The 121,299-nt window shown below is 38.5% G+C and overlaps 1 protein-coding gene and 1 long non-coding RNA gene across 7 annotated transcripts; both read left to right on the top strand.

Moving 5' to 3' along the window:
* Positions 1-8,359: 8,359 nt before the first annotated feature.
* Traf5 (TNF receptor associated factor 5) lies at positions 8,360-57,310 on the top strand. Of its 3 annotated transcripts, none has more exons than XM_076831711.1 (11): positions 8,360-8,475; positions 32,110-32,328; positions 33,660-33,717; positions 36,285-36,386; positions 39,220-39,384; positions 39,974-40,051; positions 40,340-40,414; positions 48,583-48,675; positions 52,243-52,383; positions 53,756-53,924; positions 55,021-57,310. In XM_076831711.1, exons 2-11 carry the CDS (start codon positions 32,111-32,113, stop codon positions 55,596-55,598), a joined length of 1,677 nt encoding a protein of 558 aa, XP_076687826.1. In that variant the 5' UTR covers positions 8,360-8,475; position 32,110; the 3' UTR covers positions 55,599-57,310. The 3 variants fall into 3 exon arrangements, with proteins under 3 accessions (XP_076687826.1, XP_076687828.1, XP_076687829.1); XM_076831713.1 differs by lacking the exon at positions 8,360-8,475 and adding an exon at positions 30,126-30,176; XM_076831714.1 differs by lacking the exons at positions 8,360-8,475; positions 32,110-32,328 and having other exon boundaries at positions 33,661-33,717; positions 39,200-39,384.
* Positions 57,311-63,800: 6,490 nt separating this feature from the next.
* LOC143379333 (uncharacterized) lies at positions 63,801-117,328 on the top strand. Of its 4 annotated transcripts, none has more exons than XR_013088467.1 (8): positions 63,801-63,957; positions 71,579-71,660; positions 71,796-71,942; positions 86,361-86,428; positions 89,510-89,608; positions 102,193-102,265; positions 116,691-116,777; positions 117,121-117,328. It is a non-coding gene; the product is annotated as an uncharacterized LOC143379333 (long non-coding RNA). The 4 variants fall into 4 exon arrangements; XR_013088466.1 differs by having other exon boundaries at positions 116,623-116,777; XR_013088469.1 differs by having other exon boundaries at positions 63,801-63,998; positions 116,623-116,777.
* Positions 117,329-121,299: the final 3,971 nt, after the last annotated feature.

The raw sequence follows: 121,299 nt of genomic DNA, 5'->3' as shown, positions 1-121,299 counted from the left end.
AAAGAACTCGGGCTCTCAATTCAACAACCTGCTAGGAATTGAATTGTACCAACAACTATGTTGTGCACTTGGCAATTGATCTTTCCTCAGTTGGGCCTTAAGATGACTGGATTCCAGTCAACAACTTAAGTATAGCCTTGAGAAACCATGAAGTAGAGAACTTGGCCAAGCTGTGTCAGAGCTTTACTCACAGAAACTCCCAATTAGAGTGTACTGTTTTGAGCTGCTAAATTTGGGGGTAATTTGTTTTGTAGCAATTAAAAACTAATACAGTAAATAAGTATATACCATGTTAACACTCATCAAAAGGAAGTTGGTTATTAATGTCAGGCAAAAATTTCAAAGCAAAGAATATTATCAGGGATAAAGATAGTTATTTAATAATGATAAAGTTGTCTGTTCATCAAGAGGATCTCTGTTAAAACTGCAAGAAGAAATAGGCAAGTCTACCAAAATCCATCTCTTGAAAATTGATAGTGTAAAACAAAAAAAGTCAGAATATTACTTGAAAACACCAGTCACCTTTACCTAATTGAAACTAGATAGTTCTACCCAACAATTGCAGAATATTCTTTTCATGTGTACAAGAAATATTTCCAAGATGGATTATATTCTATGCCACAAACAAGTTTTAATAAGTGGAAAAAGGATTCAGATCATCCAAAGTATGTTCCCTGAGTATAATGGAATTAGAAATCAACAACAAGCTGGGTGTTGTGACACGTGTGCAATCCCAGAGACTCAGGAGGCTGAGACAGGAGGATTGCAAGTTCAAAGTTAACCTTAGCAAGTTAGGCCCTAAGTGACTTATCGAGACCCTGTCTCAAAATAAAAAATATAAAGGACTGGGGATACAGCTCGGTAGTTAAGTGCCCCTGGCTTCAATCACCAGTACCAAAAACTGGAAATAGCAGAAAGAAAACTGGAATATCCCCCAAATATTTGAAAATTAAATCTCATACTTAAAAATAACCTATATTTCAGAAAAGAAAGTATAAAAGAAATTAGGAAATAAATGTTAGTGTAAACAATATATCAAAATAAATAATGCATATGCAACAATGCCATACTTAGAAATTGATAGCTTTAAATGCATAAGAGATATCTCCAATCATCTAAACTTGTTCTTGAAAAGCTAGCAAGACAGCAGCAAACCCAACAAAACCTAGCAAAAGACAGAAAATAAAGATTACCGTCTAATGAAATAGATAAAAAGAAATAAAGTCACTGAAACCAATAGTTGCTTTTTGAAAAATCCAACAAAATGATTATGGTTAGAAAGAATGACCAAGAAAAAGACCCAGTACCAAAACACACACACACACACACACACACACGAATGATGATATCTAAACTGAAAGAAGAGAGATCATCACTACCAATCAACAGAAAATAGAATTATAAAAAAAATATTATGAATATACCAAGACATTTGAAAGTGTTTAACAAAATGGACAATCTTACCAAAATTGTCTCATAAAGCAATAGAAAACCTGAATCAAGTAAAAATAAATTTATAACAAAATCTTTACACAGGAATGTCCTGACCCAGTAAATTTACTGGTAAATTCTATCAAGCCCTTAGGAAACAATACCAAGCCTATCCAAAATCTTAGAATATACAGGTATTGAAAAAAAAATCCTACTCATTCGATGAGAACATTAATGGTCTGATTCAAAGCCAGATGAAGACATTACAAGAAAAATAGAACTTAAAATTAATATCTCTCATGAGCAGAGATTCAAGGATCTTTAACAAAATATTAACAAGTCAAATCCAGCAACATTCAGAAAGGACTATACATTATCCCATGGAGTTTATACACCAGGGCTTCTCAACATCAGCACTTTTGACATTTTAGGCTAGGTAATTCTTTATTATGCACTGTAGAATGTTTAGCCTCTACCCACCAGATCCACCCTCCCTACTAGTTTAACAATCAAAATTTTCTCCAGACATTGTCAAATATTCCCTAGAGAACAAAATAACCTGCAGTTGAGAATCACTGCAATATCCCATACTAATAAAATGAGGAACAAAAGACAGGAATATATTAATAGACATAGAAAAGGGCATTTAACAAAATCCAAAAACTATTCATGACTTTTTTTTAAAACTTTCAGAAAACTAGGACTATACTAGAACTCCTTCAACCTGATAAGGGTATCTACAAAAAAAACTATAGTATAGTAACAACACATTTAACCAGATGCTTTTCCCTAGGATCAAGACCAAAGCAAGGACGTCTGCTCTCACCCCTTTATCATTTTACTGGATGTATGAGCCAGTGCAATAAGGCAAGAAAAACAAAGGCATACAGATTGGAAAGGGAGAACAAAATAAATTGTCCTCTTTACAGGTGACAAAATCTTTTATGTAAAAATTTCTAAGAAAACACCAAAAACCTACTAGATAGTTAACAAGTTTAACAAAGGATACAAGATGAATATAAAATAAGCTTCATTTTCATATATTATGAATGAATGATCTGAGAAGTTAAAAAATTATTTGCAAGAAATTTAATAAAAATGTGCAAGATCTGTCCATTGAAAACTATAAAATATTGATGAGGGAAATAAATGTAAAGATCTACATAAATGAAGGGTAGTACTATGTTCATGGATTGGAAGACTTGTATTTGTTAAAATGGCATTCTCAAATTGATTTATGGATTCAACCTAATTCCTGTAAAATTCTAGAAGGCTTATTTTATACAAAATGGTAAGCTAATTTCAAAAATTTTTGGTAATATAAATGACCTGGACCAGGGTTCAGCGAGACTTTTTCTATAAATGGCCAGAGAGTAAATATTTTAGGTCTTGCAGTTCATAATCTGTCACAGATATTTTACTATTGTAGTACAAAAACAACCGTTAGAAAACATACATGAATGACATAGCTCTGTGTCAATAAAATTTACAAAGACATCAACCCTAACTTAGATTAGCAAAAAAATATTTTGAAAAAGAATAATATTGGGTGAGTTACTCTGATTTCCACACTTGTTTTTAGCTACAATAATCAAAGCAGTATGATATTGGTGAAAAGATAAGTATAGGTCAACGGAGAAGAAAGACTCCAGAAATAAACTCACACATACATGCTCAATTAATTTTCAGTGAATGTACTGAGATAATTCATTGATAGAAAGGTTAGAACACGTGTATGCAAAAACAAAAAACAAAACCTAACCTTGATCCTTACCTTACAACATGCACAAAAATCAACTTGAGATGGATCATAGGCTTAAATGTAAGAACAAAAACTATACACTTATAGAAGAAAACAAGTCACCAAAAGCATGATTCATAATAGAAAAAAATGATAAACTGTTTTATCAAACTTCAAAAGTGTTGCTTTCCAAGGAACACAGTTACAAAAATGAAAGGGCAAACTGCTGACCAGGAGAAAATATTTGCAAAATATATATCTGAAAAGAGATTTGCATCCAGAATGCATTTTTAAAAACTTTTACAGCTTATATAATAAAAGGGGAAGAAAAGTTAAAGGGAGTGAAAGAGTCCAGCAAATACTTGCCAAAGAAGATATGCAAATGGAAGCACATGAAAAGATGCTCTCATCATTATTCATAAAGGAAATGCAAAGCAAAGCCACAGATGCAGGAACACCTACAAGAATGGTTAATATAAAAAAGACTGACAATAGCAAGAATTGTCAGGGATGTGGAGAAACTGGAATACTTTCACATGGCTGGCAGAAATGTAATATGATACAGTCACTTTGGAAAACTATTTGGGGATTTCTAAAAAATTAAATGTACTTTTACTCCTACTTACCTATTTAAAGAGAAATTAAAATATACATGAATACAAAAAGTTTTTTCACAGAAGCATTATTCATTAGAGTCAAGTCCTAGAAATAATCCAAATATCCATCAGCTGGTGAATGGATAAATAAAAATGTCATACATTCATACAATGGCACAGTACTCAGCAATATCAAGGAAAAACTGCTGATATATACAATATCATAGATAAACCCTCAAAAGTATTCTGACACAAAATACTGCACATTTACATGACTTTTTTTCCAAAAATGCAAAGCTCTAGAAAGAGAAAGCAGATCTTCTCCTACCTTAGGCCAGGCTGAGAGTAGGGGTTGACCTCAAACAGACACAAAGGGTGATGGATTTGATCCAAAATTTTATTGTGGCTATGACTGCACAACTGTGTCCTTTACTAAAAACTCATTGATGAGGTAAATTTAATGGTATTAAAACTATTAAAGTTTTAAAAAATAAGAAAGAAAAAATATGGACCCAGAAGAGCTGTACAAAGGACACAGCAGCCCCAGATGGCATGCCACAATAAGAGACCCTCATGGTGCCAACTGAGGTAGCATGGAATTCCCAGGATGATCTCAAGGTCATGGAATACTGAGGTATGTTGGGGTCCAAAATATTGAATTTTAATTATCAATGTTTCCCAGGATTGGCCCTTCCTAAGTTTATGCCTTTCCTTCTTAATGCTTTTGACTTGTTTTCTGTGAAATGGAAGATGTGACTAAAGAGATTACAAAATTATTTCTTGAAATCTCTTCATAGAGAATAAGTGTCATTCTTGAAATACCAAATAGTTTTCCTGATTATTCACCTATTCCCAAATCTGACACAATCAAATTGTACTAATCGATCTATGATCCTACTTCATGGTTCCTAAGGCTTGATAAGTTTAAACTCTTATTTTAATGCTTTATAGTGAGTACATAGAATTAATATGTTCCAATGTTTTTTCCAACAGTGGTAGGAATTGCATTGTATGAATGTTAATAAATGAACTGTCAAAATGACTAGAATCCAGGCCTACGTTTAAAACAATAAACTAAAAAGTAGACTATTAGACAAGTGAATTGTGAAAAGAGATGGGAAGGGGGAAGATGTATGGATTAAAAGTGTCCCACTGGAACAAATACAGAAAATATGGCCATGGGTATAATATGTATCTGCTTCTTAAAAATTGGTGCTGACAATTACATAGAACATAGACTCTGGACGGTACTCAATCATGCTAATTCCCTACCTCTGACCTCCACGGGTCTACTAAATCATTGTTTCCTGATTACCTGACCTAAGTAACTCTACATCATGTATAACCAGAAGAATAAGGAGTTATACTCCATTTATGATGTGTCAAAAGTTATTCTACTATCATGTATAACTAATTAGAACAAATCAAAAAATAATTTTAAAAAAATGGTGTTGAGCTGGGCATGGTAGTCCATGCCTGTAATCCCAGTGACTCTGGAGGCTGAGGCAGGAGGATTGAAAGTTCAAAACCAGCCTCAGCAAAAAGCGAGATGCTAAGCAACTCAGAGAGACCCTGTCTCTAAATAAAATAAAAAATAGGACTGAGGATTTGGCTCATTGGTGGAGTGCCCCTGAGTTCAATCCCCGGTACCAAAAAAAAAAAAAAGTGCTAATAAAAAGTGATTGTTTCTTAAGGTTCAAAGTGAAAATAAAGTGTTTCTTATTTCAGCTACAGGATACACATAAGATAGGCTTTCTGGGAATATGGATTTTTTTTTAATTTACATCAGTTTTAAGAGAAATTGCCCTGCCTCCCTCAGCATACCCTGCCCTCTTGTTGTGGTCAAACACACTAAGTGGCAGAACTGAGGTAAAAGTTATCTGATGGAAGCAAAAGGAACACATATCACTGCGTCATAACATGAACACAGACAACCCACAAATATTCATTCATTTACAGCCTCAGTGCAACACCCATTTGATGAGCAAATGAGCATTCAAAGTTAGCAGGGCCCTGGGGTTTGCTTTTTGCCTGAGCATGGTTGGCTGCTCTATCACAACTTCCATGTGTTCTATTACAAACAAAGACTTTCCATTATAACTTGTAAAGAAAGTCGGAGGTGCAACCCAAGTTCCAAGAAGAGGATTTTTCTTCCTTGTCTGATCTCACCCATCTCTAGGTAATGGAAAGTATGACCTTTTGTCCTGCTCAGCTAACCACGTTTATCAATGTTGCAGAGAAGCCACCTGAGGAAGACAATGCATCAATCTACTGTTCCAGAAGGTGGCATCCTCACCACTTCATTAGCACCATCTTTACATTGACAGGCGCGGCTACAATTGCTAGCCCTACCAATTTATCCAGTAAACAGCTGAAATCCATTTTTTTTTTTTTTATGTTTTAGACAATCTTACAGTGTCCAGAAGAAACAGATAAGATAGTTAGCCCTTCACTCCTTGAGTAAAATATTGATAGTCCAACCCTACTCTTACTTTATAAATGAGTTTAATTTGAAGACTGCACTTTGCTTAAAGTTAGATGCAATAATGTTGAGCTTAATGTCAAAATTTTTCAAAACTGCTAAAATTTGTCTTCTTAAGGTTTTGTTAAATTTACATTCAATATTTCTTTGAGGGGCTAAGAGCACCCGGAACCAGACTTCCCAAGTTTAAAATTGACCTCTTCAAAACTAAAAGTTCTGTGATTTGGGGCAAATTACTCAATAGATGAGTTTTTCCATCTAAAAAAATAGAACTGATCTATAGAAGAGGTGTGATGATTAAATGGGTTAATAGGATAAAATACTGAACACAGTGCCTGGTACATAAGACTTAACAAATATTATTATTTGTTTATCTTACATGTACATTTATGTCCTGTCCTTCTCATCCACCTTCAAGATTCTTGAGGAAAGGGAACACATCAGACCAGGTAGCTCTCAGGGTCTGTCTTCTCTATTCTCCCAGACATCCTGTCTAGGAGTCTAGGGTTCACACAGGGAACTGAAAATATGTCCTTGACTTCTAATGCCTGCCTAAAGTTCCTCTAATTCTTCACTTGGGCTCCTAGCCCAGGATTCAGACAGATCCCCTTCCCACTTTTTGTCTGATCTCACGATGATGAAAAGTATGACCTTCTGTCCTGCTCAACTCTCTACCTTGATCAGTCTCTATATCAGCATGTGATTTCATCATATTGGTGGGGAGAAGGGTGAGCAGAGACAAGTGAATCATAGTCAACAACAGTATCAGGGACACCAAGCATACCTGCATGTATGCATACTACCCACTGATGTGCCCAACCAGCGAAAAAACATAACTTGTAAACACTATAGAGATTTGTATTATGCTGTGTGGATAATAAAAAAGGAGAAGCAGGTAACCATAAGTGAAGGCATATTGTATGGAGGAGTAGGGAGAGAAGGCTGGGTTATTAAGCACTTACCCTGTGTGAGGCATATAAGAAAGCTGTCTCATCTAATTATCACAAGAAGACCGTGAGCTGGATCTAGAATTCCAAAGAAATGTCCAACAGGCACCACTTTCCCTACAGAGTGGTTGATCTGCTCACTAACCAAAGGTTTGAATCCAGATTTTAGTTCTTGTTGAAAAATAATAGATCAGGAAAAAACAGGCTGACAGTAAGCAGAGGCTGCTCCACTAGACCCTACATCTGCACTTCAGTGCACCCATGTCCCTCATCCCTTCCCATGACACAATCTTTACCTCCCTCCTTTGAGTTTCCTACACAGCTCCTATGCACAACTGCATGTCAAATCCCAAAGCAGATATAATTATCCCTATTAATTAATGAATAATTGAAACAGGTGGCTCAGCACCTTTCTCAAGTTTGTTTGAAAGTAGAGGGGCTAGAATTGGAATGTTGATCCATTTTCTTTTATTGAATATAAATATTATTCAGAACACACACTCTTGGAGAGAACACTTTGTAAGAAAAAACCCTCTCTGAATTTAGGAGCCGAGAGAGAGACTTGGATTCAAGTTAAAGTACTTGCCAAATGTCTGACCTTGAGCATGCCACCTCGTGTCACTTCTCTGGACCTCAGAGAGCTCATCTGTAGAATGACCAGGCCTACTTTACTAGATTGCTCTGAGGACAACATGAACCGTTTGGAAAGCCCTTGAAAGTTCTACAACTCTGAAGAGACTGCTGATGTTGGCCAACAGCAAGATGGTAAGGTTGGCAAATAGCAGCTACTCTAAAGGAATGTGGGGGGAAAAGAGATTGGAGCCAGACCTCAGACCTTGAACTAATGGATCAACACGTGAAAGGACTGGCTGAACTTGGTGGTCCCAGGTGGACGAGCAAACCGTTCACAATTCGAATGCACGCGGAGGAAATTCAGAGATGACACATTTGTAGGCACTAATTTTCTTAACGTCCTGGGCGAAGGTCTCACCCTCCTGCCCAACACCTTCCAGCACCCCCGCCCTGCCCTGGGCAGGCCCGAGCCCAGCCGGCCGCGACCTCTCCCCGGCCCCTCCCCGGCCCGCCCCCGGCCCCGCCCCAGCCCCGAGCCGCCCCTCCTTCCCCGCGCTCTCTGCTCCGGGGCCCCCGCCCAGGGCCGAGAGCCTGGCATCTCGGAGCAGCCCTGCTCCTGTAGAGTGGCGTCGACCGAGCTCTGCGCGCCGAGCCACACGAGAGTCCCAGCAGGTGGCCGCCGTCACCCTCTCGGCTGAAGCCTGGGTGAGGACACCGGGAGCGCCTTTCGGCTCGCCCCAGTTACTTTGAAACCGAAAACGTCGCTGCGGCTTCAGCTCGGTGCGGGGCCGCGGCGGCCGCTGGCCTGGCCGCCCTCCGGGCTGGTGTCGGGCCGGGCGGGGCCGGGCTGGGACCGAGGCGGTGGGGTCCGGGTCCTAGGCGCGGGAGGCCGGCGGGGCAAGTGGCCGAGTGGGTGCGGTGTGGAGCGAGTTTTCTTAGCAGGGGGGTGTGGCAAGGACGGAGACTGGGGGTTCCCGAGCTGGGGAGCTGTTCCAGAGTGGCTGAGGGCTGCAGAAGCCAGGTTCAGGTGGGGGTGCTCTGGCAGGGTGGACTTGCAGGCACACCCCAGCCCCTCCACTCCCTTAGCCATCCCTCCACTTCTGCAAGACTTTCCGAGCCGAGTTCCCCTCCAGAGGGAACCGTTAATATTGCCATGAATGGAAACCTCCACCGGTTCCATTGCACAGCACCCCCTCCCCAGAAGGTGAGTTCTAAGCGGTCTTGAAGCAAAAAACCAAGGGTCCCGGCGATGAAATGAGTTGTTCAGGGGCACCCGGACAAGTCGTGGATTCACCAGGACGTGTCCTCTCTCCGTACCCCGTCCCCGCCCGCCATTATGGCTCTGCAGGGTTTGGGCAGTTGTGAGAACTCTCGGTGAAGATCAGGGCCAAGCTCTTGCTGCTGGTCGCTCAGGGCCGCTCAGGTCTACTTTCTTTCTTTCTTTCTCGGCTGTTCTGCTCCCTCCAGTGGTTTCCATATTTGGCTATTTCAGATTTACTTTCGTGAGAACTCGGTTATCTCGCAGTTGACAGGCAGGACTGCCAGAGGCATGTTGAGGTTAGTGAAATGAGGCGAGGCTCCCTGCCCAGGCTGCCCCCTGCAGCCCCACCCTCCACAGCTCTGGGCTCTGACCCACGTTCTGGGAGAATGGAATCTAGTAAACCAGTTTAAGGCACTAAATCTTTATTGGGCACAGGTGCTGTGTGAGAACTGGACTAGGGCCAATGGATATGTTTCCTTTCTCCAGAGGTACATGCATTTTAAAAGGATTTTAGAAGACATGAAATGCAAAGAGATTGGCTGAAATACTTCTGGGAATAAAATAGTCTGTGTGTGTGTGAGAGAGATAATTTTAGACACCAAAAGGCTGGGCTAATGGGTTAAGACCTCTCAGGGCCCAGCATGACTGCCTGCTCTGCTTTACACACACACAAAACCCAAGTCAGGAGCCTTAACATAATTGTTGGTTTGGATGAATATCTGCGGTCTGAACACTCCCACCTCCAACTCCCATCTGAAGAAGAGAGAGAAATTGCTGCGGGAGAGATGAATGTGAGATGGAAGTGGGAAATGCCTGGCCTTTATAGAGGGTTTTTGTTCTTGTAACTCTAGGAATGGGTCAGCTCTTAGATCTCCATTTATCTCTCATTAGGTAAAAGACAGGAAAAAGCCTCCTGTCAGAGCCAGCTTCTGGAGAGGAGAAATGAATGGAGAAGGTGACTGGCCTGGGGTATGTGGTAGGTGGGGGAAAGAATAGCAGGCAGCAAGCATCACCTGAGAACTATTGGATGTGGGTGGTAGGACAGTGGAATGAATATGGAAAAGAAGTGGGGGCCCTGCCATGGGAAATATTGTCGTGACTTGAGTGTTTCAGGGGAAATATTTGCAGAGTCGGGGAGCTAGATACCTCTGAGTCATTCCCATTAGGCTAGCAATGGGAAAGGTGCCTCAGCACTTGAACAAATAAACCTTCTGTGATTATCTTTGCTTTACTAGAGAGGACCATGAAGAAATAATAATAATAATTTCTTGTTGTAAAACTCATTCCTTTCCCAAGCATTTTTTCATTACTCTTGTCACTTTGCTCTTATTTTGTCCTCCATGACACCCTCATGAGTCAGGCCAGAGCAGGATTATTCTCCACACCTCCCAGATGGTGAGGGGGAAGCACTGAGTATAAATAACACTCAAGCGCTTCTGCTGGATTAGGCTGGGGGCTCTAAGGTCTGGTTCTACTGCTCCAGGACCCTCACCCTGGTTTTTCACAGAGCCTCACATCTACCCATCTCCTCTTCATCTGAGGGGTCAGCAGGGGACCCAGATTCCTGGATGGTCTGTTCCCAGCAATATGGAGTAGATTTTATTGGAGACTTCCACAGTCTTTACCTGAATAGATACTTCATAGTCAGTTCTGCCAGCCAGGTGAACTCGGGGCAAGACCTGTATCTGTTTTTGTGTGTGTCCTGGAATCTGGCATAGAGTTTGCTGAATTGCACTGAATTCATTTAGGATGTGTCTCCCTTGGGCTGCAAGCTGAGAACATGTGCTGGGTAGGGCCTGGGAGAAAGACCTTGAACTGCTAGTAAGACTTGCTTAGATCCCAGGAATCAGTGTAACACTGTACAGTTTACAAATAGCCTACATCATTAGATTATCTCCTAGTTACTTCCCTGAGAGAAGGGAGAGGCAGGTGCTATTCCTTCCACTGTACGTAGTTGCAAGCTGGGGCTTAAAAGTCATGTGAAAGATCTCGGGTATGAGCAGAACCCAAGTTTTCTGAATGAAATTCCTGTGCTCTTCCCATGGTACTTTGACTAAAGGAATCCAAGATTCTGGGCAGGAAGGAGGTGACAGAACCAGCAAGGCATTCATCAAAAATTGCCAGGTACCTTTGTCACTGGTGGGGGTCTTTAAGAGTTCATAGACCAGGGGGAAGGGGGTAGTGGCAGATTCAATCTCTGAAGAATTTTCTCTGCCCAGTTTGTGGCTTTCCCAGTGTGTCTCTGAGCAGAAGCTCTTGTCTCAGCAGAGCTCCAGCAGAGGAGTACCGGTGTGCATGTGTGTTGGAGGTGGGGGGGGACACACTAGGACAGAAATGATCTCTAGGACTGGGGGCACCTGCTGCTACTGCTGCCAGGCTTGGACCAACATGTTGCTTTGCTTAAAGAAAAGCTTTATTGGAGGGACCCATATGGCCTCTGGCAAGTCATGTCTTGTGAGGAAGTAGAGTGGAGGACCAGGAGACAAAAGTGAAAATACTCATTGGTCCGGAGAGAGGCACATTTTGCAAACAACGACAAGTACATTTTGCATATTGGTGTCGGCAGGCAGGTGGTGGTGCTGTAGCAGAAGCAGTGTGCACCCCCATGGCTTGAACATGTGCAATGTACATCAGACATGCAGTTCCTGTGGACACCGTGTTAAATGGCTTAGCCCAGTGAGCATCCCTCCTGGGGTATTCTGAGGGGTATGTGCATGTGTGGCGGGGGTGCTATTCATTCAGCAGATCCCTGTGCCTCATTTCCTGACAACATGAGCTCTGTCATTTTCACTCCTAACCAATTCACAAAACCCCTGAAATTTCCCCCCCATGGCCTTTTCTTTCTTTACCGCAAAGGTGCTCTCTTCCCAACCAAACCAAGAGCACCTTCTCCACACTTCTGAGTCACTCCTCCCTCAGAGACAGGTTCCCTCCATTATTCCCTCCCCTCTCCACAGACTGCCTTCTGCTGTCTGCCTTTACCATTAAACAGGAAGGCCCTGTGTTTTCCAGCCCTTCTTCTCTCTCCTTCACCAATTAGTTTCTGAAAACAGTAGCCAGCACTTGCTCCCTCTTCCTCACTCAGCACCCAGCACCTGCCCTGCTGCTCAGATTGCCTTGTGAAGACTTCCAGGACCTGGTAATCTTCTGTCGCCAGCCTCTGCTGCAGCTGTCACCAGGGCGCTACTCTATCTCCACTGGTGTTTCCCAACTTGACCTCAAACTTCTAGTCCTCCCTCCCTCCCTGAAAGTGTCAGTGAGGGGCCCAGATTGCATCCAAAGGTGGATTTCTATTCCCCAGGCCCCTCTTCTAGAGCACTTTGTCAGTCTGAAGGCTTAACCCCACCCTTTTAAGGAAAGATTATTTCTCACCCAGCTCTATTCTTGGCCACTTTGATTTGTGATATTTCAGTAGCCCCTTAGATACTTGTCCTAAGCCACTTCTTCCTCTGCACCCTCCACAACTGTTGCAGAAGTCCTCTCTTTCCCAGTCAGTCCCCAGATCAAGGCTCTCCAGCCTTTTTCCTGGATCTCTGAATTATCCATTCTCTCCTTTCCTGCCCTAGGCCATCCATATTCTCTTTTCCACACTGTTGCAGAGGGTCTTCTTAATACATCACCTAGTCAACACTTACTGCTTTCAGTAATATCAGAGTGGAAATAGTGTGGTCTTTGGAATCTGGCAGAGCAAGCTGCAGCTTTGAGGAAGAATAGTACCTGGCAAGGAGCAAACACCAGGAAAGCAAATAAAACTGATTTGGGAAGCAAAATGGAGGCTCTGGCTTTATCACCATGATCAGAGCAGTTACTTCAGTGATACTCTACCGCGAAGTGAGAACAGGATGAGCTGGATTTGTTGCAAAGCCATTAGCCAGAGGCCTTTCTGTTCTCTCTTCTTCTTCTTCTCTCTCTCTTTCTCTCTCTCTCTCTCTCTCTCTCTCTCTCTCTCTCACAACATATATTTATTTAGTTGATGATAGAACTTCATTTTTCATTTACTTATATGTGGTGCTGAAAATTGAACCCAGTGCCTTACACATTCTAGGCAAGTGGTCTATCACTGAGATACAACCCCAACCCCTCAGTTCTCTCTTACTAAGGCAGATGACTTAGAACAGCTAGGCTGAGTTCTGAGTCTTCCAATAGTGAGGCCCTTGATCCTGGAGGATGGAGGCTGGTGGGTGGGGTTAAGCTAAGCCAAAATCAGGAAGGTCCCTCCTCTGCCCTCATGCTGTTAGGACTCTGAGAGAGAGGTTGGGCATGTGATTCAACCTAGGAAAACTTACCATGCCTCCCAGTTTAACATAAAGCAAAGGATTAGATGCTAATCTAATGAAAGAAGTTATCTTTCCCTAATCTAGTGAAAGAAGTTATCTAAAAATTGGGTGAGGTTGATTGTGGGGTTGGAGAACAGTAGACAGAATATGTCCATAAGGTCCCTTCAAGAGGCCTCAGCTACCAACTGGATGCGGGGAGGAAAAAAGGCATTGCCAGGAATGATTCCGTTATTCTGGTGACTGCAGCAAGGTAGACAGTGAGTGTTCACCAAAAGGGAGCTCTGGAGAGAGAGCAGCCAGGGAATGTGGAAATTGGCTCACTTTTGGATGTGCTGGCTTTGGAGTGTCTGCAAGGCATTCACAAGGACAGATGAGGTTGGCAGGAACACGGATAGTCTATAGGCAGAGGGGCTGTCTGGGATGGAGGAAGAGACAATTGGGAGTTGTTTGTTCATACATGGCTATAGAGGCCAGCTCAGTTTGGTTTCAGTGAAGCTAGAGGGAAAGTATTTTCAAGTGTGAGAGTTGGATGTGGAGAGTTGGAGTTAACCATGTCACATGCTGCCTAGAGGTCAGACAAGGGGAAAACTGAAGATTGACCATTAATGTTAAAGACCCATAGTCACTGGGGGACGTGGCGAGAGCAGTTTTGGGGATTGGTGAGGATGTGAGCAGGCTGGAGTGGCTATGGATTGGGTGGAAGAGAGGCCCACTCACATGGGGTATGAGGATGAGTCCAGAAATTTAGCTGTGAGATGGGAGAGAGCACAAGTTTTAGGGAAATCTGAGAGGGGGAATGTTTTGTTTTTCTTGAATCTTGGGAGACTCTGACTGTTTGATGCTGAAAGGAAGGAGAGGTGGGTGGTAAAGGAGGTGGAGGTGGGTGAGAATCTACATCAAAGGATCCCTGGGAAGGGAGGAAGACAGGAGTCCAGGGCAGGTGCAGACCATCTGGCGATTTTGGCCTAACTCAGAAGTCACCTCTGCAAACACCCTGGGAGGGAGAGAGCAGAGAAAGGCCCCCATATAGGGAGATATGCAGATCCGGTGGCAGGAAGTGGAGGTCGTTCTGGTCTGATGACTTCTAGTTTTTTTGGTGTGTGTTGTAGGAAATTAAGTTTCCTGGTGAGACTGAGGGGAGTGGTCAAGGTTTGTGGAGAAGAGAGAAAGCTTTGAAATAAACAGTGAAAACACAAATGAGCTCAAATAAAAAACTAGCCTTGCACCTGTCGACATGATCCCAAAAAGGACTCTGGCAAATGGCATTTTAGATCTAGCACCTGTGCAGTGCCTGGCACCTCAGTGGGGACACTATAAATGTCTGTTGAACTGAATTGTTGCCTATCCACCTACAGACATCCTTCTCAGCATTTCCCCTCTCCTTTCCAGGTAACTGGTGCCCTTAGGCCAGAGTTCTCCACTGTGGCTCCTAAGTGAGTGAGAAGCACTGCTCCAGCTTCACTCTTGACCATGTAGACCCTCCTTCTCATTAGCCTTCTACCCCACCCCAAGTCAGCCATCAGTAGTCAACCTTGCCCTCTCTAGCTGAAACTGGTAGAATTTGAGGATTTACAAACAGGTGGCATGTTCCATGGCAAAGAGGCTGTCTGCTTTCTGTGGAATACCACTAAGGCTCTCAGTCTTCAGGTCAGTATTTATTGAGCATCTGTCATGTGCACCACTGTAAGGGTTGGAACCTCAGAAAGCAAAAGAAACAACCCCTGCCCTCTTGGAGCTTTTATTCAGAGAGTAAAGAGGGTAAACATAGAATATCAAAAGGTAATAAGGGCTTCGGAAAAAAATACAACAGGGGATGGGAGTGCCAGGGACATTAGGTTTCCATATAGGTTGGTTGGCAAAGGCCTCACTAATGAGGCAGCATTTGAGCAGATGCCTGAAGCAAAAGAACAAGTCCTTTGGGCATCAGGGTGAAGAATATTGTAGGATTAGCAAGCAGAAGGCAATTGTGCCATTAAGAAAAAGCAAGGTCAGTGTGACTGGAGTTAATGCGGGTGGGGGGGGCAGGGAAGATGGGGGAAGCAATTAAGAAGTGAAGATGGAGAGAATGGAAGGCCACATCACAGTGGGCTCTGCCATCTGAGGACCCTAACTCCTAAATGTGATGGTACCCTTGCAGAAAAGAAGTGACAGAGATGACTTCTGTTTTTTAAAGGCCCACTCTGACTGCTCAGATGTGAATGGGCTATAAAGGAGCAAGGTAGAACAAGAGACCAGTTAAAAGATGAACGCTATAATTAGTGGAGAGATGGTAGCACCACTTAGACCAGGGTGGTTATTCTGAAATCAATGAGAATTATTTAGATTGGGAATATGTTGGGATGGAAGAGCTAGTAGGATCTGGCCTTGTGAAATGGAGAAAGGAACCAAGGATGACTCCCAAGATGTAGGCCCAAGCAACAGGGTGATTGGTGGTACCATTTCACTGAGATGGATAAAAGCTATAAGGGGAGCAGGTTGGTCGGGGATTGGATGTGATAAGTTTGTGATGCCTACTAAATGTGGGGGAATGGACTAGGCAGTTGAGGGGTTCATATACATAGAAATTGGGACATTGTATGCTATTGATGTTACGTAAGCTGGGATGGACTCGGCAAGAGAATGGGTGTAATTAGAAAACAAGAGGAAGTGCAGCACCTACTTGGAGCTCCCCAAGAAGGGGGCCTAAGACTGCTACAGTAATCTAGTCGGTGCTTCTTGCACTGTTGCACTCATAGAGTCTAGCCTGGGAACTTGCTAAAATATCACTCTTCTCATTGCTACTGAGAAATCTTGATGCTGAAGTATATTAACTAGGGTAGGCTAAACTACTATAACAAATAGACCCCCTCAAAGTAGAGGTCTTGTCCTTCGGAATAAAGAATCCAAGCCAGCAATTTTATCATGCTTGGGGACAGATTTTTAGGTAGCACGTGCTAGGACCTGACCACTCTGAGAACTGCTCAGATCCCCATATGATCCCCGCCTGTACTGAACACCCCTTGGGAATGAGAGCTGTCCAGCAACCCACTCTAGCCCCACCCATGATAGAATAAGGCATAAACCTATCTGCATGCAATAGGCACTGAGTAAATCTGGCTGGAATGGAAAGGTTGATATTACACGATTATTAAGTGCTGATTATGCGCCAGACACTATGCGCTGCTAATTTATTTGCATTAACATATTTAATCTTAACTATAAGCCTTTGAGGCAAGTATGGTTTTTTGTCACATTTTCTATATGAGGACAAGGTGCCACAGGTCAGAGGAAGGCAGAAATCCCAAAAGTCTGGCTCCAAAGCTGGTCTCTAGCCAGTAGGCTCTACCATCTTTCAAGACCACTTGGTGTTGGTTGGGATGGTGGCACATCTCCCAGCCATGACACAGAGTTAAGAACACTGGATTTGGAGTCAGAAAGTTTATACAGGTTGAGCATCCCTAATTCAAAAATTCAAAATGCCCCAAAATCTGAAACTTTTCTATTGTCAACATGATGCCACCATTGGACACTTGCACACCATGAAACTCTGTTTCATGCACAGAAGTATTAGAACATTCTACTAATTACTTCCAGGCTATGTGTATGAAATGTATAAGAAATAAGAATGAATTTTGTGTTTAGACTTGGGTCCCATCCCCAAGGTATCTTGTTATGTATGTGCAAATGTTAAAACAAAATTCAGAATAGAAAACACTTCTGATTCTGAGAATATTGGATAAGGAATACTAAGCCTATGTTTTAATTTTCTGCTCCACCACTTAGCTGTATGATTGGAGGTAAACTGCTTAACAACTTGGGGCCTAGATACTAGATTGCAAATGGAACAGTGAAAATGTTGTCACAGGATCAGTGGAGGCCTGGGTATTATATTGTATGTAAAGTAAGCTGGCAACTGGTAGTAGGTGCGAGGCACCATCATCATCACCACCACCACCCCCTTAAAAAACGAACTGTGAGGGCTGGGGTTATAGCTCAGTGGTAGGATGCTTGCCCAGCATATGTGAGGCATTGGGTTCAATTCTCGGCACCACATATAAATAAATAACAACCACACGACAAAAATCTGTGGATCTCCTGCAGTTACCTAAAAGAGCTTCCAGAAGGCAGAGACCATAGCAAACCAGAACAGATCTTTGGTAAATTTTATGTGTTGGTATTTCTGCATGTTATTTGGCTTGATGAGTTTTGCTGTTTTTTGCTTGCTTGATTTTTTAAATGTGAAGTTCTTGACTAACTTAAGTCCTTCCAGAGCTATGTGGCTAAATTGGGGAAAGAAAGAGCCACTCCCCAAATTCTGCCTGTTTCTCTTGGGTCTCCTTTCTGGATTCTCCCTCTTCTGTGTTATCAAGCCATGAGTTTCAAAGGCCAATGTCAAGCGTTATCGCAAGGGACTGAGTTCTTAGAGTCAGACCTTACAATGACTGGCTGTGTGGGGGACATCTGGGGTGTGCCTGAGAGTGGACCTCAGGAAGATTCTTCCCCTGAGGCTGGATTGAGAGGGCCTCTGGTCCTATCTGCTTCTTCCATGATCCTGGGCCAGAGCTGACTTCACTACCAGTTAGGAGGGGGTTGCCCTACCTCCCACACAACATCCCCTCATGCTCTAGCCACAAACTTCCAGCTCTGGCAGTAGACTGTTGTCAGTATGTCACATGTCTGTGACCAGATTTAGAGATATATATCTCCACAGTTGACAAAGGCAGCTATATGTGAGCATTTATAGGAAGGTGGGTCACAGCTAGAATGATGTTGACCTTTGGTGGCTAAGCATCACCAAGTGGTCAAACCACTCCTTGTCCACAGGAGATATGTTCCAAGACCCCCAGTGATAAATGCCTGAAACCTCAGATGATACCATACCCTATTTATACATACATACCTACAGTAGGGTTTAATTTACAAAGTAGTCACAGTAAGAGATTAGTAACAGTAACTAATAAAAATAGAATAATTAAAACCATATGCTACAATAAAATTGCCAGCATAACTCTTTTTTGCCTTGGGGCCAGTATTAAATAAAATAATGTTTACTTGAACACAACACTATAAACTGGAACAGTGGGTCTGATAGCCAGGATGGCTATCAAGTGGGGATGCTGGACAAAGAGATGGTTCACATCTCAGCATGGAGCGGGATAGTATGATATTGCATCATACTACTCAAAATGATGTGCAATTCCAAACTTACTATTAGTTTCTTTCTGGAATTTTTATTAGAATGTTTCAGACCTTGGTTCATCACAGGTAGCTGAAACCAAGAGAGCAAAACTGAGGATCGGGGGAGCTACTGTACTCATTAGCATATCTGTTCTGGAGCCTGTGTAGAGTGGTCTCAGGTCCTTTGCCATCCTTCAGAGCACCTTTCTTAGGCCATGAAGGGTGGGGTTATACCCAATCCTTACTTGAAAATACTTCTGAATTCACCCTAAATCTAAAGTGTTGTTTATTTGGCTATGTATCCAAGCTCCTATGTCCACAGGACCATTGGAATCCCATTCAGTTTCTTTGTGTGTGCTATGTGTGCCTAAGTGAGCAAATAGGTAATTAGGAAGGGAGAATGGAAGAAAAAATTGGACCTGAGATGGTAGTCCCATAACTCCTCCGGGCGAGGATTTGCCTACATTCAGAAATATAGTCCAGCTGGGGAGGAGGGATCCTTTTCAATAAGAAGTGGAATCTGTGGCAAGAACCAAGGTCAGAGGGCTAACCCAGCCTGGGGAGCCCCACAAAGGGTAGGGTGCTGACAAAGAGCCTCCTAGTGGTTTGGTCCGGGCTGGGAAGAGAACCAAAAGTACAGTGTCCCCAGGGCCAACAGATCAGGGGTTTTCAAGAAGGAAGTGCCAAATGCCACATAAAGGGCAGGAGGACAGTGATTTAGAAGAGACTGTTTGGCAAATCCAATTATGTGATTATAGTTTAGCTCATCACATTAGCATAATGTGTTTTTCCATACTAGGACCGTTACGTACACCCCTCACCCTCATGATTTGGGCCCCCTCAGCTTATTCAAGGGTACAGATGAACTCAGGAGGATAGGGAACACAACAGGAAAGTGCTGGTGAGGTCTAATGAGGGACAAGAGTCTTTGGCCACTATCTGGATCAGGTACCACCCTGGAGCCGCCGGGAGTGGGAAGGTGTTTGGCTGGAGCTATGACTGGGCTTGAGATGGTGAGTGACCTGGGTTCCAGAGAATGAGAAATCCGAACCCATCAAACTGCATTTCTGTTTCCTCCCCTGCCTCTGCAGGTGGTAGGGACTCAGCAAAGGAACTATTTGCACAAAGTGGTTGGCTAAATGAATGAATGTAACCATGAATTCAAAATACTGCATTGGGTGAAAAGGGATCAGAAAAAAAATGGAGGATAAAAATAGAGAAATGAGAAAATGACAACAGAAGACAGTTCTAGGTAGAAAGAAAGCAGTCAGCCTAGTTAAGAGTGCCAGAGGAGAGGGAGCAGCCCTGTTGTATGTTTGGGGTCAGCAGTAGTGACTAATGAAAAAGCTCGTGATGTGGGGAAAAAACATGGAAATAGGTACAGTTTGGTGAGTAAATATAAATGTCAGCCAGCAGTGTGCCGTGCCAGCCAAAAGGTTACAGTTATGACCTTGAGCCTTAATAGATGTACTACTGACTGGGAGTGGGGAGACAAAGAGAGGGAGTAAGGAGTGGCCTGATAGGACTTGACTGTGGTCAGACCACTCGCCCAGCCCATCACATTTCCTTCTGGGCCCAGACAAGGGGATAGAGATGCAGAAAAAGCAATGTCCATTCCCAGGAAACTGATGGGTGGAGAGACAAAGCCTAAGAAGAACATGGGAAGGCAGTGGGCTTGCTAGGCTTAGGCAGGACTTCTTACTCAAACAGGTCTTCAGGAAGAGGGATTAGGCTTTCTCCCAGGGGTCCTCACCTTTCCTATCTCACTGGACAGCAGCACCCAGGTCCAGGTATGAAGTCCCAAATCTTGAATGTTAGCCTTGGTTCCTTCTGTGCTTTCCAGTGTCACTTTCAATCTCCTGTGAAAACGTCCCGAATCTCTCCCTCTCCCCACCCTTCTTGGACCCACACCGTCTCCTTCCCCTGGATGGTGTTCCCTTTCTTAACTTCCCCTGCGGTCCCTGATCCTTCATTCTCCATTTAGCCTTTGGAATGGTCTTCAAAGGTGCTCATGTGGCTTCCTGTTGCTCTGTTCTTAGGATAAGCCCCAACCCCTTCCCTGATCCACCTGTCCCTGTGGGTGCTGGCTCCCGCTTGCTCCTACTGCTTTTCTCCTCCAGGACACTTGGGCAGCACTGCCTCCCTTCTGTTTCTCTGACGTGGCCAGTCCTTGCCAGCACTGACCTTTGCCCTCACTGGCCCTCCCTCCATTCCTCACACCTGCTGCCAGGTATCACCTCCTCCATGAGGTTTTCAGTCTAAAGTGGATGCTTCTAGCTCAACATCTTGTTTATTTTTTTCAAAGACCTTATCATATCCTGTGATTGCCACCTTTGTTTGTTTTCCCTTTGTCACTTCCATTAGATTGTAAATGCCATGGACCATTTTTCTTATCCACCCTTGGCCCTGAGCCCTGACATGTCAGGCAGCTGGTTATCCTCAGAGTGGATGATGATGATGGAGGCTTAGAGGAAATGCTTAATAATTATAATAGAGTTTTGTGCAGCACCATTACAAGCACTTAATGCCGGCGGGGGTGGGGGGTGGTCTACAAACTTTTTCTGTAACTATTTTAGGCTTTGTAGGCTTATATGGTCTGTGTTGCAACTACTTAGCACTGCTGTGATAGTGTACAGACAACTGTAGGCAATAGAACAAATGAATGTTCCTGTGTGCCAATGAAACTTAGTTTACAAAAGCAAGTAGCAGCCTCACTGAGCACACCTGTAATCTCAGCAACTCAGGAGGGTGAGGCAGGAGGATCCCAAGTCCAAAGCCAACCTCACCAAATTAGTGAGATCCTAAGCAACTTAGTGAGATTCTGTCTCAAAATAAAAATTTTTAAAAAGGACTGGGCATGTAGCTTCGTGGCTAAGCACCCCTGGGTTCAATCACTGGTATCAAAAAAAAAAAAAGTATCAGACTAGCCATCCCCTGATGCATAGTATTAACTTAGTTAATCTTCAAAAGTTATATGAGGTAATTACTATTATCACTACCACCATTTTCAGATGAAGAAACCAAGAGTCTTAGACACTAAATAACTTGACCTCAAGCAAGAGAAGTGGAACCAGAGTTTGGACCCACATTACTGCACTTCAGAGCCCCTGATGGTGCCTACCAGATGCTGCCTCTCGGTGGGCCCTGGAGAAAAAGGGAGGAACCCCAGCTCCTGCTTATCCCAAGGGCCTCACTGCTTCCTGGTATGAAGAACTCTCCAAGGTTCAGTATTCTCATTCAGTAATTAGGGAATGATGCTAATATGTGTATCATAGTGTCGTCAGGATTAAAATGAGTTAAACAGGTAACTTAGCTGGCTCCATGCCCAGGATTGATTCTAGTCTTGGGTTCCATATACATCTTTCCGTATCATCCCCTTGTCCTCTCCTCAACCAGAACAGTCCTAGGTTCTCTTCATGGCCCTGCATACAGCAACTTTCTTGCACTGTGGCCTTGTCCATTAGCCCCAGTTTCCTTATTGACAAGCGCTTGAGTGCTTGGCCAGGCATGGTAGGTCTGAGGGTCAGGAGATTAATGGGGATGGCCATCCCCTCGGGCAGCCTCCTGAGGGGTTCCTGGATAACAGCGGGTCATTGGAGATTCACAGAATCAGAAATGAGGAAGGGTCCTAAAGTAGTACTAGAGTCAAACAAGCCTTCCTGGGGGGAAGTTTGTGTGACCAAATCAGTAGTGCTTGCTCCTTTTTTTTTTTTTCTCTTGGTTTAAACAGAGCAAATTTGAAAGTCCTCCTTATTCCCTAAAAGTAGCTCAGGTAGACTCTGGATGGTTCTGAGTGGCTTCCCTTCAGTGAGACTGACCTAAGGCATCCTCAGGATACGCGTGGGTGTGTCAGCAGCAGCAGAGATGCCTTTTAGCCATTGCACACTTTTCTGTTCACCAATGTAGTATGCCGTGCTGCCAGGAAAATGAGGAAGCAGAGATTTCCTGACAATTTGGACAGAATCACACTTCTCTTCCAAGGAATTAAAGTCAGAATACATCACTCTTCATCCTGGTTGGTGGCCTATCATCACATCTCTTCTGGCTACTATGGTGTCACCTGGTCTGGCCTTGGTCGCCCTCCCTTGATAGGCCCCATGGAAGAGGGCTTCATTGCTTCTGGCTTTCACGAAGGCCCTTCCTCTTTGTCTAACCTGACTGGTTAAATATCAATAAAACCAGTTTCTCCCATAGGTCACATAGAGGGTTTTTTGGGTTGTTTTTAAGGTTAGGGTTGGAGGAGAGCCCTGGCAGTTCTTTGGCGCGGCTGCTTCTTCCCAGTCTTAGATTTCTGGGCTGGGCTGTCACAGACAGATTGTTTCAGTTCTCTCTTGTGCCATGGAAATAACATAGAGAAAAAGAGCTTTTCTTCCCCCGCCCCCCTTTTTTTTTAAACATTCATGGTAGGAAATCATCTTCTTGAGAAAGCAGATCACTGAATTCAAGGCCAGGTGCAATCTTGAACAGGGAGTTGCTGGCCTCCTAGCTGGTGAGCCTCTGGCATCAAAGCCAGGGCTACTGTCTTCTAGAATACCCAGGGCACAGCTTCCAGAGCCTCCCTGGGTTACTGCATCTGCAAATTGTAACTTTTCCTAATTACTAGTCACAGTTTCTCCTCCTTTGAGCCCAGGGTCCTTCAATGGGCCTTAGGAAGGTTTGGAGAATAACATATTTGCATCCCCCTCATATTGCTGAATGTGAGTATTAGGGAGTTGGCCGTAAATATTCCTGGAAAGGCCTGAGAAGAACTGAGACATGGACAATTGCAGTTGAGCAGCCCATCCATGACTGGGCAGCTTTCACTGGTCCATGTGGTGTTGCTTCCCAACTGTCCATAACTTGAAGTCTATCCTGGAGCACTGGGCCAGCCTTTGTATTCCCACCTCATCACCCAGTTCTACAGCTTTCACCTCCCAAAGAAAGCGATCTCTCTTGGCTCTTCAGCTTAGTATCCTCCCTTGCAGAGGAGCCTTGGAGAAAGGCCAGGGGCTTCTCCTATATCCTCAAGATCCTCCCAGGTACCACCCCAGTACTTAACAGTGGTCCTTAATCCTGTGTGTTTTTGTCTAATCTAGTCACTAATAGCTTGAATCTTGGGTCTGGAAACAAGTCAAAAAAGAGTCACAGAAGGCTAAAGGGGATATTCTTTGGGGAAAGCAGCACCAATTAAATCATACATGGGGTGTGACACAGAGGCTGTGCCCCAGCAATGTGTGTGCACAAGAGGGTTAATGCTTTTATACTCACTTCAGAGAGTTTTCCAATGTGTTCTCTTGGCTTATCTTTCCATGTCTTCCTGGCATAGACTAAACCCATTCCATCAAACATCCCCACTAAGAAAAGTATTTGTAAAGTGAAAAAAATTTTAATTCCCCAGACACATTTTTAAAATTTTTTTAAGTTGACAAATTCTGCATCTTTAATGAGAATTCCTGGTATTCTTAGATCTAACACACTGTTTTTTTTTTAATTGAGGTAAAAGCCACACAACATAAAAGTAGCCATTTATAAGCATATAATTCAGTGGTATGCAGTATGTTCACAACATTATACAACCCTTGGGCAGGTTTTAAATTACTTGTATCACAAAGAAAACATGGTCATTCCTAGGAATAATGAAATTAAATGATAGTTTATATAATATGATGAATCATATAATTTTGATTAATCATATAATTTATTCCAATAGAAGAGATGTGAGAGGACAGCTGGTCTCACTAACCCCACTCTACCAAGACTGTCCCAAAGGCATCCTGACCTTACAAAGCCTCCACCCACACCCTCGCCTTCCCTCTTGATCCTCTCTTCCTGGTGCCAGTCCTTCCCTGGAGTCTGAGTCTCATCTCCAGTCTCCTCTCCTTCAGCCCTCCCAGCCAACCCATTTCTACACCTAAGTATGTGACCTCACAAAGTGCTCCCCAGACATGGGCCATTGCTTTGGGTCCGGCCGTCCTCACCTTCCTTTGCTCCCTTGTAGTCTCTTTCCATAAATTCCCAGCTGGGCTGTCTTCCACACTTATAATCCCCCCAAAAAAGATCAAAATCATGGGGTAAAGTGTGCAGTTACTGGCTATGGTATTCATTTGGGGATCTTCACCATGTGCTCCTCCCACCTCTCCCAACTAGTGTCACACAGATCTTTCTAGGTATTTCCAAAAGCTAGTTAAGTTGTACAGGAGTTGGACACAGGCTCTGGAAAAGCTGGGAAGCCAAATAGGATACTTGGAGGGAGGCATCCATACTCCTCCAGGGCTGAAGGCACTAGGGAGGGGACCCAGGAGCTGGGGATCATGCTGGGTCAGCCTGGTGGGAATTAGTCCACGAAGAGGGGACTTTGGGCAGTGGGGTCTTAGAGCCATGAAAGAGACCCAGTCATGTTGAGATGTTGCCCAGTACTGGGAGACTGGGAAGAAATCCTCTGGCTTCTCCCCTCCTCCCACTTCCATCTCCGACCACTGCCTTTCATTGACTGAAACCAGCTAGAAGCCAGGGAGCCTGGAAAGCAGAGTTTGTAGGGGGTAAGCCTCACCCCACCCTTGCAGAACAAAACCTTGCAGAACAAAAGTAGTGAGGAAGCAAGCCAGCAAGTGACCACAGTGTTCCTTTACTTCCACTATAGTGACAGTTAATTACTAACCATTCTAAGAGCGTTTATGATACCCTCTGGGAAATTCTTTTATGACTTTCATCTAGAAAATGCCACCTTCTTGGAGACCAGCTGAAATGCTTTCTTCTCAGGGAAATCAGGATGGACACCTCAGAAAATGTTGGCCACCCCTCATCTGGGCTTCAACCGTTCTTTGTCTAAATCTCTTGGTGGCACTTGCCACCAGAATATTACAATTTATCATTTCTATGTCTGATTTCTTCTGCCCTTGGAGGGCCGCAGGTGTGGTCACAATGTCACAGGCTTTTGCATTCTTAAGATCTAGTGCAGGATGCAGTCAGTACAGCTGCATCGGTGCCAGGGACATACGGAGCAGCAGGCTGTGGAGGGTTCTTGCCCAAGATTCCACAGCTGGTGAGCGGCTGAGCATGTGGTGGGACTGTCTGTCCACAATCTCTTACCCAGGAGACTTGGTCATGTGCCCTTTTTACTCTGGGATATGCTTTGTTGTAATCAGAACTACCCAAGAATCAGCACTTTAAAACCCTGGAGACACAATTCCTGGGCTTATATCCTAGGAACTGTAATGTAGTGTTTAAAAATTTCCAGACCTCCATGAATCCAGAGAGGGTGTCAGGGATCTCTACAGGTGGTGTGGACAGACAGACAAGGATCGACCTTTCTTCATTAAACCTCGAGACTAAATTAACATGTGGCCTTTTTGTTGTAGCTAAAGGCTCAATGCGTGCTGCTTCTGTATGTGAAACTATTATATGTTCCTCAGAAACAAGTAAATCAGAAGGAATGTATTAGTAAAGAATTTAAGTTGCGACATGCACATCTGTTCTTGGAATTCTCAAAAAAAAATATTCTCCTGGAAAAGATGCATCCATTTGTTAAAAATCAAAAACAACAACAGAAATGGTGTTTAAAAGAAATTCTGTGGTTCTTAGGGAGCAGATAGGTGAGATTTTTCTCTTTTCTTACTTGACTTGAGCTAATAACTCCTCAGCAGGAGGAGCACACTGTACCGAAGGAATCAGGTACTGTTGACTACAGAAAGACCATGTGCAAGTTCTATTATTAGTGGCTTTGATGATTTCTTCCTTTTTTGTAAGAACTGAGCTTCTTTGCTGTTCCTGTTACATAAGCTATTATACACAGAGGGGAAAGGCTTTAATAAAGCGGGGTGCTGACTCATTCCTACGAAACAGCTGCCTGGGAATAACAGAGGACCAGCTGGAGTGCCTCATTAACCAGAGAACCATATATGTTAGGCAAAGAGCAGCCTTTTTAGTTCTGTTGTTAGGCTCTCGTGTGGGTGGAGACCTGAGGAAACTTCAGAGGAAGGAGCAGGACCCCACCCTGTGAGATACCACAGCTCCCTTTGCCATGCAACAACATCAGAAGTCCCTACCTTACAGTTAAATGTAAGCGTTGGGTTTTTTATGTGTGTAATGAGATAAAAACTCAATTTCATAAAAACAGATATTGAACAAGACAGATAAGGGCAGTGAACAAGGTCAGTGGATGGCTTGGGCTTGCTGAATAGGTCTGGGAAATGTACCTATGGGTGGGGAGAAGAAGGGCGAGGCATTAGTCCTCGGGCCTCTACTGGCTGTTGAGCAGCACCAAGGAAACTGTCTTTGAGGGTCAGCTAGGGCTGGACCAGCAATTGTTAAAGTGGCAAGATACAAACCTACACAATAGCCTATTAGAGCAGTGAGTCCCAAAGTGTGCTTCAGGGTCTCTATAGTGCCAGAGCAGCTCCCACGAGGAAAGCATGCACAAGATCTTGCTAACCTCGGGCAAGTTCAGAAAAAAAACCGTTGTGTGCACCTCTTTCCAGCTGGTGCCCATGGACCTCCTGCATTGGTGGCTTGAAACCAGCCATGGAGGGAGTATTTATAGCCACAGAAGTTGGCAAATGCTACAGAATGGAGCTTTTCCTCCAGGAGAGCATATTGTTAAACATTTACAAGCACATCCCTGATTGGATTGCCTGACACCCGTTCAGAGGGTCTGTACTGTCAGAACTATTTTCATAATACTAAAACATCCTTCACCACTTTCGCTCTTCTTTCCCAAATGCTCAGAGTTGCTTTCCAGACACTGTGACACATGATGCTGCAGATCAAATGTGGGAGCAGATGCCAGAATTCAGCTGTCTTCTTGTAAGCCAGATAGTAAAGAGATGTGCAAAAACAGTGCCATTCTTTTTACTGATTTTTTTTTATATGTGTGTCGGGGAAAATGTTTGTTTTTCTCAAAGATATTATTTATATTAAACATATGATTGGTTTATTATGTTAAAGTGAATTAATAAAGAAATATTGTTAAGTTTATCACTTTTAATCTCAAATACAGTAAATATTGATAGATAAAATACCTTAGGAGTCCTCATTTTAAAAAAATTGATTTATTTTAGAGCAACGTTCGCTTCACAGCAAAACTGAGAGGAAGTTTAGCATATCGATTTTTTTTCTTTCCTGGATTGTGCCTTTGGTGTTATATCAAAAAGTCATTGCCAAACCCAAGAACTAGATTTTTTCCTCCTACACTGTCTTCTAGGAATTTTATAGTTTTTCATTTTACATTTGTATCTGTGATCCATTATAATTTAAATTTTAGGATGTGTGTAAGATCTGTGTCTAGGCTCATTTTTTTTTTTTTTTTTTAATGTGATGTCCCATTGTTCCGGCACCATTTGGCTTTGCATCATTGAACAGTACTACCTTGTCAAAGGTCAGTTAGCTGTATTGATGTGGGCCTATTTCTGGGCTCTCTGTCCTTCCACGGGTCTGTTTATCTGTTCTTCCCACACTAACACTGTGGTTGATTACTGTAGTAAGTGTTGAAGTTGAGTGGTGTCAGTCCTCCAACGTTGTTCTTCTCCTTCAATATTTCGGTGGTTATCCTGGGTCTTTGTGTCCTGAATTTTTAAGGGTATTGTCTACTTTGTTTGTATTGTCAGAATAAAATTTACCAGGTTACTAAAGAGCCGCAATTTACCTCACAGTTCTGGAGGCTGGGAAGTCCAAGGCACTGGCAGGTTCAGTGTTTGGTGAGGGCTATTCTGTTTCTAAGGTGGCACATTTTTGCTGTGTCCTCACATGACAGGAGAATAGAAGGGCAAAATGTCTTGCTAATTCCCTCCAGCCCCTTTATAAGGTTGCTAATCCCATTCATGAGGGTGCTACCCTCATGATGTGATCACTTCCTAAAAGCCCCACCTCCTAATACTATCACATTGGATCTTAAGTTCCAACATAGGAATTTGGGGGGCACATTTATAGTCAAACCATACTACATGTGAAAGGGGAGGAGTCCTGAGACCACAAAGTTTGAGAACTGCTGATGTAGAGAAAGATGGACATATAGATAAGTGCAGCAGATTCTTGTGCTGGGAAAGAAGACAGAAAGTAGTGGAGGGAAACTGAACTGAGTTTTGTACATCTCCCTGCTTGTTCTAGAGACTGAATGAGTCTGTTAACTTTAGGGTGCATCTCCAAGATTCCATATTTAGATGCTGTGTGACACAGGCATGATCCTTGTCTTAGAAGAGAGTCCCAGAGGGCCGTAGAACATGACCTAAGGGTGTTGGATGTGAAATGTCATCCTTCCTTGAGACTAGAGACCACAGGGCAGGTTAAGGCAGTGGGAGATTGGTTCTTGCAGTTTTCTGAGAGAAAGGTGGCTCTTGGTTATCAGGGTTGTGCATGAAAATCATGCGAAGAGGCATACCTCTTCATCTTCAGAATTAAAACTTTGTTAAGTACCAAGAACAAACCATGTTAAAAGGGGAATAATAACACTCACCACTCACCTGTCAAGATTTACAGGAAACACATGCTAAAGGGAAGAGGTGGGGTAGGTTCTGGTCTCAAACCTCAGGATTAAAAAAAAAAAAAGTCCCCTGGTCTGCCAGACTCCTCCAAGGACAAAGCTGATTTGCCTAAAGAGGCTAGTTGTTTACTCTGCTCCTTTGTCCCCAGCCACACTCCAGATTTCCACCACTCTGGCAGGGAGAGAAGCCAGACAGGTTACATAGGAAAGAAAGGCAAGCAGATGACCCAGGCAGGGCTGGGTGGCAAACGGGGCTGTGTGTCTCTCCCCTGGCTTGTTGGAGCTTGCAGCTGCTCCCAGGCCCAGCAGAGTCATAAGGATCTCCAGAGCAGCCAAACCAAGCAAGTCTGCAGGCCAGGCCTTCCCGACCCTGGCCATGTGGAGGGGTAACATCCCCAGTAACCACTCCAGAAAGCCTCCCATCTTTAACCTTTTGCCAGATTCTGAAAGCACATTTCTACACGGTGCCCCAAAGTAACCTCTGCTGGCAAGGCTAGATTATTCTCAATCTGGGAACAACCAGTATATTCCCAAGGTCCTAAAATGTTCAGAAATCTGCTGTGTGTGTGTGTGTGTGTGTGTGTGTGTGTGTGTGTTATTTTGCAGAGGGAAGATCTAGAGTTTTCACGACATTTTCAAAGAGGGGGGCATCTTGCACACAGACACAAAAATGTTAAAAATGGCTACATTAGAGACCAGCACTAATGAGGTTGCACTATTGCGGGTTTTTCAACGTTTTGTAGGATTAAAAATATTATTTCAATGAATAGCTGACTTGTTCTCCACGCCAGGCATAATGCTAGATGTGGGAATACAGTGAGGAACAAGACCAGATGTGAACTGTGTGTCACTGAGGGACACAAACATAAATCAAAAAATTGCACCAATGCATGTCTAATGTCAAACTAAGTGTTGCACTGGAGGAACGGAACCTGGTTCTATGAGTGATGTGATTTAGTGGATGTTTAGCTTTTGTTTTCTTATTTATTTATTATTTAATTGTTAATGCATTCATTTTTAAAAACTGAAAAGGATGATGTAGTGAAAAATCTTGTTCCTCATCCACTCATATTCTCAACCCTCTCTGAAGGCCACATACATGTTTTACAAACTGGTCATAGACCAGGAGAAGAGAAAGCTTAACCTGAATGTATGACTCTTGAAAGACACAACTGCAGTATAAGTTCATCAAGAAAAGAAGACTGGAAAGAGACAAAGATGTTCCAGACACAGGCAACAGTCTTGCAAAGGCCCTGTGGTAGGTGTATTAAAAGAACCAAAAGAATGCATACATGGCAGGAGTGCTGAAAGCAAGGTTGAGAGAGACCAGGATATCACTGAGTGGGAAGGATACAGCCTTGTAGCCTATTCAGCACTGTAGACTTTCCCTCAGAGATTGGGGAAGCCCCTGAGAGACGAAGGGTGATAACTTTAAATCATACTTGAATTTTGAAAATAATTAGTCTGGCTAGGTAGCATGGAAATTGAATTGGAAGAGGAAGCAGTTAATAGTTTCCTTTTTCATTCAGGTGAGAAATGATGCAACTTGGCACTGGTCTTGGTTGGGTTGCTATCTCTAACAAGGTATCATAGACTGGGGAGCTTATCAACAACAGAAATTTCACTCTCATAGTTCTGAGTATTCTAAGTCTGAGATGAAGGTACCAGTTTGGTTGAGTTCTGATGAGGACCCTCTCTTGCAGTTTGCAGATTTATTGTTTGCAGCAAGAGGGTGAAGGAGCTTTTCATTTATTTATTTTTCCACATATTTTACTGATGTATTATAGTTGCACATAATGATGGGATTTGTCGTTACATACTCATACTTGCACACAATGTAACTTCCCTCCTCCCAGCCTGTCTCCCACCCTTTGGTCCCTTTCTTCTATTGATCTCCCTTTGATCCACCCCATCTTTCTTTTCCTTTTCCTCTCTAGCTTCCATATATGAGAGAAAACACGACCCTTGACCTTCTGAGTTGGACTTATTTCACTTAACATGACGTTCTCTAGTTCCATGCATTTTCTTGCAAATGACATAACTTCATTTTCTTTATGGCTAAATAAAACTCCATTGTGTATATATACCACATGTGCTTCATTCCTTGATGGATAACTAGACTGGTTCCATGGTTAGGTCATGGTGAATTGTGCTGCTGCAAACATGGGTATGCATGCATCACTGTAGTATGAAGACTTTAATTCTTTAGGATAAATCCTGAGGAGTGATATAGTGGGTCATATGTTGGCTCCATCCCTTGTCTTTTGTGGACCCTCCATACTGATTTCCATAGTGTTTGTACTAATTTATAATCCCAACAGTATAAACCTTTCTTTTTTCTCTACACCCTCTCCAGCATTTATTATTCTTTGTCTTCTTGATGACTGCCATTCTGACTGAGATGAAATCTCAGTTTAGTTTTGATTTACATTTGCCTAATTGCTAAAGATGTTGAACATGTTTTTATATATTTGTTGGCCATTTGTATCTCTTCTTTTGAAAAGTGTCTGTTTAATTCATTTGTCTGGCCTCTTTTATAAGGTCACTATGCATGCTCTACCCTCTTGACCTAATTACCTTCCTCAGGCTACACTTTCTAATTGCATCACCTCATGGGTGAGGATTTCAACATGAATTCTGGGGGCCAGGGGGAAACAAAAATTCAGTCTGTTGCGATAGAGGGGTGGGAAGAAAGTGCGTGTGAGGGAGCGAGGGGAGATCAAGATTGATGGTAAGAAATGTATTTGTGTATAAGACATTTGCTTCTGGAATTTTTTTTAACCAAACATCTGTTTCAATTCTCTCAATTTTGGAAGAAAAACCCATAATAGTTTGCTTCTAATGTACTTAACCCCTGGCAATATTTTATCCAAACATGTGGCCAAACTAACATGACAATGTAGCATCCTATAAAAGGTTAATGAACAAAGAGCTAAAGTCTCAGAGAATCTTGCTAAAGGTCATCTGGACCAGTTTCCTGGCCAGGTACCCCAAGGTCATCTCACCTTTGCAGGAGCCTCCCCATTGGCAGGAAGTTATTATTTTTGTTAACAGATCATAACAGAATGAGCGTGCGGGTGATGTTCACTAATTTTGAAACAAGTAATTGAACACTTGGTGGCTGTACTTGTTTGGATGTTTTCACACTTAATTTTCCTTCTCTTCCCACCCCCCCCCCCACGACTCCCCAGAATGGCTTTTTCAGAAGAACAAGGAGGAGCCCCCTGTGGTTTCATCCGCCAGAATTCCAGCAACTCCATCTCCTTGGACTTTGAGCCCCACACAGAATACCAGTTTGTGGAGCAGTTGGAAGAGCGCTACAAATGTGCCTTCTGCCACTCGGTACTTCACAACCCCCACCAGACGGGTTGTGGGCACCGCTTCTGCCAGCACTGCATCCTGTCCCTGAGGTGAGTGGGCAGGGCCTGCAGCTCCAGCCACAGCAGGCCAGACCCAGGCGGGCGTGTTCCCGGCATCTAAGAGTCAGCTACGCCACTCAACTGTAATCATGGTTTTGGGAATTCCTGTCGCTGGCCACAGAACCACAATAGATAGGAGGAGCTTTCTCAGGGGTCCTCTGTGAGGGCCTAAAGAGTAACCTTCACTTTTTGCCACTTATGATATATACCTTTTCTCAAAACCCAGACTCTGCCCATTTTGCATGGCAGAATAGACCCAGTTGCACAGTCTGTCATGAATTGGCTATCAAGAATGGATTGTATCTTACAGCATCTGTGTTGTAATTTCCCTGACTGTTCTTTCCTTGAGGTAAAGATGCTGTCACATCCATAAAGGACTTGTTGCCATGGCTGCTGCCCACTCCAGGGCAGCTATAAACCCTTTGTTAGTCAGATTTCCATCACTATAACAAAACACCTGAGATAATTAATTTATAATGAGAAAAGGCTTATTTTAGCTCTCAGTTTTGGTGATTCCAGTCCCAAATGATCAATTGGCCCTGATATGATGGACCTGTGGCAAGGTAGCACATTGAGGCAAGGGCATGTGGTGGAGAAAAAACACTTACCTTATCAGACAGGAAACAAAAGAAAAGCAGAGAAGGGGGCTTAGGTCTCACTATCCCACTCCAAGGGCATGCCCTCAATGACCTAAGGACCTACCACTAGGCCCCAGCTCCCAAAGGTTCTACCATCTCCCAATAGAACCGGCCTGGGGACCGATCCTTTAACACATGGGCCTTTGGGAGACATTCAACATCCCAACTGTAGCAGCCTGGGTCATGCCGTTTTGAAGATCAGGAGAGGTGAAGAAACATTCTAAGGGGGCTTCTATAGGGTCATCAAGGCAGTTGTTTTATCCTGCTGACTTTGCAAGGGGTTATCAAGCACATTCTTATTTACTCACATGTTCATACATTGAGCACTTGCTCTCCTAAGCTCTAGTGTAGGGAGGTGAACAGCTAGAGTATAGTGTGGAAAAGGACCTGATATATGTCTTCTAGAATGTCTCAGTCAAGTGAAGGAGACAGATTATGGCAAAGGACAGGGGCATTTAACACTATCTGGGGGACTCCATTTTTGACTACATACTGAAGGATGAATGGGAGTTTTTCAGGTAGACTGAAAGAAGGAGGGGCCCAGGGGTGCCTTCTGGGTAGAGAATAGCATGTGCAAAGTCAGGGTCCAGCCACCCAGGGATGGAGTGTAGCTAGAGTACTGGGCTGCTCTTAAAAAAGCAATTGAGGTTAAATGCCTAATTCTATTTTTATTTTTCTCTCCAGAGAATTAAATGCAGTGCCAATCTGCCCTGTAGATAAGGAGGTTATCAAATCTCAGGAGGTAAGAAAATCACTACTTTGCCTTAGCATCTGTCTGGGTGATAGTGAAGAAGAAGCTGGTGTCCTGTGTTGAATTGGACCTTAAGGAGAGTGGTCAAGGGGGACCTTCCTTGGAGCCTCTATTTCTCTGTTTTCAGGTCAAGTCAGACCCTCCTACCCCTGTTTGAGAGAAGCTTGCCTGGGTCTTTGCTGACCACACCTCCACCCCAGGTCTCCTCTCCTGCTTCTTCCTCACCCACTTCCTACACTAGCTTTAGCCACTCCAAGCTGCTGAGAGAAGTGGAGCATCCTGCCTGGATTTCACCTTCTCATCTGGTTGATCCCTAAAATTTCCTTTTATTATATGTTTGTTAACAGCTTTATTGAGATATAATTCACATACTATGAAATTTACCTATTAAAGTGTAGAGTTCAGTAGTTTATAGTGTGTTTGCAGGTTATTAAGCTACCATACTATCCAATTCTAGAATATTGTCATTACCCCAAGAAGCAACCCCATGTCCAGTGCTGTAGTTACTCCCCACCCACCCTCATCCTCAGCCCTTGTAAACTACTAATCTAGTTTCTGCTTCTATGGATTTTCTATAAGTAGAATCACATAATATGTGACTTCTTGTATCAGCATAATGTTTTCAAGGTTCATCCATATTGTAGAACATATCAGTACCAAATTCCTTTTTATTGCTGAATATCATTTCTTTGTATAGGTATACCACTTTTGTTTGTCCATTCATTAGCTATTTCCCTTTTGAACTATAATGAGCAATACTGCTATAAACATTCATATACAAATGTTTATGTATTCCTATGTATTTCTCTTAATTATTTAAGAATGGAATTACTGGCTCATACTCTATGTTTAACATTATGAGAACTGCCAGAGTGTTTTCCAAAGCAACTGAACCATTTATTTATGTATTTATTTATTTCTTTGATTCACTCTTTTTCCTTTTCTTTATTGGTTCTTTCTAGTTATATATTACAGTAGAATTCATTTTGATATAATTATACAACATGGAATATATATTATATGTGTGTGAGTGTGTAGTGTGTGATAGATATATATGTGTATATATATAGGCTCTTGCATCTAGTTTTTTATTTCTACAGACCTCATAAAAATTTGCTATTCTGTCTTTTTTGAGTAAGCCTTCCCTTGTATGTGAAGTGAATTCATTTGTGGTTTTGATTGCTTTTCCCCCTTGGCTAATAACATTGAGTATCTTTTCATATGCTTATTGGCAAAAATGCCTATTCAATTCCTTTGTCTGTCTCTCTCTCTTTCTTTTTTTTTTTTTTAAGTGCTGGGGATTGAACCCAGGGCCCTATGCATGCAAAGTAAGCACTCTACCATCTGAGGTATATCCCCAGTTCCTCCTTTGCCTCCTTTTTAATTGGGTGATTTGTAATTGTTGAGTTATAAAAGTTCTTTGTATATTCTGGATTCAAATTTCTTATCAGATATATGATTTGTAAATATTTTTCTCTCATTCTGTAGGTTGTTTTCATTTTCTTGATGGTGTACTTTGAAGCACAAAAATTAATCGTTTTGATTTTAAGTCCAATTTCTTTGGTTGCTTGTTCTTTTGGTGTTGTATCTAAGAAACTCTTGTATAATTTATGATCACGAAGCTCTTCTCTCTTAAGCTTTCCCTTAATTAGATTCAATTTTCTTCCTCTAATATTGTGTTGCACGATGTCCAAGCTTTACCTTCTCTGGGGCCTTCCCAAGCACCTGGTCTGATGTCCTTGCTTCTTCTCTAAACTCTTTATGATGAGTTTTGCAAATGCTTCTCAGAGGACTGTGCTGTACCTAGTGTCTGTCTGACCCATAAGATTGGGGCGGGGGTGGGGGGGGTTGGCATACTACACCTTGGAGCAAATTTAGTCCACCACCTGTTTTCATATGACCTGTTAGCTAGGAAAATGGTTTTGGGTTTTGTTTTTTTTTAAAAAAAGGGGTTGAATTTCAAAATAAAATTTTACTTTAAAAATCAGAAAATGAGTAATTTTTGTGACACATGAAAAGTATATGAAATACAAATTTTAGTGTCTGTAAATGTTTTAATGAAACACAGTCATGCCTGTTCCTGCAAGTATTGCGTGCGGCAAAGTTGAAATAAGGCAATAGGATGGTTGTTATGTGGCTTACAAAGCTGAAAATATTTGCTGTCTTACAGAGAAAGTTTGCCAACTCCTGGTTAGTGCTGAATAGCAAGTCAGCACAGCTTCAGGGACATTCTCTGATTTACCCTGGGACAGGAAGCTGAAAGCATCACCCTTGGCCACAGCTCCACCTCCTAACCTTTACTGTGTGGGGTCAAATTCACCATGCGATTCTCCCAGCAGTAGCAGCCTTTTGCACTGAGTCTTGAGTTACCTCACTTGTGGGATGTATGTATCTGAGATGGCCTTTTCTTTTAGTGTGGTGCTGAGTGTGATATTTCCATTCCAACTACTGGAAGTTTCCACCTGACTTTAGAGATATACTTGAAGATCAAACTTACAGTAGCTTCATTTGCATTGCTGTTCAGCATCAGAATAAGACCTATCATCTTTATCTTTTAGGTGTTTAAAGACAATTGCTGCAAAAGAGAAGTTCTCAATTTATACGTATATTGCAAAAATGCTCCTGGATGCAATGCCAAGGTTATTCTGGGACGATACCAGGTTGGTATTACTCGGGACCCATGTTTGCCTTTGCCTTCTTTTAAGTGACATTTGTTAAACCTGTTGATGCCACAGTGCCTGGGTCAGCATGAGAGAGGAATTCATTGGCTTAGCCCCAGAGGATTCCCAGCTAGTCATACAGTGAGTGGCAGTGCTATAGCTGCCAAGGACCAAGGTGTAGGAAGGACACAGGGGGTACATGCTTTACTTGGTAGAACCTGAATGGTGGGTTGAGGATCACTGAGCCAAAACAGAGGGTGTTGGACATGCCAGGCAAAATGAATGCACAAACAAGACTGGGTCATTTGGGGGTAACTGAAGGAGTTGGAGTCCCTGAAGTAGGAGCCAGGCATGACTGCAGAAAAACATGATGGTGAGGGTCCCTCCCTGAAAGCATCTGCTGTGTGTTGTTGTGGTGTGTGGCCTCTGATCTGCAGAGTTATGACCTAAAGCAGATCACACAGACCAGAAATAAGTAGTGTGTAGTTTAAAGGTGAGCTATTGATATGAGATGCCAACAAACAGGTATATAGGGGAAGTGTAGGTGAAAAGATTTGAATTTCTTTCATTCTGCGGGAGAAGGCTATTAATGGGAAGCTGGAAATGTGGCCCTGCCAGGCCCATATCAGGTTTGATCACACTGAATGAGGCAAGACTCGGGCATCACCAGCTTCCAGGGAATTGCCTGGAGGCTGCTGAAATTTTCCCCTTACACCCACACAGTTTGGAACCCGTATTTCAGATGATTCAGCCTTTTCTTTATCAAGCCTCCAAATCCCTCAGGCTCTGAGGTAATAAATGTGTAAATGATTTCCTTCTTAACCCAGGGAGTGCTTTGGAGGCTCACAGAATATTTTTGCTTTCCTGTGACGGTTCTTGGCTACTTGCTGTAAATGGCCGGGCCTAGAAGGAGGCCTCAGATCCAACTTTCCTGTCACTAAGCCTGTATAGAAAATTAGGCTCAAATGTGCCATCAGACAGCCAGAGTGATCAGACCAGAGGCTAGTAGAGAACAGGGGCTAGTTTCTTTCAACCTGTTTGTTTGTTTCGTTTTGTTTTTAATTTCTTGCTAGGTGTGATGGCGGCGCACACCTGTAATTCCAGTGACTCAGAAGTCTAAGACAGAAGGATCACAAGTTCGAAGCCACCCTCAGCAACTTAGTGAGGCACTAAACAACTCAGCAAGACCCTGTCTCTAAATAAAATATAAAAAAGGGCTGGAGATGTGTCTCAGTGGTTAAGTGCCCCTGGGTTCAATCCCTGGTACCAACCAAAAAAAAAAAAAAAAAAAAAAGAGAGAGAGAGAGAGAGAGAGCAAATGAGAGAGGGCACCTCTAACTACCTCCAACTGGAAACGTCCCTCCCCTATCAGATTACTTTTTCCTTTCCCCACAATTTCCTTTTATTTCTTGTCCGCTTCCCCCTTGTGTGGCAAGGTATAGGATCTTACAGGTAGCAGAATTTTGATGACTATTGACTGGGTGTGTTGTCTCAATGAAATTTGGAAATTTCAATGTTGATTAATAAGCACCATTTGTTTCTTATTATCAGAAGCAAAGAAAAATAGCTATCACTGTTGAAAAAAGCTGCTCTTTTCCTTCAGAGAAGGGTTAGCAAACTGCTTCTGCTAAGAGATAGACAGTAAATATTTTGAGCTCTTCAGGCTAGGTGGTCTCTATTGCAATTACTCAGTCTTCCCACTTTAGAAGCAAGCAGCCGTAGACAGTATGTGAATGAACAGGCATTCAATAAAACTTTATTTACAAAGATAAGTAGCCAGGCCAGATGCAGCCAGTTGGCCTTAGCTTGCCAACTCTGAAGCAGATTTACAGGGAGACAAGCTCACTAAGGTTGTGGTACCTTGTCAGCATCACAAGAACTTACAATGATCTAGTGGTTTTTATTGAGATATGCCTGCTTTTAAAAATCTGGAACATGAAGAACCATAAAATGAACACTTTCATGTCCTTAATCTCTAAGGTTCTAGTTAAGAATATTTCCTGATTTTTTTTTTTTTTTGGTGGGGGAAGGTGCCAGGGATTGAACTCAGGGGCACTTGACCACTGAGCCACATCCCCAGCTCTATTTTGTAATTTATTTAGAGATAGGGTCTCACTGAGTTGCTTAGCACCTTGCTTTTGCTGAGGCTGTCTTTGAACTGATGATCCTCCTGCCTCAGCCTCCTGAACCGCTGGGACAGGTGTGCACCACCGTGCCCAGCAAGAATATTTCCTGATTTTATAAGTCTGACCATTCCTGTTACCTTTGGCCCATAAGCTCATGTTTTCCTCTCTCTCTTTCTTTTAACCACTTCTAGAACACCTTCCTTTCCTTCTTCTTAGTTCTTTACTTTCCTTCATTGAGTTAGGAGATGCCCCTTTCTCCTTCCTTCTTCTCCTTCTGTCTTTTACCATTTGCTATGCACAAAACACTATGAGGTGCTGGGGATGGAGAGTAAGCAAAAGAAACAAATAATGTCCTCAAAGAACTGGCATGTTAATTGGCAAACCTAAGGAAAATATCGCAGGACTGACCTGAGAAAATGAGCAGATTCCTAGATCACCTAAAACAAATGGGATTTGAATTTCCCTTCCCTTCTCGTGATTCCCACTAGACAAGGCTAGCTTTCAGAGCTCAGGTCCCAGCAGCCCTCTCCATGCCCTATCCTTAGCAGATGCAGTGGGTGGCCTCAGTGACAGCCGGGGAAACGTTGCCCCCTCCTCCCCTGTGCCAGCCTTCCTGCCCAGCTGTACCCCTCTTCTCTTGCCCTCACCGGACCTCCAGCTGGTCCCTCCCACCACCCTGTTCTGCAGCTTGTTGTTACCGCTCACAGGACCACCTTCAGCAGTGCTTGCTTCAAGCTGTGCAGTGTTCTAACAAGAACTGTCGGGAAGCAGTCCTCCGGAAAGACCTGAAGGAGCATTTGAGTGCATACTGTCAGTTTCGAGAGGAAAAATGCCTTTATTGCAAAAAGGATGTGGTAGTGATCAACCTACAAGTAAGAAGCATGGTCGTCTCTGTGGGGCTGTGTTCCGAGTGGTTGCAGTGAGGCAGGTGGGATACCAGAAGCACGTTTCTGCATTTATTGATGTACAGAATCAGGTCTATAGAGTGAGATTATCTGAGTTCGAAAGGCTCTTGCTGGCAGGACTCTGTTCACTGATCATTGGCAAAAATAGCACTTGAACACCTGCCGTGAGTGTGGATGGAGTGGCGTGGGGCCTGGATCACAGGGAAGTGATGCTAATGGCTACACTCCAGATTGTGTAATCTAGCTGCAGAGGCTGGATGTAGGCAGGCAAAAGAGACCATGGGTACCTTTCACATGTGCCAGAGCAGCCACACTGGTAATTCCCCAGGCTGCCTTCTTTGAACCCCATGCCCTCTGACCTTCTTTTGGAATAATCAACAAATTAAGTTTTAAATTGAATTCATTTACACTCAGAAAGCAAACTTTTTTGGAACTAGACCATAACTTCCTGTAGAGAGCAAGACACATGAAATATATCCCTCAAGAGACAAGCCTACAATCACTATGAGGCCACAAAAGAGACTTTCTCTGTTTTTCATCACTTTCTCTCTTTCAGAATCATGAAGAAAACTTGTGTCCTGAGTACCCAGTATCTTGTCCCAACAAGTGTTTGCAGATTATTCCAAGAACTAAGGTGACTAAATAGTCCTCTCTGTAGATTCTATATAAGATAAGTTTTAAGCAATCATTGTGGTGTTTGATAAAATTCCATAGGCAAAGGCCTATGGTAAATGTGTGTCTGTCTTCCTTTTCTTTGCTCTAAGAACTCTTAGATTTCATCCTAGCTTTTACCAGCTTCTCTCCTTCTCCTGGTCCCTCCATTCCTCCCAAACCACCCCTGACTCCCTGCTTGCTGCAGGTATACCAGACAGTGGAATAATCAGAGGTGAGTCTCTGTAGCTGAAGGTTGTCTGTTTTGCAGGTGAATGAACATCTGGCTGTGTGTCCTGAAGTTGAACAAGAATGTCCTTTTAAGCACTATGGCTGTATTGTAAAGGTATGGGATGTCTTTTTTTAAAAATATTTTTTAGTTGTTGATGGACCTTATTTAATTTCCTTATATGTGGTGCTGAGAATCGAACCCAGCACTTTACACATGCTAGGCAAACCCTGTACCACTACTGAGCTGCAACCCAGCCCCAGGAGATGACTTTTTGTTTCTTCCTTGCATTCTATTCTGTAAACTCACTTGGTGAATCCATTATACTCATTGATTTCATTCAGGATGCATAAGGACATAGAATTTTGAGAACTTCGAGATCAGGGTTCTCCAGAGAAGCAGAACTTCATACACACACACACACACACACACACACACACACAAGCGGTGGAATTTGTTTTAAGGAATTGGCTCCTGCAGTTGTTGGGGTTAGGCAGGCCACTGATCTGGAAACTCGCACTGGAATTTCTGTGTTGTGGTCTTTAGGAGCAGCGCTTCTTCTTCAGAAAACTTAATTCTTTGCTGGGTAAGGCCTTCAACTGATTGGATGGAACCCATCCACATTGCACATGGGTAATATTCACTTAAGGTCCACCAACTGTGTTAATCACAACTAGTTGTTTGGTCAAAACTCATCTAGGTGTTGCAACACCTAGATGAGTTTTGACCAAACAACTAGGCACCATAACTCAGTCATGTTGACACATAATATTAACCATCACAGTAATAATTTCTAATTCTGGCTCTACTTTCTTTATCACCTTTCGGAATCTTCCAGAGTCCCATTGTTACAAATCTTGGTACTCTATATTTCACCAATGATTTTGAATAAAAGTGACTTAAAATCATGTTTAAAACTTATTTTGTAGCTTTTTTATTGCTTTGAAAATTTATTTATTTACTTTTGTTGCTTTTTTAAATTCCTCCAAAATAATTCTTCAATAAATTATGTATCATAAATTAAAAATAAAAGAAAATGGAGTCTGATCTCTACTTCAGTTCTTTTAACAGATTTCAGATGGATCAAAGTTGTAGATATTTAAATATATCTTCCTTTGAATTATCATTCTAGGTTTTCTGAAAATCTTACTCCAAAATAAAGTTTATTTAATAAATTCTAAAAATACTAGAAAAAAGATGAGTGAATTTTTTCCTCTTTTTTTTTTTTTTTTGAGAGGGAGGTACTGGGGATTGAACCCAGGAGTGCTCTATATCTGAGCCATATCCCAAGCCCTTTTTACTCTTTATTTTGAGACAGAGACTCACTAAGTGGCTGAGACTGGGATTACAGGTGTGCGCCATTACACCAGGCTGGATTTTTTTCATTCCCTAAAATAAAGAAGCCCTTTCTTAGATGACTAAGTACAACACCAGAAATCATCTTTTTTGGGGGGTGGGATCACTTAACCACTGAGCCACATCCTCAGTCCTTTTTTATGTTTTATTTAGAGACAGGGTCTCATATAGTTTCTTAGCATCTTGCTAAATTGCTGAGGCTGGCTTTGAACTCAAGATCCTCCTGCCTCAGCCTCCAGAATCGCTGGGATTATAGGTGTGTACCACCAACCCTGGCCCAGAAGTTGTCATTTTGATAAATTTAATCACAAATATTTAAAACTTCTGTTGGATTTTTAAAATACCATAAATAATAAAGTCAAATGGCAAACCACAAATTTGGAGAGGGGGCAGAATCTCCATCATGACCAGACCCCCCCCCAAAAAATGAGAGTTGTCTCTTTATTATACAAAGAATTATTACATATGAATAAATTATTCAACTTAATAGAAAAGTAGGCAAAGGAAAAAATAGGCAGTTTCAGAAAAAATCCAGTTGATTGATAGGTGTAAGAAGAGATGCTCAATTTCACTCTTACATAAATATAACAGGAAATATAATTTCACCATCAAATTGATAAAGACTAAAAAAAATTATAGTATGTAGTTGTTTTCAAGGGTAGTTTGATTATATCTATGAAAATTAAAAATGAACCCAGGGCTGAGCATATAGCTCAATTGGTAGAGTGCTTGCCTGACATGCCCAAGACCCTGGGTTCAATCCCAAGCATCATACACACACACACACACGCACACACACACACACACACACACACACACCAAAAAAAAAAAACAAAAACATATATTACTATATATTAACCCTGTAATTCTGCTACTAAGAATTTGTTACAGAAATCCTTTCATAAGTATACAGTGATCACACACATAAACAAACACATGCACACAAAATAGTGCATATTGTAGCATTGTTTGTATAGCAAATCCCCCCAACACAACAACCTTTGAGTCTATCATTAAAGGACCAACTATATAATTATATATTAATATTTTAGAATACTATGCATCTCATAAACAGAATGAGATAAATAGAAAAAAAAGAAAGCATCTCATTTATGCTATATACAGGATAAAGAAATGGCTCTCATTTATGTTAAAAAGTATATGTGCTTTTACTGACTCTGGTGAGATAGGTTAGGGATTGGGTATGAAGATGGAGAGAAAGAGCCTTTTACTTTTCATTCTACATCTTGCTATATTGTTTGACATAAACACAGATTTTTTTTTAATTTTTAAGAACGGAGGTGTGGGTGTAGCTTAGCAGTAAAGTGTGTGATTAGCATGTGAGAAGCCCTGAGGTCAATCCCCAGCAAAAAGAAAGGAAGAAAATGGTTTGAAGAAATGTATATTATTAAAGTTTTTTTTTTTAATTATAAATGTTTGCTAAGAATATGTGGAACACTTAACCTTTGTTTTTACTAGTAATGGAGGCAGTTTGCAAATTAATATTTTAATGATCAGGGGAGAAATAACCATTTCTTCTTGCAAATGTATTTTATGGTTTTGAAGGCAAGGAAGAAAATTAACACTGAGTGCCGCAGTCTGGCGGACACAATTCAGGAGCCACTTGTCAAAAGAAACAAACTTTATTTTTAGAACACACACACCACACCACACAGCTCTTCAGGAAAAACCTCAGAGCCCACCTGCCACCACTGGCTTCCCACAAGCCTCTCAACCTCCCCCACCCCTCCTGCTCTTGAAGCCAATTGGCTGGGTCATGTGGGTGGAGCCAAAAAAGTCCCCCAATGAGCAGCTCCGTGGTCTGAAAGGGCGGGGAAACAGCCCAATGAGCATCACCACAGAGGAGCCAATCAGTTGGCAGCTAGAAGTTTGCTGGGGCCGCTGTGAGCCAATCATCAGCTGGCAGCTGGAAGTTTGCTGGGGCCCCTTCGGCTGTGGCTCTCAACATCTCCCCCTTTCTGTTTAAACAACAGGCATGTGGCTTAGGGACCGTGCCTGCCTTAGGTTGTCCAATACTACATATGGTCCTTACCCGTCATCGGATGAGCTGACCTCAAGGTGTCAGCCTCTTGTCTTAGGTTGGTACCATTGCAATTGTATCTTACCCATCATTGACTACCAGTCCAGCATACAGCCACACCTGTGGGTAGGTCTTTGTACCAGCGGGGGGGTGAGGTTCTTTGCCTCACCTCTGTTGGCCCCCAAATTTTAGCTGAACGACCATCACAAGCAGAAGGGAGGAGGATACACCAAGCCAATTGACGGGCTCCTTTTGGAAAAATTGAACCACCGATGACACCATCAGCAAAAATACCCCAACACTACCACAAGTCGCTACACCAACAGATAGTTCACAATGCATACAAGTGAGTTCACAATGCATACAAGTGATACATGGTCCAGGCAAGTTCTGTAAGCAGTTCAGTGATGGCTCCTTTTGGAAAAATTGGGAGGTTGAGAGGCTTGTGGGAAGCCGGTGGTGGCAGTTGGGCTCTGAGGTTTTTCCTGAAGAGCTGTGTGGTGTGGTGTAGTGTGTGTGTTCTAAAAATAAAGTTTGTTTCTTTTGACAAGTGGCTCCTGAATTGTGCCCAGCCAGACTGCGGCATTTGGTGGCCCGCAAGGGGAATGACTGAGGGTAAATGATAAGGTAAACCGCTCGCCCCTGAGGGCAGGACAAGAGGATGGGTAGCCATTTTAAGATTCTTCTTTTGTTTTGCTTCACTTTTGTTTTAAGTTGCCTGTCCCTGGAGATGTGTAAGATGGAAGAAAAACCACTCACATCTGAGGAACAGATAGGAAGAAAGGACGGATGGACATTTCAGGAGGATAGAAAGGCTGATATAATGATTTTTTGTTGTTCCAATTTTGTTTCACTCTGTTTCAGTTTTGTTTGGCGTTATCTTGTTGAGTTGTATTATAGTTACAATAGAAAAATTCAAGTAAAAGAGAAGGTCTCTTGATCTAGTCAGACAGAGAAAAAAATTCAAGTAAAAAAAAAGGTCTCTTGAGCTAGTCAGACAGAGGAAGAAAGTTTAGAGCAGAAAAAGCCATCAGGGAGAAAGTTACAACAGGAGACTGCTACTAACACCTTTCTATCACCAGAGGGCGTAAGTGTCCAACCAACAACGCCACCTACATTTGCTGGGAGGCCCCCAGCCCCCGCAGTTGATAGATGGGATCCTGAGACAGGATCTCAAATATTAACATGCCCTGTATTTGAGCAGGCAGGAGGGCAGCAAATTCACAATGCTTTAAATTTCAAAACAGTGAAGCAGCTAAAAGAGGCTGTAACAACCTATGATCCTCAAGCACCCTTCACTGTAAGCATGGTCGAATCCATTACCAACTTGAACATGATGCCAGCAGATTGGGCTAATATGTGTAAAGCTGTGCTAAATGGAGGACAATACCTGTTATGGAAGGTTGCCAATGAGGAATTTTGCAAGGAAACGGCTAGGTGAAATGCAGCAGCTGGTTATCCTCAGAGAAATCTAGATATGTTGTTAGGAAAGGGACCTTATGAGGATCAGCAGCAACAAATTGCATATGATCCTGGCGTATACTCACAAATTGCTGCAGATGCGGTTAGAGCATGGAAGACTTTACCAGGACATGGAGGTTTACAAGGTCAATTATCTAAGGTAATACAAGGAGCTAATGAACCTTACGCTGAATTTGTAGATAGGCTTATTCAAACAGCTACCAGAGTTTTTGGGAATACAGAACAAGCAATGCCATTAATAAAACAACTGGCTTTTGAGCAAGCAAATCGTTGGTGCAGAGAAGTCATTAGACCATGGAAACATGAAGATTTAAACACATATATTAAATTATGTAGAGACATTAATGAACAAGGGCAAGTCGTGGCAGATGCAGTACAACAGGTTTTAGATGCCAGGCCAAAAACATGCTACAATTGTGAACAAACAGGACATTTTAAAAGGAATTGCCCCATAGGAGGAGGGTTTAACAAAACTAGGTATCATAGGAGTAGAATACTGGGTATTTGCCCACGATGCCATAGAGGGAGACATTGGGCTAATGAATGCCATTCTCAAACCACCATAGAGGGTACTCCATTATCAAAAAATGAACAAGGACCAGTTGTCTATCCATGTTATCGTGGAGAAAGGCATTGGGCTCCATTGCCAAAAAATGGACAGGGGGGTCCAATGCTCCGGTGCCCAAGACCACAAATATACGGAGCACTGGAGGAACCCAGCAACCCCATCAGGGTAGTGCCCAGGACACTTTGTCCATTAAATCCCTCACTAGACAAATCAGAGGAAGCGCAGGATCGAACTTCTGCGCCTCCTCCAGAACAGTACTAACTCCAGAGATGGGAGTTCAAATCATTCCCAGAGGGGTAAAAGGACCTCTTCCCAAAGGAACAGCAGGCTTATTATTGGGACACAGTTCTTCTACTCTTAAAGGACTTATGATAAGTCCTGGGGTAATTGATCCCGATTATGAAGGTGAAATAAAAATTATAGCCAGTTCTCCAAAGGGTATATCAGAAATTTCACCAGGAGGTAGAATAGCACAGTTACTAATAATACCCAGCCTACATGATAAATTTTCCAGTTGTACTGTAGAAAGAGGTTCCAAGGGATTAGGCTCCACAGGTGTAGATTGGGCTATGCTTTCTTTAAATTTAGATTCTCACCCCATGCTAAAACTAAATATTCAAGGACATAAATTTAATGGGCTACTGGATACAGGTGCAGACCTTAGCATCATCTCTCGTCAAGAATGGCCAAAACATTGGCCATTACAACAAGCCACTCAAACGCTTCGGGGCCTAGGAGTGGCGACTAATCCCCATAGAAGTGCAATGGTATTAGATTGGAAGGATCCTGAAGGATGTGAAGGAACTATACAGCCATATGTATTGGATCATCTTCCTGTAAATTTATGGGGACGAGATGTCCTAGGTCAATTAGGTTTGACATTAACAAATAACATCAATCAAAATGCACCCACTATTAGGACTAGACAAGGTTTTAGGAAAGAAAAAAGATTAGAAGAACAAGAACAAGGTATAGCAGCACCAATACAAATAGATCAAGGAACGGACAGACATGGGTTGGATTTTCAGTAGGGGTCACTGAGACAATAAAAATTACGTGGAAATCAGAAAGACCAGTATGGGTTCCTCAGTGGCCCCTGACTAAAGAAAAGATACAAGTAGCCCATGACCTGGTCAAACAACAATTAGTGGAAGGACATATACAACCTTCCGTATCTCCCCATAATACCCCCATTTTTGTCATCAAAAAGAAATCTGGTAAATGGAGATTATTGTAAGATTTAAGAGCCATTAATAATGAGATGGTTATTATGGGACCTACTCAATCGGGGATTCCTCAATTGTCTGCTTTGCCAAAAACCTGGTATGTTTAGTTATAGATATTAAAGATTGGGGTTTTTTTTTTTCAATTCCAATTCATCCTGAGGATAGTCCACGTTTTGCATTTACTATCCCTGCACTGAATCATGAAGGTCCTGATCAGAGATATGAATGGAAAGTACTCCCTCAAGGGACGGCTAACATCCCAACTATGTGTCAAATTTATGTTAACAAAGTAATCCAGCCACTTAGAAATCAAAATCCTGAACTACAAATATTTCACTATATGGATGATGTATTATTAGCACACAAAGATAAAAACACATTGCTAGAATGTTATGCCACACTTACAAACTTATTAAAAAATTATAATCTAGAGATAGCAATAGATAAAGTACAATTAAATTTTCCAATTAATTATTTAGGAGTTCTATTATCCTCAACCATAGTCCGTCCACCAAAAATTCAAATACAAGTAGATCAACTGAAATCACTTAACGACTTTCAAAAGTTATTAGGAGACATAAATTGGAAAGGCCTTATCTAGGTATACCAACAGGAGAGTTGGGACCTTTATTTGATATCCTAAAAGGTCCATCAGATCCAAATTCACCCCGAATGTTAACGCCTGAAGCAAGAAAGGCATTAAAAATCATTGAAACATATATGGAAAATATGCATTTGGATAGAATTGATATAAGTTTGCCTTTATTATTTATTGTATTACCAACAAAAAATATTCCTAAAGGAGTATTTTGGCAAGAAGATCCATTATTATGGATACATTTATCTTATTCTCCTAACACTATTCTTACTAGGTATCCTGAGGCTGTAGGACAATTAATACTCAAAGGAATAAAAGCAGCAAAGGGAGTGTTTGGAATTTCTCCCAATAAAATTATTACTCCATATACTATGAATCAAATTGATGAGTTAGCTAATGAGTTAAATACTTGGGCAATAATCATGTGCAAATCTAATGTTTCATTTGATAACCACTTACCATCTAATCCTTTATTGTCTTTTTGGTCATTGCATCCTGTATTTTTTCCAAAAATGACAAGAAAAACACCTATCATGAATGCTCCAAATATATTCACTGATGGGTCAAATAATGGTACAGCAGCTAGAAGTTTGCTGGGGTCGCTATGAGCCATTCATCAGCTGGCAGCTGGAAGTTTGCTGGCAGCTGGAAGTTTGCTGGGGCCCCTGTGAGCCAATCATCAGCTGGCAGTTGGAAGTTTGCTGGCAGCTGGAAGTTTGCTGGGGCCCCTTTGGCTGTGGCTCTCAACATCACATGTTGCCGAATTTTGATAGTTGCCTCACTGATTCTCTGTGTAAGTAAGTTTAAGATTGCCTCATGGGTACTATAGAACCCTAAAGCTGGAAAGAGACTTGGTGGAGTTAGTTTTCCAGCAACCCACCTAGAGGGGGTTGCATATTTAAACTCTTATAGCAAGCAAAGTTGCTAAGCTTCTGCATTAGCAAAATATTCCACTGCTTTTCTTATTTTTGGAGCCTCTCAGTCACTGGACTTCTTTTTCTTTTCATATTGAAGGATAAGCGGGGGAACCTGCAGGAGCATGAACATTCAGCCTTGCGGGAACACATGCTTCTGGTTTTAGAAAAGAACTTTCAATTAGAAGAACAGGTAAGTCTTCAAGAATTCACGGATAAAGGGAAGCCAATTGCTGGGGTTTGCCTGTTTTATGTTGCCATTTTTACATTCTTCTCTGTTCAGTGTAAGCTGATTGGAGATAGATGTTTTTCTACCAGTGGCCAGACAGGCTCATAGGATTATAGAACCTTACGACTGGAAGGTACTTTTGAGATCTTAAGGTACAATCCCCTTATTTAAGAAATGAAGTAACCAAGCTCAAAGAAATGTTGATGTGTTTGTAACTGATAAGTGGCAGAATTTAATCTCAAGTCCATCTCCTCTGACTTTAAATCCAGTGCGCTTCATGGTGTACTGTACGGCCTCACCATAGCCTGTTCTTACCTGGCATGCAGTAGGTGTTTGATGTTTGATGTTTTAAAATTAAATCAATAATACTATAAAACAGCAGTTGACTATCTGTTCTAGGCACTATGGGATCTATAAATTTTGTAATAAGTCTAAACTTCCTTTGAGAATCTTTGCAAACTGATAAATGCATATTTATTTCATATATACATACTAATTTAACTGAGTTGTGATTATCAGTTGAAATTATATGTGTGAACACTTACTGTTAGCCTGGAGCATTCATAGTAGACCTCAATAAATACTGATTGTAATAAGTGATTATTATGAGTTATTTCATTGTAACATCTCAGACTTTTCAAGTCCACATTGGGAAAAAGACCATCCACTGTCAGAGAAGGAGTTGGATTTTATTACTGAAATAACTTTCTGATGTCTGATTCCATGTTAAAGTGAATATGTGAGTCCCAAAGTCAACTCTGGGGTAAAATGTAGAAAGACTGATTAAATGTTAACTTTGGTAAGAGGCATGTTGCCTAGTATCTGTCTGTAAGCTGTTGCTATATCAGTTGCCTCATTCATCCATCCATTCATTCAACAAACATCTACCATATGTCATGTACAGTGTTCACTGCTAGGAACACTGAGTAAGGAAGACATAGCCTCCACCATGAAGGACTCAGAGACATTATGCCTCATGGGACATGTGATGACTCCATCTGGGGTTCAGAGATGGCAGGAGAAAATTACAAAAGTTGGGAAGGGTTTTTCAATATCAGATATCCAGTTGCATCTTGAAGGAAGAAACGATTTGTTAGTTAAGATTGAAGAAGGAGGACACACAGAAGGAGAGAACTTGTGCCAAGGCAGGGAGGCATAGGAGATGCTGCTGATTTAAGGAAGTGGGATTTTGGTAAAAGGGATCCTGAGTGTGAGACAGGGAACAGCTGGAGACAGATGTGTTGGATCCAGATAGTGATGGCCTTCCACATAAGCTAAGAAGTGTTGAGCACTGTGCGTTCAAGTCCTGTTTTATTCATATACACTCTGCCTTTTTTCAAAAAGGATTTAAAGGTAAAAAGTTTGAACTTTTTTCAGGGAGTTAACATTAATGTTTTTCAGGGAGTTAATGGAAGTTTTTAAATAGGAAAATACTTGGCCATCTAATTATTTGGCTTTTAAAAGTAAGACAGCTGATAATAGAATGGCAATTGGTTAAGAGTGAGGGCCCTAGAGCCAGAAGACTGCTACGAGTGCAGACAAGCTACTTTATCTCTCTTCCCTTGTCTCCTATGGGATTGTGGTGAGAGGAAAATGACATACTCTATTTAAGCTCTGAGTACAGTGCCTGGTACATGATAAGCATTAAGTGGAGGCAAGATGCTAGAGGTGGTGGTGGTGAAGGCTCATGTCAATGGGATGGCGAGGGAGCATGGAGAGACATTCTGAGGTTGAAAGGGATTGCTATAAGCTTGGAAGGTGGGAAACATAGGAATTATTATTAATAATTATTAATGAGATAGACTCCACAAGAATAGGAGCAGGTTAGAAGTGATGGCAGGGAGAAGGGATGCTGAATTTGCTTTGGTTCTAAGTAGAAATCTGCCCCAGTGGTCTACAAAGAAGATTTTGAGGCCCAAGGTCAAGAGCTCTTTATGATAGTTTAAGCATGCATTCATCGGACACACATGCAGTGCCTTCTGTGTGCCAGGACTGTACTAGGCCCTGGTGATAAATAAATGAGATATAACCTCAAGAAACAGTTTAGTGGAGTAAAAGGAACAAAACAACAACAAAAGCAAGTTGTAAGAGTGGTAAGGATAAGTTATACACAGGCTTGTAGATAGAGTATTGTGGAATGTAGATAGGGTAATCTGTGTAGATAGTATTGGTCAGGAAATATTTTGAAAAGATGTACCCTTGAATGGCAGCTTAAAAAGCTGCCAACTTAAAAAGTTTTAGATGAAGATGGAAGTGTTTGAGTGAGCAGGGCCTGATGGGAACTAGGAGTTGTGTAATCTTGATGACCATGTTGAACTTGGGTTCTGAATGGGCATGAGCCCAAAAGCATAGCCAGGGGCAGATCAAGTAGGGGGCCCAGTGTAACCTGAAAAAGAAGAACACACATTTAAGTGGGGAAGGCATGAGATCAGATTTGTCTCTTAATATTATTCTGGTCACAGTATGGAGCATGAATTGACTAAAGACAAGGAGAGCATTCATGCATTCAATTGTTAAACAAATATTTATCAAGCACCTACACCCATTCAGTTGCTGGAGTTACAGTGGACTGTGAAATCTTCATCAATCCAGTTCCCACAGAACTTCCTGGTATATGTCAGGGTAGAAGGTGTAATGTAGGCCCAATTAGGAAGCTGTTTGTCACAGCTCAGGTGAGAAATAATGAAGGTTGAAATGAGAGGAAGTGAGAAATGGTTTTAAGAGCTTTTTTGTTTGTAGTCTTGTGTTTTAGGAGTGAAAAGTTGGCAAACATTCCAGATTGAATGGATGTGAGGATAAGAGAAAGGTTGTCTAGGATTGCTTTTAAGTTTCTAGTTGTTTCCCTCAAATAGGTAAACAGACTACTCATTTGTTTTGCCTACTACTTCCTAGTTCATATTCTGGGAGGGTTACTTAAACCCTCTTCTGTTTTATCTTCTTAAAAAAAAGTGGAACAAATATTTGCACCTTAACTTATAGGGTTCTTTGAAGATTAAAAGAGCTAATAAATATAAGGGTATGATAGAAATTGGGAAGAAAATGCTTTAAACATTACTAAAATATAACAAAAATTACTTTAAAATCATGTACATATAACATATAAGGTAAATTACATATACGTTAAATATTATGTATATAATATATAACTTATTTATATACATATATGTTATTTATATTACATATGTTATTATTACATATACGTTATATATTATATACATAATATATAATGTAGTATGGTGATCAGTACTCTGGTTGTTTAATAAGTGTGTACTTAAATGGGTGAAGTGAACAAGTTCAGTAAATTCAGCTAAGTGATGTCATTTTATTAGATGAACCATCATAATAGGTTAAGTATAGAACAAGCTAATGAGAAATTCTGTGGGTCCAATTTTTAGAAACCACCTGCAAATATTTTCCTAGAATTTATGTATATTTTTCCTAGAAACACATTCTTAACTGCAAGGACTGTTTTAACCAGAATGTATAAATTTTAATGACCTGATTTTTTCTCATTCACATCCCTGTTACTAGATTTCTGACTTATATAAGAGCCTAGAACAAAAAGAAAGTAAAATCCAGAAGCTAGCAGAAACTGTAAAGACATTTGAAAAGGAATTCAAACAGTTTTCACAGTTATTTGGCAAAAATGGAAGCTTTCTCTCAAATATCCAGGTGAGAAATGGCCTTTTTACTCAATGCAAATATCTGGCTTTTTCTTTGAGCTTTTAAAGTGGAAATAATTTTAAATATATAGATAAACGACAAGAATAAGATGGTGCAAATAACATGTCCTCTGCCCAGATTCATCCATTGTCAATGTTTTGTACCATTTGCTTCATTTGCACCTTTTCCCCTCCAGCAAGTGTGTGTGTGCACACACGTGTGTGTTTGTTCTTTCTGAACCATTTGAGAATGCACTACAAATATTACAAACTTTTACCTCTACATGCTTCAGTATTTATTTCCTAATAAAGATCATCTCTTTCATAAGCCCACCACATGTAGCAATGTCAATAAATTTAATATTTATATAATACTTTCATATAACTTAGGGAATTAGGATTTTAATTAATGTTGGGTTTTATTTTATTTCAGATTCTTTGAGAGCATCTGTAGTTCTGCATTTTGTGAAACTATATTCCCTTGGAGAGAAAATGCTTTAAGCATCATTAAAATATAGCCAAAATTACTTTGTAAATCATGAATGCTAAATAATCACACATGGATTCCTAATGAATAATGTCTTCATCATGATTAAAAATTCAGACTGAAAGATTTAAAGACATATAGAATGAATAGTATATTTGAAATCTAGTTTATCCCAGAAAACCTAGAAATCTAGGCCATATACTTTTCATACTTACTCATCATATTTAATTTGTGTGTGTATAAAATGTGTGTATATTTACATATACATATATATGCATGTTTATGTGTATAAAAAAAGTTATATGTTAAAAAAGTAATCCATTATATGTTACTTTCTCAATTCTGGTATTGGTTTAATACAAAGACCAACCAGTTAGAATGAAGACACTTAGGACAAGGTAGTTTTATTTAATCTCTTTCACCTAAGAGAACAATCAAACATTTAGGTCTCTTCAGGCCTTAAGTTCCACTTGCAGTGCTCAGGCCGGAATAGGTGGGTCTGTTTGCAGGCACCCTCTGCCTTATAGCAGAACAGGAGTGAATCTAGAAAGCAGCATCTAAGAGAAGGAAGTGATAAGGCAAGAGGAGAGACAACCAGAGAAAGACATATAAAGATGGGTTAGAGAAACAAGCACAGAAAAACTGGAGGAGGAGTAAAAAATAAGAAGAAAGGTTCAAAGATTTGGAACAGGAGCTGGGATAAGAGAAGAGGAGGAAGGTAATTAGGAGCTTGTCTCTCTGAAGTCCTCATTGATTTTTCTGAATTTGTGTATTTTTCATTTCATTAATTGATTAAGTGAGAAATGTTTTGAGTTGAAAATTTCTAATCTCAACACATCACTAAAATATTGACTTAAAAGTTATTTTAACGTTATGATCCATTTTCTGCGGAAAGGTTCTTGCCAGTCACATGGACAAGTCTGCTTGGCTAGAAGCTCAAGTGCGTCAGTTATTACAAATGGTTAACCAGCAACAAAATAAATTTGACCTAAGGCCTTTGATGGAAGCGATTGATACGATGAAACAGAAAATTACCCTATTAGAAACCAATGATCAAAGATTAGGTATGTTTAATATTTTACTTCTCTTTTGGTGATTCATTTATTGGCATGTATGCATGACACAAGCAAACATCTTGTAGAATAATCACATCTCTCCAGGATAAACAATAGCTGAATTTATTATTTGTAAAAAAGGAGTGTGAGATTCTGGCTGCTCAGGCAAAAATGAGGGAGGCTTGAATGGGGAGTGGAAACAGCAAGGGGTAGAAATGGGCCAGGAAATTCCAAGAACAGGGAGTGGTGATTTTTAAGGAGAGTGGAAAATTAGAAAGTTAAGAGAGAGTGTGATGATTTTTAGATGTCAAAAAACCAGAAGAGTTTGGCTATTTAAAAAAGTTCTGATTAGAAGAGTATGGGACTCACCATGTCAATTCATGCTATGCAAATGCAGTGTTTGATCTACACTTTGGCAAGCCTCATTCCTAGCAAGTACACATTCCTAGCAAGGCGTTCATGCCTGAAATCTCAGTGACTCAGGAAGGATGAGGCAGGAGGATCATGAGTTCAAAGCCAACCTCAGCAAAAAGTCCTAAGCAGGCCCTTAGCCAGGCCCTAAGCAACTTTGCAAGACACTGTCTTAAAATTAAAAAAAATGGGGCTGGGGATATAGCTCAAGCGGTAGCGCTCGCCTGGCAGGCGTGCGGCCCGGGTTCGATCCTCAGCACCACGTACAAACAAAGATGTTGTGTCCGCCAATAACTGAAAAATAAATGTTAAAGTTCTCTCTCTCCCTCTCTCTCTCTCTTTGAAAAAAAAAATTAAAAAGGACTGGATATGGCTCAGTGTTTAAGCCAAGCACTCAGGGGCTCAGTCCCCAGTTTAAACACACACACACACACACACACACACACACACACACACACACATTTCTTTGTGTATGTGTGTTTTACGTGTGTGTTTTGTTTTGTTTTGTTTGCAAAGACTTAATGTTCACTGAATTAATAATATTAATATAAGTGGTTCATTTATGGGCATTGAATTCAGTCCATCATTAGGAGTCAGAATTTTATTGTTTCTCTTCAGGTAATAAAATTCCACTTTGGGCAAATTTTAAAGAAACTTCTCAGGCGATGAAACCTTTTGTTTGTTTCCTTTGCAGTTGTTTTAGAAGGGGAGACTAACAAACATGATGCACACATTAATATTCATAAAGCACAGTTGAATAAAAATGAAGAGCGATTTAAACTGCTGGAGGGTGCCTGCTATAATGGAAAGCTCATTTGGAAGGTGACAGACTACAAGATGAAGAAGAAGGAGGCAGTGGATGGGCACATAGTGTCCATTTTCAGTCAACCCTTCTACACCAGCCGCTGTGGCTATCGGCTCTGTGCCAGAGCATACCTGAATGGGGATGGGTCTGGCAAGGGAACCCACCTGTCCCTGTACTTTGTGGTGATGCGAGGAGAGTTTGACTCACTCTTGCAGTGGCCATTTAAGCAGAGGGTAACTCTGATGCTTCTGGACCAAAGTGGCAAAAAGAACCACATAATGGAGACCTTCAAAGCTGACCCCAATAGCAGCAGTTTTAAAAGACCTGATGGGGAGATGAACATTGCATCTGGCTGTCCCCGCTTTGTGGCTCATTCCACTTTGGAGAATGCGAAGAACACCTACATTAAAGATGACACCCTGTTCTTGAAAGTGGCTGTGGATTTAACTGATCTGGAGGATCTCTAGTTCACTGTTCCTGGGGTGATAGGAAAACTTCTTGGGTTCTAAAGCATGGTTCACTTGATTATCATATTGAGTTGGACTTCACTCAATGTATTTGGCTTTTTGCCTTTAATGTTTAAAGTCAGTTGAAAATGTCTAAATGCTGTCTTTTTACATTCTACTCTGGTGAAGTTTGTAATTTAAAAATCTTAGAATGTGCTATTTATATTTTTATATCTCACAAAAGATGGTAAGTTTCTTGAAAACCAGGTCTGGGGCTTATCTCTTTTGCTGGTGCTTAGTGAGGTGTATCAGACACTCTACAGTATTCAATGTTGTTGAGGACACAGAAGTATTAGAATTCCCAACTGAAAAATATTTTTGTATTTATTGTTTGGACTGTTGATTCTATCTCTGACCTTAAGACTGGAAAAGCCCTCTTTTCAAAGGGTAGGCTGTTCCAGTTAAGTAGTGCATGACATAATTAGAAGTCAATATAATAGGCCCAGTTTGGACCCAACTTTTTCATTTAAATACTAAATTTTGGGAAATTACTGCACTCTTAAATGTTTTCATGAAATTCACCAAAATTCTGTATAAGAACTGGTAAATGGCATAAACATTTTCATTCTTCTTCTTGATGTAAACCAGAAAGCATTACATATTGTGTGTGTATGTGTGTGTGCACACGCACATGAATGTATAGAGAGCTAGCCAGCTAAAGTGAAGATTTTATTAGGGTCCCTAATGTCACAAATGTGTAAAAGGAATTTAAAACCTAAGGAGAAAACCATTAAAATTTCGAGTGGCAGAAGTACTCCCAATCCAAAACTGATTGCTGAAAATAGTATCTCCTTTTTCTTTTTGGAGACCTTTTGAATTTATAAATTGGTATGAAAATGGGCATTTAGTCAGCTTGTGAAGTTTCTTTTAGAGTCCTGAGTACTTTGCAAAGAACAGAAATGATCATATTCTTATACTTTTATCTGTATAGACCTAAGGGTGTATATATAAATCAAGATGAGTCCTTATTACTTTTGATAAGCATGACTTTAACAAAAACTGAAATACTGCTTTCCTGATTAGAAATAAATTATTACGCCATTACCATTGCTCATATGTGGGCTGGCTCTCCTGAGCATGTAAGGACAAGTTACATGACCCAGTGGTCACTGAAGAGCAGCTCACTTGGGTGATGGCCATGCATCTTACACTTTCTAAAGAAGAAACATGATTAGGCTTATGGGAATTACGGGAATCTTACTCTCTTCTATGGTACTTCCAATATACTAAAGACTCCTATTGCAGGAATCACTCCAAAGGATTAAATTCAATGAAAAAAGTGCACAATGGAAAGAACTGTAGTGAATGAACTCTAATATAGTTAAAGGTCTACACATCACCTCAGACAAACTCAGGATGCATTCTGTAGCCCACAATGCCAGACCCAGACGTTACTGCGTGTTTGTTCTGTTTTTAATCATGTCCAAGGTCACTCTCTGTGTCTCCGTTGAGTAACAGGTCATTTTGTTGTAATTAGTTTTAAGCAGCTGATGTCGAAAACACTTAAAAGTGAATTTGTCAAAGTATTACCTATCTTATGCACATAAAATGTCTTCTATGCATATAAAATATGTCATGGTATGGTTTGCTTAGCAGTTCAGTCCCTTAATCACTGAAATAGTGATTAAGTGATCGAAGATTAAGGAATAAAAAGTACACCTTTTTCAGAAGAACTGTGACTTTTTTAAAAGTGAATTCTTGTAATCTAATTTTCCTCTCTTATGGTTTTTATTCTGTATAAACAAGACTTAAATTTTTATTTTCATTTTTGTCTACTGTCAGTTTTTGATGAAGAAAAAAACAATACTCTAGACATAATACTGGAGTTAACATCCTTGAAAAAGGTTTATAAGGATCACAGTAGGAAGGGAGATGGGGGAACATATTAATACATATTGACTAGTCTAAATTCTGACCAAATTTGACATTTTTAGAAAAATAAGAGATAGTCGCAGCTGGATTCAATATAAGTGCCAGTCCTAAATATAAGTAAATAAGACAGCAAGATACAAACCTTTCATGGGGTCCCTGGACAATCAATCCACACCACTAACTACCTTGTCTCTCTTAGAAAGTGGTTGGAGACATGTGTCTCAATCATATAAAAATTCTGAGCTGGAGATAAAGATTTGATGGATGCACAGGAGGGGACCTTTGGAAAACACATTTTATGGGAGGAAGAAGAGAAGCCTGCAGAGCATCTGGAGAAGGAATTGCCAGAGGTAAGAGAAGTATGGAGGGAGGTGTGAAGGGAAAGATGTCGAGCCTGGAAGGCAGTTGCTCCCAGCTCCCTACAGTTGGCTTGTGAACTTATCACCCACACTCTTCCCTCCTTGGTCTGTATCTGCCTCTGGCCTTTGTCTTTGCTTTAGATTTATATATCCAAGCAGGGCTGAACAAGGAGTCAGGTACTTTAGAGTCTACTTCTCCATAACTGAACTAGAAATTTTCCCTCTCCCCCTACCACAGCTAACCTATTACTTCTCCTGTGTCTTCTGTCTCAGGTAATGACATCATTCAAGCTAGGGTTTATACACTCTAGATTCTTCCCTCACCTTCCCCATCCAGTCACCCCAAATGGCCTTCAAATATTTCCCTTAAATGATTCCTACTATTTACCTCTACTGCATATTGCCACACTAGTTTAGGCCTGCATTATTTTTTAAACTGTTTTCCATATTTGGGGGAATTTTGCTTCTTTCGAATCCAACCTCCTTGATGTCACCTGGTGATTGATTTCTCTAAAATGGAGATCCACTCTCCACCCTGCCCGGGGGGTGACGAACAACTTGTGTAGACTGATATCACCGGCAGCCCCCCCCCCCCCCCCCCCCCCCCCCCCGCCCCGGGTTATTTTGCTGCAGCCAGACTACGGCACCACCCCACCTTCACTGTGGTGCCACCACACATAGGAAAAAGCCCTATGGTACACACAAGGCTCTTCCTGCCCATCTCTTCTCCCCCAGCCTTACTTCCTGACATTTCTCCTACTTTGCATTTAACAGTACCACATCAATCTATGTGACATTTAACTGAGCTTATGCTACAGGACTACCTGGCATACATTTCTCTAACCTCACCTCCTTCTTTGCCTGATGAATTCTTGCTCTTTAAGATTCTGTTTGGGCTTCACCTCCTTTGCAATGTTTTCCCACACTGTCCCTTGTTCTGCACACCCCACTCCTATCCCTTCACCCTTCCCTAGCTCTAGATTTTTTGCTCTGTGTTCCATACTTCCATATATATATATAGATATATATATATATCTATATATATATATATCTCCCAATTGATGAACTTTTCTTTCCTTTTTTTTTTTTTTTAAACCCCAGCACTGAGAACAAACTCAGGTCCTTATGTGTCCTGGGTAAGTGCTCTGACATTGAGCTAAATCCCTAACCCCGGTACTTCTCTTTTTTCCAGAAAACAAATGTTAATTACATATTTGCCATATTCTGTGTTACATTATCCCTGTCCTTCTCAAATTTATAATGTGGGGCTGGGGTCAGAGCTCAGTGGTAGAGCACTAGCCTAGCATGTGTGAGAGACTGGGTTTGAGTCTCAGCACTGCAAATAAATAAATAAATAAATAAATAAATAAATAAATAAATATCCATCAACAACTAAAAAAATATTTTAAGAAAATTTATAATGTGGCTAATGTGCGTAACAGTAGCCTCATGTTTGATAGATTTTGCCTCTCAACTCCTTTCCCATTTGCCCTAAGAAAATCTCTCTCAGACCAGCTCTGGATGTTTGTGATGCAAAATAACAAGAATAGGCAGAAAGACATTTGAAGGAATCCAGGGGCAAGATTTATGTAGAAGAGCCAAAGAGGATCCACCTAAGGATTGGGGAGAATTAAAGAAGAAAGAAAAGGAAATATAAAACTATGGGAGCTGCTGGGAATTGTGACTCCGAGCCCCTGATGCTTTTTCTTCCAAGAGGCCCATGTTAAAGATTAAAATACATTTACAGATTATTTTTGGCTGTTTAAAATATACATATTTGAAACTTTAGATGAAGACTAGACTCTGTGGCTCCAGAGTTTATAAAGCATTTGACAAGTAAGTATTTAACAATATAAGTTGTGATAAGTGCTTTAAAGAAAATGAGAGTACAATGAAAGAATAAGGCAGGATAGACTTCAGTTTGTCAGGGAAGGCCTTTTTTTTTATACTGCAGTAACATGATATTTAGTGTTCATGTAACATGTTTTCTGAAAGCCCAACAATTGCAAACACTCATGTCTGAGGAATTTCCTGTAAGAAAACTTGCCTTCTTGATCCCTTTTGTAACAGACATGTGACCTGGGTTCCACCAAGAGTCATAGCCATACAAACTTCAACTTGAAAGTGAGCAAGAGGAAGGAAACATTCCAAATTCCCACTACCCAGTGGCGACCAACAGTGTCTGTTGAAGTTGCACTCATATATGGTGGCTGCAACAATAGATTTCCACTAGATTCTCTAGTGGTTTGGGTATGGCCCCTGGGCCCTCTGTAGATTCTGTGAACTACATAATAATGTTTGTAAAAGTCTCTTTCTTTCTCAACCAGAGGGGATTCTGTTGTTTGTAACTAAGAACCTGACTAAATCAAGCAAATCTGAAAGAGAGCCAGGCATGGGAAAAGCAGATGGAATGGATCAATTCTGGGCAGGAAGAGTTGGCTCAGGGATCTGAGAAGAGGCCAGACTAATGGGAGTCACACAGAGGGAGGGGAGTGGCACTTGATGAGTGAGATTAGGGAGGCAGGATTCAGAATCTGCCTGTGGTGCTGAGGTCACCTGAGAAGTTTATGGTTTATGTAAAGTATAATGAAAAGTATAAAAATATAAAGTATAAAAATCTGATTAATGCTAAAAATATACTCTATATGGAGCACAGATTGGGGGGACAAGACGAGAGGACACAGTATTAAAGTTACATCATAATGAAATTACACTTATTAGATCATAAAAATTCTTGAACCTAAAACCTTGTTTGAGTACATGGCAGATTCTCAAACTGCATTAAAATGAAGGTATATAAGGTATATAATCACTGAATATCACAACTCTGCTAAACAGGTATTATTACTGTTTTTATACATGAGGAAATGAGCCACAGAGAGGTTACCTGATAAGCCCTAGGTTACACAGCTAATGAGCAGTAGAACCAGGCCAGCATCCAAGCAATTTAGCTTCAAGGACTTCACTTTTAACCACTGTGTATGAGACTTTGTCGTGTAAAAATATAAATTTAAATGAGTGAGGAGTGACAAAAAAACTAGAATAAAAATCAAATTAAAACCTTCAAATCATTCAAGGGTGGGGCAGAGTGGAGTGAGAGATGCTAGCAAAAGAAACTATCAAACCAGAGGAGGAAAAAAAGAATAAGAAGCATTATACATAGAAAAAATAGCAATATGTATGAATGAATTAAACTTTACTATTAAAAGAGCAAAAATCTCAAATGAAGGGAGGGGGACAAGTATCTGATTTTTAAATCATCTACACAAAACACCTAATAACTCCTTTACTAGTTATATATTCAGAGAAACTCTTGCACAGTATACATGTACAAGAAAGTTTACTGACAACATTGTTTATAATAGCAAAACAAGGGAGAAAATCATAACTTGCATTGGCATGCATGTGGAACAAAAGCAACTCTCCTACATTACAAGTAGAAAAGTAGGCTGGTACAACCACTGGAGAACAATGTGGCACTATCAAAACTGAATTGTGCAAACCCTTCCACCCTACAATTCTATTTCTAGACATATATTCTGAAGAAATTCTTTTTTTTTTAATTTAGATTTTTTAAAAATATAATTGTTTTTTTATTGGTTGTTCAAAACATTACAAAGCTCATGACATATCATCTTTCATGCATTTGACTCAAGTGGGCTATGAACTCCCATTTTTACCCCAAATACAAATTGCAGAATCACTTCGGTTACACATTCACATTTTTACATAATGGCATATTAGTGACTTGTATTCTGCTACCTTTCCTATCCCCTACTATCCCCCCTCCCCTCCCCTCCCATCTTCCCTCTCTACCTCATCTGCTGTTGTTCTCTGAAGAAATTCTTATCACATGCCCAAGAAATTGGGTGCAAGAATGTCCATTTACTCATGTTGTAATGACAAAAATCAGGAATCATCAAATGACTAGGAAGAGAATAAGCTGCAGTGTAGTCACATTGAAATACTACACAGCAATTCAAGTGAAAAAAAAAAAAAAGAACTACATGAACCAACATGTAGTTGGTTAAATTTCACACACATAATTATGGATGGCAAAAGCAAATTATGGAATGGTATGTAAGTTTAAAAACAAAACAATACTGTTATTATACACACACACACACATATATATATATGTGTGTGTGTATATATATGTATGTGTGTATATATATATATATATATATATATATATATATATGGTATGTATATATAGTAGAAACTCTGATGGGAATGACAGATACCAAATGCAAGGGAGTTGTTAACTTTGGGAAGAGAGGGGAAATGAGACTGCAGAAGGATTCACAGGGAACTATAACTGAATATGGAATATTAAAGTATAAAGCAAATATGTGAAAACGTTAAAACATGATAAAGTGAAGTGCTTGGTACAGAGCTGTTCATTGTATTCTCTGTAACTATACATATTTATAATTCATACAAAACATTTGAAAGAAAAGCTATGCTTTCAAGATTCTATTTTTTTAAATAAAAAAATAAGCTCCAAGAAAATAAGAATGAAGGAAGTAATGAAGGCATACATTAGAAAGAGAGGTAACTTTCAAAACAGTTTTGTCAATAAAACTAAAAGCTGGATCAATAAATCTGATCAATAAAAATGCCAATAAAATAAGAATGCATAAGAATGAGGTTTTTAAAAAGTTGAATACCATTGATAATTTTAGACCTATAAATTTGAAAATTGATTAAAACTCTCAGGAAGCAAAATAAAATGCTATCTATATATTAGTAACCATGGAAATTATGAAACAAAACTCTAAAGAGCATCCTCATCCAGCTAGCTTTAAAAATGAATTCAAAACCTAAAGAACAGCTCATTCACATGCTATGTCTATTTGAGGTCACATAAAAGGAAGTTAATCCGACTCATTTTGAGATCTAGCACAGCCTAAAATCAAAACTAGACAAGCCCAGAAAGAAAAACCATAAGCTAATCCAAATTATGAAACACACACACACACACACACACACACACACACACATACACATACTCAGCCTATTGCACCCAGCAATCCACTGCAAGGATACATACCAGGAGTTAAGGATTGTTCGCCATCAGAAAATCTATTATTGTCGAATAATGGAGAAAAGCTATATGGTCATTTCCAAAACTGATATCGAAATATTTGGTAAAATTTAGTCATTTGATTTAAAAGAAAATGATGAGTTGGCCAAGAAGGAAAAGGACAAATTGACTTTATTTTTTTAAAATAAAGGTATCTACCAGAAATCTGTAGATAATAACATGAATAAAACAAAATTCAATCAAAATAACTTCTGGAAAGAAAGAAGTATGCTTGAGGCTGTTATTCAGCATTGTCCTGGACTCTTGGGAAGACCCAATATCATTATTTACAGATAAAGTCTTACCCCAAAAATCAAAGAGAATTATTTGTCAAATTTTAAGAATGTTAGGCTCAGCAAAACGACCAAACAGATCAACCAAACCCCACGCTAGCCAGTAACAACAAAAATAGCCAGGGAAAAAGATAAATGTGCAAAACCCCAACACTTCACCTTAAGAACAAGGGAGAACTTGAACTAACAGACATGGTGCAGGATGGGAAGTCTCAAGACGCAACTGGTTATCAAGTCTGGGCAAATCTACACAGTAAAGAATCTCAAATCCCAGGAAATCTTTGCCATTTGGCGACAACTTATTACTGATTGTGGTGCTAAAGTCTGAGGTTCTTCACAACTTGTGTGGAAAGGATACAGCGAACTGGTCAGCCCCGGACCGAGAAGCTACAACCCACAGCCTGCGCCCTTCCCAGATGTCTCCGCCCCAACAAGCCCACAGATCCAGTGGCCGGGGCAGAAGGCCCACGCACACGGAAGAGCCATTTGCTCCCGCCCCTCTCTGTGTCGTGGCCGGACGTTTCCGGCCGGCGGACGCGCGCGCGCCCGGAAGTCCCGCCCGCCAGCCACAGCGCGCTGGCGCGCTGTCGGGCGTCCACCTCCGCGGCGGTCGCCGCCTGGCCTTTTCAGCACCCTCGAAAAAGTTTCCAGTAAAAAGATGGTTGCAGCGGGACCGTGGCTAGAAAGAGCGTGAAGGCAAGCCGATAGAGGCCGTGCAGGCATTTCGTTTCCGCCTTCACCCTACCTTCAGGTCCCCTTCTGCTCCTCCCTGGCCTCTCGATTACTCTCTGGACTGCCCTTTACCCACCCCACCGACGGGTCCCGAGAGGTGTCCTTTGTCCTAAGCGCTCATAGCACTTATCTTGAGTCTTTGCCGACTTCTATTCTGGAGGTTGTGTTCTTGTTATGACACTTGAGAGTTCCTCCTATTGTGAGGATTCCCCGCCCCCAGTACACCTCCGCCCCCACCTCCTTCTTTGGGAATATATCCTGTTGCAAAACCCTACCCGCTGACGGCATTCCCACAAAGGACCATCTCTCTCAGCCCCCACTCCCTCCCTTACTGAAAACCTTCTCTCTCAATCTTTTTTTTTGGGGGGGGGTGGGGGGGGTGCTAGGGATTAACCCAGGGCCCTGTGCATGCGAAGCAAGCACTCTACCTTCTGAGCTATAGCCTGAAAGCCTTCTCTTACGTGACAACAGTTGACAAAACAATGTTTTAGGAGTAAGGGACCTGACCTAAAACCTTTACACGCACATTGTTTAATCAACAATCCTAATGAGAAAACTGAGGCACAGAAAAAGTCAATAATTTGCCCAAGGTATCATAGTTTAGATGTAGTAGAGTTGAAAAGTTGACTCCCTTACTACTCCTTTCTCTTTCCCAAATACTGTTGATCTCCCTGCCTGTCTTTTATTTGCTTCTCCTGAGGAATTGTTTCTGGATGCTGTCTAGACTCAACATTTATAGATACCTGGCTTCTGCCTAAGAACCCCCTGCCCACAACTCTCTCTTCACACAGGCCCTCAAGTGTTCCTTTTTATCGGATATCTAAACTCTAAATTTAGTAATATTTTGCATCTCCTCGTGTATGAAGTGTTAAGGATAGGTTAGATCACTAAAATATTGTAAATCTAAGTTCAGACAAAGGAGTGATCATTCTTCACTGATGTGGAAACAGTTGGGAAGCATAGTGGATTGATAGACAAAGATTTAGTTTGAAAAATTTGTTGCACATGTTCTTATTTTGAACGTCTAATAAAGATAGAACGTCTAATAAAGATAGAAATAAAATTCACATTCATATAACATTTTGTACTCAATTTTAGGAGTTTCATGAATCTTCCCCAAAATGTCTTTAAAATCCCCAGTTTAGGGAAATAGAATACTATACCTCAAAAGACAGAACTAAGTAAGCCAGATGTGGAAGACCTTTATCCTGTAGGCAGTGCAAAACCATTGGAAATACAAAAAGGTGGACCCAGCACTAGTATGACGGGTTCATTAAAATAAGAGGCTGTGAGATTAGTTAGGTGGCAGGTGACATAGTTTAGGTAGGATATTGTGCCACGGAGCATTGGGAATGAGGGTAAATTAACAAGAAATAATGGCAAGGGCAAATCAAAAGAATTTGGTATCTGACTGGATATGGAACTGAAAGAGAAAGAAATAACAAGGTTTGAGGCACAGTTATGTCCTCCCTCTATTTTTGTCTTCAGGTTTTGTTTTTGTTTTTGTACTAGATCATTTCTAAAGAGGGGGCATTACTACTGACCCAGTAGACATTAAAAAGGACAAGAGAATACTATAAACAACTCTGTACTCATAAATTTGATAACTTGGGTGAGATGGACCGCTGTCAAAACTTCCAAAATTTACCCAAGAACAAAAAGATATGATGAATAGTCTTTTGATTATTTAAGAAATAGAACTGTGTTTAAAAGTAAAGGGGGAAAAAAAAAAAAAAAAGGAAAAATTTCAGGCCCAGATGGTTTTACCAGCTAATTTAACCCAACATTTAAGGGCAAAATATTATCAGTTCTATACAAGCTCTTCCAGAATTTAGGACAGGAAGAAGGACTTCTCAATTCATATTATAAAGCCAGTATATCCTGACACCAAAACCAGATAAAGATAACACAAAAAATAAAAGTATAAATCAAACTTCCGATTGAACAGACTCAAAATTCTCAAAAATATGACCAAATGGATAAAAAAAAATTTTAAATAATATACTAGGGCTGGGGTTGTGGCTCAATAATAGAATACTTGCCAGCATGTGTGAAGCACTGGATTCCATCCTCAGCGCCACATAATAATAAATAAAGTAAAAATATTTTAAAAAATACATTTCAACCAAGTGTCACTTATCCCAGGAATTCAGAGCTGAAACAATACTTGAAAATCATTTGGCATAATCCACTATATTAACAGACTGAACCAAAACTACAAGATTCCAGCAATAGATGCAGAAAGAGCACTTGACAAAATTCAATATATGTTCTAAAACTTTGCAATTAGAACCTGATAGACTAGAAAGAAACCTAATAAAAGCCAACCACAAAGCCTATAATTAGCATTATATTTAATGGTGAAAAACTGGATACTCTCCACTCCCCCAAATTGGGAGTGGGCAAGGATGTCTATTTTCACCACATCTATTCAGTATCTTACTGAAGGTCTTAGAAAAGCAAGAAAAGGGGAGAAAGGGCATTCTGAATGGAAAATTAAAAAAATAAGATTATCCATGTTTTCAGATAATAATTGTCTATATAAGTAAATCTATAAGCATGCTCTTTAAACTAATAAGTGAATTTAGCAGATTGCAGAATATAAGATAAAACAAATGAGTCTATCATTGTTATACTAGCAATGAGCAGTTGAACACTGGCCCACTCTCCTCACCCACAAATGAAATACTTAGGTAAAAACCTGCTAATATATACTCAGGACTCATACATTTTAAAATGCAAAACACTAATAAAAAAAAGAAGACCCATTCTGTGTTCATAGACTGGAAAATTAAATGTAAGTAAATGTCAGTATTCTCTAAATTGACCTGTGCATTTAAAGCAATGACAAGTAAATTCCCAGCAAGATTTTTGTAGGTATACATTTGTTGAATATAAAGTTTATAAGTAAAGGGAAGGGAAGTAGATTAACAAAACAATTCTTGAAAAAAAATCAAGGGCCTGAATCATAGTCAGGAATCTATGCATGTTTTAAGCACATAGTGTCATGAACATATTTCTGTATATTAGTTCATATGACTTGATTTTAAAACCATAAAGCTCTTGGGAAAAAAAAAAAACAGGAGAAAATCTTCATGACTGAGTCAGGCAAAAACCTCCTAGATACAACACTAAAATTACTATCAATAAGGAAAAATATCAATAAATTGAAGTTCATTAAAATATTTTGCTATATAAAGGAAAGAAAATGAAAGACAGTCATACTGGGAAAATATTTGCAAATCACATAATTGACAAAGGACTTATATCCAAAATATATATTTTTCAAAATCTAATAAAAAAATTTTAAATGGGCAAAAGTTTTTAGACACTCCACTACAGATGACAAAAATTTAGTAATTAAGAACAGGAAAAGATGTTCAATATTATTAGTCATTAGGGAAATTAAAACCATGAGATAATATTAGACACAGAATGGATTAAAAAATAAGTCTGACAAGGATATTGAGCAACTAAAACATTCACACTGTAATGTAGCTTTTCAAGAATAATTATGCAGGGCCTGAGGTTGTGGCTCAATGGTAGAGCCCTTGCCTAACACATGTGAGGCACTGGATTTGATCCTCCACACCACATAAAAATAAATAAAGGTTAAAAAAAATCACTTAAAAAAAGGCAATCTCAGATGTTTACTTACTCATGATTCCATTTTGAACATGCTGGAAAGGTAAAAATAAAGGGACAATGAATAGATCAATGCTTGCTAATAGTGAATTGAGTGTGTGTAGGGGTGGCATGAGGAAATTCTTGGGATATTGAAATTGTTCTGTATCCTGTTAGTGGTAGTTACAAGAATTAAGTATGTGTTAAAACTCATAGTACTGCATACAAAAGATTTTATTATATAAATTTTTAAGTTTTAAACTTAAGTAAATTAAAAAAGCAGTATGTAGTCTGGATTCTTATTTTTTTTAAACACTTCCCCTTTAACTCAATAATCCCTCTAATCACTAGAGCATTTTTCCTGCTCTAATGGAAAAAATATACTTTATTGTTTCTCTTTCCTGGCTTCTCAATTCACTTTAAAAATAAACATTTTATTTAAAAACATTCAGCAACATAATGCATGCACATAATTAAAAGATTGAATAGTACAGAAAAGATTTTAATGAAAAACAGCAGTCTCCATCCTACCTGCTTTCTCTTCATTCCAGATACAGCTTCCCAAAGGCAAATACTTTAAACACTTTTTATATTTATTTATTTTTTATTATTATTGCTATATCTCTCAATAATATTTGCAGACTGTCCTTTCTTAATCAGTATGTATTATCCTTTGATTTTCTACTGTAATAGATGAAGACTTATCTCATTTTTAGTATCCCCCATTTCCTTTAGTCATCTTTCCCACAGATTTGGAAGTTTTAAAATGTTTTTATTTCCTTCATTATTTATCCTTGTAACCTTAAACAATATATTTAAGCATAAGTTTTTTTGTTCCAACAAGTTGTACAACTATCTCTTGGCTTTATAGACTAATTTTAGTATTCATATGCTTTCTTCCATATTTTTTCTCAATTTTCATGTTTTGACTACTGTACCTTTATAGTGGAACATTAAAAACTATGATTAAAACTTCAGTGTTTTCTCTTATAAACTGAATTTTAAAAGTTAAAAAACAAATGAAAATAAGTTTTTCATCTCTTTTTCTGTACTTGAGATCAAATTCAGGGCTTTGCTCATGCAAAGAAAGTGCTTTACCACTGAAAAACATGTATTTTACCATGACATTGTAAATATTTTTAACCTAAGGTGGTAGTAATATGCTTAGATGATGTTTCCCTTAAGGTCTAAGGTCATGTTGCTAGGAAATCGTTGCTAACATTAATTCTTGAGAACATTTTTTTTTCAGTTGTAGATGGACACAATACCTTTATTTTGTTTATTTAGTTTTTATTTTTATGTGGTGCTGGGGATGGAACCCAGTGCCTCACACATGCTAGGCAAACACTCTCTCACTGAGCCACAACCCCAGCCCCTTGAGAACATTTTTGTTAGAACTCACCGACATTTTGTTCTAAAGCTGACCAATTATTTTTTAGTCTTTTGAATCACTTCCGCTGAGATTTCTTTTTCCTTTGAACTTCTGGAGTTTACCATATTTTTTGTTTACCCATGACCTTCTCCTTTCCTTGTTTTTTAATTTTCATTTGCTGGAGTGTACAACTTTCTGTATCTTTTTATTATTTGATTTTGCCTATTTCTTGATAGATCAGTTAGATTTAGAATTCTGGGTTTAAAATTGTTTCCCCCAAAAACTGTGAAGGTATTTTTACAATAGGTCCTAGGTTCAGTGTTGCTGATGAAAAGACTGATGCTAGTCTGAATGTTTTTTCTTTGTGATCATTTTCCTTTTGGAAGCATTCTTTAAAGATTTTGGTTTTGTTTTCATTGGTCTACTTTAATGATCAGTGAGTGCTTTCAGTTTGAAGACTTCTTTCTCTGTTCAGTTCTGGGAAATTTTTCAATATTTAGTTGATATTCTCTCTTCTTTCTTTCTGAAATTTCAGTTCATATATTGGACCTCTTGATTTGTTCTCTTAACTCTTGTCTTTTCTCTAATTTTTCTAAGCTCTTTTTCTTTTGTACCCTGTCTTGTTTTTTTATTTCTGAAAAATATTTTTAGTTTCTAAAAAGAACGTCTTTATTTTCTGAAAGTGTGTTTTTTTTAGCATCCTATTTTTTCTTTTGTTTTATGGGTGCAATATCTTTTCAACCTCTCTGAAGAAACAGGTTATATATATATTTGAAGTTGTCTTCTGTTTTATCAAGGTTGTTTTTCTGTTTATCTTGGATTGTATATGCTGTCAGTTTTCTTCAAATAGCTGACTGATATTCTTTGATTGCCCATTCAAATTGAAGAACAGAGAATAAGAAAGATGATTTATAATTTTTGAGCACAGAGAGATCTTGTTAACTGTCATGATTTCACTCTAGAGGCTCTGTGACTTTACTAGCCTTATTTGGGTAGGTTACTCAGCCACTCTGTGTCATTTCAAAAATGGAATGATATGTTGTTTATTGTTTTGGGGTAAATGGAGATTTCCTATACCATCCTTAGAACATTGCCTGGCATATTGCAAATACATATTTAATATTATTAAGGCAAGGTGGCAGTAACTGGCTATTTCATTAAAGGTCCAACACAAAACAAGATATCAAAACTTACCCTTAGTGCCCCAGAATTTCCCACTTTCAATCAGATTTCCTTCAACAGTTTTTTGAATTTTTGCCTGGGAGTAATCACTGGGCTGTATGTTAAACAGATCTTCCCACCCATCCTTCGTGGTCTCCCTCGATCAATTAGAACCTCTTCCAGGTTCTGCTAGGTGGAGTCACTCGGAGGGTAATGTCCCAAGTATCCCAGTATCCCACTCAGTTTCTTATGTCAACATACATTTACTTTCTATTTTCAGACATTTGTTAAATGACATTTTCTGCTTGAATCCTTTTATTTTTCCTATTGTGCATTTCGTAATTTTTATTCCTCAATTATTGTTTTAATATGAATTTTAGGAAGGAAATCCAGTGTCTTGGATGAGCAACCCCATTTATTCTTTGTATGTTTTGAAGGGGGAGATTTATTTAATACTTTAATTTTTTTGTCAGCCAGGTGCAGTGGCACATCAAAAAAAATTGTCAAATTAATATTTACAGTATTTAATCATAATTAAAACACCCCCAAATGTAGTGCAGTACTCCACCAAAATCTCCATGGGCAGTTCCCTTCAATTCTTTTAGTTCTTTCTGATGGTGTACTTGTATATTTTAAGTAATGTGTTTATATTTATGGTTCCTAATTCAGATATTATCTACTTAAGACATCTTTTGACTTTAGTTATGAAAGATGAAGATTTAGCACTCCATTATATGATTTCTTTTGTGATATCATTCAGTCTTGTGGTTTTCAATACTCTGCTAAATAAACACAAATTTATACTTTCAGGTTCTTTTCTCCATCAAATAATCTTTGCTAACATGAGATATATATATTTACTTGAAGAGTTTGTTAGCATCTACTAAATTTCTATTTAGGCATGATTTTTTAAAAATCTATTCTATGTTTTCTTAGAATATATTTCAAACCTATTCCTCTTTATTGTTTTCATAGATCTGTTAATGGTCATATTTTCTATCCGAAGTGCTCATGCCAAAAACTTAGAAGTCACCCTTTTTCTCCTTTCCCTCAATTTTTTATATACAATCCCTGATTACTCTGATGCTTACATTTATCCTCTTCTTTCAATTTCTGTCACTGCTACTCTAGTCTAGTGGCTCCTGATGGGATTGTTGTTCTTAACGGTGGTTGCTCTCTGAGGGAAAATGATAAGTGTCTGGAGCCATTTGAGGTTGTTAAATTTAAAGGGTGCTCCTGACATGTAGTGAATAGAGGGATCTTTACCCACATGTGGCTATATGCTAAAAGCCCTTCAAAATATAGAATAAATGGTTTATTTGAGAATAAAGCTCAAAAATATTAATATTGCTGAGGTTGATTCCACTTATATGTTCTTTCTCAAGAAACATCATTTTGCTTCTAAAATTATCTAATACCTTGTCAAAATCTTAATTTTGTAGACATGGCAGACAGATTTCACAGACATGGATCATAAGTTCACACAAGGAAGTCCTGAAGATGCTGGGGCTGGACAGTGTAAAAGTAGGAGTTTGTACTTGCTTTAAGATCTTTTGAGTGATTTTGAATACTTTTTAGAAATACTTTTTATAAATTATTTATTTTTCATTTGTTCTTTATGTTTGAAAAAATAATTAAATTCCATTTTATCTCCCTAAGGTAAAAACAAACAAAAGAAAGAAAAAAAGCAAAACCCAAAACACCATGAATCTCAGTACAAATCAGTGAAATATGATTCTTCAGATAATGAATTGTTTCCTCGTGCATCATCTTCCTCAGGATGCCAGACAGATTCAAGCAATGAAGGTTGTTTACCACCCTGTTAAGGTTTTTGCATATATAACTTAAGTCATTTTAAAAAATTAATTAAACCTCCTTCATAATTTGTTTATTTGACTAATATTTATTGAGCCTACCTAATATGTGCCAGACATAATGGTAAATATGGCAGGAAGTAATGGTGCCATAATAATGATAAATATTTCTTCAGTCAAGTAACTTGTTTTATATTGGGCAATACAAATAAACAAATAGTCTATTACTGTGTAGATGAGTGCACATGCTAATCACCATTGACATTAGGGATTTTTATTCTCTCTCAAGTAATATGCTTATACTTCTATTCCTTGATTTATTAGTAGTCTAATCAGAATTTTTTCTTACTAGCAAAAGGAACTAACTGGCTGATTTAAGTGGAGAAGGAATTACATTGAGTAACTTACATAATTACCAAGAAGCATAGAGCATTCATCTCTGAATGTGGATAGGAATAAGGTGAAATTTGATAGCCAGACTATAGCCAATTTTAGTTCACAGAGCCTGATGAGGGCACAGTGCCATCACTGCCACTGTTGAACCTGGATGCCTTATCTTGCAATGTCAGTGTTACTTGATGTCACCAGTACCATCACTGCCACTGCTGCTACAAGACACTGTGTATTTCTGCCACCATGACTAGAATGGATTCTTCATTATTTCTGTCTCATTATGTCATTAACTTCTAGGCAGTGATAGGCTGATCCTAGGTCATATGCCTATGTCCTAAGTGCAAAGGAAGCTAGGAAAACAAGCACTGGCATTTTCAGCATTGACAGCAGAAAACATAGGAAGCAGAACCAGATACTGGGCAATCAAAATTACAACATATATTATGCATATTCATACTAACTCTAGATTATGTCAATTGACTATCTCACTTGAAATTATTCTTTTGTTTTACCTATCCTTATTCTCTCAGTGTTTGCTAGTGGTGTTTTGATTAGTGTTTCTATGAATTAATAAATATTATCCTTATAACTCTTTATATACTCTCTTTTATACAGGTTAAGTAATTGGTGTTAAAATTACTATCACTATATAAATATTGTTACATATGCAAAGTCATATATCTAATATGATTATTGAGATTCTCAAAGGAAAAATATCTCTACAGTGTTTCTAGTCAGCATTAAGAACATCATTTACATTTTTAAAGTTCCTTAAAATTATGCCATATGTCAGTTTTGCTTCATATTAGAACCATGACTTTCCTGTACAGTTTTTTCCTTGAATTTTCTAATTTTCCTACTTGTTTTTTTTTAATTGTTGAGGATAAGATAATGTAACCTTGCCATAAGAAAAATATTTTCTGTCTTTTTCAATACTGCTTTTCCAAAGAGTTCATTTCTTATCCCTAGATATAGTCATGCCTGACAAAAATCAACTCAAAATGGATCAAAGAGCTATGAATTAGAACAGAAGAAACTCCTAGAAGAAAATGTAGGGTTAACACTCCAGCATATAAGCACAAGCAACAACTTTCTTAATAAGACTCCTAAAGCTCAGGAAATAATGCCAAGGGTTAATAAATGGGATGGCATCAAATTAAAAAGTTTCTGCACACCAAACAATAAAATCTCACACCAGTAAGAATGGCAGTCATCAAGAAAACTAAACTACAAAATACTAAAGAAAGAAATTGAAGAAAACTTTAAAGATGTAAAGATCTCAAATGTTCTTGGATAGGCAGAATTAAAATAGTCAAAATGGCCATACTCCCAAAAGCTTTATACAGATTTAATGCAATTCCTATTAAAATCCCAATGACATTCTTCATAGAAATAGAAAAGGCAGTCATGAAATTCATTTGGAAAAATAAGAGGCTCAGAATAGCCAAAGAAATCCTCAGCAAGAAAAGTGAAGCAGAAGGCATCACAATAGACCTTAAATTATACTACAGAGCTATAGTAACCAAAATGGCATGGTATTGGCACCAAAATAGACATGAAAATCAATGGAACAGAATAGAAGTCACAGAGACAAAACCACATATACACAGTCTTCTCATATTAGACAAAGGCACCATAAACATACATTGAAGAAAAGATAGACTCTTCAACAAATGGTGCTGGGAAAACTGGAAATCCATATGTAGCAAAATGAAATTGAATCCCTATCTCTTACCCTGCATAAAACTCAACTCAAAGTGGACAAGGACCTAGGCATTAGACCATAGACCCTGAGCCTACTAGAAGAAAATGTAGGCCCAACCATCATTATGTTGGTTTACATATTGACTTCCTCAACAAGACTCCTAAAGGGCAAGAAGTAAAATCAAGGATCAATACATGGTGGTGCTGGGGTTATAGCTCACTGGTAGAGTGCTTGCTTAGCATGTGTGAGGCACTGGGTTCGATTCCCAGCACCACATAAAAATAAATAAAATAAAGGTATTGTGTTCATCTATAAACTTAAAAAATCTTTAAAAAACAGAATCAATACATGTTATGATATCAAACTGAAAAGCTTCTTCACTGCAAAGAAAACAAGAACATGAACAGACAGTCTAAAGAATGGGAGAAAATCTTTGCCACTTTCACCTCAGATACAGCATTAATCTCCAGGATATAAAAAGAACTCAAAAAAACTTAACACCAATAAATAAATAAATAACCCTATCAATAAGTGGGAAAGAGAACTGAACAGGCACTTCACAGAAGAATAAATATGAATGGCCAACAAATAGTGGGAAAAAATGTTCAACATCTATAGTAAATACAGAAATGCAAATTAAAACTACACTGCTAGCCAGAATGGCAATTATCAAGAATACAAGTGACAATAAGTGTTGGTGAAGCTTTGGGGGAAAAGGTTCTCTCATACAGGCTGGTGGAATTACAAACTGGTGCAACTACTATGGAAAGCAGTATGGAGATTCCTTGGAAAACTTGAAATGGGACCACTATTTGACCTAGTTATCCCATTCCTCAATATATATACCCAAAGAACTTAAAATCAGCATACAATGATGTAGCTACATCAAGTATACAGCAGCTCAATTCACAATAGCTGAGCTATGGAACCAACCAAGGTGCCCTTCAACAGATGAATGGATAAAGAAAATGTGGTATATATACACAATGGAATATTACTCATCCATAAAGGAGAATGAGATTATGGCATTTTCTGGTAAATGGATGGAACTGGAGACTATCATGCTAAATGAAATAAGCTAGTCCCAAGAACCTAAAGGCTGAATTTTCTCTCTGCTATGTGGATGCTAGCATACAATGGAGGGTGGGGTAAGAGGGAAGAATAGATGTTTATTGGATTAGACAGAGGAATGGAAGAAAGAGGGATGGGAATAGAAAAGACAGTAGAGTGAATCAGACATAACTTTATCCTATGTTCATATATGAATACACCAGTGAAAGCCACACTTTGTACAACTACAAGAATGGGATCCCAATTAGAATAAGATCCCAATTATATTCCATGTATGTATAATATGTCAAAATACATTCTACTGTCATGTATATCTAAAAATAACAAAAATAAAAATAAATTTTAATAAAGTAAAAATATACAAATAATAATAAATGCTGAAGAGGATGTGGAGAAAAGGAGCACTTTTACACTTTTGGTGTTATGTTAAATTAGTACAACCACTAAGGAATAAGGAAATCAATGTGGAGATTCCACAAAAGACTAGGAATGGAAATACCATGTGACTAAACTATACCACTCCTCAGTATTTAGGTATATTATAGTGATATCTTCATACCCATGTTTATAGCAGCATAATTTACAATAGTCATTCAGTATATGAATGGATAAAGAAATTGTGGTATAAATACACCATATGGCTTTATTCAACCATAAAGAATAATGAAATTATGTCATTTGCAGGAAAATGAGTGAAACCATTAAGTTATGAAATAAGTCAAACTCAGAAGATCAAGGGTTGTATGTTTTCTAGAGAAAATATGCAGAAGCTAGAGAAGAAAAGGGAAAGAATATTGGGGTCAGATCTCATGAAAATCAAAAGGAGATCAGTAGAGGAGAGGGACGATTGGGGTGGAAGGCTGGTAGGAAGTGGAGGAAGTGCTGACCAAATTATATTGTTATATTGTATGCATGTATTGAATATATCACAACAAATCCCATCACTATATACAAATATAATGCACTGTTTTAAAGTGTGGAAAAAATATTCTTGCCTAATAATATAATCTGGAGCACTTTCTACCACCAAAATCTTCTACATAGCTGACTCTGGGATTTCTCCTCACTAGTCTTCCAGGTTGGGGCCACTGTTTTCTTAGATCCATGACTTGTTCTCTCTTAGTTTCCTGTCTTGACCATTAGAGTATATTGCCAAATAATTTTTTTTCCAAACCATCAACTTGAGAGAGGAGATTCAAGACAGCAGATTAGAAGGTGGCTTAAATTACTCTATGCCTCCAGATTTAAGCAGCAGGAGAACTGCTTCTCAGTGAGGTGGTTAAAGAGTAATTTCACTGAAATTCAATATGAGAGTATCTTAGAGATTAAGAAATTTGGGTGCATCGAATGAAGAATAAGAAAGAATATTTGGAGCCAAGGCAGCTGCAGCAATGGCAGTGACACTGGTTCACCACAGATAGTAGGGATGACACAGAGAAAGAAACACAACAACAGATGGCACAGGAAAACATGTAGATCAGAAAAGCAAGCTAAATTTAGCTGACCCAGAGGCTGCAGAGAAAACTGGTGTTTGAAAAATGCTCTGTATTTCCTGGCAAGCAGAGAGTTGAGGAAGGAGTCCTCTTGAAGAGGTCATGCTGGATTTTGCTGCTGCAGAATCCCAGGAAATTATAGCAAACATTGTGATACAGCTCTGTTAAGAACTTGAATTGTGGCCTAGTGTGTATCTAGCAGAACATGACTGAAACAGGAACAATGTGGATAGTATCCAGAAAAATGAAAAAATGAAGTACAATTCACTTTACCTTTGAGTCTGGTAGCTTATATGACCAGCTGAAGAGGGTTAGGAAAATGAACAAATGGGAGAATACATCCAAGGACTAAGCCTGGGAAGGCTACACTTGTGGGAAATAATGTATGGAGTATTGGATCCCCTTCCCTGAGAGTAGAATTCTTGGGAGGCTCCTGAAATTCAGAACCCAACAGAAATCAGAATTTGCCTGGTCTGAATTGTGATGTTATTCTAATTTCTCCAGAGCACATTCCACCCAACAAATGCCCTAAGACCTGATTAGACTAAGTGCCAGCCACTGGAACTCCCCTCACAGAACTCTGCAGCAGCCCAACCCTGGGTGGGCATCAGTTTGGTCTGTGCAGACAAAACTCCTATTAACAGTATTTCCTATTCTGTTCTATCTTATATTGGTGAGAAGGGAGGCTGAGAGTTATTTCAATCAACTTCAGGTTAGGGCTACTCCAACTGGAAGATAAGTAAGCAACAACAAAAGAGGAAGGGGTTAACAAACCCCAGCCCTTGGTGCACTCCCCTTCCCCACTCCCCTCAGTACATAGCCCAAGAAGAAATGGAAAAAAAAGGACAGTCAGGAATAGATAGTGACCATCAATTCCTTCCTTTTGGGCTCCTAATAGCCAAATTCTCTTATTGTCTCCCTCCATTTGTTTTTCTTATTTTCACTCCTTCTTTAGAGCTATAACTTTCTACATCCCTTCTGAATTCTCTCCTTCATGTTTTGAACATTCTAAACTCCCTTCTATCTTCCTTTCCCATTTTCTTTTTCTCTTCATGAACTTTATTTTTACTGTTTGCTATAACTAATTGGTTTATATAACTCCTGTCTCCATCATTCATGATGTTTCAATTATTACTGCTGTGTATATCATAATTAACACCTATTGTTTGCTTTAATGCCAGATCTAGTTCATGGTTACTTATCATTTTTTGATGTTGGCAATTGCTAACCCAACCACTCCTATTTTTTATTAATTAACATTGTAGATGTTATAGTAGGAGACAGGTATTTATTTTAATGCTGTATATTGTTGGCATAAGTTGTTGCTATTCTTTGTTTCCCCCTTTTCTAAGAGGTACTTGGAAGCTACAGGTATACTATATGTTCACAGTGCAGAGACTCTGCTGTTGAACCAAATTCATCCAAAGGATAACATACTTTGCTCCACATAAAAATTAAACACACTCAAACTTCAGCTATAATTCAATACAAAGAATATAAGAGATAAAACCCCAAAATAACAACCTGGCCACAAGTAGAAAAAGCTACAGCCAGGCCCTTTGGTCCCATTAATGGACATCTACACCTGTAGCAAAAAGAGAGAATTAATGCAAAGTCTGTGGATACTACACCTATTAAAGAGTCTTAATCTGAATCACTCTAGGACACTGTATCAAGAGAAGGCTATGCCATAAAAAGGCCCACACATAAGAGTGGAAGAGAAAACCATCCCAACAGATGTATAAAACTCAACACAGGGATACAAAAAATATGAAAAAATAAGGTAATATAATTCCTCCTAAGTTTATAATCTTCTAGTAACTGATTCCAAAATTATTGAAGTAGAAGAAATATCAGATAGAAAAATTCAAAAGAAAGATGATAAAAATGATCAAAAAATTTCAAGAGAACATAGAAAAACACCTGCATGAAATAAGAAAATCAGTGTAAGATACAAACGAGAAATTCAATGAGAAGATAGAAAAACTGAAAAAGTATCAAACAGATATCTTGGAAATACAAGACACAATCATATAAAATGTTCAGTTGAAATTTCCTCTAATAGAGTAGACCATGCCAAAGATATAATCTCAGAGCTGGAAGACAAAAGTGGCCAGCCTCGAACATTCAGACAGTATTAAAGGAAAGAAAATAACCATGACCAGAATATACAAGAACTGAAGGACAACATTTAGAGACCAAATTTAAGGAGTTGGAATTGGAGGAGGATACAAGCTAATATAATGGATAACATCTTCAGGGAAATAATAGCAGAAAAATTTCCAGACCTTGAGAATCAGATGGACATAAAAATGGAGGATGCATTCCAAACCTCAAAGAGACAAGATCAAAAAAGACCCTCTCCATAACACATGTAATTAAAATGCCTAATATTCAGAATAAGCAAGAATTTTGAAAGCCTCAAGAGAAAAATGTCAGGTCACATTTAGAGTAAGCCAATCATAGTTACTTCCAATTTCTGAGCACAAACCCTGAAAGCCAGAAGGACTTGGAATGATGTGTTCCAAGTCCTGAAAGAAAAGTAACTGTCAACTACAATTTCTATGTCCAGCAAAGTTATCTTTTTGAATTAAAGAGATTAAAAACCTTCCAAGTAGAAACTAAAAGAATTAATGATGACTACTAAGTTGGCACTCCAGAAAAAAATTTCTTCACACAGAATAAGTAAAAAACAATCCCCAGAGCTCACAAATAAACAAATCTCATTTGAAAATTAACTAAGCAAATTATAAATAGGACCAAATTAAACATTAACAATCAGTCAAAATGGCAAGAATAAACATCTCTCTATAGCAGCACTGGATGTAAATGGTCTCAACTCTTCAATTAAAAGACATAGGCTGGCAGATGGATTAAAAAACAAGTCCCAACTTTATGTTGTTTGCAAGAGACTCACACACAAAGACTGTCACAGGTTAAAAGTTAAAATATGGAACTTGATATGCCATGTGAAGGGAGCCCCCAATCAACCTGGAGTTGGACTCTTATATTCAACAAAGCAGAATTCAAGCCAAAATGAATCAGAAGAGACAAAGAAGATTGCTACATAACTAGTAAAGGGAACAATCCAACAAGAAGATATAATAATAGTAAATATTTGTGCCACAATTATGGGTGCACCTAATTACATAAAAGAAACACTACTTGAATTAAAGGACTCAGACCCCAGCACAATAATACTGAGTGCCTTAAACACATCTCTGTTACCAATAAGGTAGATCATCCAGACATAAATTCAGTAAAGACTCTCTGGATCTGAAAAATATTATAAATCAAATAGTCTTAACAAAAACTTAAAGAATATTTCATCTATTTCAATGAACACCCAAATACACTTTTTTTCCAGCAGCCCATAGTACCTTCTCCAAAATAGATCATATTTTAGGTCCCAATACAACTCTCAGAAATTTTTTTTTAAGTTTTTAAAATATAATTCCTTGCAGATCAAAATGTAATGGAATTAGAAATAAATACCAAAATAATGTACAAAATCTAAACAATACATTTTTGAATGATGAATTGGTGGTAGAAGAAATCGGGAGAAATTTAAAAATTCTTAGAATAAAATGAGAATAGTGATACAACATATCAGAACCCCTGGGACACTATAAAGGAACGTTCTGGGACACTATGAAGGAACAGTTCTAAGAGGAACATTATAGTATGAATGCCTGCATAAGAAAATCAGAATGATCCCAGATAAACAACCTTAATGATGCATCTCAAGGCCCTTGAAAAAGAAGGGAATAAAACAATTTTAAAACCAGTAAAAGAACAGAAAAAATTATGATCAGAGCTGATACCAATGAAATTTAGAATAAAAGAAATACAAAAGGCCAATGAAGTGAAGATTTCATTCTCTGAATAGGTAAACAAGATTGATAAGCCCTTAGCCAAACTAACCAAAAGATACAGAAGATCCAAATTGTAAAATTAGAGATGAAACGGGAGAAATTACCACAGAAATCCAGAGGTTCATTAGGAACTATTTTGAAAACTTTTACTCCAATAAATTGAAAAATCTTGAAGAAATTGATAAATTTCTGACACAAAAAATCTGCCAAAATTGAATCAAGAAGAAAAAGGAAACCAATTGCTAGCAATGAGATAGAAGTAATAATAAAAAATCTTCTAACAAAGAAAAGCCCAGGATCAGATGGATTTTCAGCTGAATTCTATAGACCTTCAAAGAATTAATGTCAATGCTCCTCAGACTATTTCATGAAATAAAAAGGGATATAATACTTCTAAATCCATTCTGTGATATCAATATCACACTCATGCCAAAACCATTTAAGGATATACATCAAGGTTAGGAAACTATAGACCTATATCCCTGATGAACTTAGATTCAAAAATTCTTAGTGAAACATTAGCAAATTGTATTCAAAATCATACTAAGAATATTGTACAACATTGCCAAGTTGGTTTTATCCCAGATGCAAGGAAGTTTTAACATATTCAAATCAATAAATGTAATTGAATAGAATTAAGGATAAAATCACTTAGTCACCTCGATAGATGCAGAGAAAGCCTTTGACAAAATTCACCACTTATTAATGATAAAAACATTGAAGAAATCTACCTTATCATCATAAAGGCTATATACCAAAAGCCCCAACCAACATCATAGTGAATGGGGAAGAACTGAATGCATTTCCTTTAAAATCTGTAACACGTCAAGGATGTCCATTCTCACCACTCCTATGTAATATAATACTAGAAATTCTAGCCAGAACAATTAAGCAAGAGGAGAAAATAAAAGGGATTCAAATAGGAGGAAAAATAATTCAAATTACCACTGTTTGCAGATGATAAGATCTGATACTTAGAAGATCCAAAAAGTTCTACCAGCAACATAGTTTACAAAAATCAGTAGCTTTCCTACATAACAACACTGAATCTTCTGAGAAAGAAATGAAGAAAACAATCCCATTCATAATAGCCTCAAAAACTAAAATAAATTACTTAGGAATAAATCTAACCAAGGAGGTGAAAGACCTCAACAATGAAAACTACAGAACACTGAAGAAAGAAATTGAAAAAGATACAAGAAGGTGGAAAGACCTCCCATATTCATAGATAGGCAGGATTAATATTGTTAAAATGGCCATACTACCAAAAGCAATACAGATTCAATCTCCATCAAATTATCAATGACATTGCTCACAAAACTAAAAAAAAAAAAAAAAAAAAAGCTGTAAAATGCATTTGGAGGAATAAAAGACCCAGAATAGCCAAAGAAATTCTAAACCAAAAAAGTAATGCTGGAGGCATCACAATACCAATAATATAATTCAAATTATACTCCAGAGGTATCATAACAACATAAAATGGCTCCAACATAAAAATAAATACATAGACTAATGGAACATAATAGAAGTCACAGAGACAAACCCATACAGATATAGTCATCTAATCCTTGACAAGAGTGCCAAATACCAAATTGGAGAAAAGAGCCTTTTATAACAAATGGTACTAGGAAAAACTGGTTATCCATATGTAGAAGAATTAAACTAGAACTTTATCTTTCATCCTGCACAAAAAGTCAACTCAATGTATCAAAAGCCTTTGTAACTCCTAGAAGAAAATAAAGAATCAACACTCCAACGCACAGTCACAGGCTAGGACTTTCTCACTAGCTTGCTAAAGCTGAGGAAATAATACCAAGAGTTAGCAAATGAAATGGCATCAAATTAGAAAGCTTCTGCACACCAAACAAAACAATTAGGAATGTGAAGAGAGAACCTACAGAATGGGAGAAAATCTTTTCTAGTTGCTCTTCTGACAGAATATAAATATCTGGAATATGTAAAGCTGAAACAAAACAAAACACACAAAAAACCCCCAAATAATCAAATTAATAAATGGGCAAATGAACTGATACTTCAAAAAAGAAGAAGTACAAATGGCCAACAAATAAATGAAAAAAAAAATGTTCAACATCTTTAGCAATTAGGGAAATGAAAATCAAAATTACACTGAGATTATTCATCTCACACTAGTCAGAATATCAGTCATCGCAAATACAAACAATAAATGCTGGAGAGGTTGTGGGGGGAAAGTAATATTTTTACATTGTTGGTAGGATGGTAAATTAGTACAACCCTATGGAAATCAATATGGTGGTTCCTCAAAAATCTAGGAATGAAAACACCATATGACCCAGCTATACCAGTCCTTGGTATTTATCCTAAAGAATTAAAGTCATCATGCTATAGTGATACTTCATACCCATGTTTATAGTAGCACAATTCAAAATAGCCAAATTATGATACTGGCCTTGATGTCCATCAGTGAATGAATAGGTAAAGAAAATGTGGTATGTATATCCAATGGATTTTTAATCAGCCCAAACAAAAATGAAACCATGTCATTTGCAAAAAAAAAAAAAAAAAAAAAATGTATGGAACTTTAGAGCAGTATCGTAAGCAAAATAAGCCAAGCTCAGAGGTCATATGTTTTCTCTCATATGCAGAAGGTCGAGACAAAAAAGGAAATGAAAAGTGTGTGTATGTGGGAGTGTGGATCTCATGAAAATAAAAGGGAAATCAGTAGAATAGAAAAAAGGGGAAGGAGGAGGGAAGAGAAGAGGAACTACTAGGAATGATATTGGTCAAATTATATTGTTAAATGGGTACATGTGCAAATATGTATCAAAAAATCCCACCATTATGTACAACTACAATGTACAAATAGAAAAACATGAAGAAAAAATATATCATCTTGGAGGTAAACTTTCTGAGTCTTCGCATATTTCAAAATATCTTTGTTCTGCCCTGGCCCTAATTGACAGTTTCAGAATGACTTTCTCAGATTTCAATTTCCAAAGGCAAGCATTTCAAACTGTGCTGCAGTGTGTTTTGATATTTACATCTGAATCTTTGAATAACTTGCTTATTGAGTCATTTCTTCATTTTTAAGTTTTAGGTTAGGCTCTACAGAAGATAAAAACTTAGTTCCTTTTTTTTTTTTTTTTTTTTTTTGTGTGTGTGTGTGTGTGTGTGTGTATGCTCCTGGGGATTGAACCCAGAGCCTTGTGCATGCAGGGCAAGCACTTTGCCAATTGAGTTATATCCTCAGCCCAAGTTTCTTTTCTTTTTAAACCACCATTTTCTCTCATATTTGCTTCCTCTCATCCTCCTAAATAGGATCTCACTATGATAACTTTGATGATTTCATTATTCAATAATTTCATTATCATGACTTTATAGGTGCTATTCATAACTGAGCTACATAATGTTTCCTTTCTAGCACTTTTTTTGTTTTTCTTGCATTTAGTAATTTTAAAATTTTTGTTTAATTTTCTGTTTGTGATATATAGTCATAGTCTAAATTGCCTTTCAAAATATTCAAGCGCATCAAGTATTCCATTCATTTTACTTGAGGTTTCTCTCCTACATCCTTTTAATATACTCCATTTGAACTTAACTGTTCTCAAGACGTGTGGAGTAGCTATGATATTAGATTCTTCTTTCATCTTCATTCTGAGCATTTTCTTTACCTCTCATTTGGGTTTGATCACCCATTTTTTTTCCATAGACACTTAAATTTTTATTTGAGTAATCACTCAACATATTCATACATAAAATGGGTGACTGCTTTAAAGCTTTTGAACAAAAACAATATATACTTTATCAAAATACTTTAATAGTACAAAATATATCCATATATATACAAAAATAGGATCTAGATGAAATGGCAAGCCTTTTATAATAATTCTGATGGCATTGATTGAGAATGAGTTGCTAGAACACTGATGGCATAAGGATCTAACTCTGAAAATTTCTCCTCAGTTTGCCTAAAAGTATGAAGCTTAACACAGGCAGTTACAAATAAATATAGATTTATCTACCAAGTGCAGTGTCTCCAGGAAACAAAAGGAAGAGAGGGATTCTTATCTTTAAAATAATCCTCTAATGCTATTTGCAACTCAAGCACTGGCCTTCCAAAGGAATGTGGTTGATTCACTTGATAGTTGTGAGGGCCACAAATTCCTTGCTCTTGGTATTCTTTATGTAGCTGCCTTATTTCTGCAGTGGAGGTCCCAGGGGTTTAATGAGGCTTTTAAAGAAACACCTAATTATGTAGTCACTTGATCATCCATTTTATGAAGCATAAGATTCTTATCTTTTTTCCCTCTTATTTTATTGGAGCAACTCTTCTGGTAACCTCCAGGAAAGATGGACAATTACTTACTATTCTGTTTATAATTGTAAGTTTATGCCATTAAATACATTTCATTTATTGACTTCTTCCATTAGCATAGACCTCTGTTAAAAATCCAGGAGGGCTAGGGATGAATCAGAGGTGAATTGAGCTTTACTGGGACTCTAATCTCATTTTGCATGGTTCCAAACTGGGTTTAGATGATCATCCATCATTCAGTTTATGTGGTGGAGGAAGGGTCTTTAAATAGTCTTTAAATAGTCTTTATAGGACAATAATATCATCTATAACTTCTAAATTTTTTAAATAAAAAATACTTACTTTTAACAAGAAATTATAAGACATTGCCACCTAACTTCAATATCTGGGTTACCGATAGGACTAAAAAAACAAGAGAAAAAAATAACAGCCCTACAGGTATCCCAAATATTAGGGTTAGGTGGCAATGAATTTTAAACAATTGTGATTAATATATTCAGAAAAATAGAGATTTATAAACTATATAAAAGAATCAAGTGTTCTAGTATAAAGTTCATTGGTATGCTAATTCTAGTATAGTTCAAGTATAAATTCCATTGTTTAAAATTAACAGTCTAGATAGGTTTACCAGTATATTAGTCACCAAAAGACAGAATTGGTGAACTGGAAGTCAGTTCAGGAGGAAAAGAAAAAAATGGAAGGTAGAGAGCTCATCAGAGACATGTGAGACACAGGGAAAAGATCTAAAATATAACCGGAATCCAAGAAGGAAAGAGGAGCCAATTGGAGAGAAGCAGTATTTAAATAAAATAATGGTCAAAAGTTTTGCAAAACAGTTGGAAGACATCAAGTACAGATTTAAGAAACCCTGAAAACCCCAAACTGTTTTAAAATATATAGGAAATCTTACGCAAGGAACTTTTTCTTAGAGTTACGAAAAAGAATGTCTTTTATAGTATGGAGTGGTTAATATGGTGGCAGGCTAATAATCATCTTTTCCATTTCTCCTTAAAATAATTTATTTTTCATATTTCCCAGTAAAGAATTTAATAGTTGCACTCTTATAGTTTCTGCTAATAAACATAGCACCTTATGCTTTCTAGGTTATCTAAAAGTTAGATTCTAGTGGAACAATATTCACACCAGTATTGTTCTCTAGATGAGATTTATTATATATGGCATTTATAAATATTTATTTATTTATAAATATATTTATAAATTTAAATTATATTATATTTAAATATATTTAATTATATATAATATAATTAATATATATATAATAATATATAATATATATAATATAATATATAATATAAATATATAATAATATAATTATATATAATATAATTAAATTATATTATATTTAAATATATTATAAATTTAAATTATATTATAAATAAATGCCATATTTATTATATATGGCATTTATAAATGCCAGTGGGATACGTTTCTTAGCTTATTTTCTGCTGCTATCATAGTCTATCACAGTTTGATTAATTAATAAAGAAAAGACACTTTTCTAACTTTTCTATTTTAAAAAATGAATTAAAACTTCCAATTTTTCTTTAAAAAAATTTAGAGATTACCAAAGGAAAAATTAAGAGAAAGAGAAAAGACAAAAAGAATAAATGGAAAAGAGAAGGAAAGGTAAGTGATTGTGACTAATTTAAATAAAAATAAGATTGACTGCTGTAGGATACTGAACTTTCTTATTGATCAAAGAGCACAGAATCTGCAGGGTATTTTGAAGATAGATATAAGGTAAAGAATGGTTAACATGTTGGTGCTAAAGTAACAGTGCCCTTTTCCTTTTCTTCAGATTTTCAGAAAACTATATACATAATTAAAACCCCAAAACTGCAAATCTTTTAACTTTAAAATTAAATTAATTTTAATTTTTCATTTTATTTTGCCTTTTAGTTTTGATGTTATAAAGTGGTTATAAAATGCATATTTACTTTGAAAAATACAAATAATTGGAAGGAAAATTGAATAACAGTTGAAATGGCCACACTTTTCTCTTTAATTCATCCTCCTGGGGTTATCACTCTTAAAATTTTTGTGTATATCCTTAAGTTCTTTCTCTATTCACATGGAAATAAGTGAAATTGATATAAATAAATGTACATAATTTTCAGACATTAACAACCAGCTGAAGCAGCATACTGAAAAAGCCAATCTTTTAGCAGGGCATTTCCCTAGGAGTCCTTTACCCCCAGAGAAAAGCAGTTTCCTGGGGCCGGAATTGGAGTACAGAAAGCTTTAGGTAATTAAACCAAAGGAAAGCAGTAAGAATCTCAAAGAACCAAGCCAGTTTTTTATTTATTTTCCCCTAAATCTCTCCTACCACTTTGCTTACTGCAGAATATACTATACTGTATTCGAAATTGCTATAATCCAATTACTAATTTTTCTATCAAAAACTATCAAAATAAACAAATATTCTAAAAATTAATCAAAAGATCTACTGGTAGCATATAAATAAGGAAAGGGATATAACTGCATAAGAAAAAAACAATTCTCCAAGTCACAGCCAAGGAAAGAAAAAGAAAATTTTGACAAGGCCCTCCTCCACTGAAACTATGCTATGGAAAGAGGGTAAAAGTAAAACCAACCAACCAAACAAACAAAACCACAAAACAAAATAAAACCTATGTTCTAATAAATATCAAATTTGGGTAGAAGCATCCTGAGAGTATGACGAGATTTAATTCTGAGAAAAGTTCATGGAAAAATTCCAAGTAGCAGCTTTTCCCTCCTATTTGAAGATCTCCCTGGGGCCTAGCATTTTGGTTTCTCAGGGCTCTCTGATAAGGAAGTTGTCATTCTGCTTTGTTTGTTAGTCAAAAGCAGCAGATGGAATTCTATACCTACTCTTATATTAATGAGTAGAGGAAAGTTCTATTTGGGTTTGAGATATTTGATCATCCCCAAGTTGGTTAAACTAGATGGTGATCTTTAAGAATCTTGATTAATCAAATCTTCCAACAGGTTCTTGTTGAATTGTTGAAACTTCACTGAAGTCCTTAGATCTAAGAAAGATCACCAGCAATTGGTCCTACATCAGTGACTATAGGATCTACCCTTTTCTGCCCTGAATTGCCTCAGGATCTAATGGCACTGAAACAGCCTGAACTTAGAACATAGGTCCCTGAATCAGATCTGTGTTGTGGTAATTTTTTGCTCCCAGGAGCAAAGACATCTGGAATTGGTGGATTCTGAAAGCAGATAGTTCCTTGCTGAAAAGCAGAGAATCTCCAGTTTCATATTAGGTCCCAATTTGTCTATTAAGGATAAACCATTCATTAACATGTTTTCTTGTATAGATGGTCCCTGGTTAACTCTGGTTCCCTTCATTTTGTAAAAAGTTATGAAGATTATAGGGTTTTTGCTACTATATGCTAATATAACTTACTCTGTCTGATACATTTGATTTGGTTATAAATATCATTTGTATTGTTAATTTCCTGCCTTTTTCTATCAATTAAAAAGATAAGGTTTAAAATCTTCCTTATGATTATGGAGTTCTCGTAAAATTTTCAATGTTTGCTTATATTTTGAAGTTCTTTTAAATGAATTCAAAATTTGAATGATTAATTCTTCTGACAAATTATGGTTTTTATTATTATGAAGTTACTTCTTTAACTCTAATAGTATTTATTGTCTTAAAGTCAATTTTACCTGATAGTATCAGCTATATCACATTTTAGAGGGAGAGAAGAATTAGTGTTTGTTTGATATCTTTTACTTCCAACTTCTCTCTAGTCAGCATAAATTAGTTGTGTTTTATATTCTTATCCAGTTTGATGATCTTCATCTTTTGAATGTTGACACAGATTTAATATAATTACTAATATTTTTCAGTTTAATCTTACCATTCTATGCCACTTAGTTCATTTTTTGTCTTTTTAACATATTATACATTTTCTAATTTATATTTTTCTTCTTTTATATTGGTTACCATATAAACTATAATATACAACCTTGATTATCAAAGACTAATGTTATTTGGTTCTTTTACTTTCCACTTACAGAAAAGAAGGACATCAGAACATTCTGATTCCTTTACCTTTTCCCTGACTTCTATGCTGCTGTGTTATGTATTTTAATTCTGGGTAAATTTTAAACCACTTAATATTATCCCCCTAAATCAGAAATTAATTCATTCATGTAAATGTTTTTGTCATTGAAAAAAAGTAAGTGAAGTTAACTTTCAAAAGAAGAAATTAGAAAAGAACAACTAAAATACAACTTAAAGTAGGAGGGAGGAAATAATAAAGATTAAAAACCTTAAAGACTTTTAAGAGAAAGAAAAAAATGGATCATAAATCCAAGAATGGATTTTTAAGAAAATCCCAATAAATTGATCAAAGCCTTGACAAATCTACTTAAAAAAAAAGAAAAGGAAATAAAAAGGGGTGTATCAACAGATATATAACTTTAAACACTTAAAGTGAATAATATGAACAACTTTGCTAATCTATGGGTTTGAATCTGTCCATGACACAGCTATGTAAAAGATATGACATTATCTTTCTGTAATTCATCCAATTTTATTTTTGAAACCCTAAGTCATTGGCCTGGGACAAAAACCTGATCTCAGTTAGTTTGGAGTTTCCTACTTTTAGTCTCATTTGAGGTATATGAGGGGAAATCTCTATGTTACCAGGGAAGGGCAGGGAAAATGTACTCGTATTCCCCTTGTCCTAAATGTTATCTTTCATGCAGGAATCTTCTGAGACATCCATCATCCTATCTGGTCCACAGTCATTGATCCACACCATTTGCCACTGAGATGTCATCATTTCTGTTTGCCTAATTCTTCAGGTATGGTATTGTGCTCTCACTGTAATGATATGTCACAAAAGGAGAATGTACATAATGCCTAATTCAATGTAAATGCTCTGTAAATAGTTATTATATTGTTTAGGGAATGCTCTGTAAATAGTTATTATATTGTTTAGAGAACAGAGACAAGGAAAAAAGTCTGTACATTTTCAGTACAGATGCACCAGATGAGTCAAAGGTTTACATGTAAAGAAATGAAAGCCACAAAAGAAGTGCAAGAAACTATTGTGAGGGGGGAGGCAAGATGGCCGCGAAGGGAGTGCAGTAACTCCGTGTACTGCGTCACTGTGAGGGAAAATGATGAGTTAGAATGGCTAAAAGCTATCTTGTTAGGAATTTCCAGCAAAATTGGGGTGCTCCAAAACCTAGTGGAAGGATTTTTATCGCACGAGGATCAGCTTCAGGGGCTCAAACGCGAGCAATCTGTCCGTATGGAGCGCTGCTTGTTCGGCAGATCACCCTGCGGCTGGAGTCTGCGGCGCGCGCTGGGAAACGACAGGCTGGTGGCGCAGAGATACAGCGATGCTGATTCTGCGGGCTCCTGCCAGCTAGGCATTTGCTGAGCTCGGAGCTGAATTCTGGGTTGGAGACGGGGGAAGGAAACGGTCCAGTTCGGTTCTCCACACCGGTCAGACCACGGAGGAAGCCAGCGGCCACCATCTTGGAGAGCTGACGTCACCATCCTTGTTTTCGACTGATTGCAGCTCTTTCAGCTATAGAACAGGTAATTTCAGGCTGACAATTGTCTGCGTCTCGCAGACAAATTGCTCAGACTTAGTGCTAAATAACCCGCGGAAACTGCTTCTTGGAGCCTGCTCCTGTCGGAGCATGCACCAAGTCCGGAGAGGCCGAATTCTGGCCCCCGGAACTGCTCTGGTCCAGGGATAAAGAACCCGCGGAAACTGTTTCTCGGTCCGGGTCCTGCTGAATACTGTGGAGGCCAGAGGGGCGGAGCAGAGCCGCCGCCGGAGCCCGGAACAGGTCCAGCGACATGCCGGCGTGGTAGTCAAGAAACCCCGGAGGCAGCGCTGGCGCAGGAGCCGGCGGGAGCTGTGCGGCGCGGGACTCCCAGCTACCGCTCCCACCAGTGCTGACAACTGAGGTCTCTTGCACCAGATACGGGGGCGTGGCTACCGGAAGGTAAGCAAATTGGCTGGGGGTTCTCAGCCCCAAGCTCTACAAACTTAGGGCCTGAGGGAGGCAAACAAGGAGAGTGTGCCCAGGCACTAATGAAACAGCTGCTCCACGCGTGTGCAAGGTAGGCGGAACTGTGAACACCGACAAAACAGGCCCAGTGGAACGCCAGACACATCGCTCCGGTTGGGGGAAGGGCAGAGCCGCCGGGCGCCTGCAAGGTAGGCGAACCAACTACCCACCAGCAGAACAGGCACAGCAATCCACAGAGCGGCAGAGCCACCCCCCGAGCCTACAAGGTAGGTAGACCTGCGACCTACCAGCAGGTCAGGCCCAAAAACCTGCGGAGGGGCACAGCTGCCCCACGTGCCTGCTAGGTAGGCAGAACCCTGACCACCGACAGAACAGGCCCAGCGGTCGGCCAGACACATCGCCCCGCCGCGGTTGGGGGAGGGGCAGAGCCGCCGGGCGCCTGCAAGTTAGGCAGACCTGCGACTCACCAGCAGATCAGGCCCAGCAACCGCGGAGCGACAGAGCCACCCCTGGGCCTGCAAGGTAGGCGCACTTGCCACCCACCAGCAGGTCAGGCCCAACAAACTGCGGAGGGGCACAGCTGCCCCACGAGCCTGCTAGGTAGGCAGAACCCTGACCACCAACAGAACAGGCTCAGAGGCCGGCCAGACACATTGCCCCACCCCGGTTGGGGGAGGGGCAGAGCCACCGGGCGCCTGCAAGGTAGGCAGACCTGCGTCTCACCAGCATATCAGGCCCAGCAACCCGCGGAGCGGCAGAGCCACCCCAAGGCCTGCAACGTGGGCGCACTTGCCACCCACCGACAGGTCAGGCCCAGCAACTCTCGGAGGGACACAGCTGCTCCACGCGTGTGCAAGGTAGGCGGAACCGTGACCACCGACAAAACAGGCCCAGTGGACCGCCAGACACATAGCTCCGGTTGGGGGAGGGGCAGAGCCGCCGGGTGCCTGCAAGGTAGGCGGACCCGCGACCCACCAGCAGAACAGGCACAGCAATCCACAGAGCGGCAGAGCCACCCCCCGAGCCTACAAGGTAGGCAGACCTGCGACACACCGGCAGGTCAGGCCCAAAAACCTGCGGAGGGACACAGCTGCCCCACGTGCCTGCTAGGTAGGCTGAACCGTGACCACCAACAGAACAGGCCCAGCGGCCGGCCAGACACATCAACCCGCCCCGGTTGGGGGAGGGGCAGAGCCGTCGGGCGCCTGCAAGTTAGACAGACCTGTGACTCACCAGCAGATCAGGCCCAGTGACCCGCGGAGTGGCAGAGCCACCCCTGCACCTGCAAGGTAGGTGCACTTGCCACCCACCGGCAGGTCAGGCCCAGAAACTCTCGGAGGGACACAGCTGCTCCACGCGTGTGCAAGGTAGGTGGAACCGTGACCACCGACAAAACAGGCCCAGTGGCCCGCCAGATACATCACCCCAGTTGGGGGAGGGGCAGAGCCGCCACCAGCGCCTTTTAGGTAGACAGACCTGCAACCGACAGACAGAACAGGCCTAGTGGCCAGCGGAGGGGCAAAGCCGCTGCTCACGCCTGCAAGGTAGGCGGACCTGTGACCACCGAAAGAACAGGCCCATCGAAAGTACAGGCACAGCGGCCTCCCGGCGTGGTAGGCACATTGCCTCAATTGAAGGAGGGGCAGAACCACCGCCAAAGCCTGCAAGGGAGACGTTGCAGCTATACAAGAGCAATATAATATATAGGGGGAAAAATCAATAACACAACAGTTTCACCAAGCAGAAAGAAACGCGATCAGTATGAAAAGACAAGGAAAGAAAGGACCACAAGCAATGCAGGTCAATTCAACTTTAGAAGAGGTAATATCTGCAGCAGATGGAATGTCAGATAAAGAATTCAGGATATACATGCTTCAGATGATCTGGAGTCTCAAGGAAGACATTAGACAGCAAAATCAGACAATAAAAGACCACTTCGACCTCTTCGACAATGAATTACATAAACAAATCCAAGAAGCAAAAGATCAGTTATACAGGGAGATAGAGGTTATAAAAAACAAACAAACAGAAATCCTGGAAATGCTGGAAACAATAAACCAACTTAAAAACTCAATTGAGAATACTACCAGCAGAGTAGAACACTTAGAAGATAGAACATCAGACAATGAAGACAAAGTATTTCAACTGGAGAAGAACATAGACAGCTCAGCAAAGCTGTTAAGAAACCATGAGCAGAATATTCAAGAAATATGGGATAACATAAAGAGATCAAACTTAAGAGTCATTGGGATACAGGAAGGTATTGAGGTCCAAACCAAAGGAATGAGCAATCTATTCAACGAAATAATACGAGAAAACTTCCCAGACTTGAAGAATGAGACAGAATCCCAAATCCTAGAAGCCTACAGGACGCCGAATGTGCAAAATCATAAGAGATCCACACCTAGACACATTATAATGAAGATGCCCAACATACAGAATAAGGAGAGAATTTTAAAAGCTACAAGAGAAAGGAAGCAGATTACATTTAGGGGTAAACCAATCAGGATAACAGCTGATCTTTCAACACAGACTCTGAAAGCTAGAAGATCCTGGAATAACATATTTCATACACTGAAAGAAAATGGGTTCCAACCAAGAATTGTGTATCCCACGAAATTAAGCTTCAGGATGGAAGATGAAATTAAAACCTTCCATGATAAACAAAAGTTAAAAGAATTTGCAGCTAGAAAACCATCTCTTCAAAACATCCTCGGCAAAATATTACAGGAAGAGGAAATGGAAAATATCAATGAAAACCAACAGTGGGAGGTAGTACAGTAAAGGGGGGGGGGAATAATCAAAGAGGAAAACAGACCATGTTTAGTAACATAAATAAACAAATATGGCTGGAAGAACAACCCATATCTCAATAATAACCCTAAATGTTAATGGCTTAAACTCACCAATTAAGAGACACAGGCTAGTATAATGGATCACAAAACAAGACCCAACAATATGCTGCCTTCAGGAGACGCATTTGATAGGAAAAGACATACATAGACTGAAGGTGAAAGGTTGGGAAAAATCATATCACTCATATGGACTTCGGAAACAAGCAGGAGTGTCCATACTCATATCAAATAAAATAGATTTCAAGCCAAAGTTAATCAAAAGGGATGAAGAGGGACACTACATACTTCTCAAGGGAACCATACACCAACAAGACATAACAATCATAAATATATATGCCCCAAACAATGGTGCAGCTATGTTCATCAAACAAACCCTTCTTAAGTTCAAGAGTCTAATAGACCACCATACAATAATCATGGGAGACTTCAACACACCTCTCTCACCACTGGACAGATCTTCCAAACAAAAGTTGAATAAGGAAACTATAGAGCTCAATAACACAATTAATAACCTAGACTTAATTGACATATATAGAATATACCACCCAACATCAAGCAGTTACACTTTTTTCTCAGCAGCACATGGATCCTTCTCAAAAATAGATCATATATTATGTCACAGGGCAACTCTTAGACAATATAAAGGAGTAGAGATAATACCATGCATCTTATCTGATCATAATGGAATGAAATTGAAAATTAACGATAAAAGAAGTAAGGAAAAATCATGCATCACTTGGAGAATGAACAATAGGTTACTGAATGATCAATGGGTTATAGAAGACATCAAGGAGGAAATTAAAAAATTCTTAGAGATAAATGAAAACACAGACACAACATATCGGAATCTTTGGGACACATTGAAAGCAGTTCTAAGAGGAAAATTTATTGCTTGGAGTTCATTCCTTAAAAAAAGAAAAAACCAACAAATAAATGATCTAATACTTCAACTCAAAATCCTAGAAAAAGAAGAGCAAAACAACAGCAAAAGAAGTAGAAGACAAGAAATAATTAAAATCAGAGCTGAAATTAATGAAATCGAAACGAAAGAAACAATAGAAAAAATTGACAAAACTAAAAGTTGGTTCTTTGAAAAAATAAATAAAATCGACAGACCCTTAGCCACGCTAACGAAGAGAAGAAGAGAGAGAACTCAAATTACCAGCATACAGGATGAAAAAGGCAATATCACAACAGACACTTCAGAAATACAGAAGATTATCAGAAATTATTTTGAATCCTTATACTCCAACAAAATAGAAGATAGTGAAGGCATCGATAAATTTCTTAAGTCATATGATTTGCCCAGATTGAGTCAGGAGGATATTGACAACCTAAACAGACCAATATCAATTGAGGAAATAGAAGATACCATCAAAAGACTACCAACTAAGAAAAGCCCAGGACCGGATGGGTATACAGCAGAGTTTTACAAAACCTTTAAAGAGGAACTAATACCAATACTTTTCAAGCTATTTCAGGAAATAGAAAAAGAGGGAGAGCTTCCAAATTCATTCTATGAGGCCAACATCACCCTGATTCCTAAACCAGACAAAGACACTTCAAAGAAAGAAAACTACAGACCAATATCTCTAATGAACCTAGATGCAAAAATCCTCAATAAACTTCTGGCGAACCGGATACAAAAACATATCAAAAAAATTGTGCACCATGATCAGGTAGGATTTATCCCTGGGATGCAAGGTTGGTTCAATATACGGAAATCAATAAATGTTATTCACCACATCAATAGGCTTAAAAATAAGAACCATATGATCATCTCGATAGATGCAGAAAAAGCATTCGACAAAGTACAGCATCCCTTTATGTTCAAAATTCTAGAAAAACTAGGGATAACAGGAACATACCTCAATATTGTAAAAGCACTCTATGCTAAGCCTCAGGCTAGCATCATTCTGAATGGAGAAAAACTGAAGGCATTCCCTCTAAAATCTGGAACAAGACAGGGATGCCCTCTCTCACCACTTCTGTTCAACATAGTTCTCGAATCACTGGCCAGAGCAATTAGACAGACGAAAGAAATTAAAGGCATAAAAATAGGAAAAGAAGAACTCAAATTATCACTATTTGCAGATGACATGATTCTATACCTAGCAGACCCAAAAGGGTCTACAAAGAAACTATTAGAGCTAATAAATGAATTCAGCAAAGTGGCAGGATATAAAATCAACACGCATAAATCAAAGGCATTCCTGTATATCAGCGACAAATCCTCTGAAATGGAAATGAGGACAACCACCCCATTCACAATATCCTCAAAAAAAAATAAAATACTTGGGAATCAACCTAACAAAAGAGGTGAAAGACTTATACAATGAAAACTACAGAACCCTAAAGAAAGAAATAGAAGAAGATCTTAGAAGATGGAAAAATATACCCTGTTCATGGATAGGTAGAAGTAACATCATCAAAATGGCGATATTACCAAAAGTTCTCTATAGGTTTAATGCAATGCCAATCAAAATCCCAACGGCATTTCTTGTAGAAATAGAGAAAGCAATCATGAAATTCATATGGAAAAATAAAAGACCCAGAATAGCAAAAACAATGCTAAGCAGGAAGTGTGAATCAGGCGGTATAGCTATACCAGACTTCAAACTATACTACAGAGCAATAGTAACAAAAACAGCATGGTACTGGTACCAAAACAGGCGGGTGGACCAATGGTACAGAATAGAGGACACAGAAACCAATCCACAAAACTACAACTATCTTATATTTGATAAAGGGGCTAAAAGCATGCAATGGAAGAAGGATAGCATCTTCAACAAATGGTGTTGGGAAAACTGGAAATCCATTTGCAACAAAATGAATCTGAATCCCTTTCTCTCGCCATGCACAAAAGTTAACTCAAAGTGGATCAAGGAACTTGATATCAAATCAGAGACATGGCGTTTGATAGAAGAAAAAGTTGGCTATGATCTACATACTGTGGGGTCGGGCTCCAAATTCCTCAATAGGACACCCATAGCACAACAGTTAATAACTAGAATCAACAAATGGGACTTACTCAAACTAAAAAGTTTTTTCTCAGCAAAAGAAACAATAAGAGAGGTAAATAGGGAGCCTACGTCCTGGGAACAAATCTTTACTCCTCACACTTCAGACAGAGCCCTAATATCCAGAATATACAAAGAACTAAAAAAACAATGAGATAACAAATAACCCAATCAACAAATGGGCCAAGGACCTGAACAGAAATTTCTCAGAGGAGGACATACAATTAATCAACAAGTATATGAAAAAATGCTCACCATCTCTAGCAGTCAGAGAAATGCAAATCAAAACCACCCTAAGATACCATCTCACTCCAGTAAGATTGGCAGCCATTAGGAAGTCAAACAGCAACAAGTGCTGGTGAGGATGTGGGGAAAAGGGTACTCTTGTACATTGCTGGTGGGACTGCAAATTGGTGCGGCCAATTTGGAAAGCAGTATGGAGATTTCTTGGAAAGCTTGGAATGGAACCACCATTTGATCCAGCTATTCCCCTACTCGGTCTATTCCCTAAAGACCTAAAAAGAGCACACTATAGGGACACTGCTACATCCATGTTCATAGCAGCACAATTCACAATAGCAAGACTGTGGAACCAACCTAGATGCCCTTCAATAGACAAATGGATAAAAAAAATGTGGCATTTATACACAATGGAGTATTACTCTGCATTAAGAAATGACAAAATCATAGAATTTGGAGGGAAATGGATGGCATTAGAGCAGATTATGCTAAGTGAAGCTAGCCAGTCCCTTAAAAACAAATGCCAAATGTCTTCTTTGATATAAGGAGAGTAACTAAGAACAGAGTAGGGACGAAGAGCATGAGAAGAAGATTAACATTAAACAGGGATGAGAGGTGGGAGGGAAAGGGAGAGAGAAGGGAAATTGCATGTAAATGGAAGGAGACCCTCAGGGGTATACAATTTACATACAAGAGGAAGTGAGGAAAAAGGAGGAAAAATATAAGGGGGAGAAATGAACTACAGTAGAGGGGGTAGAGAGAGAAGAGGGGAGGGGAGGGGGGAGGGGGGATAGTAGAGGATAGGAAAGGCAGCAGAATACAACAGACACCAGAATGGCAATATGTAAATCAATGGTTGTGCAACTGATGTGATTCTGCAATCTGTATATGGGGTAAAATGGGAGCTCATATCCCACTTGAATCAAAGTGTGAAATATGATATATCAAGAACTATGTAATGTTTTGAACAACCTACAATAAAAATTAATTTAAAAAAATACAGAAAAAAAGAAGTAATTATAATTAGGAATAGGCTATGGATGTGATACTTGATATTTTTTAAGATTAAACTTGTTTGCTTTTGTGTATTATAAAAAAAATAAATAAATAAAGTAGGAGCCATGTGCTTCTTAGAAGAAAGTAAAAAAAAAAAAAAAAAAAACAAAGTGGATTCTGGACCTAAATATAAAATGCCAAACCCTAATGTTAGCTTTCTGTCACTGTGACAAAATACCTGAGATAAACAACTTAAAAGGAGGAAAGATTTATTTTGGCTCATGGTTTCAGAGGTTTCAGTTCACAGTCACTTGACCAGTTTGCTTTGGGCTGTGGTGAACAGTACATCATGGTGGCAGGAGCATGTGGCAGAGGAAGATTTATTCACCCCATGGCAGCTAGGAAGCAAGGAGACAAAGGGTTTCTAGTGCCAACAAGAACTTCAAATACACAGGCACAACGACACAACTTCCTCCAACTAGGCCTGACCTCCTAAAGTTCCTGCCACCTGCCAGTAATGCCATGAGCTGGGGACCAGACCTGTTTAACACATGGGTTTTGGGGAGATGCTCAAGATGTAAACCTTAATGCCCTTAGAAGTAACATAAGAGAAAATCTGGTTGACCTTGGTGATAGTGATGAGCATGATCAGTCAAGGACATAATTTTTTAAAAATTTTATAATTATTATTACTATTTTTAGTTGTAGATGGACACAATGCCTTTATTTTATGATTTATTTTTACGTGGCGCTGAGGATCGAACCCAGCGCTTCACATGTGTGAGGCAAGTGCTCTCCCACTGAGCCACAACCCCAGCCCTAAACTGGTATTCTTTTTTAAATTAAAATATCTGTTCTGGGAAAGACAATGTGATGAGAAGAAGGCCAACCATGTACTGGAAAAATATATTGGTGGTAAAACACACATCTGCTAAAGGACAATTATCCAAATATACAAAGAAGTCTTGACCTGATTTAAAATTGAGCAAAACTAGCCATAAAAAAACAATAACTATGGCATTTGCCAGTGATGGATGAATTGGAGGCTCTCATGCTAAGTGAAATAAACCAATCTCAAAAAGTCAAGGTTGACTCTCTGATACGTGGAAGCAAATCCAAAATAAGGAAGGTAGGGGATTAAAAAAAAAAAGAAAGAATAGAAGAAAGATCAATGTAGACAAAAAGGAATAAAGGAAGGTAGGAGGGAGGGATAGGGAAAGACAGGGGAGTGAAAGGTCTACATGATGTTTCTACACATGGCCCATAAGACATGACAAGATGCTCAGCCTCACAAGCCATCAGAAGAATGAGAATTAAAACTTCAGTGATGTACCACTTTTAACCATTAGGATGACTTTCCATCAAAATACAGATAATAACAAGTGTTGACTAGGAGGTAGAGAAAATGAAGCCTTCATATACTACTAGCAGGAATGGAAATGGTCCTGGAAGACAGTCTGGTCATTCCTCAAAGAGGTGGCTTATGACCCAACCATTCCACTGCTGTGATGTCCCTAAGAAGAATGAAAACACGTGGTCATGGGGCTGGAGTTCTGGCTCAGTGGTAGAGCACTTGCCTCGCACACGTGAGTCACAGAGTTCCATCCTCAGCACCACATAAAAATAAATAAATAATGATATTGTGTTCATCTACAACTAAAAAATATTTAAAGAAAAGAAAACACATGGTCATACAAAAATTCAAACACAAATATTCAGAATGGCATTTTCACAATAGCCCAAAAGTACAAACAACCCAAAAAATCATCAGCTGATAAACAAATAAAAAAATGTAATAAGTCCAAATAATTCTATATTATTTAACAATAAAAAATAATATATGCTACAAAGTTCACTAAGCTTAAAAGAAATGTGAAAGGAGCCAGACACAAAAGCCACATATTATATGACTCCATTTGAATGAAACATGCAGAATACGTCAATCTATAAAGACAGAAAGTAACTTGGTGATGGCCTATCGTGAGGGAACTGGGGGGAAAATGGAGTGTGACTGTTAATGCTTTCAAAATCTCTTTCAGAGTGATGAAAATGTTCTAAAATCAGTTGTGTGATAATTGTACAATTCTGAATATTCTAAAACCACTGAGTTGTACACTTTAAATAGGTGAATCGTATGCCATGAGAATTACATTTTAATAAAACTGTTAAATTGAATGGCAAAAAAAAAAAGAAACTATTGTGAGGTTTTGAAAATCATAATAATAGATGGAGAGAAAATCCTTTCTGTGTATGTCACAAGGTTCAAAAACCAGGAAGTTAATATTGATATATTAAATCAAACATATATGTAGCCTGGGTTCAGAAACTCAACAGTCTCACTTATAGGTGTATTCTCCACCATTTCTACACTAATATACCCGTAAAAGAAGAGCATGGCAATGTTGTTTATAAGTGCTTTTTTTAATAAAAGGAATCCATCAACAACAGAACAGATAAATAAACTATAGTATAGGTGTGTAGTTAAGAATTTAACCTTGCCCAAAGAAGTCTGACCTTTGGGAGATAATCAATAAACCTGTAAAATATTGTACCCAATAGGAGTATATTTGTTTGCAAGTAACTTTGAACTTGTGATCTAGATAGTCTTAACACTGTGATTTAGCATGGAGGATAATCAATAAGAAAACACCCTACAATCTAATAGATAAATATGCAGAAGATATGATCATACAACTCACAAAAAGAGGAAAATATAAATGGCTCTTAATTTTATAAAAGTATGTTCAAACTTATTCATAATAAGAGAAGTATAGATTTAAATTTAATTGGAGAGATTGTTTTTCCCCATCAGATTAAAGATTCAAGTTTGTTATTAAACTTGGTAAAGGTTTAGGGAAGTAGGTACTCTCTCTCCTGTTGAGGAAGAAAATTGTTAAAGCTTCAGTAAAAGGCAATTTGACAATATCTATTAAAATTAGAAATATATTTACTCATTACTCCCAAGTTCTACATGCAGTAATTTATTCTGTAGTTATTTCCACACACCTATGAAAAGACATGTTTACATATAGCAATATGACTTGTAATATTAAAATATTTGAAACAACATAAATATTCACTTCTGAGCCAAGTATAGTGGTGCACACCTGTAATCCCAGCAACTCCAGAGACTGAAACAGGAGGATTGCAAATTGGAAGCCAGCCTCAGTAATTTAGCAAGGTCCTAAACAATTTAATGAGACTCTGTCTCAGATTGAAAAACAAAAAGGGCTGCAGATGTAACTTAGTGTTCAAGCACCACTGGATTCAATCCCCAGTACCAAGAAATAAATAAATAAAAATAAGAATTTTTTTTAAATCTCCATTTATGATAGACTGATTAAATCAATTTGATACATTACAATCACAAAAAAATATGTAGGAATTCTTTGCTTACTGATTAGAATGGCCTTCAACTATGTTACCATTTGTGGAAATAGTGGTGGTGAAGATAAGAACATATATTCTTATTAGCCTATAAGTGCTTACAAATATCTTTGGAAAGATATGCAAAACATTTGTAAGACTTGTTATCGTCTTTGAGAAATGTTTTGACCTGAGTGTCTGTGTCCCACTCCAAATTTTTTTTTATTTGTTCTAATTAGTTATACATGGCGGTAGAATGCATTTGGACATATTGTACACAAATGGAGCACAACTTCTCATTCCTCTGGCTGTCCCCAAAATTGATATGTTGAAGTCTTTATCCCCAATATGATGGTATTAGGAGGTGGGCCTTTGGGAGGCGATTGGATTTAGATGAGGTTACAAGGGTGGAACCCTTCTGGTGGGATTAATGCCTATAGGAGGAAGAGACACTAGAACTTTCTCTTTATATTCTATGAAGATACCATAAAAGAGGTAGCCTGTAAGCAAAAAGTGGTCCCTCACCAGACATGAGAGCTACTAACACTTCAATCTTGGACTTCCTAGCTTCTAGAATTGTGAGAAATAAATTCTGTTGTGGTATTTTGTTATAGCAGTTTTGGGTGACTAATACAGGGAAAATTTTGATGAATGGGTGACAGGTGAAAAGGAGACCTTTTACCTTTACATTTTTTAATTATGGTGAATGGAATCACTAACCAAAAATAAACAGGGGGCTGGGGTTGTGGCTCAGTGGTAGAGCCCTTTTCTATCATGTGTGAGGCCCTGGGCTCAATCCTTAGCACCACATATAAATAAATAAAATAAAGGTCCATTGACAACTAAAAAAAACTTTAAAAATAAATAAATATGGCCTATTTTGTAATTTAATTACTCATTGATATCTTTTAATTTTTAGGATAAAAGATAACATCAAGAAAGAGAAAAAGAAGGAAAAAAGGGGAAACGATTACATATGTCATCGTTTTAAGGTATCATATAGTTTTAGAAGATTATGATGTAATACTTTTGATCATTGGTTTGCATTTTCAATCAATTTGGCTTGTCAAGATCATAATCACAGTGTCCATGGTGTTAAAGAGAAAATTATGTGTATTATTTTTTCTTGTTAGTTTTATCTACAATATATAGATATTTTAAAATTTAGGTTTACATTGTCATCTCTTAAATATCTGTATTAAGATAAATAGAGTAGACTTGTGTACTCCAAAACAGCAAAAAGACCTATTGCATTATTTTCAATCCATGTACCTTCAAAGAGTAATCTTCACTGAACAGTTACCCACTTTTAAATTTTAAAAGAGGCACCTGGTTTCTACCTCAGAGACTAGAGTAGGGAAGATACAGGTGGAAGCTCATTTCCCTTCACACTGGCTATACCCACCACCCTGAATACAGAGGCTCAAACTAGGAATAGACAACGCCACCTACTGGAAGCAAGGAAAACAGTGTTCTGAGAGACTTTTTTTTTTTTCCTCTCTTTCTCTTTTCTTCTCTCTCTTCCACAACTTCAGCATATGTGAAACCAAGAACTGAGCATGAACAACTGAATTACCAAAGTAATATAATATAGAGGAATTGCATATGCCCCACCTCCCCCCCATTTTTTTTTCTGTATTTCTATCTTACTTCCCTTTCCCTTCTCTTATTTCTCTTTTCTTCCTTGTTATTTCTTTTCTTTTCTTTTTTTTTTTAATTCATATTCTCTCTATACCACTTTCAATCTCCTAACTTTTGCTATCTATACATAGGGTAACTATCTAAATAGGAGGTTGAGTCTATACATTCTTCCATAAATTACCAGTCGAGTGGTTAGAGTTCTCCAAAGGTGCTAAGTTAGTTTAACCTCATTCCCTCACTCCTTTCTCTTTAAGTATAACATCCTTCATCTGAAATTAAGTTTTCTATATGCCACCAGATATGGTACGCCTTTTATGAAACTAAGGAATATATTCTTAAGTAATAATTAAATCCAATATCTATAGTCTTAGAATATAACTATAAATGTATTAATAATGAAAACTTGTCCTTAGATAATGTACTGTTGATATTGGGATCTGTTAACATTGTCTTTCTCCGAAAAAGAGGGATATTGGAGCTATTCAAGAACAATACAAATATATAAGGGGAAAAACATTAGCTCAACAGTTTCACAAAGCTAGAAAGAATCATGAGCAGTATGAAAAGACAAGGAAAGAAAGGACCACAAACAATACAGGTCAATTCAACATTAGATGAGGTAATATCTGCAGCTGATGGAATGTCAGACAAAGAGTTCAGGATATACATGCTTCAGATGATCTGGAGTCTCAAGGAAGACATTATTCATCAAATTCAGACAATGAAAAATCACTTTGACAATGAATTACATAAACAAATCCAAGAAGCAAAAGATCAACTCTATAGGGAGATAGAGGATATAAAAAACAAACAAACAGAAATCCTGGAAATGCAGGAAACAATAAACCAAATTAAAAACTCAAATGAGAGTATTACCAGCAGAGTAGAACACTTGGAAGATAGAACTTCAGACAACGAAGACAAAGTTTTTCAACTTGAAAAGAACATAGACAGCTCAGCGAGAATGTTAAGAAATCATGAGCAGAACATCCAAGAACTATGGGATAACATCAAGAAACCAAACCTAAGAGTTATTGGGATACAAGAGGGTACAGAGGTCCAAACCAAGGGAATGAGTAATCTATTCAATGAAATAATACTAGAAAACTTCCCAGACTTAAAGAATGAAAAAGAAATCCAAATACTAGAAGCCTACAGGACACCGAATATACAAAATCATAAGAGATCCACACCAAGACATATAATAATGAAGATGCCCAACATACAGAATAAGGAGAGAATCTTAAAAGCCACAAGAGAGAGGAAGCAGATTACATTTAAGGGTAAACCAATCAGGATAACTGCTGATCTTTCAACACAGACTCTGAAAGCTAGAAGATCCTGGAACAACATATTTCAAACGCTGAAAGAAAAAGGGTTCCAACCAAGAATCATGTATCCAGCGAAATTAAGCTTCAGGATTGAAGATGAAATAAAAATCTTCCACGATAAGCAAAAGTTAAAAGAATTTGCAGCTAGAAAACCAGCTCTTCAAAACATCCTTGGCAAAACATTACAGGAAGAGGAAATGAAAAATAACAATGAAAACCAACAACGGGAGGTAGTACAATAAAGGAAAAACTAAGCATAGAGGAAAAACTAATCATGTTAAGTATCATACATAACCAAATATGGCTGGAAATACAAACCATATCTCAATAGTAACCCTAAATGTTAATGGCTTAAATGCACCAATCAAAAGACATAGGCTAGTAGAATGGATTAAAAAAAAAGATCCAACAATATGCTGCCTACAGGAGACTCATCTGATAGGAAAAGACATACACAGACTGAAGGTGAAAGGTTGGGAAAAATCATATCACTCATACGGACCCCAGAAGCAAGCAGGGGTGTCCATACTTTTATCAAATAAAATAGACTTCAAGCCAAAGTTAATCAAAAGGGATAAACAAGGACAATACATACTGCTCAAGGGAACCATACACCAACAAGACTTGACGATCATTAATATATATGCCCCAAACAATGGTGCAGCTACGTTCATCAAACAAACTCTTCTCAAGTTCAAGAGTCTAATAGACCACAACACAATAATCATGGGAGATTTTAATACACCTCTCTCACCAATGGACAGATCTTCCAAACAAAAATTGAATAAAGAAACCATAGAGCTCAATAATACAATAAATAACTTAGACTTAATTGATATATACAGAATATACCACCCAACATCAAGCGGATACACTTTCTTCTCAGCAGCACATGGATCCTTCTCAAAAATAGACCATATATTATGTCACAGGGCAAAGCTTAGCAATTACAAAGGAGTTGAGATACTACCATGCATTTTATCTGATCATAATGGAATGAAATTGGAAATCAATAATAAAATGAGAAAGGAAAAACCCTACATCACATGGAGATCAAACAATATGCTACTGAATGAACAAAGGGTTACAGAAGACATCAAAGAGGAAATTAAAAAATTCTTAGAGGTAAACGAAAACTCAGAAACAACATATCGAAATCTTTGGGACACTATGAAAGCAGTACTAAGAGGAAAATTCATTTCATGGAGTTCATTCCTTAAAAGAAGGAAAAGCCAACAAATAAATGACCTCATACTACACCTCAAAGCCTTAGAAAAAGAAGAACAAATCAGCAGCAAATACAGTAGAAGGCAAGAAATAATTAAAATTAGAGCAGAAATCAATGAAATCGAAACAAAAGAAACAATCGAAAAAATTGACAAAACTAAAAGTTGGTTCTTTGAAAAAATAAATAAGATTGATAGACCACTAGCCACACTAACAAAGAGAAGAAGAGAGAGAACCCAAATTACTAGCTTACGGGATGAAAAAGGCAACATCACAACAGACAATTCAGAAATACAGACGATAATTAGAAATTATTTTGAAACCCTATACTCTAATAAAATAGAAGATAGTGAAGGCATAGATAAATTCCTTGAGACATATGAACTACCCAGATTGAATCAGGAAGATATAAACAACCTAAACAGATCAATATCAAGGGAGGAAATAGAAGAAGCCATCAAAAGACTACCAACCAAGAAAAGCCCAGGACCGGATGGATATACAGCAGAGTTTTACAAAACATTTAAAGAGGAACTAATACCAATACTCCATAATCTATTTCAGGAGATAGAAAAAGAGGGAGAACTCCCAAATTCATTCTATGAGGCCAATATCACCCTGATTCCCAAACCAGAGAAGGACACCTCAAAGAAAGAAAACTACAGACCAATATCCCTAATGAATTTAGATGCAAAAATCCTCAATAAAATTCTGGCAAATCGTATACAAAAACATATCAAAAAGATTGTGCACCATGATCAAGTAGGATTCATCCCTGGGATGCAAGGCTGGTTCAACATACGGAAATCAATAAACGTTATTCACCACATCAATAGACTTAAAGATAAGAACCATATGATCATCTCGGTGGACGCAGAAAAAGCATTCGACAAAGTACAGCATCCCTTTATGTTCAAAACATTAGAAAAACTAGGGATAACAGGAACTTACCTCAAAATTATAAAAGCTATATATGCTAAGCCTCAGGCTAGCATCATTCTAAATGGAAAAAAACTGAAGGCATTCCCTCTAAAATCTGGAACAAGACAGGGATGCCCTCTCTCACCACTTCTATTCAATATAGTTCTCGAAACACTGGCCAGAGCAATTAGACAGACGAAAGAAATTAAAGGCATAAAAATAGGAAAAGAAGAACTTAAATTATCACTATTTGCGGATGATATGATCCTATACCTAGAAGACACAAAAGGGTCTACAAAGAAACTACTAGAGCTAATAAATGAATTCAGCAAAGTGGCTGGATATAAAATCAACACGCATAAATCAAAGGCATTCCTGTATATCAGCGACAAATCTTCTGAACTGGAAATGAGGACATCTACCCCATTCACAATATCCTCAAAAAAAATAAAATACTTGGGAATCAACCTAACAAAAGAGGTGAAAGATTTATACAATGAAAACTACAGAACCCTAAAGAGAGAAATAGAAGAAGATCTCAGAAGATGGAAAAATATACCCTGTTCATGGATAGGCAGAACTAACATCATCAAAATGGCAATATTACCAAAAGTTCTCTATAGGTTCAATGCAATGCCAATCAAAATCCCAACGGCATTTCTTGTAGAAATAGATAAAGCAATCATGAAATTCATATGGAAAAATAAAAGACCCAGAATAGCAAAAGCAATTCTAAGCAGGAAGTGTGAATCAGGAGGTGTAGCGATACCAGATTTCAAACTGTACTACAAAGCAATAGTAACAAAAACAGCATGGTACTGGTACCAAAACAGGCGGGTGGACCAATGGTATAGAATAGAGGACACAGAAACCAATCCACAAAATTACAACTATCTTATATTCGATAAAGGGGCTAAAAGCATGCAATGGAGGAAGGATAGCATCTTCAACAAATGGTGCTGGGAAAACTGGAAATCCATATGCAATAAAATGAAACTGAATCCCCTCCTCTCGCCATGCACAAAAGTTAACTCAAAATGGATCAAGGACCTTGATATCAAATCAGAGACTATGCGTCTGATAGATGAAAAGGTTGGCTCCGATCTACATATTGTGGGGTCGGGCTCCAAATTCCTTAATAGGACACCCATAGCACAAGAGTTAAAAACAAGAATCAACAAATGGGACTTACTCAAACTAAAAAGTTTTTTCTCAGCAAGAGAAACAATAAGAGAGGTAAATAGGGAGCCTACATCATGGGAACAAATTTTTACTCCTCACACTTCAGATAGAGCCCTAATATCCAGAGTATACAAAGAACTCAAAAAATTAAACAATAAGAAAACAAATAACCCAATCAACAATTGGGCCAAAGACCTGAACAGACACTTCTCAGAGGAGGACATACAATCAATCAACAAGTACATGAAAAAATGCTCACCATCTCTAGCAGTCAGAGAAATGCAAATCAAAACCACCCTAAGATACCATCTCACTCCAGTAAGATTGGCAGCCATTATGAAGTCGAACAATAATAAGTGCTGGCGAGGATGTGGGGAAAAGGGTACTCTTATACATTGCTGGTGGGACTGCAAAATGGTGAGGCCAATATGGAAAGCAGTATGGAGATTCCTGGGAAAGCTGGGAATGGAACCACCATTTGACCCAGCTATTGCCCTTCTCGGACTATTCCCTGAAGACCTCAAAAGAGCGTACTACAGGGATACTGCCACATCGATGTTCATAGCAGCACAATTCACAATAGCTAGACTGTGGAACCAACCCCGATGCCCCTCAATAGATGAATGGATAAAAAAAATGTGGCATTTATACACAATGGAGTACTACGCGGCACTAAGAAATGACAAAATCATGGAATTTGAGGGGAAATGGATGGCACTAGAGCAGATTATGCTAAGTGAAGCTAGCCAATCCCTAAAAAACAAATGCCAAATGTCTTCTTTGATATAATGAGAGCAACCAGGAACAGAGCAGGGAGGAAGAGCAGGAGGAAAAGATTAACATTAAGCAGAGTCATGAAGTGGGAGGGAAAGGGAGAGAAAAGGGAAATTGCTTGGAAATGGAAGGAGACCCTCATTGTTATACAAAATTACATATAAGAGTTTGTGAGGTGAATGGGAAAAAAATAAGGAGAGAAATGAATTACAGTAGATGGGGTAGAGAGAGAAGATGGGAGGGGAGGGGGAGGGGGGATAGTAGAGGATAGGAAAGGTAGCAGAATACAACAGTTACTATTATGGTATTATGTAAAAATGTGGATGTGTAACCGATGTGATTCTGCAATCTTTGTAATGTTTTGAATAACCAATAAAAAAAAATAATAAAAAAAAGATTATTCAGGTAAAAAAATAAATAAATAAATTTTATTTTTTTTAAAATATATGTAACATAGCTTCATGTAATGTCCTTGGAATCATTTAGTCTAGTTAAAATACAGAATTACCAGGTCCTTAGAAAAGAAACCTATTGAAATTTTTAAAATAAGTATCAAAATAAATATGATAAAAGTGACAACATTGGTTTTCATCTTATATTTTATCTTGTGTATAATATAGTTGGGGTAATATGCACTCTTCCAAATCAGGAGATCTTTTCATCTTCTAAGGTCTTCTTTAATTTCTTTCTTTAGTGTTCTGTACTTTTCATTGTAGGAGGTCTTTTACAAAACTCTTTCGTTAAGTTAATTCCCAAGTATTTTTTTTTGAGACTATTATAAATGGGGTATAATTTTCCTACTTTCTCTTTCAGAGGATTTGTCACTGGTATACAAAAATGCCTTTGATTTATGGGTGTTTATTTTATATCCTGCTACTTTGCTTGAATTCATTTATTAGTTCTAGAAGTTTTGTGTTGGAATCTTTTGGCTTCTCTAGGTATGGAATCATATCCTTGGCTAATAGTGATAGTTTGAGTTCTTCTTTTCCTATTAGTATCCCTTTAATTTCTTTTGTCTGTCTAATTGCTCTGGCTAGAGTTTCAAGAACTATGTTAAATAGAAGTGGTAAAAGAGGGCATCCCTGTCATGTTCCAGTTTTTAGAGGTAATGCTTTCAGGTTTTCTGCATTTAGAATAATGTTGGCCTTGGGCTTAGCTTAGATGGCTTTTGCAATGTTGAAATATGTTTCTGTTATCCCTCATTTTTCTAGTGTTTTGAACATGAAGCGGTGCTGTATTTTGTTGAATGCTTTTTCTTCATTGATTGAGATGATCATATGATTCTTATGTTTAAATCTACTGATGTGATAAATTACATTTATTGATTTCCATATGTTGAACCAACATCCCTGGGATGAACCTCACTTAATCATGTGCACTATCTTTTTGACATGCTTTTATATTCAATTTGACAGAATTTTATTGAGAATTTTTGCATCTATATGCATTAGAAATATTGGTCTGAAGTTTTCTTTCTTTGATGTTTTAGAATCAGCATGATATTGGCCTCATAAAATGAGTTTGGAAGTGTTCCCTCTTTTTCTATTTCATGAAATAATTTGAGGAGTATTAGTATTAGTTCTCCTTTGAAGGTCTTATAGAACTCAGTTGTGTATCCATCTGGTCCTGGGCTTTTCTTGGTTGTTAGGTTTCTGATGGCATCTTCTATTTCATTGCTTAAAATTGATCTGTTTAAATTGTGTATATCACCCTGATTCAGTTTGGGCAAATCATAGGACTCTAGAAATTTGTTGATGCCTTCAATATTTTCTACTTTATTGGAGTACAAATTTTCAAAATAATTTTTAATTATCTTCTGTATTTCTGTAGTGTACATTGTGATATTTCCTTTTTCATCATGGATATTAATAATCTGAGTTTTCTCTCTCCTTCTCTTCATTAGCACAGCTGGGGGTTTATCAATTTTCTTTATTTTTTTAAAAAAACCAATTTTTTGTCAATTTTTTAAATTGTTTCAATTTCATTTATTTCAGCTCTGATTTTAATTATTTCCTGTCTTTTACTGCTTTTGGTGTCAATTTGTTCTTCTCTTTCTAGGGCTTTGAGATGTAATGTTAGGTCATTTATTTGTTGACTTTTTCTTCTTTTAAAGAATAAACTCCATGCAATGAACTTTCCTCTTAGTACTGACTTCAGAGTGTCCAAGAGATTTTGATATGTTGTATCAATGTTCTCATTTACCTCTAAGAATTTTTTAATCTCCTCTCTGATGTCTTTTGCAACCCATTGTTCATTCAATAGCATATTATTTAGATTCCAGGTGTTGGAGTAGCTTCTATTTATTATTTTATCATTGATTTCTAATTTCATTCCATTATGATCTGATAGAATGCAGGGTAGTAGTTCTACTTTTTTGTATTTGCTAAGAGTTGCTTTGTGCCTCACTTGCAAAAGGCCTTGGGTTCAATCCCCAGCACCACATAAAAAAAAAAAAGAGTTGCTTTGTAGCATAATATATGTTCTATTTTAGAGAAGGATCCATGTACTGCTGAGAAAAAAAGTATATTCACTCATTGATGGATGAAATATAAGTGTGTGTGTGTGTGTGTGTGTGTGTGTGTGTGTGTATATATATATATATATATATATATATATATATATATATATAAAATGATTGGGTTTTTTATTTTTTTGGTGTTAAGATTTTTTAGTTCCTTTTTTTTCCCTATTGACTTTCATATTATATGAGTGGTTTCTGAAGATGGGGTAAGTTTCTTTTATGAGAACATTTATCCTACCTTAATTTTGTTTTTATTTACTTATTATTTATTTATTTTTATTCTAATTGGTTATATATGACAGAAGAATGCATTTCAATTTATATTATGCATATACAGCATACTTTTTCATGTGTCTGGTTATATATATGGTGTTTTTAGAAACACTATCTCCCTATTGAAATAATCTTTTGCTTCCTGTATTTGCTTTTGTAGTTCTTTATCAAATTGATTTATATATATATATATATATATATATATATATATATATAATTTGTTAAGTCTAAGTTATTGATTGTATTATTGAGTTCTATAGTTTCTTTGTTCAGCTTTTGTTTGGAAGAGCTATCCAGTGATGAAAGGGGTTTGTTAAAGTCACCCAGCATCTTGAACTTGAGAAGAATGCATATGCTCCATTGTTTGGGGCATATATATTTATAATTGTTATGTCTTTTTGACATATGATTCCCTTAAGCAGTATAAAACATCCTCCTTTATCCCTTTTGATTAACTTTGGCTTGAAGTCTACTTTATTTGAATGATGATGGAAACTCTTGCTTGTTTCCACAGTCCATGTGAGTGGTATATTTTTTTTTACCAACCTTTCACCTTCAGTCTGTGGCTGTCTTTTCCTATGAGATGATTTTCTTGGAGACATCATATTGTTTGATCTTTTTTTAAAAAAATCTAATCTGCCAGTCTGTGTCTTTTGATTGGTGAGTTTAGGCCATTAACATTCATTCAGGGTTATTATTGAGACAGGATTTTTATTCCCAGTCATTTTTGTTTATTTTTGGTATTTAATAAGACTTGGTTTCTCCTTTGATTGGTTTTACCTTTAGTGTAATACCTCCCTTTGCTGATTTTCATTGTTGTTTTTCATTTCTTTCTCCTAGAATATTTTGCCAAGGATGTTCTGTAGTGCAGTCTTTCTAGTTGTAAATTCTTTTAACTTTTGTTTATCATGGAATGTTTTTATTTCATCATCAATCTAAAGCTTAATTTTGCTCAATATAAGATTCTTGGTTGGCATCCATTTTCTTTCAGAGCTTAGTATATATTGTTCCAGGTGCTTCTAGCTTTCAGGGTCTGGGCTGAAAAATCTGCAGATAACATAATTGGTTTCCCCCTATATGTAATCTGATTCCTTTCTCTATGGCTTTTAAAATTTTCTCTTTATTCTGTATGCTAGGCATTTTCAGTATAATGTGCCCTGGTGAGGATCTGTTGTAATTTTGTACATTTGGTGTCCTGTAAGCCTCTTGTATTTGATTTTCCAATTCATTCTTCATGTTTGGAAAATTTTCTGATATTATTTCATTATATAGATTATTCATTCCTTTGGTTTGAAACTCTATTCCTTCCTCTATCCCAATAACTCTTAAATTTTGTTTTTTTTTATGTTATCCCATAATTCTTGAATGTTCTGCTCATGGTTTCTTACTGTCTTCACTGTGTGGTCAACATTCTTTTCAAGATTATATATTTTGTCTTCATTGTCTGAGGTCCTGTCTTCCAAATTATCTAATCTGAGGGTGGTGCTTTCTGTTGAGTTTTTAATTTGGTTTATTGTTTCTTTCATTTCAAGAATTTCTATTTGTTTTTGTTTTTTTTTTTAGAAACTCTATCTCCCTGTTGAAATAATCTTTTGCTTCCTGTATTTGCTTTCTTATATTATCTAGACCTGCATATTTGCTTATGTAGTTCTTTATTGAATTGATCTTTTGCTGCCTGTATTTGCTTTCTTATATTATCCTTTAATTCACAGAACATTTTAATTGTGTAATCCTGAACACCTTCTTTGTAATTTCTTCTGTTGTGCTGGCCATGGATCCTAATAATGTAGTATCTTGGTTTGTTTGGGGCACTTTCTTCTCTTGTTTTTTCATGTTGTTTGTATCTTCCTTTCTAGCACTGTGGATCTGGGGAATTACAGTTTTTTCCCTATAGGCTTATAGTGTCCCTACAAGGTTCTAATACCTTTCCTTTAAGGGGCAGAACAATATTAACAGATCTCAATACAAACTATATACTACCTTAAACCAAATAGCTGCTATTAAGACATTTCGGTTTTGTCACAATATACAGAAATGGAGAGTTCAATTATTATCTACAATATAAATAGTAGGTTTGCAAAAGGATCTACAGTTTCAGATGGTGGACAAACATCTGGGGATGAGGTGTAGGATGAGATATTGAGGGGGTGGGGTGGGAGGTGAGGATTTAGATTTATTAGATCTTAGGAAGCATGAAAGAGGAATATAGAGAGGTTGGTTAGTATCAGGAGAAGAGAGAGAAAGTGATTTGGGGGAGACAAGTAAGAGGGAAGACAATAGAGTATAGAAAACAAACATAAATAGTAAAAATAAAATAAAAATGTAAAAATAGGAGATAAGAGAATATACAACACAACTGTAACATACTATTCACACATCCCAGTCCTCAGTAGACTAATTCATGAAAAGTACTTGATTTCACAAATGATGGGAATGTGACAGTGGGAGAAGAGAGAGAAAAGAGAAAAAAAAAATTTTTTTTTTTTTTTTTTTGTAGGAAAATACAAGGATTGTTTTTGTTGGCGATCAGTATCTTTTCTGCTTCCCTTTTCATCCAATAGGTGGGGTTGTCTGTTGTTTGCTGGTATCTCCACCCTCAGGATGGTGAAGGTTATTAATATGGGAGGGTTGGTCTTGGGGGTGGAGTTCCTGGAGGCAGGATAAAGCACTTGCCATTCTGATGGGAGACTGCATCCCAACTGTCTTCTTTGGGGCCCACTCTTGTGATGTGGGCATTTTATCTCCTTATATGATCTGTAGACCTCACAATTCCTTGTCTCTAATTTAGTCTCAAAACTGTATCTCACTCACCACCTCCCTTTCTACTTCCCAATAGGGAACCTTTCTCACCAGAGGTCTTATGTGCTGTGCTCTGAGGGCTGTGCACCCTTCCTGCAGAGCTGTTTTGTTTTGGGCAGTTCAGGACCAGGTTTGGGAGCTATAGACTGACTGTGTAGCTGCAAACACTGTGCTGGGTTAGTGCTACTGGGTAGAGGCTGGAGTTGGGGACTATAGGTACTTGATATTGCTTCTATGCACCAGCTGGTGTCCCAAGCTGGGAGTTGTCCCAAGCTTGGAGTTGCCCCAACTAAAGATGACAGCAAAGGTTTCCCAAGATGCAGGCAGCTGCTTTAAGTGACGAGGTGTTGGGTGGGGTGGGGTCGAACGGTGCCATTGAGCGGCATTTTCAGAGATACAGCTCTGTGGTATGCAGTGTTGAGGCTGGTGGCTGTTTCCAGACCCTGTGCCATGTCCCCAGGTGCAGGCTACCACATGTATGGGATTATGGCAGTGGTTGCAGTGTCACAAGGTGGAGGTGACTGGGGGAGTCTCATGTTGGTAGATTAGGGTCCACATGGGAGTGGCAGCCAGAAGTCTTGCACATGGGCAATGGCTGGGTGTCCAGCATGGGAGCTGCGGCCAGGATTCCTGCTTGAGTGCTGATGCCTGTGGTCCTACTCAGGCACCTGAAGGTCCTGTGTGGGTGAGTGGCCAGGAGTCCTGCACTGACACTTAGGCCTGGAGACCTGCGTGAGCACAGCAGCCATGATTCCTGCACTTGAGCAGCTGTTGGATGTCCTCTAATAACTCACAGAGAAACAGTTTTTCTACTACTTGAATCACAGGTCACAGAGAGACACAGAATGCAGCCTCCCTCGGGCCCGCCATCTTGGAATCTTCTCCCAAATGGTTTTTGAATACTCTGCACAAAGTTCTATAATTTAAGGCAGTAAAATTTTAGAAAATTAAAGTGTTAAAAGTAGACGATTACTTAAAAATAAATATGGTCAAGATAGGTAGATTTCAGGTAGACTTGGCAGCACACAAGTTTTCTTTTTGTTGTTATTAAATCAGGGTCTCAACTATGTTGCCTCAAACTCCTAGGCTCCTGCCTCAGCCCTTGTTGGAATAAGTTTTCATACTCAAGTTTCTGGTAAATCATAAATAAATAATAGTGCTATAACATCAACCCACCTTGTATGATTGGTGTCCTTATTGCCACACAGTCTCCTAGTTAAATAGTAGAAGAGGTAGAATCCTATTAATAAGTAATAATAACCATATCAAATTATGTAATTAATATTTGTAGGATAATAGGTTTAAATACAGAGGGCTTATTTCCTAGGGAAAAAAAGGGGAATAAGAATGTTTCTAATACAATTTAAGAGTTAAGAATCTCAAAATAACCATTGCATATAAAAAGGTATGTTTATGCCAAGAAACATTTTATTTATGTTCAGCACACACTTTTACTGAAAGTTCTAAGTAATTCCTACATTGAAAATGTGTTCATTTGGTAGGGAACTGAAGCTAAATGAAGTAACTTTTCTTGAAAAACTCATGGAGAACCATAAATCTAATATCTATGCAAGCACTCTATAGTAAATTATTTCATTATGGTGGGGCATTCCATTATATAATTGACAGGCTGAAATTTGCTACAAAGTTGACAACTATTATAAGGATTTGGATGATTACAAGTGGGTTTTTCCCCCCCTTTAAAATCCATAGCACAAATAGTTGCACATGTTGGGGTCAATCAGTGAGTGTGCTCTCAAAAAAATAAAAATGAAGAGCTGGGGCTCAGTGGTAGAGCGCTTGCCTCACACATATGAAGCACTGGGTTCAATCTACAGCACCACATAAACATAAAATAATAAAAAGATATTATGTCCATCTACTACAAAAAAATTTTTTTTAAATGAAACTTTTAACTTCTCAGTGCTTATTAATGATAAAATGTAAACTTGCTTCTCCTTCAGTCTTCCTTTTCTAAGTAAATTTAGTACCTAAGCCTGACCTGGAGATCATTCTCAATTCTCTTTCTTGCCTACCATCACCACCACATCCACATTCAGTTAGTGATAGTTTCTGCAGGTTTGCCCTCTTAAAAATTCTTCCCCCCTTCTCAGCCTATAAAGATTAAAAAATGAATCTTCAAATCAATTCCCAGCCTACTTTGAAGTCAGGAATAGCCATCTGGCACGATTCTGCCCAGCAATTTAAAGCAAAATTCTTATCCTTTAAAAACATAATTCTGATAAAAAGATTGGGTTAGGTACCAAAGTTTTATTTAACTCAGTGAGGGAGGGAAACAGCAGGAAGAAAAGATCTAAATGTTTAAATGGTAATATTAAAAACTTGGAAATTGTTGTTTTTATAATGAGTGGAAGAAAAAAAAGGAGCGCTGAGGTAAGATCACTAAATTAGGTACAAAAGTGGTTCAAGTCCTGTGGGGGAGGACAAACCAGAATCTTTAAGGTTATCCTTTCTACTGAACAGAAAAAAAAAAAAACAAAACATTATCCCCACTCATCTATTTCATTGGTGTTAGCCTCTAAATGTAGAGTTGTTTGTTATGTAAATATGTGAGCGTAAACCATAGGAAGTACTGTGTTAGAATTACCTTCCCTGGAGAATTAAATGACTGCTTAGCAGACTTTTTTTTTTTTTTTTTTTTTTTTTTTTAACACTGGAGTTGGAACCCAGGGAACCCAGGTGCACTCTACCACTAAGCTACATCCCCAGCCCTTTTTTTTGACACAGGGTTGTCAAGGGTCTTGCTAAGTTGCTGAGGCTGGCCTCAAACTTGCAGTCCTCCTGCCTTAGCTTCCGGAGTCACTGGGATTGCAGGTATGTGCCACTGTGCCTGGCTTAGCAGCTTCTTAAACAGTGCTATTGCATGACATTAATTAATTAATTAATTCCAAGTTTTGAATATTTTCCTCCATAATTGTAATAATAGACACTGAACTTTACACAGAGTTAAAGCTTCTTCCCTTCTCTGCTTATTCTCTATTATTACTTCAGGGACATTTGCTGGGAATTTGAAGCTCTAGTGTTAATCTAACTTTTCCAGATTTAACATGCTCTGGTCTTAACACAATGATGTTTTCTGTTGTCAGTATCAAGAAAAGTATAAGTAGATACAGCAAGTAATGAATCTATTCTAATCAAATCTACTTTTTGTCTGCAGAGGGGCTGAAACCAGGTGAATCTTTTGATTTCCAAACTTCAGACTTTGGTGTAAGCTAATCAAATGAGGATGCAAATTCCAGCACTGTGAAACCAACAGAAACATCAAAGAACTCAAAGAAACGAACATCTCTTGCTCCTCCAAGTCTAGATTCTCAAAACCAGTCCATGTCCTCTGTAACCACATAATAAAGAGTTTGGAAATCATATTTTATGTTTTGAAGGCCCATATGCAATACTTGGGAGCCTGAAGTCCAAGCCAGTTGTGGCAGTTGCAGAGTGCTTATTCCATATTCAAATGCTTTATAAAGAAGGAAGAGACCCACCCACAAAAATGGGGTCCTAATTAGAATAAGATATATCCTATGTTTGTATAATTTTATCAAAATGGATTCTACTATCATGTATAAGTAAGTAGAACTGATAAAACAAAATTAAAAAAAAAAAAAAGAAGGAAGAGAATGAGTCTGATCTCTTGAATATTATGCCTAATAAAGGAATAGAAAATACTTTTGCTGCAGTCCTACACAAAGCAGAAGACTTACAGATGGCATGAAGAAGGTAAAAGCTTATCCATATACTTTTTAAATTTTTCTTAGCAGGTTTTATGTTTCCACTTCTCAATAATATAATTTCTTTTACAAGAATTATAGATTTTAGGGCTGGGGTTGTGGCTCAGTGGTAGAGCACTGACCTAGCATGTGTGAGGTACTGGGTTCGATTCTCAGCACCACATATAAATAAATGAATAAAATAAAAGTCCATCAGCATCTTTAATTTTTTTAAAAAAAAGGATTATAGATTTTTTATAATTACAAATAAAATTTGGTTTGAGAACATGATGTAATGTTCCTTTACTTTAACTTTAGATACTGGTTAGGAGTTTCCAAACAAAACTTTTTAGCTCTAAAAATAATTATTGTGTTTTATAAAATAAAAATACAGAGAGAAGTTCCAGTGCAGCCTTTGTGTTGCTTCCAACACTTTTACAAATACTTGGACTTTTTCCTCCTTTAGGTTTGGGGTGAATGTGTAGCCAATGATAGTTACTTTTAAAATAGACTCCTGTTAAAAGTGAAGGATGGAAGAGAGGGCTGTTTTTTTTTAATTAGAAATTGAGATATTATTACCTTATTATTAAGGCAAACCATTTAAAAATCTTGAGTCTCATTCTTTGCTAGATTATAATATGTTATACATATTAACATAATGTAGTATTGTTACTGATTAGAATTCCTTAAAGGAGTTTTTTTCCCCACTGATATTAACTTAAAGAAAAATTATAATAAGATTGTACATGCTTAATTATAAATTAAGCATCTTTGGTTATAGAGATAATTTGGCCAACAACTTATAGACATCATTCCTTCCTATATTGTCTTGGGCATCTAGTATTTATGTATGAAAAAAGTTATTTCTTTATGTTTGAGGCGATGACATTTCTTAACTGTACCAGCAGAGAAAACAGTTTGTTCTTCATTATTGTATTTACTGAAGAAATAAAGGCGGGCTGGGGATGTGGCTCAAGTGGTAGCATGCTTGCCTAGCATGCGTGAGGCACGTGGTTCAATTCTCAGCACTACATAAAAATAAAATATATTGTGTCTACTTAAAACTAAAAAATAAATATTTTTAAAAAAGAAAAGAAATAAAGGCAACTTCCTTTACAAATGTATTGTTTTCTTTTTTCCCTGGAAGATTAATTTTTATAATTATGGGATAATCGTGGTATCTTCAAAAAGCATAATAAAATGTAGGCATTAGAATGTAGTTATTTCAAAAAATTTTCTGTTATTTATAGATAAATTAAAATAGAAGCCATGGTTGGAGTAGTGCATCACTTTCTGAATTCTTTTCTAACTTCAAGCTTCTATTTACTTACTCACATAAATAGTGCTGATGGTGAATCAAACTGTGATAATGCTTTCCAGAATAAACGTTAAATTTACCGAAAGAATCTTAAAAAAAAAAAAAAAAAAAAACAAGAGAGGGAGTATTTCAAAAGAGGGAAAATTTTTTAAAAAAACATTTTAAAATATGTTTAGTAGAAAAAAAAAACTGGATTACAGTCAAGAGACTTGAGCTCTAGTGCTGATTTGTTCCTATCAAGTTGTTGTCTTCCCCATTTTCTCCATGAGCAGAAGCTGATATACAGGAAGCTGATGCCTCACCAAAGACCTTGGCTAAAGAAGGAGATAAGATGAGAAGAAACCCTGTCTTTTAACATGTCAAGGTCATTTTGCCCTTGTAATAAATACAATAAACTAACATTTAATATTCTTAACTATTTTAGTCAGCTTTTCAGTCTCTGTGACAAAAGACCTGGCAAGAACAATTTTAGATGAGAAAACATTTATTTGGCACTCATGGATTCAGATGCCTCAGTCTATCTCCATTGCTCTGGACCCAAGGTCAGGCAGAAAATCGTGGTGGCAGGGTGTAGAAGAGGAAAGCAGCCTAGGACATGACAACCAAGTAGCAGAGAGAGCTCTGCTCACCAGTGACTTACCTCCTCCAGCCACCTCCCCACCTGCCTAAAGATATTGCCAGTTAATTTATATCAGTGGATTAATATACCAAGTAGGTTAAAGCTCTCATAACCCAATCAGCTCACCTCCAAATTCTCTTGCATGATCTCACATATGAGCTTTGGGGGACATCTCATATCCAAACCATCACATTAACCCATCAAGGCCCAATCTTGTAAATATTTCAATGATACTGACACAGGTGTATTAAAATACATTGGAAACAATAATCTATAGCTTATTTAATAATTATTGTACTATAATATAATTATGTAATATACAATATTTAAGTCCTTTTTTTTTGAGGGGGGGGGTACCAGGAATTGAACTCAGGGGCTTGCGGCACTGAGCCACATCCCCAGCCCTGTTTTGTATTTTATTTAGAGACAGGGTCTCACTGAGCTGCTAAGCACCTCACCATTGCTGAAGCTGGCTTTGAATTCACAATTCTCCTGTCTCAGCCTTCTGAGCCAGTGGGATTACAGGTGTGTACCACTGCACCTGGCTATTTTTAAGTTCTTATAGGTGTTCCACATCTGGGACAGTGGGACAAAATGGGTTAATATATGAAGCCCTAACAGCTCAATTAGAGAAAGAGTCAAAATATTTGACTAGGCAATTCATAAGATCATGCAAATTGCTAATATGTGTCCCTTTTCATGTTCAAGAAGAAAGGGTTCTATACAACCCATCCCGTCAGTCACTTCTACCTGCTGCATTCAACCTTCTCAATCTCTCCCCTATCCCCTCATCTCTGCCTTATGAATAGTGTCCACTGTAGACATCCAATAATTGTCATCCTCTACAAACCTAAATCCTCAGGTTTATAAGAAACAGCCTAGATCCCATTATCTTCACCATCTTTGCAGTTGCTGTAAAATGGTATTTGCAGCATGGCTTGCAGATTTCATCTCACCTCCAAGCTGCTCCTCAATTCCACCAAGGAAATGAGAAATATCCATCATAGATGATAGGCAGCTATGTGATACGCAAACTTGCAACCATATGTCTGAGATCACACGAGGCTGTCATAGAAGTTCCAGAGAGTATTCATTTCTTATTGAGATGAAATCACTCAGGCATGTGCTAGATCCATATAGCTTCAGAGGGGACAGCAGAATTGTCTGAGTCTTCCAGAAAGCATCATCCAAAACCATGATTTTTATAGCTTTGGCTGTACAATGGAATTAACTGGAAAGATTTCTAAAAAACCAATGACTAGGTTCCATCCTGAGTTTCTGATTTAGTCAGTCTAGGGTACAACCTGGATTATGTGACATTTGAAGGCTCCTAAGTGATCTAACATGCAGCCAAGCCAAGAACCACAGATCTGAAAGATTAGGTAAATTGATCTCAAGAAAAATTTTAAAGCCAAGTCAGAATACTCCAGGAGAAGACGGGTGAAAAGTGAAAAGTACTCTTGCATGTGTTCAATTGACTTCCTGTTATTCATTCTAAATGAAGGGAAGATCATCACAGACAACTGTAAGATCTTAGATTTGAAAGTTCCTTTATACTTTGCAAAAAGCATTTGATCTTATTTAAACCTCCCCACAAGCCTGGGAAGCAGACAGCTGAGCTTATCAGATAGATGAACAGTAGCTTCAAAGAGGTGAAGGTTTTGCAAAGATGTTAAGAGGGAGATTCATTTT

This window comes from Callospermophilus lateralis, chromosome 13, assembly GCF_048772815.1.
Source record: "Callospermophilus lateralis isolate mCalLat2 chromosome 13, mCalLat2.hap1, whole genome shotgun sequence".
In the NCBI taxonomy this organism is placed as follows: domain Eukaryota; kingdom Metazoa; phylum Chordata; class Mammalia; order Rodentia; family Sciuridae; genus Callospermophilus; species Callospermophilus lateralis.
Note: the sequence above shows the minus strand (reverse complement) of the source record. Positions and strands in the feature narration are given on the sequence as shown.

What these genes read in the sequence shown, in the direction of transcription:
- Traf5 (XM_076831711.1), top strand. Translation starts at nt 32,111, where the DNA reads ATGGCTTTTTCAGAAGAACAAGGAGGAGCCCCCTGTGGTTTCATCCGC. An exon ending in ACTATGGCTGTATTGTAAAG is followed by an intron (nt 40,415 to 48,582) that starts GTATGGGATGTC and finishes TTCATATTGAAG; the next exon opens with GATAAGCGGGGGAACCTGCA. An exon ending in ACTTTCAATTAGAAGAACAG is followed by an intron (nt 48,676 to 52,242) that starts GTAAGTCTTCAA and finishes CCCTGTTACTAG; the next exon opens with ATTTCTGACTTATATAAGAG.